General features: G+C 45.1%; 2 protein-coding genes across 3 annotated transcripts in view; one reads left to right on the top strand and one right to left on the bottom strand.

The window, feature by feature from the left end:
• The window catches only part of LOC145348301 (volume-regulated anion channel subunit LRRC8B-like), a 13954-nt gene extending 1059 nt beyond the window's left edge, over positions 1-12895 (bottom strand). Inside the window, exon 1 of the mRNA XM_080196503.1 lies at positions 10799-12895. Within this exon, the coding sequence (XP_080052629.1) occupies positions 10799-12895 (2097 nt within the window). The remainder of the gene's footprint in view (positions 1-10798) is intronic.
• A 62240-nt stretch (positions 12896-75135) lies between these two features.
• Positions 75136-133027, top strand: LOC145347596 (kynurenine--oxoglutarate transaminase 3-like). 2 transcript variants are annotated; one of them, XM_080195186.1, is made up of 14 exons: positions 75136-75386; positions 77135-77223; positions 78313-78371; positions 82615-82765; positions 87860-88009; positions 88711-88797; positions 93265-93396; positions 97679-97799; positions 102495-102571; positions 103249-103338; positions 114108-114294; positions 115445-115518; positions 131964-132050; positions 132202-133027. In XM_080195186.1, exons 2-14 carry the CDS (start codon positions 77137-77139, stop codon positions 132250-132252), a joined length of 1353 nt encoding a protein of 450 aa, XP_080051312.1. In that variant the 5' UTR covers positions 75136-75386; positions 77135-77136; the 3' UTR covers positions 132253-133027. The 2 variants fall into 2 exon arrangements, with proteins under 2 accessions (XP_080051312.1, XP_080051313.1); XM_080195187.1 differs by lacking the exon at positions 77135-77223.
• The last annotated feature ends 11152 nt before the right edge of the window (positions 133028-144179 follow it).

Below are 144179 nucleotides of genomic sequence, written 5' to 3'. Positions count from 1 at the left end.
ACTTCATTGCAGTGTTAATGCAAGCCTACTTGTGACACCAATAAATAAACTTAAAAAGAGACACACGCATACATGCATACGTGCAACACATGCACGCGCGCACACACACACACATACATGCATATGTGCAACACACACAAACACACACACACATATACATGCATACGCACAACACACACACACACACGTGCATGCGCGCGCACACACACACACACACACACACACACACACACACACACACACACACACACACACACACACACACACACACACACACACACAGACGTGCAGGCAGATTTTATGGTTGAATTCAATGCTGGAGGATTGGTACATGCATGGAGGGTGGAATTGAAAAGGTCTCAACTCAACTGTGTATTCCCAAATCGCAAATAAAGAGAGAGGAACATTGAGAACTTTTCAATGACTGTACAGGGAATCAAGAAAGTAAAGCAATGATGCACTTTCATGCAAGACTAATCCCATAGAGCGATTCTGATCGACCTCCCTGTCCACACGTTGGATATTCTCCAGAGTAATAATGAACTCCAGAGCAATTGGCCCACTGAACAAGCTTTAGATGTGTGTTAGCATCACCGGGTTAGCAGGTTCACAGACAAGAATCCTCAAATTATTTCATTTCCTGACTAAACAGTAACCCTCATGTTTTTACATAGAGTATTAGAGTGCAGCGAATGAAATCCCGGCACCTGGACCAAACATAGCATGGTCAAAGCAATATCACGACAGGGATGTGGTTTGGGGCACCTTGAAACACGCTCTAAGCTGGTCAGCATTTCAGGGTTGAATAGTTGCCTATACTGGAGCAAAGCCCTTGGACCCACAACCACTGACAAGTCATTGATAGTTTTTGGAGGCTATTGTTAATCTGTGTCCGTTTCGCACTGATGCTGAAGAGAGGAGGCCATCAGCAGGACAAAGCCCACATTTATTGCCACCCGCATTATCACTTACAAACAGGAAAGAAGGAAAAGATGGCCACAGTATGCCTGGATCACCAAAAGTAGGGGCAAAACATTCCAGATCAAGGGTAAGCAGGGCCCAGTCCAGATGCTGATGATGTGTTTCAGAGAAATATCATGAGTAGGTGACTTGCAAGACCAATGGAATAGAGAACACGGGTGGGATTTTGAGGCTGTGCTCATCCTGAAACCATAAATCCCGCCCAAAATCAACAGACCTTTCCGTGGTCCGCCCCTCACCCAGTCTGATTCCTGTGGCGGATAGGATGGTAAAATTCACCCTTACTTGTTTTATCTAAAGATGAACAAGAACTAGATGCCCTCTCTGATGCCCTCCCTATGCCCATGGATTTACATTTGTCACATCTTCCAGGAATTGGTGCCACTGGGAGGGCAGCCATTGCTAGCGGTTCTGGAAGTAACGACCGCACTCAATTTGTATATCAATGGTTCTTTCTAGGGGTCTACTGAGGTCCTTGTCAGGATTAATTGTCCAGGCACAAATGCACACAGGAGGTCACCAACCTTGTTTTTGCAAAGTTCCACAGTTACATCAACTTCAACAGAGACCGAGTGCGCCAGGATGCCAGGGCGCAAATGCTTTGCTGAGATTCTAAAATCATGAGGGGTATTGAAAAGTTGGATGTGGAGAGGATGTTTCCTCTTGTGGGAGAATCTAGATCCGGGGGATAGAAACTAGGAGCAGAAATAGGCCATTCAGCCCTTCAACCCTGCTCTGCCATTCAACTTGATTGTGTCAGATCCTCTATCTCAATGCCAAGTTCCCGCTTTCATCCCCATACCCCTTGATGCCATTAGAATGTAAAAAAAACTTTCTTGATTACATTCGGTGACTTAGCCTCCACATCCACAGGTTCACCACCCTCTGAGTGAAGACATTTTTCCTCACCTCAATCCGAAATGTTTACCCCGTATCCTGAGACTGTGTCCCCTGGTTCTAGACTTCCCCAGCAGGGGAAAACATCCTCCCTGCATCTAGTCTATCCAGCCCTGTTAGAATTTTAACCAGACCTCCTCTCCTCCTTCTGGATTACAATGAGTACAGGTTCAACTGAAAATTTCTCCTCATAGGACTGTCCTGCCAACCCCGATGTTAGCCTAATGAAGTTGTGCTGCACTCCCTCTATGGGGCAAGTATATCCCTTCTTAGGGAGGGAGGCCAAAACTGCACGCAATACTCCAGATGTGATCTCACCAAGGCTCTGTGTAACTGCAGTAAGACATCCCAATGTGTGAATTCCCACAGGTATAAGGGACAATTGATTGGACTCATGTGGCTAGAAAAACACCCTGGCATCAGGCACCCCAATATATAAAACGGAAAGAAAACCATTTGCTCCAGGTACAACTGATCTGTGACCATAACAAACCAGTCATAGAATCCCTACAGAGCAGAAGGAGGCCATTTGGCCCATCGCGTCTGCACCGACTCTTACCCAAGCTTACCCCATAACACCACGTATTTACTCCACTAATCCCCCTAACCTATATATTTTAGGACACTAAGGGGCAATTTAGCATGGCCAATCCATCTAACCTGCACACCTTTGGACTGTGGGAGGAAACCAGAGCACCCACGCAGACACTGAGAGACTGCGCAAACTCCAAACAGACTGTGACCCAAGGCCAGACTTGAACCCAGATTCCTGGCACTGTGCGGCAGCAGTGCTAACAACTGTGCCACCATGTAGGTTTGCACCCTGTGCCCAGGAAGCATTTATAACTCATGAATCCTGAGTAGATCCCGGACATCTTGAAGGGACAATGGAGGATCCAGGGCTGGCTCCTCAGTGACAATGGGTACCTGTAAAGCTCGTGGCTGGTGATGCCTATGCAGAGGATTTAGGATCCTACACAGCGGAGGTAGAACAGACCATAGGCATCTTAAAGAGATATTCCTGGTGCCTGGTCTGATCTGGTGGAGCACCCCAGCACAATCCCTATACAGGGTCTCACATATCATCATGGATTCCTGCATGTTGCATAATCTGGAGCTGCAAAGTGGAGGAGGACTTGCCAGAGAGGGCATGGAGGAGCTGCACATCTCCTTTGATAAGAAGGACATCAAAGAGGTTGAGGACGTTGAATTTGAGAAAGCCAAAGCTGCAAAGGAAGAGGCCATAGCATTGGCCAGCCAAGACAGGCAGATACATGAGACCCTCAAAGGGGGCTCTTGGTCAAGAACCCTCTGTCGTGGGCCAACATGAACACCAGCGTTACCACTAGCCTCATTGCAACTGTATACTTCAGTATGAGACTTAATAAGTACACATGAGGCTCACATTGTCCTTGATCTTTTGTAGGACGAGGAAGCCTCCGGAACATGTGTCCTTACTGAGATGAGGTGCTAATAGGGGAAAGATGTCCCAGCATAAGACGTCAAAATGTGCTGCCTCTTCAAAGCATCCCTTGAGTATCCCAGATGCAATGGCATCCTACAAGAATCAGGAGCTGTGGGCTCGCAGCTGTATGCCTTCAATCTAACCAAGCTTTTCCAAGGAGATCCATCTCCAGTGATGGGACTACCCATTCTCTGCAACATCAATGGTGCAACTACCAGGTGACACTTGGGCCAAGGCAACCGAGGACGTTCTGTATGTGTGTGTCTAATCAGACATGTCTCAGTCCTCTGTATCACCATCTTCTTAAACACATTAACACTGGGTGGCTGAGTTCGATAGACTTTGGACAGGCAAGAGAAACAAGGATTATGGGGACAGACAGTGGAGCTTTGAGAAAGCGTCACTACTTTATACTCCATCCCCCTTGCAATAAGACCCAACATTCTCTTTACTTCCTCATTACTTAGTGTACCACCAATTCTGTCTAATGAGGGCATCTTAGCACTGCTATCTCACAGTGCCAGGGACCCAGGTTCAATTCCCAGCTTGGATCACTGTCTGTGCGGAGTTTGCACATTCTCCCCATGTCTGCGTGGGTTTCCTCCACATTCTGAAAGACATGCTGGTTAGGTGAATTGGCCATGCTAAATTCTCTCTCAGTGTACCTGAACAGGCGCCTGGGTGTGGCAACTCGGGGATTGTCACAGTAACTTTATTGCAGTGTAATAATAAATAAACTTTAACTTCAACATTTTTCACTGTATTTCCTTGCCTATAATAACAGTAAGATTGAAAACTGCAGTGTGAGACCCATAGTACAATTAATATGTTTAATGCTTTGAACCGATTTTCCTCTCCTTCATTTATCACAACCCCAGTATGTTGAATGCTGTGTGAAATTGGTGCTGATATTTTCTTTCAGCTAATCATTTGTTGGTGAAGCCGCACTTAGAGTATTGTGTTCAATTCTGGTCACCACAGTACAGGAAGCATGTGGAAGCTTTGGGGAGGGTGCAGAAGAGGTTTACCAGGATGCTGCCTGGATTAGAGGGTCTGAGCTATGAGGAGAGGATGGACAAATGAGGGTTCTTTTCTCTGGAGTGGCAGAGGCTGAGAGGAGGCCTGATAGAAATCTGTAAAATTATGAGAGGGTTGACAGTCAGAATCTATTTCCCAGAGTTGAGATGTCTAATATAAGGGAGCATGCAAAGGAGATATGACGGGCAAGTTTTTAACTTGGTGTCTGAAACACACTGCCAGAGGTGGTAGTGGAGACAGATATGATAAATGGGTTTAAGGGGCTTTTGGATAAACACATGAATATGCACTGAATAGAGGGATATGGATCATGGGCAGGCAGAAGGGATTAGTTTAATTTGGCATCATGTTTGGCACAACATCGAGGGCCGAAGGGCCTGTTCCTGTGCTGTACTGTTCTTTGTTCGAAAGAAGTGGGAACCAGAGCTCAGGCATAAGGATATATTGGCCTTGGAGGGAGTACAGAGAAGGTTCACCAGGCTGATACCGGAGATGAGTGGGTTAGCCTATGAAGAGAGATTGAATAGACTGGGTCTGTTCTCATTGGAGCTTAGAAGGCTGAGGGGGGATCTTATAGAGACTTACAAGATAATGAAGGGGCTAGATAGGGTAGAGGTAGAGAGATTCTTTCCGCTTAGAAAGGAAACCAGAACTAGAGGGCACAGCCTCAAAATAAGGGGGGGGGGGGTACAGTTCAGAACAGAGTTGAGGAGGAACTTCTTCACTCAAAGGGTGGCGAATCTCTGGAATTCTCTGCCCGTTGAAGTGGTGAGGGCTACCTCACTGAATATATTTAAGTCACGGGTAGATAGATTTCTGATAGACAGGGGAATTAAGGGTTATGGGGAGAAAGCGGGAAAGTGGAACTGATCCACTTCAGATCAGCCATGATCTTATTGAATGGCGGGGCAAGCTCGAGGGACTAGATGGCCTACTCCTGCTCCTATTTCTTATGTTCTTATGCTTTCAGGGAATGGGAATCCAGTACGTCCCTGACTCAAGGAACAGGACAGCAGTAAAGCTGATAAGAGCATCTAGTTGTACAAAAAGAGAGTAGTCCAGAAATAATAACAGAAGCATTTGAAAAGGAAAAATATACACACACAGTGAGAACAATATGAGGAAACAATAACAAAAGTTAAAGTTTATGCAACAATAATTTCTAATTGTTGTATTGCTCTGTGGGCAGTAGTACCTTTTCTGGTTACTGTTTTGGGTGGAGATTCAGACTCTGCTGTTATGCCAGTTTATTTCAATGAAGAAAAGCCTTTGTCGCTTTTTTAATAAACCAAAGGTCTTCGATGTGAATCTTTTTTTTTTGCCATCCCAATAATAGAAAGGGTTGCCAAGGCATAGCATTTGTTTGAACAAAGTCATGAGTGAGAAAAGGCAGCTAGGACAGCAAGGCCAAACATTCTTGTTTATCTACAGACAGGAAGTGGTGGCTTTAAATCAACGATGCAATGCTATGTTTGGAACATACAGAATTCTTTGGGGATTAGCAGGGTAAATGATGGGAGGCTATTCCCACTCATTGGAAAGCGCTGAAGGGACTTGAGGAAGGAAGGGAATTGGTGATCACCAGGTAGTCCAAGAGAAACAGTCCAAAGATGTACGGGTTAGGTTGATTGGCCATGCTAAGAAATTGCCCCTTAGTGTCCAGGGATGTGTAGGTTAGAGGGGATTAGTGGGTACAATACATAGGGATATTGGGGTAGGACCTGGGTGGGATTGTGTTTGGTGCAGACTCGATGGGCTGAAGGGCCTCTTTCTGCTCTGTAGGGTTCTATGGTTCTATGATCTATGATAATCTAAACAGGCAAGTTGTTCAGGAGCCCCCTGGGGTCTCGCTTTGCAAACTGGTATTCCATTAAGCTACGAGGAGAGATTGGATAGGCTTGGATTGCTTTCGTTGGAGCAGAGAAAACTGAGGGGCGACCTGATCGAGGTGAACAAGATTATGAGGGACATGGACAGGGTGGATAAGGAGCAACTGTTCCCTTTGCTGGCAGATGGGGTGGGAGCTCAGGTGTTTCACACATATTGGTGTAGACTCAGTGGGCCAAGGGGTCCCTTGTACATATATGATTCTATGCAAGTATAAGACCAGAGGGCATAATTGCAGAATGAGGAGATACTCATATAAGATTTGAAGAAGAATATCTTGTCTCAAAGAATGGTGAGTCTTTGGATTTCTTTATCTCAGAAAGCTGTGCAATTCAAGTCCTTGAACATTTTCAAGGTTGAAGATCAATAGGTTTTTAAACAGTGGGAAAATGAAGGGTTCTGCAGTTAAGGCAGGAAAGTGGACTTGGTGAGTGTTAGATCAATCATGACCTTATTAAATGGCGGGGCAAACTCAAAGGGCTGAATGGCTGACCCCTGTTCCTATTTCTTATTGTCTTATAAGAACATTGTCACTAGTTAATTTTTGCTTTTGCAGGATGAGATTCCCAAAAAAGCCATTTCCCTTAGAATCATAGAATCCCTACAGTGCAGAAGGAGGTCATTTGGCCCATCGAGCCTATACCAACAACAATCCCACCCAGGCCCAATCCCTGTGGCCCCACGTATCTACCCCACTAATCCCTTTGCCATTGGGGAGGGGGTGGGGGTTTAGGATGGCTAATCCACCCTAACCATCTTTGGAGTGTGGGAGGACCCAGAGGAAACACACACAGACGCAGAGGCCGGAATTGTGTCCCGGTCCCATGCTTCCCCAAAGATCAAAGGTCTGTCTCCAGAATCTTCTGGATCTACTACCCCTTTTTTTTGCTAGATGGAAAGCTTGAGATTTAACCATCTGACTTTGACAAGTCCTTTTTTTCCCTTAATGTGTCAACATAAGAAGTGCTGGAGTAGAACCTGAATCCACAACCATGTGTCTCAGTCATCAGAAAAGGAGAAAACCTTGTACTCATATCCAGCCTTTTGTTTTTGGCAAACTGCATCACCGCTGGTGAAGTCTTCTTGCAAGTGTAATCACTGTTAAAATTTGGGCAACCGATATGTGCATAGCAAGCTCCCACAGACAGCAATGTCATAATGACCAGATAATCTATTTTACTGCTATTGAAAGAAAAATATTGACGGGAACACTGGTGAAAACTCCTTTTGCTGTTCTTTGAAGTAGATCCAGGGGATCTTTTACATATATCCGAGAAAGAATACGGGGCCCGCGTTTAACACTTCACCTAAGAAATGGTACCTGCAGCGGTGCAGCACTCCCTCTGTACTACACTAAGGTATCATCCTAGATTTTGCACTCATCTCTCTGGAGTGGAACTTGAACACGCAATCCTAGGCAAGCGTTCTACTAAAGCACAAAAGAAGTACAAAGAACAGAACAGCACAGGAACTGGCCCTTTGGCCCTCCAAATCTGCACAGATCATACTTACCTATATAAACCAACCACTTATATCCTCTATTCTCCATTTGTTCAAATGTCTATTAAAATAAGTCTTAAAAGTGGCTAACATACCTGCCTCAACCATCTCACCTGGCAGTGCATTTCCCCCCCCCCCACCACCCTTTGTGTAAAAAGTTTCTCCCGTTAAGCTAATCTTACACCGGCTACTGCTGGGAACTAGATATAGTTCGAAGTAAGATGTACCTGTATTTTGCAGGTTTTAGGAACTAGTTATAGCTTTAAATTTAATTTATATTGCTTTATCTATATGTTAAGAAAGATGAAAGTTGGGTTTGGTTTCATTTCAAAGGTTTTTTTTGAGATGGAGTCAGGAAGTCTCCAGGCCTTGTTATATAAACATGCATTTTAATGAGGTTTTACAACCCTCGAAGTGAAGCAATAAACCAGAAGTTAGAACAAACACAAAAAAACGAGAAACATCTGTGCTGTTGCCTAGCGACAGGAGATTGGCAAATAGACCCACACGAAGGTAGGGAGAGAGAGAAACTATTTTAGTTTCAGTTAGGATGGATAAACATAGGGCAAAGATGGATATGTCTAAGACTCTCTTTAGCTGAAGATGATCCCAGGCTGCCGAAAAAGTGAATATAAGGAACTCTAAAGTATCAGTGAAGTTCGGGTGAATTTTGTAGATCTCAAGGGAGAAACCAATTGCAGAAGGATACCTAGTGATTGCGGGGAAGTCTATTGGAAAAGAGAGCTCTTTGCAACTGAACCACCCTCCTTGTGGAAATAGTGGTATGTCTTCACTGGAGTGTCGGGTCTGTTAGGGTATTCCTGGGATAAAAGGATAGCGTGAGTTTGAATCATTTTTTCTTTGTGTCTGTGCTAAAATCTTTCTCACCTTTTTGTTGCCTAGTGTAATATAGCTCATGTTTCTTATAGAGTCATGGAGTCATAGAGGATTGAGCTATGAGGAGAGGCTGAATAAACTAGGCTTGTACTCGTTAGAGTTTAGAAGAATGAGGGGAGATCTTATTGAGACGTATAAGATGATGAATGGGATGGATAGGATAGAGGTGGAGAGACTCTTCCCGCTCAAAAAAGACAGTAGGACTAGGGGGCACAGCCTCAAGATAAAGGGGAGGCGGTTTAGAACGGAGTTGAGGAGGAACTTCTTCACTCAAAGGGTGGTGAATCTCTGGAATTCTCTGCCCGTTGAAGTGGTGGAGGCTGCCTCGCTAAATATTTTTAAGAAGCGGGTTGATGGGTTCTTGATAAGAGAGGGGATTAAGGGTTATGGGGAGAGGGCGGGAAAGTGGAACTGAGCCACGACAGATCAGCCATGATCTTATTGAATGGCGGGGCAGGCTCGAAGGGCTAGATGGCCTACTCCTGCTCCTATTTCTTATGTTCTTATGTTCTTATAGAGGTTTACAGCATGGAAACAGGCCCTTCAACCCAACTTGTCCATGTCGCCCTTTTGTTTTAAACCCCTAAGTTAATCCCAATTGCTGCTATTTGGCCCATATCCCTCTATACCCATCTTACCCATGTAACTGTCTAAATGCTCTTTAAAAACAAAATTGTACCCGCCTCTTCTACTATCTCTGGCAGCTTGTTCCAGACACTCACCACCCTCTGTGTGAAAAAATTGCCCCTCTAGACACTTCTGTATTTCTTCCCTCTCATCTTAAACCAATGCCCTCTAGTTTTGGATTCCCCTACATTTGGGAAAAGATATTGACTATCCAACTGATGTGTGCCTCTTATTATTTTGTAGACTCTAAAGGATCACCCCTCAGCCTCCTACGCTCTAGAGAAAAAACTCCCAGTCCATCCAGTCTATCTCCTTATAACTCAAATCATCAAGTCTCAGTAGCATCCTAGTAAATCTTTTCTGCACTCATTCTATTTAATAATATCCTTTCTATACTAGGATGACCAGAACTGTACACACTATTCCAAGTGTGGCCTTACCAATGTCTTATACAACTTCAACAAGACATCCCAATGTACTGACCAATGAAATCAAGCATGCCGAATGCCTTCTTCACCTTCTGTCCACCTGTGACTTCACTTTCAAGGAGCTATGAACATGTACACCTAGATCTCTTTGTTCTGTAATTCTCCCCAACGCCCTACCATTAACTGAGTAAGTCCTGCCCAGGTTCAATCTACCAAAATGCATCACCTCGCACTTGTCTAAATTAAATTCCACCTACCACTTGTTGGCCCACTGGCCCAATTGATCAAAATCCCGTTGCAATTGGAGATAACTTTCTTCACTGTCTGCTATGCCACTAATCTTGATGTCATCTGCAAACTTAATAACCATGCCTCCTATATTCTCATCCAAGTCATTAGTATAAATGACAAATAACAGTGGACCCAGCACTGATCCCTTGTTGAATAAATCTTTTACCTTATTTATTTGAAAGTCAGCAGCAGACTCGTGTGAATCTGCTCGGTAAAACACCCTCCACAGTTTTTTTTTGAAATGATGAGGTTCCATTCTGGGATCTAACTTGTCCACATAACATCAGCTGGGATCATAACACCACTCTTAAGTAGTGAAGAAATCAATCAGTTTCAGTAAAGGGATAATGCAATGGAAAGTGAGACACTGCTGCCTCACAGCGCCAGGGACCCAGGGGTTCACCTCCGGCCTCGGGTCACTGTCTGTATGGAATTGCACATTCTCACCATGTCTGCATGGGTTTCCTCCAGGTGCTCCAGTTTCTTCCCACACTCCAAAAATGCGCAGATTCGGTGGATTGGCCATGCTAAATTGCCGCTTAGTGTCATGGGGGGGAGCAGGATAAATATGTGGAGTTACAGGGCTAGGGCTTGGGTGGGATTGTTGTCGGTGCAGAACCAATGGATTGAATGTCCTCCTTCTGCACTGTAGGGATACTATGATTCCATGAACACCAATGGATTCAGCTAACTATACACCAAACAGAGGCCAGAGTCTGAAGACCTTACATAATTATCATTACATAACACGATCCCTTTGACAATAACTGTAGGTGGTTTCACTTACATTATTGTTGGACACATTAAGGTATTGAAGATGTTTCAGCTCACTGATTTCATCACCAAAGAAAGTCAAGTAATTATTGCTGATGTCCAAATACCGTAACTTGTGACACAGAAATAGTTGTGACGGTACAGTTTCAATTCTGTTCTGGTTAAGGTACAGTTGCTCGAGATTTGACAGTGTCCCAATTTGCACTGGTATGTATGCAATAGCATTGTACCAAAGTTTAAGGCAAGACAGCCATTTCAGATGCTGGAAACTAATGATTTCTTCAATGGTCTTAAGTCTGTTGCCCTTTAGATCAATTTCGCGTAGATTGTACAAGCTAAAAATTGAATGCGGAATGCGCTCCAGGTCACAGTTAAGGAATTCCAGGTTTGTAAGGTTTATCATATTCTTCAATGTGTTGAACACTGTTAGTTTTGTACCTTCATTATCAATGGATAGTTTGTTTAGGAGGAGCCCTGAGCCAGTTACCACTGTTGGAATGCGAGGGAGACTATTTTTCATGTATAGAGCTTTTAAATTCTTTAGGTTCTCAAGTCCATTTAAGGACACAAAGTGATTCTTCTCCATTTTTATGTTGCCCGCTAAATGAAGTTCTGTCAGATTCTTTAGATTAAAAATCCAACGCGGGGCTTTGTCCATGTCAGTGAACTTGATGTACAATATCTGCAGGTTCTCAGATAGACAGTTCAATGCCTGTTGGTCCACTGTGGTTGGTGTGTGGTAAAGGTGCAGCTCCTTAAGGTTGATGAGTTGGGACATTGCCGTTTGGAACTTGGCTTCAGTTAGGAGTTCCAGCTTCAGCACTTCGAGTTCTTTCAGTTCAAACACAGCGTCGGGAAGCCCACTCAACATGAACAGGGACAACTCCATCTTGTCCTGAGCGTTCTTTTGCAGCTTATATCTTAATCTCTCGGCTGTCCACTCGAGATTAAGGTTGATCTGCTTCAATTTGTTCTCGCTGACCTCTGAGAGAAAGACAGAGAATCGCTTTGAATAAAGTGGATCGTACTGGTCTGACAAGTGAAGAATGAAGGCAAAGTCGTTTATGATATCTGGGATGTCCCTGTAACTGCTTTCCTCACGCACAGTTTCAAAAGAATATTTCTTCAGTGAGCGCCGGAACATCCAGTATAGGCTATAGACACTGAGAAACCCATGTAACACAACCAGTACTGCATAACAAGAGGCCAAGAGTTTGAATATGGTTGCCAAAGAATGGACACAATGATACTGTTGATATCCTGTAAATACCTGTATGTCAACCTTGCAAGTGATATCAAAATGCATCTCAAAAATATGATAGGGAATATATGAAATAATAAGAACGAACAGAACAACTTTGATGATAATCTGTCTCATGTACAACTTGTAGATGATATCCTTTCCTTCAACATGCACTTTAAACTTCTTCACCTTTTCGAAGATGGCTTTGGCCTGCTCACCCTCCTTCCGATCCAGGATCGTTTTCTCGGTGGGGTCGGGGAAGCCGGGCTCCACTCGGCTGACTGCCAGCTTGCTGCCCACCTCGAAGTTTATGGAGGAGAAAGAGGCGTCCCTAGATTTGCGGTACGGCTGCTTCTCGCTGTTGATCTCGACGGCCTCGGACAGGGCCCGGGTCGTCCACGGCGAGTCGAAGCACTTGTGGAGGATGGTGATGAAATGCTCGAGCCTCGAGCTGGTGCTGGGGTACTTGAACCAAAAGTTGCTGCATATTAATAAGAGCAGTGTCTGCCAGAGCACCAGGTGGGGGAAGAACTTGGAGAACCAGTGAAGCTGCTTCTCGTAGCACACGGCATCGATGAATATGTACTGCTGCCGGTCCAGCAGGTTCTTTATCCCACTCAGAGCAGAGGTATTACTGGCTGAAGTCCCACTGCTGCTCTCCCAGGGAGTCTTGCAGCTGTTATTAATAACCACCTTGCACGGAAGGCATATCATTTTATTCTGAGCAATCTGTAGTGTTGCGCCCAGCAGGGAAATCAGCAGCATCACCATGCAAATATAATGGCTGAAAACATCCCACCATGGCTTCAGAATGCGGTAAGCTGTCTGAGGATCTGTTAACCATCTGAACTCAGTCACCGTAAACATCCCTGTAGCCTGTGGAGTCAAAACAGAAACACAACCTGGTTTCAGATAAAGATTGGTTCAAACATATCAATTCATACTCTGCACCTTGTAGGGGGCGATAGTCTAGTGGTGTTATTGCTAGACTATTAATCCAGAAACTTAGCTATCATTCTGGGGGACCTGGGTTTGAGTCCCACCCACGGCAGAGGATGGAATTTGAATTCAATAAAAAATATCTGGAATTAAGATGACAATGAAACCATTGTCAATTGTTGGGGGAGAAAAAAACCCATCTAGTTCATTAATGCCAAAAAGAGGAAATGCTGGAAAACCTCAGCAGGTCTGGCAGCATCTGTACGACTTTGACAAAGGGTCATCTGGACTTGAAACGTCAGCTCTTTTCTCTCCTCGTAGATGCTGCCAGACCTGCTGAGATTTTCCTGCATTTTCTCTTTTGGTTTCAGATTCCAGTATCCGCAGTAATTTCCAGTGGTTCACTAATGTCCTTCAGGGAATGGAAATCTGCTGTCCTTACCTGGTCTGGTCTACATCTGACTCCAGCCCCAAAAAACATGCTCTTAGGCTGATTGGTGCCAAAAAATTGTCCCTAAATTAGTCGCCCCTCAATCTGGTTATGGTTCCGTTATTGTGGAGTCCAATAGGCGTAGACAAAGGTCATAGCTAGAAGAGGGCACTCACAATGTTAAAATGGTGGTGCGGGCTCGTTGGGCCGAAGGGCCTATTTCCCGTGCTGTGTTGTTCTTTGTTCTTTAATGTGGTTGACTCTCAACAGCCCTCTGAAATGGCGTAGCAAGACACAGTTTGAGGGCAACTAGGGATGGACGATAAATGTTGGCCAGCCAACAATGCCCATGTCCCATCAATAATAAAATAAAGCCAGGTACATTATTATGAATGTGAGAGTTTGGAACTGATTGACATGTAGGTTAGGTTGCTCCCTCTCTGGGTAGGTTTTATGATTCCTGAGCTGGATTTTCTGCAACAAATGGCTACTTCTTTTATATGTATAAAACGTTTCCTGTTAACATTACCTAGAAAATTCTGGATGAGCCTCCTGGCAAAAGGAAGACATGAAGCAGGAATTAAACATGGTCAAAAGATTTCACCTGGAGTCTTCAACTTGAAGGGAATTCTACCCTGACCACAGAAATACTTGGGAGTTTCATAAAGTCGATCTGCCTTTAAAACTAGATGAAAGTAAAAAAGGAAAATGCTGGATAAACTCAGCAAGTCTGGCTGTATCTGTGGAGGAGAAAACAGAATTGACATTTTGGGGCAAATTTTCCTGTCCCAACCGCCACAGGAGTCGGAGCGGGCTGGGGCTGGACCATGGAAAAGTCCGTTGACTTGGGGCTGGATTTTCCAGTTTTGGGACAAGCGCAGTCGGAAAATCCTGCCCTTTGAGTCCAAGTGATCCTTCATCAATTTAAGCTTCATCTTGGTCATTTGGGCCAATTGGCAAAATATGAGTCTTGTATGATTGAATAACTATAATTTTAAGTGCAAGGTACAATTGTGGTCATTTCAGAAAATACACAGAATCGTGATGATTCATATTTTTAATTAAAATCGGATAAGTGCACAAATTGACGAGCCCCGCGAATAAAAAAACAAATTTATATCCCCTGGTAATTGAAATTCAGCTTGACACACTCTTAACACTTCACTTAAGGATGGTGAGATGTATACACTTGTTTAATGTCACCAGAGAGCTCACTATTGAAGTGGATTTAAATTCGGTCATGGGAAGTTGGAATCTATTGTCAGCAAGATTGCACCAAGGCGAAATAATGGAGCAGAGGTAATGTCACTGGCTTCGTAATCCAGAGGGCCAGGGCTAGTAAGACCATAGGGCATAGGAGCAGAAATAGGCCCTTAGATCCACTGAGTCTGCGCCAGTGTTCAATGAGATCATTCTGACATGATAATCCTCAACTCCACTTATCCCTATAATCTTCAATTCCCTTACTAATTAAAAATCTGTTTAGATCAGCCTTGAACATAAAGAGCAAGGAAGAAAGAACAGTACAGTAGAGGAACAGGCCCTTTGGCCCCCAAAGCTTGTGCTAATCCTGATGCCTGCCTTAACTAAAACTGTATGCACACACGACATCTTCAATTCCTATCCTATTTATGTATTCATCCAGATGTCCCTTAAATGCCACTATCTTACCTGCTCCCACCACCTCCACAGGCAGCGCGTTCCTGACATTCACCACCCTCTGTGTAAAAAACTTGCTTCGCGCATCTCCTCCAAACTTTTTCCCACACCTTAAACCTTCGTCCACTAGTACTTGACCTTTCTACTCTAGCAAAGAGCATCTGACTGTCGACTCTTTCCATGCCACTCACAATCTTGTAAAACTCCATCAGGTCACCCCCTCGATCTCCGTTGTTCCAGTGAGAACAGAGTTTATTTAACCTCTCCTCATAGCTAATACCCTCCAGACCAGGCAATATCTGGGTAAACCTCTTCTGTACCGTCTCCAAAGCATCCACATCCTTCTGGTAGTGTGGCAACCAGAATTGTACACAATATTCCAAATGAGGCCTAACTGAGGTTCTGTACAGCTGCAGCATGACCTGCCAATTTTTATACTCAATTCTCTGATTGATGAAGGCAAGCATGCCATATACCTTCTTGATTGTATTATCCGTCTGCATTGCCACTTTCAGTGATTGGTTAACATGTACACCTACATCTCTCTGTCTGTCACTACACCTAAGGGGCCTACTATTTACCATATAATTCCTGCATACATTGGACCTTCCAAACTGCATTACCTCACACTTGTTTGGAGTAACAACCCAACCTCTAAAGCCGTCTGCAGTAAAGAATTCCATGTATTCACTACCCTCTGAGAGAAGAAATTCCTCTTCATCTCTGTCCTAAGTGGGTGACCCCTTACTATGAAATTACGCCCTCTGACCCCAGACTCTCCCACAAGAAGAAAGAACCTCCCTGAAAATCCTAGAATCCCTAAAGTACAGAAGGAGGCCATCTAGGCCCATTGAGTCCGCACCAACACAATCCCACCCAGGCCCTATTTCCGTAACCCCTCATATTTAGCCTGCTAATCTCCCTGACACTAGGGATAATTTAGCATGGCCAATCAGCCTGACTCACATATCTTTGGACTGTGGGAGGGAACCGGAGCACCAGAAGGAAACCCACACAGATACGGGGAGAATGTGCAAGCTCCACACAGACAATGACCCAAGGCCGGAATTGAACCCATGTCCCTGGCAATGTGAGGCAGCAGTGCTAACCATTGTGCCACTGTGCCATCCTATCATTCTTATAAACTCCAACGGGTCTAGGCCCAACATACTTAACCTCTCCTCATAAGAAAATCCCTCCATACCTGAGATCAACTTAATGAACCTTCTCTGAATTAATGCTCTGAGGACATGGGTTCAAATCCTACCACAGCAGCTGGTGGAATTTAAATGGGGACTGTGGAACAGTGACACCCACATTCTATAAAAGAATAAAGAATAAACTTATAAAGCAACACTATTAACCTCGCAATTGTGTAGGAAAAGAAAACAATTTTGTTTGTGTTTTCAATCTGCTTATGCTGATATACTTTATAATTAAGGGTGTTTAATCTCGTGCTCTGTGTGCTGAGTATTTAATTAAAGGTTGCCAACTTGGCTCTTGTTCGTGAGCTAGTGGGCTGTGGGCTTAAGACTCCCTGTAGGAGTTAAGTAGTTAAGTAGTCCTCCTTGAGATATGATGTCAAATTTAGGTACCGTCTTCTTCTTCAGGATATTAAACCAGTGGCACTGTTGGAATAGGCGTGCTCAGCTGGGGACAATGTCTAATGAAGTTTACATCCCTATGCAAGATATTGAGATAAATGAGAAACATTGCAATGTGAGCGTTGCAACTGAGAGGCAGTATGGATGTTCTGGCCTTTGGGATCCACTACCCAGTCTTTCATTTGATTGATTTCTGATCTGGGGGCAGGTGGATTACTTTATCAGGAAATGTTGGACAGGCTAGGTCCATATCTATTGGAGTTTAGAAAAATGAGAGGTGATCTTATTGAAAGATATAAGATCCTGAGGGGACTTGACAGAACATAAGAACATAAGAAATGGGAGCAGGAGTAGGACATCTCACCCTTTGAGCCTGCCCCGCCATTCAATAAGATCATGGCTGATCTGAAGTGGATCAGTTCCACTTTCCCGCTTTCTCCCCATAACCCTTAATTCCCTTATCTGTCAAAAACCTATCTACCCGTGACAAATATATTTAGTGAGGTAGCCTCCACCACTTCAACGGGCAGAGAATTCTAGAGATTCACCACCCTTTGAGTGAACTCCGATCTAAACTGCCTCCCCCTTATCTTGAGGCTGTGCCCTTAGTCCTGCTATCCTTTCTAAGCGGGAAAAATCTCTCTCCCTCTACCCTATCCATCCCTTTCATTATTTTATACGTCTCTATAAGATCCCCCCTCCTAAACTCCAATGAATACAGACCCAGTCTATTTAGTGTCCCTTCATAGTCCAACCCCCTCATCTCCGGTATCAGCCTAGTGAACCTCCTCTTGCACTCCCTCCAAGGCCAAAATATCCTTGCACAAGTGCGGCGACCAAAGCTGCACACAGTACTCCGGCTGCGGCCTCACCAGTACCCTGTACAGTTGCAGCAAGACCTCCCTGCTTTTATATTCTATCCCCCTCGCTATAAAGGCCAGCATCCCATTCGCCTTCTTGATCACCTGCTGCACCTGCAGACTGGGTTTTTGCAATTCGTGCACAAGAACCCCCAGGTCCCTCTGCATCATAGCATGCTGCAGCTTTTCGCCCTTTAAATGGTGATCCCTCCTACTATTATTTCTACCAAAGTGGATAACCTCACACTTGCTAACATTATACTCCATTATACTCCATACAGAGAGGAGACTGAAAAGATGTTTCCCTTTGCAGCAGAGACTAGAACTACAGGACAAAGGAACATAGGAATTGGGAGCAGATGTAGGCAAATTCAGCTCTTGGAGCCTGCTCCGCCATTCAATCAGATCTGGCTAGAACTTTTCTCTTTGAAGCATAGGAAACTGAGGGGTCATCTTATAGAGATGTATAAGATCATGAGAGTTATGGATGGGGTGAATGCACTCAGTCTTTTTCCCAGAGTTGGGGAATCAAGAACTAGAGGGCATAGGTTTAAGTTAAAAGGGGAAAGAATTAGTATGAACCTGAGGAGCGAACTTCTTTACACAGAGGGTGGTATGTGTGTGGAATGAGCTACCAGAGGAAGTGATTGAGGCAGGGACATTGACAATATTACAAAGGCATTTGGATAGATACGTGGATAGGAAAGGTTTAGTGGGATATGGGCCAAATGCAGGCAAATGGGGTTAGATTAAATGGGCATTTTGGTGGCATGGACCAGTTTGGGTCGAAGGGCCTGTCTCCATGGTTCTATGATTCTATGACTCTATCATGGCTAATCCCTCCCTGGTCCCTAATCCGCCTGTTCTCCATATCCCCTTATCTTTTTTCTTATTAGAAATGTATCTATCTCAAACTGTTTTTAAAAATGGCTTCACCCATTCAAAATGGAGATGGGAAGAATTTTTTTCTCCCAGAGGGTCTCTCTGAATCTTTGGGACTCTCATTCCCAAACACAGTGGAGAAACATAGAAACATAGATACATAGAAAGTAGGTGTAGGATAGGCCATTCAGCCCTTCGAACCTGAGCCTGTGCCACCATTCAATATGATCGTGGCTGATCATGCACTTTCAGTATCCCACTCCCACTTTCTCTGCAGACACCTTGATCTCTTCAGCTGCAAGAGCCATGTCCAGCTCCCTCTTTAATATAAATAACAAACTGGCTCCAACAGCTCTCTGTGGTAGAGATTCCACAGGTTCACAACACTCTGAGTGAAGAAGTTCTTCCTTATCTCAGTCCTGAATGGCTCACCCCCTTATTCTTAGACTGTGACCCCTAGTTCTACACTTCCCCAACATCAGAAACATTCTTCTCACATCTAGCCTGTCCAGACCCATCAGAATTTTACATGTTTCTATGAGATCCCCTCTCAATCTTCTAAATTCCAGTGAGTACAAACCCAGACGATCCAATCTCTTCATATGTCAGACCTGCCATTCCAGGAATCAGTCTGGTGAGCCTTCACTGGACTCCCTCAATGTCATGAATGTCCTTTAGGAGAACGAAAGTGCACACAATACTCAAGGTGTGGCCTCACCAAGGCCCTGTGTAATTACAGCAAGGCATCCCTACTCCTATACTCAAATCCTCTTGCTATGAAGGCCAGCATGCCATTAGCTTCCCTCACCACCTGCTGTACCTGCATACCAACCTTCAGCGGCTGTTCCACCATGACACCCAGGTCATGTTGCACTTCCCCTTTTCCAAAACTGTAAATTCAGGTAATCATCGTCCTTCCTATTCTTGCCACCAAAGTGGATAACCTCACATTTCTCCACATTATATTGCATTTGCCAAGTGTTTTCCCTCTCAGCCAGCCTGTCCAAGTCACCCTGCAGCCACTTAGCATCCTCCTCACAGCAGACACTGATACCCAGCTTAGTGTCATCTGCAAATTTGGAAATATTCAATTCTTTTGTCCAAATCATTAATGCATAGTGTGAATAGCTGGTGTTCCAGCACTGAATCCTGCGGTACGCCTTTAGTCATTGCCTTAAAAGGACATGTTTATTTCCACTCTGCTTTCTGTCTGCCAACCAAGATGTGGGATCATTGAATATTTTTAACATAGACATAGATAGATTCTTCACTAACCACGGAGTCAAAGGTTATCAGGGATCAGGCAATGTCATAGAACATAGAACACTACAGCACAAACAGGCCCTTCGGCCCACATGTTGCGCCGATCATAACCCTACCTACCAGGCCTATCTATAACCCTCAATCCCACTAAATTCCATGTACTCATCCAGAAGTCTCTTAAAAGACCCCAATGAGTTTGCCTCCACCACCACCGATGGCAGCCGATTCCACTCACTCACCACCGTCTGAGTGAAAAACTTACCCCTGACACGAGTGGCACAGTAGCACAGTGGTTAGCACTGCTGCTTCACAGCTCCAGGGTCCTGGGTTCAATTCCCGGCTCGGGTCACGGTCTGTGTGGAGTTTGCACATTCTCTCTTGCGTGGGTTTCCTCCAGGTGCTCCGGTTTCCTCCCACAGTCCAAAGATGTGTGGGTTAGGTTGATTGGCCATGCTAAGAAATTGCCCCTTAGTGTCCAGGGATGCATAGGTTAGAGGGATTAGTGGGTATAATATGTAGGGATATGGGGGTAGGGCCTGGGTGGGCTTGTGTTCGGTGCAGACTCGATGGGCCGAAGGGCCTCTTTCTGCACTGTAGGATTCTATGACATCTCCTCTGTAACTGCTCCCCAGCACCTTCAACCTGTGTCCTGTCGTAGCGACCATTTCAGCCCTGGGAAATAGCCTCCGAGAATCTACCCTATCTATTCCTCTCAACACCTTATAAACCTCTATCAGGTCGCCTCTCAACATTCATCTCTCCAGGGAGAAAAGACCGAGCTCCCTCAGCCTATCCTCATAAGGCATGCCACCCAATCCCAGCAACATCCTTGTAAATCTCCTCAGCACCCTTTCAATAGCCTCCACATCCTAATGTCATTGACTCTTGAAATGGAGGGCAGTTAGGGATGGGCAATAAATAAATGTCAGCCCAACCAGCGACACCCACAGCCCGTAAATGATTTGAAATCACAATTTGACGTTGAAGCCACAATCAATCACCTGTGATCTTATTAAATATTGGAGCAGGCTCGCGGGTCTGAATAGCTTATTCCAGCTCCTAGTTTGAACACTAGTATGACACAACATGAGTTTAATTTTAGACATACACAAAAAGAAAAAAAATTACTCCACAGTTAGAACATGGGGGTGGAATTTTAACCCACTGGGGGTTTTAACCCCCCCTGACACACACACCAGGTGGGACAGAAATGAGAGAGTGCGCTGGGGTGGGGAAGTTAAATTGTTAAAAATATAAAATCAAATCCAATCTACCACAAAGAAACCAGTGTCCCAGTTTCAAGTTAAAGTTTATTTATTAGTCACAAGTAAGGCTTGCATTAACACCGCATTGAAGTTACTGTGGAATTCCCTGAGTTACCACAGTCCGGGTCAATGCACCTAACCAGCACGTCTTTCAGAGTGTGGGAGGGAACAGGAGCACCTGGAGGAATCCCACACAGATACGAGGAGAATGTACAAACTCCACACAGACAGTGACCCAAGCTGGGAATCGAACCCAAGTCCCTGGTGCTGTGAGGCAGCAGCGCTAACCACTGTGCCACCGTGCTGCCCCCAGTCAGCAGGGTCAGGGTCTAGGTGAGTAAACCACTCTGAAGAGGCAGGCGTTAACAGTACAGAAAGTGAGGCGGCACGTAGCATAATGGTTAGAAACACTGCTTCACAGCACCACGGATCCGGGTTCGATTCCCAGGTTGGGTCACTGGCTGTTGGAGTCTGCAAGTTCTCCCCGCATCTGCGTGGGTTTCCTTCGGGTGCTCCGATTTCCTCCCACAGTCTGAAAGACGTGCTGGTTAGGTGCATTGACCTGAACAGGCACCGGACTGTGGCAAGTAGGGGAATTTCACAGTAACTTCATTGCAATGTTAGTGTAAGCCCTACTTGTGACTAATAAATAAACTTTCATTTTAGTCCGCTTTTAAGTTGCCCCACTTTACATTGCTTCATTTTAAAGTTGTTTTGCCTGATATAAGTTACGATTTCCACTTCCAAGTCGTTTTGAGCTATCACCTTCATCAGATTACTGTCTCTTAACATTGCACGCACATGATTGCGCCGATAGGAGGAAACTTCATAGTGGGGCTCCTCAGAGGGACCTCCTTAGCACTGGCCCCGACACTCTGGCACTGCTTCCATGTGTCAGGCTGCCAAGGAGCAGTGCTGAAGCAATGCCAGAGTGGTGGGACAGTGCAAGGGTGCCGGGAGAATTCTGAGGGCAGAGCTACGGTGCCATGGGGCAATACCAGGGTGCCGGGGACAGTACCAGTGTGCTGCCCAGGCTTGCCCCTCTCTCCCTGGGTGCTATACCTAACTGTGCACCCCAGCGGGTTACCCTTGACTGGTTCATGTTTTGAAAAGCCTGTTGTAAACCTTGCCATCACACCGGCGAGAGAATAATTCCTAATGTGGGGGGGGTGGGGCACACAGCAGGTACTTAAATCAGATTTCCTACCTTTCTGTGCAGCAGCCTCATTCCATCACTGGCAAGGGACGGGGAAAATCAGGAAACAAAATCTCACCAACTAGATTCTTGTTTCTGATTCTTGTGGTATTTTGTGCCCATGTTACTGTTTTTGTTCATGAACGTGGGTACAAAATCGCAGCCCCTCCCTTTTTGGAGACAATCATTGCCTACGCGACCGAAATGTCTCTTGCCGCTTATTAGACCAACCTGAATGTTGCCCAGGTCTTGACGTGTGCCAGTTCAGACAATTTCAGGATTTAAGGAGTGGAAAGCAGCGCAGAATTCTGTGCAACCATCAGCGAACATCAGCACCTCTGGCAGGCGACAGGGAGGAGGTCAGTGATGAAGCAGCTGAAGATGTTTGGGCCTTGGAGAACAATATGTGGCAGTGAAACCATTACCAATCTGACAAAAGGGCAGCACGGTGACACAATAGTTAACATTGCTGCCTCACAGCTCCAGGGACCTGGATTCAATTCCGGCCTTGGGTCACTGACTGTGTGGAGTTTGCATGTTCTCCCCGTGTCTGCGTGGGTTTCCTCCGCTGCTACATTGTGTGATTTTAGGAAGAAATTAAATATGGCTCTTGGGGCTAAAGCAATCAAGGGACATGCGGGGAAGGGGGGAGTCCCACCCACCATGGGAATCGGAGCGGGCGAGGAGCAGACCGTGGAAAGGTCAATTGACCTTGGGCAGGATTTTTCGGTTTTGGGGCAGTAGTTTTCGGAAAATCCCAGCCACTGAATTTGATGATCAGCCATGATCATAATGAATGGTGGGGCAGGCTCGAAAGGCCAAATGGCCTAGTCCTGCTTCTAGTTTCTATGTTTCTAATGCTCCATGAATACAGTTCATGGACCAGGATTGAGCTGGAGAATGAAGGTTAAATGGCAATATGGGAGAGGCAACAAAGAGGCCAAGAGGAAAAGAAAGCAGACAGAGAGTTGAAGACTCTCAATAACCTATTTTTTAAAAAACTCGCATGAGGGTGAAGAATTTTCTTAATGGTGAAATGTGCAGGATGATTGAAAAAGTTTTATATGGAATGCGAATTAGTAACTCGTGTTAAGGACAAAGGACCCATTCACAATGTCTCGGAGTGTAATTGCTTTTAACAAGAGAGTAAAAATCTTGGACTGAGTAACACATTTTAGACTGCTTTGAGAATGAAACAAATTCTTGGTTTAAGATTGAGTGCAATTAAGGGAGTAAGCGCCCCCCCCCCCCCCCCCACCCCCACCCCACCCCCCATTCCTCTTAGGGATCATTTCTATAATGTTTTCCTAGAGAAATGTGTTCCTAAAGTGTGTGGTCTCAACGTGCTTTAGACTGTCAACTATATTGACTTTTACATAATAAAAGCAAAACAACGGCAGATACTGGAATCTGAAACCAAAAGACAGAATGCTGGAAAATCTCACCAGCATCTGTAAGGAGAGAAAAGAGCTGATGTTTCTCAAGTTCAGGTGACCCTTTGTCAAAAATTTTGACTTTTAACTTCACTGCATTACTTCCATGTGGCTAACGCTACCATAAAAGTATTTGAAACGGTTCATCATTCTTTCTAACTCTCAATATGATCCGGAGTTCCACATTAAACATTTTTCCAGTATTACAATACAAAGCACCTATCAACCCCACTCCACACCATCTGTCCTGAATGACTCCTTTCCTTCTGTCATTGCTCACTTGGTACAAGCTTTTCCCTGCACTGCTTCCACTCTGCAAGCCCTGTGCCATATCACTGCTACATTGTGGACCCCCCCGCCCCAGTAGAATGCATAAGCACGTTACAAGCCCCCTACTGCACTAAACCACAAGTCAAGCCAAAAGGCAAGGGGAGTGTAGAGGGGGACTTCAGTGACAATTCAAACTCAAAATCATCTAAGTTAGAGTGACACTCCAGGACATGCTTCTTGGAGAAGAGAGAAGGTCAAGGGATGAACTAAAATTGCTTTGTTTTGAATGGATGATGAACGGGTTAAATTTTTATAGTAAACCTTTAATTTTGTTGGAGAAATTCACAGATCACACAAACCAGCCTCTCATCCATTGATTCTGTCTACACTTCCCGTTGCCTTGGTAAAACAGCCAGCATAATCAAGGACCCCACGCAGCCTGGACATTCTCTCTTCCACCTTCTTCCATCGGGAAAAATATACAAAAGTCTGAGGTTACAAACCAACCGACTCAAGAACAGCATCTTCCCTGCTGCTGTCAGACTTTTGAGTGGACCCACCTCACATTAAGTTGACCTTTCTCTCCACCCTAGCTATGACTGTAACACTACATTCTGCACCCTCTCCTTTCCTTCTCTATGAATGGTATGCTTTGTCTGTACAGTGCGCAAGAAACAATACTTTTCACTGTATGTTAATACATGTTGGCAACAATAAGTCAAATCAAATCAAAATCATATGGACAGCACCCAGTCACAGGTCTCAGAAGCATCCGAATATACAACTGATATTTGAAATTGTTCTGTGGGCAAGTACAGCTACCACAACAACTTGCATTTATATAACGCCTTTCAGATAATAATAATAAAGCCCCAAGAAGTGTCAGAGGAGTTTTATAAAGGGGGCGATTCTCCCTTCCCTCCGCACTAATTTTCTAGCCCAGCGGGGTGGGGAGAATCTCACAACCCGGCATGCGTAAGATTCACACATGTTTTTCCATCTCCAGTTGGCATCTCCAGCGTCGGATTTCCGACATCGCCAGATCACGCTGGAAACCAGCGAGAAGACCAGGTCATTTTAATCTTGTTATAATGTAATTTAAATGAAATTAGCGGGCCCGGGACGGAATTCTCCAGGCCAGCTCGCATTCCTCCCGCCACCAGAGTGTTTCACCCCAGCCGGAATTATATTAACTCTCCAACTTCAGGGCAGTAGCGGCCCGACCCTACTGGAGCGAAGGGGGCAATCAGGGCCCCCTCCCATGGGGTCAGGTGGTGGGAGGTGGTGCCCCCTGGGCATGGGCAGCCTGGCAGTGACAGCCTGTGCCTTTTGGCAATGTCCAAGGGGCAAAGGGCCCATCCCCAGGGGGCACATTGGCACTGCCTATTGGGCATGGGGCAGTGCCAAGGGGTGGGGCATGTGGGGGTGGGACCTGATGGGGATAGGGCCTAGGGGATAAGCAGAGATTGGGAGGTCCCAATCTGCAATGGGATCAGTCGGGGCAGGAGGAAGGCCAGCAATCCGGGCGGGCTGGGGGTGGGGAGGTGGGGAGGGGGGGGTGACAGTTTGCCCCTGGGGGGGAGGGTTGGCACTGTTGGGGGTGGTCAGCCAATGGAGGATTAGGGCTGGGGTTGGGGGATATGTCTGGGGGGAACTGGAGGTTGGGGTGGGCTGGGATAGAGTGGTGTCAAGGCTGACTTGGGAATGATCGGGGGTGGGGTCCACAATCGGGCCGTGAAGGGAATGGAGGGGCAGAACTGTGGGGGTCCCGGGCTGGCCAGCGATTGAGTAGGCCAGCAATAGGGAGGCTGGCAGTTCAGGGCCACTGCGAATGCATAGAGGCCCAGAACTATCAGATTCCAATATGAACAGGCCCCGCCACCCCAGCTTTTAATGATATTCATCCTGGCAGCCTTTGCAGTGCAGAGAGTTTGGAAGATTCTAGTGTGAACTCCCACTGAAAAAAAAACAGCCTGAATTACTCCAGTTTTTCCGTGAATTCGGGCCTTCGGGGAACTGACAATGATCACGTTACTCACCTCATGCCCAACTTTACGAAGTTGTCATGAATTCTGGCCTAAGTAAAATTTGACACCGAGTCACACAAACAGCTTACGGCAGATGATCAAAAGCTTGGTCAAAGAGGTTGTAATTAAAGGAGAGAGAGCGAGAAAGAGATGGAGAGATAGAGAATTTTCAGGAAAAAATTCCAGAGCTTAGCTTCCAGGCAGCCAAAGGCACGTCCATCGAAGGTGAAGCAATTAAAACCATTTGGTCTGAAAATATGCAGATATCTCGGGTGTTTTTTGGGCCTGGAGGGGATTATAGATTTAGGGAGGAGGGAGACTGGGGAGGGATTTGAAAAAACAAGGGGGAGAATTTGAAAAATACAGCCTTGCCTAACTGGGAACCAAAGTAGGCCAGCAAGCACAGGGGTGAACAAGAGTTAGGGCACAGAAAGTTGTGTTTTAGGTGACCCAAGTTTATGGAAGGTTTTTGTATACGTTTCTGTCTATTACACTCCTCAAGAAAGAATGAGATGAGGAGAGCTCATCTGGTCTTTCTGTTCTTGTAGTGTCACGGAACCATTCTTAATGCAGCTCCCCTTCAGTACTGCACTGGCACACCATGTTAGATAACCAGCTCAAATTTCATAGCGTGCAGACTGAACCTTTGGAGGCAAGAGTCACACCAATGTAGCCAAATTGGTATAGCAATAATAAAGAACGAAGAACAAAACAGCCCGGGAAACAATGAGCCCACGCCGCCATTTTAACATTATGAGTCCCCTCTCCACCCATGACCCTTGTCTATGCTTATGGCATTCCACATTGAGGGAAGACTAATTTAGGGACAATTTATTACCACCAATCAGCCTAACAGCACATCTTTTGGGTGTGGGAGGAAACCAGAGCACCTGGAGGAAACCCACACAGACATGGGGACAATGTGCAAAGTCCACACAGACAGTAACTGAAGGCCAATGTTTGATAGAAATCAGTACATGTCTGGTACCAATTATTTCATACCGCACCCCTGTTTGCACGTTCTCCCCCGTGTCTGCGTGGATTTCCTCCGGGTGCTCCGGTTCCCTCCCACAGTCCAAAGACGTGAAGGTTATGTGGATTGGCCATGCTAAATTGCCCCACAGTGTCCCAAGATGTGTATGTTAGGAGGACTAGCAGGGTAAATACTTGGGGTTATGGGGATAGAGTGGGATGCTTGTTGGAGAATCGGTGCAGACTCAACGGGCCGAACGGCCTACTTCTGCACTCTACAGATTCTACGATACACAAGGATACCTCGGTCTCACTGAGTATCCGCCTCTCTCAATTTCCACCACCACCATATCATCTGGAATCCCGCAGGAGAAAATAATTACGGGAATAAAAGTGACATTGATGTGACATCACAATAACCAACTGTCAGCCTTTCATGCTGTATTTACACTCTCGCACTGCTCACGGGATTAATGCGCCTGATATCAACATAACTTGTGTTTCCACCAGGTGCCTGCTCGCATTAAATACAATCTTAACACAGAGAATCAGTTAACATTTGATCTCAAGTCAAGGAGGACTTACCTCAGGAGTTGTTTAGAGAATTGGCAAGGTCGGGAAATTGGGGGGGGCTATTTTTCCCAATGGAACGGTTCAGGCACAGCCATGGAGTAGCAGGGGCTATTCCCGTGGCTCACAGGGACCTTTTCCAGCTGTGATTTGAAACTGAAAGGTGCGCTGCAGCATCATGGTCCGGGCTGTGGTGAAATCAGTGAGAGAGAAACTTCTTTCAAGGCTTGAGAAATGTGTGTTTGATCTGGTGGGTTGAAGCAGCGCCTGTCATTGTGTCGAATTAACTCCCCCTTTTTCTCTTAACTCCTGCGTCCTTAGGATTTGTTTTCAATGATGGAGTTGTGGAACTTCAGCAATTGATTAATTCACTGTGATGTCAGTTTTATTATGATGTCACCCCGTTATAAGTATCCACTGACCACAAAATATGAAACTAAACATAGCGACAGCATTCACTGATATCATTTAAATGGTGAATAGGTTCTGTCCCTTTGACTGAGGGGAGTTCAGTTTGCCAACGTTTATAACAGCCTGACGTTTCCATGAGAATTCCCGAGGGGAAAAAAATTCTCAGCTAGAGGAAAATTATTTTCCCCTGGTTCCCATTTCGTTGCCAAGGACAAACCAGGGTCAGCTGATTCCCCCCATCCCACCCCCAGCAAGTTCAGCTAATTCCCTGAGTTCTCTCCTGTTCCACCTAATGGAGATCCACCAGTCTAATTTCAGAGATGAGTGGGTTGTTCTATTGAAAGATTCTGGGTCTGTATCCCTTTTGAAGGGTGTTTCAAAGAGTGAGGGGTGACCTTATTCAAACGTAAAAGATTTTGAGGGGGGGGTGGCCAGGGTAGATGGTGAGATGTTTTCACTAGTGAGAGAATGGCGGTGGAAACCCCCTTTTCCCTCCACTGATCTCAGGCAGACTGGCAGCGGACCCCCCCCACCTTTCCTTCCCCTGATCTCAGGCAGAGTGGCAGAGGACCCCCCCTTCATCCCCACTGATCTCAAGAAGAGAGCTGTCAGACCCACCTTCCTCCCACACCAGAGCCGTCAGATGCTAGGCACTTACCTCCTCACTAATTGGAGTGCCCGAATCGGACTTTTGTGGAGCATGTCTGTTTTGTGCCGATTCTGGTTGGGCTAACGCAGTGTTACAGGGAGAAGTGCTGGTAAGGTTGGACGTACAGACCATTAAGTCAATTTAAATGCATGCAAATGGCTGTCACACCCATTTCAGACACAATCCCAACTGCAGCCATTTTCGGGCCTTCGGGGAACTGACAATGATCGCGCTACTCGCCTCACGCCCAACTTTACGAAGTTCTCATGCCCGGAAACAGGTACAATGCAATGGTAAAATCAGGTCCAGAGGGGTCCAATTTCAGGGACTCCTGGACGCCTGGAGAAGGTTCACAGTGACATTGGGTTGGGCCGTTTTTCAGGCTTATATAAAAGATGAGCCTACTGCTGGTCCATTCACAGAGAGGGATCTGTGATGAACAGATCAGGGTTTGTCCTTTGCGCTCTGAGGGGTTAGTGCCACAGTAGCCTACAGGCAACTGCTGCCAACTGAAGGTAAGTTTAACCCTAAAGAAAACATTTCTAAAACTTCCTGTTGAGCCAGAAGGAACTCCTGCAGATTCGACAATGTTCCTTGTCCACTGGTAGCCAAACACCTTGGTGTATTTCAGTGAATAGACAGGTGCTCTGTAAGTACAAGTTGTTGTTCTTGCTGATAGCCCCCGGGGCCCATTCCCTTCGCCCGTGCCCCCATTCTCCCCTGCTCCTGTCTCTGACCTTGGCACTTCCCCAAGGTCACCGCCAGCACAGATACTGCGGTAAAATTTCATAGAATCTCCATAGTACAGAAAGGGGCCATTCAGCCCATCAAGTTTGCACCGACCACAATCCCACCCAGGCCCTTTTGCTACAAGCTCACGCATTTACCTAACTTAACTAAAGCCCCTTACCCTTCCGGGGACCATATCCCTCTATTCCCATCCTGTTCATGTACTTGTCAAGTCACTAGCATATCTGCTTCACTACCTGCCCCAGCAATGTGTTCCAGCCACCTACCATCCTCTGCATAAAAAACCTGCCTCGTACATCTCCTTTAAACCTTGTCCCTTGCACCTTAAACCTGTGCCCCCTGGTAATTGACTCTTCCACCCTGGGAAAAAGCTTCTGACCAGCCATTCTGTCTGTGCCTCGCATAATCTTGTAGACTTCTATCAGGTCGCCCCTCAACCTCCATGAGAACAAACCAAGTTTCTTCAACCTCTCCTCATAGCTAATGTCCTCCATACCAGACAACATCCTGGTAAATCTTTCATGCACCCTCTCCAAAGCCTCCACATCCTTCTGGTAGTGTGGCGATCAGAATTGAACACTATATTCCAATTGCAGTCTAACTAAGGTTCTATAAAGCTGCAACAGGGCTTGCCAATTGTTAAACTCAATGTCCCAGCTGATGAAGGCAAGCATGCCATGTGCCTTTCTCCACCTGCATTGCCACTTTCAGTGACCTGTGTACCTGTACACCCAGATCCCTTTGCATATCAATACTCTTAAGGGTTCTGCCATTTACTGTATATTTCCTATCTGTATTAGACCTTCCGAATTGCATTATCTCACATTTGTTTAAACTCCATCTGCTGTCGTTCTGCCCAAGTCTCCAACTGATCTATATCCTGCTGTATCCTCTGATGGTCCTCATCACTATCGGCAAATCCACCAACCCTTGTGTCATCCGCAAACTTACTAATCAAACCAGATACGTTTTCCTCCAAATCAATTATATATATTACAAACAGGATTTTCTACAGGATTTTATTCTCATTGACTTCATTAACTCTATCACATGGAATCAAATTTACTTCTATTTACACTAACTCACTTCCATTAGATACATGGGACAATTATCCCCATATACCTTAGACATTAAGGAATAGACAAAAGAGAACAGTCTAGCACAGGAACAGACCCTTTGGTCCACCAAGCCTGCACTGATGCATGACATCTTTCTAAACTATAAACCTATAGTCCGTATCCCTCTATTCCATGCCTAACCTTCATTATCAATTTATTCAGAAAAAGTAATCTTTTCCATCATTGAAAGAATTCATGTCAAAAGGCAACTGACCGAGAACAGTGGTGTAGCTAAAATTCAATTCTCATTGTGGTCAATTGTTCGTGTCTGGTTGTGTACATATTTTACTGGCACCACACTCTCTGTAAGATCCACCCACGTTACTGAGAACAAAGACATTGGCATGTTGTCTTCATCTTGACTAGGCAAGAGTTCGTGCTGCAAGTGCTTCCTGTGCTGAGAATAGACATTCATATCAACAAGAGTGTGTCTGAAACCTTGGGACTAAGCTTGGGCTCGGGCTGTGTGAATCGCCCATCACTGACGCCAACAGCAAGGCCTCAGACAGGACTTCCTTTTGTACTTTGTGAAAGTTATGGTGAATTGTTAAACAGCGAGCCACAATTAACAGAGGAATGGGTCACTCAGTAAAGAAAACAAAACAGTGGCCTTATTGCGTATTGTACAGCAGCTATGATTTCTGATGTCAATCCCACATCACCTCCAAAGGTGAAATGAGACTAGAGTATTGGATGAAAGCTCAGAAATAATTTTGAGGCGAGTGTGACTAAACTTTGATTGCTGCATTTTTGAATTAATTAGTTAACGTTTTCACTTTTGTTTTCACTGTTTATTCTGCACTGTAATTGAGAGCGAGAGGGTGCAGGACCCTTCCTAGGATGTCCCATGAGTTGCATATCTTCCCACACTCACCAGCTGAATAATGGCTGCATTGAAAAATGTTGGAAGTGATGGGCTGACATATGGGTGACGACATTGGGGCATCTGGGGCCTTTGTGAGTAATGGGACCTTCATTGTTACCCCTTAGCAACAACAACTTGCAATGCAGGAATTGACCATGACTTCTTAGGCAACACCTTCCAAGAAGCAACAAAGAAAGCATCCTTTCCAGTTATATCACAGCTTGGTACTGCTTCTAGTCTGTTCAAGGCTGCAAGGAACTACAAAGGGTCATGAACAAAGCCCAGTCCATCATGTAAACCAACCTCCCACTCATTGACTCCATCTGCACTTCCCATTGCCTTGGGAAAATGGCCAGCATAATTAAGGACTCCATACTCCAGACATTCTCTCTTCCACCTTCTTCCATCGAGAAAAATACAAAAGTCTAAGAACACGTACCAACCGACTTAAAAACAGTTTCTTCCCTGCTGCTGTCGGACTTTTAAATGGGTCTATCATATATTAAGCTGATCTTGCTTTGCACCTTATCTGTAACTTAAGGCTATATTCTGCACCCTTTTCTTTCCTTGTCCCTCCTATGAACCTTGCCTGTAGAGCACGCAAGAAACAATACCTTTCACTGAATCCCAATACGTGTGATAATAATAAATCAGATCAAATCAAGAAATATAATAATAAGAAATAAAAGCAGGAGTTGGCTGCCAGACCCTTCAGACCCAAGCAAGTGGCTACTACCATCTAGAAGGATAGAGACAGCAGACACAAGGGAACAGCTGGAGCTTTCCCTTCAAACCTCTCACCATCCTGACTTGGAAATATGTCTCTATTCCTTCGTTGGGTCAAAATCCTGGCTCCCTCCCCGACAGCTCTGTGGGGGAACCTACACCACACGGACTGCTGCAGTTCAAGAAGGCGGCTCATCACCACCTTCTCAAGGGCAACTAGGGATGGGCGATAATTGCTAGCCTAGCCAATGACGCCCGCATCCCATAGAAGAATAAAACAAAAGTGACTCCTTATGAAACATTACACCTTCATCAAGGATGACATATTGGTGCAGAATTTGCTGTTGTAATGATGGTGAACTTGTTGGTGTTCACTACTGTAACTCCACTGAAACTGGCAGCAACATTGGGAGTCCCCATAGGCACGGTAATCCAGAGATCACTGTCGGCAATTCCATCCTCCACCAAGTGTGCTGCAAACTGCAATCCCAATGTAAGCAGTCAATTTCTGAAAACAAAATTATTTTTGCTGTTCAAGTGACTGCAAGATTCCTTGAAATGTTGCACCTTGTTGAATGAGATGTAACTGTGTTTTTAATGGTGTACGGACTGCATAATTACTGCTAACTATCTTCGTAGGCTCTGAGAAGCATGTTTCAGCTGGAATTCTCCCACCTCACACGCCCCACTACCACTGCCAGCGAGAACAGAGAATTCAGCTTTCAGCCAAATCTCCGATCACTGGAGCAGGCGCAGAGAATCCCAGCCGCAGGCGAGCTTGGAAAATTCTAGCCTCCATTCACTGCAGTGGGACGGGAGAATCCCAGCCACAGGCGATGTCTGTTAGTAACATCTTCAAAAAACTTCAACAGTTTCACCAAACACGATTTCTCCTCTATAAACACATGTTGACTCTGTCCAGTCAAATCATCATTCTCTAAGTGTCCATTTAACACATCAGGGCCTGGTGGTGGTACATTGGTTAGCACTGCTGCCTCACAGCGCCGGGGACCTGGGTTCGATTCCTGTATTGGGTCACTGTCTCTGTGAGTCTCCCTGTATCTGCGTATCTTTCCTCCGGGTGCTCTGGTTTCCTCCCATAGTCCAAGAGACTTGCAGGTTAGGTGCATTGGCCATGCTAAATTCTCCCTCGATGTACCCAAACAGGCACCGGAGTGTGGTGACTAGGGGATTTTCACATTAACATCATTGCAGTGTTAATGTAAGCCTACATGTGACACTAATAGATAAACTAAGACTTGAGGCAGCTAGATAGATCAGGCAATACAAAAGCAGGAGGGCACAAGAAGATGGAGCAATGCAAGCCATGTAGGTAAGTGCTTGTGACTAGGGACTACAATAGAAAATTGATATGAAAAGTCAACTGCAAACTGATCACTGAGTTTATAGGTGCACATTTAAAAAAATAAACTGGAATAACAATGTCTGGGTAGAAAACAATAATAGGAAGTAAGTGCCAGTCGTCAAAGAAAAGGTGGGTGTCGAAATCAATGGGTTGTACCATTTGGATATCTTACAATTGTCATGAAAATAAAATCCTTTAAAGAAGCACTGTAAGGGTGATTGTCCCATCTGAACAAGAGCCAAAGGAACAGGAATGAAGAAAATTTTTATGTCTCAATTTTCTTGTCTGTGCGTTCTGCCAAACATCTTTTCATTTTTGCTATTTGTTTCGAGGATGTTGGCCAAGATAGCTATCCCTAGCCATCCAGTTCCAGCCAGCTACACATCCCTTGTTATTATTACGTTGAGGGGCTCTCCACACCATTTCAGAGAGCTTGATGAGTCAACAATGCAATGTGGGACTGGAGCCACTCATTGAGCCAGACAGGTTCCCTTTCCCAGAGAACAACAACGTCTCGTTGGATTTATGACAATCTGGCATCTTTCATGGTCATTTTAGCTAACAATGGCCAACACATTAGCAGATTTAATTCATTCCATTTCACAATTTACTGTGGTGAGATTTTAGCCTTTAGGCGAAAGGGGTACAATGGCACAGTGGTTCGCACTGCTGCCTCACAGCGCCAGGGACCCGGGTAATTCCAGCCCTGGGTCAGTGTTTGTGTGGAGTCATAGAATCATAGAAACCTACAGTGCAGAAAGAGGCCCTTCGGCCCATCGAGTCTGCACCAAACACAATCCCTCCCAGGCTCTACCCCCATATCCCTACATATTATACCCACTAATCCCTCTAACCTACGCATCCTTGGACACTAAGGGGCAATTTCTTAGCATGGCCAATCAACCTAACCTGCACATCTTTGGACTGTGGGAGGAAACCGGAGTACCCGGAGGAAACCAACGCAGACACAAGGAGAATGTGCAAACTCCACACAGACAGTGACCCAAGCCGGGAATCAAACCCAGGATCCTGGAGCTGTGAAGCAGCAATGCTAACCACTGTGCTACCGTGCCGCCCAAGTTTGCACATTTTTCCCATATCTGCGTGGGTTTCCTCTGGGTGCTTCAGTTTCCTCCCACAGTCCAAAGATATGCAGGTTAGATTGATTGCCCATGTTAAATTGACCCTCATTGTCAGGGGGATTAACAGGGTAAACATGTGGGATTACAGGAATAGTCCCTGGGTGGGATTGTGGATAGTACAGACTCGATAGAATGAATGGCCTCCTTCTGTACTGTAGAGATTCTATGTGGTTGCTAGTTAATAGCAACTGCACTGAATGGCACAGTGATTAGCATTACTGCCTCACAGTGCCCGGGACCTGGGTTTGATTCTGACTTCAAGTCATTGCCTGTATGGAGTTTGCACATTCTCTCCGTGTCTGTGTGGGTTTCCTCCCACGCTCCAGCTAGGGATGGCCAATAAATACTGGCCAGCCAGCGACACCCATGTACCACAAATGAATAAAAAATAAACAAGTAAATTTGAGAGGGCAGACGGGCCTTTGTTTAACGGTGCCCTTGAGAGGCAGAATTCTCTTGGTACTGCACAGGTGTGCGTGGTGTAGATTTTTGTGTTCAAATCTCTGGAATATGAATAGTGAGCATTTTTTAAAGATGTGTAAAACAAGCATCATCATGTCTTTAGCTTCTGAGTCATGTGCTTCTTAAAGGATTCTCAGTAATGTGCTCAGTATTCCAACTATATGAAACTTGTGTGAGAACCCCTTCTAAATAGTTCCCACAGGACAGCATGAATTCAGCTTGGTTGACAGACATGTGGAAGCTAATCTTACTTTTTTCCCACAGATGGAAAGTCAGTTCTTCTGATAACATTCCAATCTCTGATGAAGCCTTCAAATCACTTTGGGCCCTGTTTTGCCACTTTGATTCTCAGTGCCGGGCAGACTTGAAACCGGGAGTGTTTCAGACCCCATTTTTAGACCCGTTCTCAGGTGCCCCCCCCCCCGACTGAAAAAATATCAGCGATTCCAAATCCTGCTGCATAAGCACACGGGCAGGGCTTAGTGCACAGAAAATCCCGCAGCTCCGATTGGTACCTCCAACTGCGCGCGCGCAGGAAAAAGTGATAGGATGCGGATCCCCTGCCCCATCCCTCCCAGGACCGGACAATGCCTCCCACTGGCTCCCGCAGACATTGCCCCACCCCCACAACATTGCTGATCCCCTTACCCAAATCGGGCTTTTGCAGAGCACGTCTGTTTCTCACCGATTGTGGATGGGCGAACGCGCTGGTAAAGGGGGAAGTGCCGGTAAGGTTGAGGGGGGGAAGCCCATTAAGTCAAGTTAAATGCAAGCAAATTCACTTAAATGGCCATCGCACCCATTTCGGGTGAGGTCCCGATCGCGACCATTTTCGGCTTTGGTAAAGGGGGAACCGGCGCGGAGGCAGGCACAGGTCGCGTTACTCGCCTCACACCCGACTTTATGAAGTTTTCAAGCTCGAAAACAGGTGAAACGTGATGGTAAAGTCAGGCCCAAAAGGGCCCAATTTCAGGGACTCCTAGACGCCTGGAGAAGGTACACAGTGACATTGGGTTGAGTCATTTTTCAGGCTTGTACAAAAGATGAACCTACTGCTGGTCTGTTCAGAGAGGGATCTGTGGTGAACAGGTCAGTGTTTGTCCTTTGCCCCTTGAGGATTGAGTGGCCACATGACCTATAAGCAACTGCTGCCAACTGACAGGCGTGGATCGCGCTATTTGCCTCATGCCCGACTTGACCGAGTTTTCATGTTTGAAAACGGATGCAATTTGATGGTAAAATCGGGCCCATTGTTCAAATGGAGGGCACGCAATTCAGCCAAGTGCTCCTCAATGTTAACTGGCGTCATGACGAAACAGCATTTCATTTTCCCTGAAGAAGTGCAGGAGTTTTGCTTGTGGGGAGGCAATGGTGTAGTGGTATTGTCACTAGTCTAGTAATCCAGACAGGGTAATGCACTGGGACCCGGATTCAAATCCCACAATGGCAGGTGGTGAAATTTGAATTCAATAAAAATCTGGAATCAAAAGTCTACTAATGACCATGAAACCACTGTCAACTGTGGTAAAAACCCATCTGGTTCACTGCTGTCCTTTAGGAAACAAAATCCCTCTCTGGTCTGACCTACATGTGACTCTGGATCCACAACAAAGTGGTTGACCCAGCCAACAAAACCCACATCCCATGAAATAATAATAAAGAAGAAAACTGTTTAGAAGAGGAATTAGAGTTGGGATCTGGGTGGGTACAACCTTTGGACCCTGGATCCAGTCCCTGGGATTCTCCGGCTGTGCTCGCCCATAGCCGAAAAATCCCGGTCAAGATACCTATGATTCCTGTGGCGGGCGGGAGGGAAAAATTCTGTACCAGGTGTTCAGGAGTTGATGGCGACTGGTAACTGTAGCAATTCCTTAAGAGTTGGGAGGATTGGAGCAGAGTGGATAGGGAGGGATAGAGGAATGCAGGAATGGAGCAGGTCACCCACCCCCTTGAACCTGCTCCAACATTCAAGCCCCACCATCACTCTGGATTTTATGCCCCTCCCGCCTCACCTTTGGGCTGAGAGAGGAAATCAGAGCACCCAGAGGAAACCCACGCAGTCACAGGGAGAACATGCAGCCTCCGCACACTGACCTGAGGCTGGAATTGAATCTCAGTCCCTGGTGCTGTGAGGCAGCAGCGCTAACCATTGCAGTCTCACTTGGACCCTGTCTAAAATCCAGGCACAGAGCAGGAAAGTGCCACCCTTCCCCTCTCCCCACACCAGTGTCCTGCTCAAAATTATCCCACAATTTACAACATTAAATAAACAGAGATTATCCAACATTATCACTCAGTCTCTGTGGATGATCTCAGTGATTGAGTGCTTGATCAAGATGAGGAAGAGGAAATCGTTGCGATTGTTTGAAGTTTGGCATTCATGTGTTTATCCTGATGAGTGCAAAGCAAAAAGTTTCAGCAACATATCACTTTTTTCAGCAAGGTTCAAGGCAACTTTATTGGAAGCATCTATAATACCGCTGGATTCTGCAAAATACCTAAAACGTTAGCTGAATAGTGTTTCTTCAACAGATGCTGCCACACCGCCTGACTGCCTCTTGTGTTTCCCATTTTATGGGGTGGCTGCACAATGGTTAGCACTGCTGCTAGGGACCTGGGTTCAATTCCTTGGGTCAGTGCCTGTGCGGAGTCTGCACATTCTCTGTGTGGGTTTCCTCTGGATGTTCCAGTTTCCTCCCACAGTCCAAAAGACATGCTGGTTAGGTGCATTGGTCATGCTAAATTCTCTCTCAGTGTACCCAAACAGGTGCCGGAGTATAGCGACTAGGAAAATTTTCACAGTAACTTCATTGCAGCGTTAATGTAAGCCTACTTGTGTATACTAATAAATACACTTTAAAATATTTTTATCCTCTCCAATGTTGGTGCTTCTTGAGTCCCTTTATGTTTGATTTGTGTGTGAATCTTACCGTTAAGGTTTAGTCTGCACAGGCAGAGACCCGTGTCCCTGTAGATGGTCCCAAGCCAGGGAGACCTGTGTCCAATTGCCTTCATTTCCTGCTAGTTGGCCTGTTTCTGCTGCTGGGAAAACCCAGCCTGAAAAATTAACTAATAATATTCTTTTGAGATTTTGAAGTATTGCTTAATGAACCTGGCATTTGGTGGATGTGGGGATTGGGAGCTAAATTTGATTTTGTAAGAAGTTAACAAAATGCATTTTACATTTTTAGACATTACAACAGCAACTACACTTCACTAACTGCGGAATTCTTTGCATCCTGAGGCGTGGAAGGTGCTATAGATATAAGAACTAAGAGCAGGAGTAGGCCATCTGACCCCTCAAGCCTGCCCCGCCATTCAATAAGATCATGGCTGATCTTTTTGTGGACTCAGCTCCACTTACCCGCCGACTCACCATAATCCTTAATTACTTAACTGTTCAAAAATGTATCTCTCCTTGCCTTAAAAACATTGAATGAGGTAGCCTCAACTGCTTCACTGGGCAGGGAATTCCATAGATTCACAACCCTTTTCGTGAATAAGTTCCTCCTCAACTCAGACCTAAATCTGCTTCCCCTTGTTTTGAGGCCATGCCCCCTAGTTCTAGTTTCACCTGCCAGTGAAAACAACTTCCCTGCTTCTATCTTATCTATTCCCTTCAAAAATTTATATATTTCTATAAGATCTCCCATCAATCTCCTGGATTCCAATGGGTATAGCCCCAGTCTACTCAGTCTCTCCTCATAAGCCACCCCTCTCAACTCTGTGATCAACTTAGTGAATCTCCTCTGCACCCCCTCCAGTGCCAGTATATCCTTTCTCCAGTAAGGAGTCCAAAACTGTACACAGTACTCCAAATGTGGCCTCACCAGCACCTTATATAGTTGCAACATAACCTTGCTTTTTTAAACTCCATTCCTCTAGCAATGAAGGACAAAATTCCATTTGCCTTCTTAATTACCTGCTGCACCTGCAAATCAACTCCTTGTGATTCTTGCACAAGGACACCCAGATCCCTCTGCACAGCAGCATGCTGCAATTTTTTACCATTTAAATAATAGTTCATTTTGCTGTTATTCTGACCAAAACTGATGACCTCACATTTACTAACATTGTACTCCATCTGCCAGACCTTGTCCACTCACTTAGACTATCTATATGCGTTTGCAGACTTTCACCATCCTCTGCACACTTTGCTCTGCCACTCATTTTAGTATCATCTGCAAATTTTAACACATTACACTTGATCCCCAACTCCAAATCTTCTATGTAAATTGTAAACAATTGCGGTCCCAACACTGATCCCTGAGGTACACCATGAGTCACTGATTACTAACCAGAAAAACACTCATTTACCCCCCACTCTTTGCTTTCTGTTAGTTAACCAATTCTCTATCCATGCCGATACATTACTCGTAACACCATGCACCTTTGTCTTATGTAGCAGTCTTTGGTGTAAATGCCTTCTGGAAATCCAGATACACTACATCCACAGGTTCCCCATTGTCCACTGCACATGTAATGTTCTCAAAGAATTCCACCAAATTAGTTAAACATGATCTTCCCTTCATGAACCGATGTTGCATCTTACCAGTGGCACACTTTATATCCAGATGTCTTGCTTTTTCTTCCTTAATGATAGATTCAAGCATTTTCCCAATTTCAGAAGTTAAGCTAACCGGCCATAGTTACTCAACTTTTGTCTACTTCCTTTTTTAAACAGTGGCGGCGCCTTTGCTGTTTTCCCATTTGCAGGAACCATCCCAGCGTCCAGTGAATTTTGGTAAATTACCATTAGTGCATTTGCTATTTCCCTCGCCATCTCTTTTAGTACACTGGGATGCATTCCATCAGAACCAGGAGACTTGTCTACCTTTAGCCCCATTAACTACCTCTTTCATGATAATGATAGTTTCTAGGTCCTCACCTGCCACGGCCTTCCTCTCATCAAGTTTTGACATGTTATTTGTGTCTTTCACTGTGAAGATCGAAACAAAATACCTGTTCAATGCCTCAGCCATTTTCTCATTTCCAGTTATTACGCCCCCTCCTCACAGCACCAGGAGGTGGAAGAGTGAATGTCCGGGATGCATTTGGTTCTTAATTATGTTGGCTGCTTTGCTGAGACAGCAGGAAGTGTAGACAGAGTCACTGGATGGGAGGCTGGATGCATGATGGACTAGATGTACTTACACCCAGTGATCAGCCCTTTGCACCTAACAGTCTGTGTCCACCGCCAAGTCAGATTGATTGTTCTTTACATCAGTCAAACCCTGATTGATAATGACTACACCAGGTAGTCCTTAATTCATCAGGAACCTCAGGATGAGTACAATACCATTGCTGCCATAATGCTGCGCTGCTCCTGAAGGAAAGTAAGTAAAGATTATTTATTCGTCACAAGTAAGGCTCACACTGCAATGAAGTTACTGTGAAATTCCTGATGTGCTATTCAACACTGTGCCAGAGCAAGCCAGTTCCTGCCTCCATCTCCATGCTGAGCTGGTCTTCATAGAACATAGAACACAGAACACTACAGCACAAACAGGCCCTTCGGCCCACGAGTTGCGCCGATCGCATCAACACCTATCTATAACCCCCAATCCCATAAAACCCCATATACTCATCCAGAAGTCTTTTAAAAGACCCCAGCGAGTTTGCCTCCACCACCACTGACGGCAGCCGATTCCATTCACTCACCACCCTCTGAGTGAAAAACTTACCCCTAACATCACTTCTGTACTTTCCTCCCCGCACCTTAAACCTGTGTCTTCTCGTAGCGACCATTTCAACCCGGGGAAATAGCCTCTGAGAATCCACCCTATCTATTCCTCTCAACATTTTATAAACCTCTATCAGGTCGCCTCTCAACCTACGTCTCTCCAGGGAAAAGAGACCCAGTTCCCTCAACCTAACTTCATAAGGCATGCCTCCCAGTCCAGGCAACATCCTTGTAAATCTCCTCTGTACCCTTTCAATAGCTTCTACGTCTTTCCTATAGTGAGGCGACCAGAACTGCACACAGTACTCCAAATGAGGCCTGACCAGGGTCTTATAAAGTTGCAGCATTACCTCCCGACTCCTAAACTCAATCCCTCGATTTATGAAGGCCAGTACACCATACGCCTTCTTGACCACCTCTTCCACCTGCGAGGCCGATTTAAGAGTCCTGTGGACCCGGACTCCAAGATCCTTCTGCTCCTCAACACTACCAAGACTCCTGCCCTTGATAGTGTACTCGTTCATCCCGTTGGTTCTGCCAAAATGGACGACTACGCATTTATCCGCGTTGAAGTCCATCTGCCACTTCTCCGCCCAGTCCTGCATCCTATTTATGTCCTGCTGCAACTTTTGCCATCCTTCCAGACCATCCACAACACCACCGACCTTCGTGTCATCAGCGAACTTACTTACCCATCCCTCCACTTCCTCATCCAGGTCATTTATGAAAATGACAAACAGCAAGGGTCCTAGAACAGATCCCTGGGGCACTCCTCTGGTGACTGACCTCCATTCAGAAAAAGACCCATCCACAACCACTCTCTGCCTTCTGCAGGCAAGCCAGTTCTTGATCCACAAGGCCAAAGGCCCTTGGATCCCATGCCCTCTCACCTTCTCAAGAAGTCTTGCATGGGGGACCTTATCAAACGCCTTGCTGAAGTCCATGTACACCACGTCCACGGCACTTCCTTCGTCAATGTGTTCAGTCACATTATCGAAGAACTCAACTAGGCTATCGAAGAACTCAACTAGGCATGGATAGCACTGGATAGCACATGGATAGCACTTCATGGATAGCATTGTGCTGTCGGGCCCGTGGACCCTCCTGTATCACCAAATCTGAATCAGTGCTGTGCCTGGGATTGGGGAGCACAGGGTCTCCTTCCCTCCTCGTGCCGCTCATCAGTATCTATCTGGACAGCAGCCGTCACAACAAAGGCCCGAAGCTTCACCAGGGGTGCGTTGTGAGATGAGACTGAGGGTGATGGTGGTGTGGACTAACAAAGACAAGTAGGTCATAGGAATACCACATGATTCACTGTGACAGGATGTATGAAGACTCCAGACGCAGTGGGTTGAGGTCCAAGTAGCTCAGGAGTCTTGGGAAGGGAGGGGGACTGATTGAATTGAGGAATAGACTTCCTTTTGAGGCTGCTAGCCTTTTCCCTCTGGGTTGCTAACACCCTGCACGGTCTGGTATGGACAAGATGTGGAGATACCAGTGTTGGACAGGAGTGTATACAGTAACAAATCTAACAACGCCAGGTTGAAGTCCAACAGGTTTATTTGGAATCATGAGCTTTCGGAGTGCTGCTCCTTCATCAGATGAGTGGAGGTAGGTTCACAGACATGATATATATAGGCAAAGACACAATGCAAGATAATTACAGATTGGATGTGAAGAATGGCTGGAATTTACAGGTAACCGAGTCCTTACAGGTACAGGCAGTGTGGGTGGGGAGAGGGAAAATCACAGTTAGAGAGGTGTGAATTGTCTCAAGTTCGTAAGATTTTGCAAACAAGGTGAAGATAGGTAGAGAGAGTGATATGAAGTGTCTTGGATGTATAGTTAACTATGGCTCCAGGACCTCTGAACACAGCAGCAGATGGTGGGTATACAAATCAGCTGCCAGCCTACAGATGGCTTGGAGGTGAATTCACCTGTGCATAATTAATGAGGTCCCAAATGCAGTATCTGCTATAAGATCCCGCTACTCTGGACAGCAGGACAAGTGCCGCCATGTTCGTCCACCACTACACTTAGTCACAAAATGAGTGTATCCCACTCAGAATCATTCCAATGATTTGGGGCCTTCTCCTGTGATCCAGAGTGGCAGTTCTGCCCATCAACAGCTGCTGGCCCATCAGAGACCGGCAACTCTTCTGTGCTCAGCAGCACTGTCAAGGAGCTTAGTGGTTGCTGCCGGTACTACACCCACCTGAGGCCTCTGATCGAAGAGGGGAGCAGGCCAAGGGTAAATGACGACAGGGAGGAGGTCTGGGTGGGGGATTTAGGGGAGGAGGCCATCAGCAAGGACAACGGTTGGCTCTCATTTGGAAAGATACCAGCAGCAGTGAGATAAGGCCCTTACGTGCATACTAATTACCAAATTGAGGACTTCAGTTGGCCCCAAGGGCCATCCATGGGCCTTCCCACCATCAGGGTGGAGGAGGGAAGGTGGCAGAATCACTACATGGTGCATTCCTGTCTGATTAAACAACCCCCCGCCCACCAAACCCACCGCAGAGGAGGGCAGAAGATTCCACCATATGTCAACATTGAGGAAAATAAGTGACTGAATTAAAAGGAAATAAAAAGAATGGAAAGGGCTCATGGGGTTAGGATTAAGGCACATGTCATGGATAACGAACTGACTGTTCGCCCCCTTAGTGACTCTTAAGGGGCATCTGGACAAATACATGAGTAGGATGGGAATAAGACTATAAGATATAGGAGCAGAATTAGGTCACTCAGCCCATCGAGTCTGCTCAGCCATTCAATCATGGTTGATATTTATCTCATCCCCATCCTCCTGCCTTTTCCCATCCCCCCGATCCACTTATTAATCAAGACGGATATGGTCCCCGGAAGGGACATTGGGCGGGGGTTTAATTCACTTGGGCAGCACGGTCGGTACAGGCTTGGAGGACCGAATGGCCTGTTCCTGTGCTGTAATTTTCTTTGTTCTTTGGACTGTGAGTCTCCAGAACTGCTTTAATTCTATGCAATTCCACTTGAGATCACATTGCAGAGTGACTGGCGCTATGGAAACAATTAAGGTCATTTTCTTTAGAAAGAGACTAATTCTCAATAAGCCCCAGAATGCACAATACTCCAGTGATAACCACATAGAGATAAAGACGACATTAATTGCACATCTTGGTCTCCAGCAGCAAGAGCTTCCCTGATCCGAATTCCCAATCGCAGTGTCAACTCCCACTGGCCGTCCCAATCAGCCAAGAGGAAATGATGCAGATGTTGCTGGTCCAACGTTCTATTTTTAATCCACCTCCAAGGAGGGTGAGGTTCTGTGACCCTCTCACACGACCCCAGCTTACCAGTCATATCAGACGCACAGATTTATTTACCCAAAGAGTAAAGCATGCGAGATAGGATATCCTGCCGTCAGTTCAAAAGGCACAAGCTGTTGATTGGGGAACCTCCCATTTCCTAGTCTGGAAGAGCCACAGAGAGAGAGGAGGTTTAGAATGAAACAACATCGAGGACCTGGCCATGTTAAATCCATTGCTCTACAGAGGTCCAAATCCTACCAGCTCAGCCCTACCGAGAGGGAGAAAGGGAGGTGTCAACAGCCATTCACATAACTGAGAGTAACCCATCTGTAAACATACCCCGTTAGCGGATTCAATCCCGGTTATTTGTCCTCTGGAAAAGCAAATCAAGCGAAATGAAAAAGCATTCGCAGCAAGGAATGCTGAATATTGCAGATGAGAATGAAAATCTCATTTGCATATTGTAACTGTTTGACTTGCACGTGGCATTGGAAACACCCCCTTTACAAAAGAGACCAGGGGGCTGCAGGGCGAAATTTTGAGTCACAATGCTGAGTTGTATTTAGTGCTATTTTGGTACTATATAATTAGTGCACATCTGGTCTTAAAGGAAGCAGTTTAAAAAACTGCATTCAGGGAAAATAAAGAGAGTTATTTCCAATATAAAGTCATGCATCATTAATGAGACTAAAAATAGAAACTGCAGTGACATCCAGCTTGTCAGGAATATGACCAGTGTCGCACCTGCAGTGCAATAATTGCTGACTTTAAAAGTAAGCCATGAAAATACCCAGAGTAATAATTAATTTATCACTTAATTCACTGTTATCAGTTTCCCTTCGCTATAAAGGCTATTCCTTGCATACATAGCGTCACCTGTTGGGCTTTTTTTTATTCATTGGTGGGACATGGGTGTCACTGGCTGGTCAGCATTTATTGCCCATCCCTAGTTGCTCCTTGGATCAGGGAGTAGGCAGTCAGGTCAGGAGGGCTTGTCAGGTTGGAGGTTAGTCAATTTAAGTCAAGTTGTAAGAGAGTCGGGTGTAGATAGAGTCATAAAGTCATAGAGGTTTACAGCATGGAAACAGGCCCTTCGGCCCAACTTGTCCATGCCACCCTTTTTTTTGAAGCTCCTAAGTTAATCCCAATTGCCCACATTTGGTCCAAATCCCTCTATACCCATCATACCCATGTAACTATCTAAATGCTTTTTAAAAGACAAATTTGTACCCGCCTCTACTACTACCTCTGGCAGCTTGTTCCAGACACTCACCACCCTCTGTGTGAAAAAATTGCCCCTCTGGACACTTTTGTATCTCTCCCCTCTCACCTTAAACCTATGCCCTCTAGTTTTAGGCTCCACTATCTTTGGGAAAAGATATTGACTATTTAGCTGATCTGTGCCCCTCATTATTTTATAGATCTCTATAAGATCACTCCTCAGCCTCCTACGCTCCAGAGAAATAAGTCCCAGTCTATCCAGCCTCTCCTTATAACTCAATCCATCAAGTCCCAGTAGCATCCTAGTAAATCTTTTCTGTACTTTTTCTAGTTTAATAATATCCTTTCTATAATAGGGTGACCAGAATTGCACACTGTATTCCAAGTCTGGCCCCAATGTCTTATACAACTTCAAAAATACATCTCAACTCCTGTATTCAATGTTCTGACTGATGAAACCAAGCATGCCAAATGCTTTCTTCACTTTGAAGGAGCTATGAACATGTATCCCTAGATCTCTTTGCTCTGTAATTCTCTCCAATGCCCTACCATTAACTGAGTAAGTCCTGCCCTGTTTCAATCTACCAAAATGAATCCCCTTATATTTGTCTAAATTAAACTCCATCTGCCATTCCTCAGCCCACTGGCCCAATTGATGAAGATCCCATTGCAATTGGAGATAACTTTCTTTGCTACCCACTATGCCACCAATCTTAGTGTCATCTGCAAACTTACTAATCATGCCTTTATATTCTCATCCAACTCATTAATATGAATGACAAATAACAGTGGACCCAGTACCGAACCCTGAGGCACACCACCAGTCACAGGCCTCCAGTTTGAAACACAATTCTCTACAACCATCCTCTGGCTTCTGTCAAGAAGTCAATTTTGTATCCATTTAGATACCTTAGGATCCCGTGAGATTTAACCTCATGCAACAACCTACCATGCGGTACGTTGTCAAAGGGCTTGCTAAAGTCCATGTAGACAACATCAACTGCACTGCCTTAATCTACCTTCTTGGTTACCCCTTCAAAAAACTCAATCAAATTTGTGAGACATAATTTTCCACTCACAAAGTCACGCTGACTGTCCCTAATCAGTCCTTGCATCTCTAAATGCCTGTAGGTCCTGTCTCTCAAAATATCTTCTAACAATTTACCCACCACTGATGCGAGACTCACTGGCTGTAGTTCCCAGGCTTTTCCCTGCAGCCCTTTTTAAACAAAAGCACAACATTTGCTACTTTCCAATCTTCAAGCACCTCACCTGTGACAATCGATGATTCAAATATCTCGGCTGGGGACCCGTAATTTCCTCCCTAGCCTCCCACAATGTTCTGGGCTACACTTCATTAGGTCCCGGGGATTTATCTACCTTGATGCGCTTTAAGACTTCCAGCACCTCCTTCTCTGTAATATGTCTCTTCAAGACACCACTATTTATTTCCCCAAGTTCCCTAATATCCATGCTTTTCTCAACAGTAAATACTGATGACAAATATTCATTTAGGATTTCACCCATCTCTTGTGGACCTGCATATAGATGACCTTGTTGATTCTTAAGAGGCCCCACTCTCTCCCTTGGTACTCTTTTGCCCTTTATGTATTTGTAGAAGCTCTTTGGATTCTGATTTGCTTTTCTGCCAAAACTATCTCATGTCCCCCTTTTGCCCTCCTGATTTCTCTCAGATGCCAGTCAGTTCGGGTCAAAGGGTGCAGCCCAGTGATGGGGCAAGTCAGTCTGGTTTGCAGTAGAGGTGGCAGGGTGAGGGAAAGGGAGTTGGAAAGTTGGGGATATTGTCAGGGTGGCATTTTTTTAAAAATTAATTTGTGGGACATGGGTGTCACTGGCTAGGCCAGCATTTATTGCCCATCCTTAGTTGTCCTTGAGAAGGTGGTGGTAAGCTGCCTCTTGAACAAGTGAGTGGCTTACTTGGCCATTTCAGACGGCAGTTGAAAGTCAACCACATTGCTGCGGCTCTGGAGTCACCTGTAGGCCAGACCAGGTAAAGACGGCAGATTTCCTTTCCCAAAGGACATTAATGAACCAGATGAGTTTTAATGTTCAATTGAGTTCCATTGATTGGCTATTCATTGTGTGGAGAAGAGTGAATTGTCTGATGTTGCTGGGAATATCTTGTTTCTAGCTTGTCTTGTAGTCCTTACCTGCCTTTATTCTTTGCTTTCAAGTGAAGAAGAACCATTGACTGAGATTAAAATGGGTATAGACGGATATGAGCCAAATGCAGGCAATTGGGACGAGCTTAGTGGTTAAAAAAAAGGATGGCATGGACAAGTTGGGTCGAAGGGCCTGTTTCCATGCTGTAAACATCTATGACTCTATGACTAAAAGCAAATTACTGTGGATGCTGGAATGTGAAACCAAAAGAGAAAATGCTGGAAAATCTCAGCAGGTCTGGCAGCATCTGTAAGGAGTGAAAAGACAGCTGAGGGTTCGAATCCAGATGACCCTTTGTCAAAGCTTTGTTGGCTTTGACAAAAGAGTCACATGGACTCGAAACATCAGTTCTTTTTTCTCTCCTTACAGATGCTGTTAGACCTGCTGAGATTTTCCAGCATTTCTTCTCTTGGTCATTGATTGAAATCGTTCTCCGGGTATGTCTTTTCTGATGCATTTTCCTCCCAGTCGGTGGGGGACATGCCACATTTTCCAAGGTCCCCCTTCAAGGAGTTGAACATTGAACCTTCGCAGGCTGGGTTCCAGGGTTAAGTTATGGCCGATTTATAATTAGCCATGTTTACTACATTAAAAAAACATGTTCACTCCATCTGGCGATGAGTACTTCAATTCCAGATAGTTCTGCACTCTGAGGTACTTCAGCATTTGATGTTCCATTTCATTCCCTTAATTACTATCACTGAAAACAGGTCTTTTGGTCATATACATATCATTGCGAAAGTACTTGGGATATTCTGAATACGAACATTGCACCACAAAAGTAATTTATTTTCACTGACCCATAAAAATTGGACTTTTTTTGTGTGTGGCCAGATTTTATCAGTCCTTTTTTTTAATCAAGTGCTTAACATGGAGGCTTGGAATCCACTTAATACCAGTTACCCCCTTTAAAATAATTCTCTTAGCAACCCTGCCATTTTCAGAGTGCTGACTACCTCACACTGTGTAATTTTAAGGCTGTGAGTGAGCTAAACAGTGATTTGCATAATGCTTCACCTTGTTTCTCAATTGGGGTGGCACGGTGGTTAGCACTGCTGCTTCATAGCGCCAGGGACCCGGGTTCGATTCCTGGCTTGGGTAACCGTCCGTGCGAAATCTGCACATTCTCCCCGTGTCTGTGCGGGGTTGCTCCGGTTTCCTCCCACAGTCCAAAAGATGTGCGGGTTAGGTGGATTGGCCATGCTAAATTGCCCCTTAGTGTCCCAAGATGTGTAGGTTGGATGGATTAACCATGGGTTATAGGGAAAGGGCACAGGACAGGATATGGGTAGCGTACTGTGTCAGGGAATCAGTGCAGACTTTGATGGGCTGAATGGCCTCTTCTACACTGTGGGGATTTTATGATTCTAAATGTCCCAAAGTGCTTTGTTAACAATGGGCCGCATTTTACAACCCCCTCCCCTCCGAATGTGTTTGAAATGCCCTCCAAGGGACAGGCAATAAATGCTGGCCAGCCAACGGTGCCCATGAATAAAAAATAAATGTAACAAATATAAATATTCTGTCAGCATCAGCGGAGGGCCTTTGAGTTCCCTTCAAGAGGAGCAGACTGCCTTCGGAGGAATAGGCCACATGCTATTAACCCCCTTCTCTGACAGATCCCCCCCCTCAGACCAGCACCATCAGGTCAATCACCCAGGTTTGCGTGCTGCTTGCCTCAGTGGCTACAGGTACAGATTAGCTACACACTGTGATGTCCCTGTCCCGAAATAGACCACAAAGGATGTGTAACCCAAAATTCCAAGAGGGTTTTTGTTCCTTAAATTAGATCACGCTGATCGACAGAAGAAGTATGTCAGAAAGCATGTTAACACTGATCACCATTCAAAGAGCAGCTGCCCATTCCTTTCCTGATGATAATGAGGCGAACACTCATTAGAATGTAGAATCCCCACAGAAGGAGGCCATTTAGCCCATCAACGTTCCAAAAAAGCATCCTACACAGGCCCTCTCCCCATGACCCCACGTATTTACCCCATTGATCCTCCCAACCTACGCATCCTGGGACACTAAGGAGAAATTTAGCATGGCCAATCTGCCTAACCTGCACATCTTTGGACTGCAGGAGGAAACCAGAGCACCCAGAGGAAACCCACACTGGCTGTGACCCGAGGCAAGAATCAAACTCAGGTCCCTGATGCTCTGAGGCAGCAGTGCTAACCACTGTGCCCTTAGGGACTGTAATAACTACAGCACTTGGAAAATGAGTCTGCCAGAGTTTGTGATCCTTGCTTTCTAATCTTTTCCTGTGGGATGAGGAGAATTCAGATCCCTTTGTGCAGGGTATGTGCTTGGAGTTTTATTGTTTGCACCACATACATGGGCAGTGTTTATGTGAGTTCTTCAAATGTCTAAACATGCGGATGGAATGACTCTTATTTAACTTGGAAAGACATTTATGAAGCTGTAAAAGCAGTAACGGAAATAGTGTAGGGGAGGATCCCATAAACTATGTTCTAGCCCCTGGTACCACACACAGTGATGTACAGATGATGGCGTTGGACTGGGGTAAACACAGTGAGAAGTCTCACAACACCAGGTTAAAGTCCAACAGATTTATTTGGTAACAAACGCCACTAGCTGTCGGGGCTCTGCCCCTTCTTCAGGTCATTCACTTCTTACCACACACAGTCACAGAGCAAGGAAGTCTAGAGTAGAAACATGTCCTTGGAATTCAATTTTCAAATTATTAAATGAATTTCTCTGGCCTCAGATGCAGTAGGAAACACAACAGTTGCTCAATCTCTGGGTTAATACAGTTATTCTATTCCGATAAAGCAGTGGAATCAGATTTTAATCTTGTAACTTGTCTGTTCATTGGTTAAATTGCAGTTTTGACAGGAATTAAGACAAACCAATAAGTGAGCCATCAAACTAGAAGAATTCAGTTGAGTTCATTTCATTCCCTAGTGTCCCTCCCGGTGCCACAGTGGTTAGCACTGCTGCTCCACAGTACCAGGGATCTGGGTTCGGTTCCTGGCTTGGGTCACTGTCTGTGTGGAGTTCGCACATTTTTCCCTTATCTGCGTGGGGTTTTTTTCTGGATGTTCCAGTTTCCTCCCACATTTTGAAAGACATGCAGGTCAAGTGCATTGGCCATACTAAATTCTCCCTCAACGTACCCCAACAAGCATTGGAGTGTGGCGACTAGAGGATTTTCACAGTAACTTCATTGCAGTGTTAATGCAAGGCTACTTGTCACACTAACAAATACATTTAAAAAACTCATCAAATTTTATAACAATTCGGGGACAATTACTTTTATTTTAAATTACCCAAAGGCGTTTAATATCATCCATTAATTCCACTACACCCACCCCCCACCAATGCCCTGCGTCCCCACCACTCCAGCTCCTTATCCTGAATCTATGCTCAGTAAAGGAAGGGTAGTTTAACAAATGTGTTACTAAGGAAACTGCATTACAACGCATCCAGTGTTGAGAGGTTGTAATTTTACAGTTGGTGAAATCTAAAGATGAAATAAAGGGCGGCATGGCAAAGTTAAAGTTTATTTATTAGTCACAAGTAAAGCTTACATTAACACCGCAATGAGGTTACTGTGAAATTCCCCTTGTCACCACACTACAGCATCTGTTCAGGTCAATGTACCTAACCAGCACGTCTTTCAGACTGTGGGAGGAAACCAGAGCACCCGGAGGAAACCCATGCAGACACGGGGAGAGCGTACAAACTCCACACACCGATGACCCAAGCAGGAATCAAATCCAGGTCCCTGGCGCTGTGAGGTAGCAATGCTAACCACTGTGCCAACGTGCCACCCTGGTGGCACTGCACCAGGGTCCCGGGATCAATTCTGGTCTCGGGTCACTGTCTGTGTGGAGATTGCACAATCTCCCCGTGTCTGTGTGGGTTTCCTCTGGGTGCTCCAGTTTCCTCCCCCAGCCCAAGAATAACTTCGCTGCAGTGTTAATGTAAACCTACTTGTGACAAATAAATAAACTTAACTTAGATTAGGTGGATGGACCATGCTAAATTACCCCTTAATACCTAATGATGTGTAAATTAGGGGTAAATGTGTGGGGTTATGGGGCTAGGACAGGGGAGAGGATCTGGGTGTGACACGCTGTCAGGGAAGCAGTGCAGGGTCGATGGGCTCCTCCTGCGCTGTAGAGATTCGATAATTCTCTGGCGAAACTTGTGCCAAACCAAAATCCATTATTGCAGCTAAATAATCACTTGTCGTAAACATCCTGCTTCGCACTCCCACTCACACGAAGCAGAGAAATCAAACTCCCCCAATGACTTAGCAAGATTATCCAGTCAATCAGCAGTGGAGCCAGCCAGAGACAGAAAGTATCCATTAATGTTTAAAGTTTTTAAACTTAATTTATTAGTGTTACGAGTAGGCTTACATTAACACCGCAATCAAGTTACTGCGAAAATCTCCCCCCCCCGACCGTCTCCACACTCTGGCACCGGATCAGGGACACGGAGGGAGAATTTAGCAAGGCCAATGCAGCTAACCAGCACGTCTTTCAGAGAAAACCAAAAGGAAACCCAGTCAGACACGGGGAGAATGTGCAGTCTCTGCACAGACAGTGACCCAAGCCGGGAATCGAACCCGGGTCCCTGGTGCTGTGAGGCTGCAGTGCTAACCATTGTGCCACCTAAGTCCCAAGCCCAGTGCTGCCCAAACATTTTCCCTGCTATGTGTCCTTATTTCAATGTCACAAACCTCCTGTGACCCACGAGTGAACAGTGTAGGGGGTGAAGGGTGGGTTCAAGAACTGTTGAGCGCTGGGGCTAGGGGAGGGGGTGGGTGGAAGTTTTGGCTGAGGGGTGTGTGGAGATCAGACTGAGCAAAATTATGAAAAGGCATGTAATAGCATCCTGAATTATAAAGTAATTGAACCTTATTATGAATGTAGTAGGAACATCAATATTAATGTACCAGAATCCTGGTTATTAATATCACAGGGCTATGATTAATATAACAGGAGCCACGATATTGATGCAACATATCATTGATTCATGTGAAAATGAACAGATTATTAATGTATTTGGACTCATTATTAATGTAGCTACAAGTGTGGGTCAAACGCTAGGAATTCTGCAGTGAGTAACTCACCTCCTGACTCCACAAAGCTATTCCATCACACAAGTCAATGTGACGGAATACCCTCCACTTGTCTGGATGGGTGCAACTCGAAAGACACTCTTGAAGCTCGACCCCATCCAGAACAGGGCAGCCCACCTGATTGGCATGCCATCCACAAACATTCACTCCCTCCACCATCAACGTATTGTGTGTACATCCTACAAGCTGCACTGCAGCAACTCACAAAAGTCTCCTTTGACAAACCCGCAATCACTACCTTCTAGAAGGATAAGAGCAGCAGATACCTGGGAATTGTAATTGGGGTGGCAAGGTGGTACAGTGGTCAGCACTGTTGTCTCACAGCGCCAAGGACCCGGTTTCGATTCCTCCCTTGGGTCACTGTCTGCGTGGTGTTTGCACATTCTCTTCGTGCCTGCGTGGGTTTCCTCCAGGTGCTCCGGTTTCTTCCCACAGTCCAAAGATGTGCAGGTTAGGTTGATTGGTCACGCTAAATTCCCCCTCAGTGTGAGGGGAACTAGTAATGTGTGGGGCTATGAGTATAGGGGTAGGGTGACCTTGTGGTCAGTGCAGACTCACTGGGTCAAATGGCCTCCTTCTGCATTCTTGAGAGTCTATGATAACACCACCACCTGGGTGTTCCTCTCAACCCTCTCGCCATCCTGACGTGGAAATATATCGCCGTTAATTCACTGTCACGGGATCAAAATCCTGGAACTTCCTTACTAACAGCACTGTGGGCATACCCACGTCACATGGACAACAGTGGTTCAAGAAGCTGCTCCCCAGCACCTTCTCAAGGGCACTTAGGGATGGAGAATAAATACTGGTCCAGCCAGAGACACCCACATCCCAGGAACAAAAAAAACATCCTGATTATAACATCGTGCTTATTGACCCAGCTGACAAATTAATATAATCGGATCCTGATTATTGATACGATGAGACTTTGATTACTAATTGAAACATTTCTGATTATTAATGTATTTGCGTTCTGATTATTAATGCAATAATTTCCTGCTTGTTAAAGCAATAGGCCACAGATTACTAATGCAACAGGAACCATGTAATGAATGTAATTCTCGATTATTACTCTAATCGAATCTTGACTATTAATGCATTACGATCTTGATAATTAATAAATGCTGGCCTGGCCAGTGAAATCCACATCCTATAAATAGATTTTTAATAACTCCCCATAACTCTTAATTCTCTGAGAGGAATAATCTGTCTATCCCAGCCTTAGATATGTTCAATATCACATTATTATCATCAGTATCTACCCTGTCAAGCTCCTTATAAAATTCCAAATACAGATTTTAAATGACCTGAATTGAAATTGTCTCCCTTGCTGTGTATCCAGACATATGGAAGGTGATGGCCCAGTGGCATAATTGTTAGACTATTAATCCAGAAACTAAGCTAATGTTCCAGGGACCCCAGGTTCGAATTCCACCACAGCAGATGGTGGAATTTAAATTCAATACAGAAGTATCTGGAATTAAGAATCTAATGATGACCATAAAACCATTGTTGGAAAAATCCATGTGGTTCACTAATGTCCTTTAGGGAAGGAAATCTGCTGTCCTTAGCTGGTCTGGCGTACATGTGACTCCAGAGCCACAGCAATGTGGTTGACTCTCAACTATCCTCTGAACAAGGGCAACTAAGGATGGGCAATAAATACTGGCCAGGAACATCCTGAGGCTTCAACTAGAACATTCTTTTGTACCCCTCCATCTCCAGTCTGCTCATGTGCCTATCCAGGTAAGTCTTAAACAACCCTAGCGTGTCTGCCTCCACCACCCTACTTGGCAGTGCTTTCCAGGCCCCCACAACTCTCTGTGTAAAAAACATCCCTCTAGCATCTGAGTTATACCTCGAATGAATTTTAAAAATTATGTTTGTTTTTATCAGAACATTGGAGATCAGTCCACTAAAATTTCAAGATCCTTCCTTCAGTGACCTCATTGAAATAATCCCACTGCCAAATCCTCAGAGCCTCACCTTTCTGGTATTAAGTTGTACCTTTGGGTTTACTATTTATTTTCATTTTGACTCCCCAGTGGGACAATAGAGAGAGGAACATGTTTGGCATTTACTAGTACAGCACAGGAACAGGCTCTTCGACCCTCTAAACCTGTGCTGATCCTGATGCCTGCCTAAGCTAAAACCCTATGCACTTACAGAGTCCATATCCTTCCATTCACATCCTATTCATGTATTCCTTTAGTTGCCTCTTAAACGCCGCTATCGTATCTGCTCCCACCACCTCCCTAGGCAGTGCGTTCCAGACATTCATCACTCTGTGCTTAAAAAAACCTGCCTCTAAGCTTTTCCCCATGACCCTTAAATTTATGTTCCCCAGTACTTGACTCTTCTACCCGAGGAAAGAGCATCTGACTATCCACTCTGTCCATGCCACTCATAATCTTGTAAACCTCTGTCAGGTCACCCCTCCACCTCTGTGGTTCCAGTAAGAACAAACCAAATTTATTCAACCTCACCACAACGTGAGGGGTCACGGGCTCAAGGTGAGAGGGGCGAGGTATAACTCAGATGTTAGAGGGATGTTTTTTACACAGAGAATTGTGGGGGCCTGGAAAGCACTGCCAAGTAGGGTGGTGGAGGCTGACACGCTAGGGTTGTTTAAGACTTACCTGGAAAGGCACATGAGCAGACTGGAGACGGAGGGGTACAAAAGAATGTCCTAGTTGAAGATCAAGAGCCTCAGGATGTTCCTGGGAATTAATAGATTCCTATCAGTCATCCAACAAATTTCAAGGCTCATCTTGTCACTTACGTTGGAGGTATTGGGGATCTTCCATTAATGTCTGTATAGCCTGTTGTATGTCTATTGATGTTTATTGATGTCTCCTTTTTACATCCACAGGTGATTCGGTCCGCCTTGTTGGCCAACAAGGTGCATACACGCAGTGGGTCGTGCAAGGGCTGCTCTTGGATGTTGCTTCGAGAGTTGCCTAGTGCTTCACGTCCATTAGTGTACGCTTAAACTGGACCATCTGACGGGCAACACCACAGCTCAGTGACTATCACTGTCCGCTGTGCAGTTACAGGGACCCGGGTTGGATCTCCGGCTTGGACCAATGTCTGTGGGAGTTTGCGCATTCTCCCTGTGCTTGCATGGGTTTTCTCCGGGTGCTCCGGTTTCCTCCCACATCCCAAAGATGTGCTTTTTAGACTGAGTGGTGTCAATAAATTGTCCCTGAATTGGATCTCCCTTAATCTGGCGCACTTATAATTCCCTAAATTTGCATCCCCTTTATTGTGGAGTCCACTAGAGGTAGACAAAAACATCGACGATCGACGAAAGACTTGAATAAGGCACTCGCTGAGTGTTAAAATGGGCGGTGTGGGCTTGTGGGGCCAAAGGGCCTGTTTCCTGTGCTGTGCTGTTCTTTGTTCTTTCTTTGTTCTCTCGTCATAGCTAATAGCCTCCAAACCAGACACCATCCTGGTAAACCTTTTGTAACACATTTGTAAAGGTGCTGGAAAGTTTGTGATAAGGCATCATGTGCGATCAAACCTCCGGTAACATATGTTCAACCAAATGTTAGCAACTCTACCTCAGGAGCAGTTTTATTTCTTTGCGCTATCGATGGTAAGACACTCAGAGACTGTAATGATTTACATGGCATGGAGACATAATTAGGCAGTCAACCTGACACTACTCCTTATGTCGCAGACTCAGAAAATACTGAAAATGAGCATGATACAATCTCTACAGTGCAGAAGGAGGCAATTAGGCCCATTGAGTCCGCATCGACAACAATCCTACCCAGACTCTATCCCCAAAACCCTACATATATACCCCACTAATCCCTCTAAGATACACATCCCAGGACACCAAGGGGCAATTTAGCATGGCCAATCAACCTAACCTGCACATCTTTGGACTGTGGGAGGAACCCAGAGCACCAGGAGGAAACCCACGCAGACGTGGGGAGAACGTGCAAACTCCACACAGACAGTGAGCCAAGCTGGGAATTAAAACTGGGTCCCTGGAGCTGTGAGGCAGCAGTGTTAACCACTGTGCCATCATGCCACCCCATATGTACGGAGAGATCGCTTCATTGAGTGATTGAATGGAACTTCTCTGTTCCAATCTTCCATTTATTGAGGAACTAAATGTCTTTCTTCTCCAAGCTAAGACGGATTTGAACTCACAGTGACACTTACAGATGGCATCAGTTGCTTTGGGTAAGCATGATTCTAATGAAATGAAACACACACAATGACGAGCTGTAGTAACAGTGCTCCCATTCTGAGAGTGAGATGGGCTGCCATCTGCTGTGAGAATGTTGTAAACATGAGATATTGTTTGTGTGTAAACTCAGTGCAGTAAATCAACCGATATGATGCAGGTCAGGGATAGCGCTACAGCGTAACAAAGCTAATTTTATAACCCACATTCCCGTATGGCCAGGCTCCGTAAGAGCATCATCAAATTACAACTATTCTCAAATTGTTGACGTTACTGGCAATGCATCATTTATTGCCTATGTCTAGATAGAACATAGAACACTACAGCGCAGAACAGGCCCTTCGGCCCACGATGTTGCGCCGACCAGTTAAAAAGCAATGACCCTCTAACCTAAACCAATCCCTTTCCATCCATAAACCTATCCACGGATCCCTTAAACGCCCCCAAACTAGGCGCATTTACAACTGCAGCAGGCAGGGCATTCCAATCCCTCACCACCCTCTGGGTAAAGAACCTACCCCTGACATCTGTCCTATAACTACCACCCCTTAATTTAAAGCTATGCCCCCTCGTGCTAGCTTTCTCCATCTGAGGAAAAAGGCTATCACTGTCCACCCTATCTAAACCTCTAATCATCTTATATGTTTCAATAAGGTCCCCTCTTAGCCGCCTTCTTTCCAACGAAAACAACCTCAAATCCCTCAGTCTCTCCTCATAGGACCTCCCCTCCATACCAGGCAACATCCTGGTAAAAGATATCCTAACATTGCTAACAGTCATAGAAACACAGAAACAGAAAATAGGAGCAGGAGTAGGCCATTCGGCCCTTTGAGGCTGTTCTATCATTAATTACGTTTATGGCTGATTATCCAGTTCAATACCCTGATCCTGCCTTTCCCCCCTTCATATCCTTTGAAGCCTTTTGCCCCAAGAGTTATCTCCAAGTCCTTCTTGAAAACATACAAAGTTTTGGCCTCAACTACTTTCTGCGGTAGCGAATTCCACAGGCTCACCACTCTCTGGCTGCAGAAAATTCTCCTTATCTCAGTCCTAAGTTGTTTACCTCTTATATTTAGACTGTGGCCCTTGAATCGGGAATATCGGTCCTGCAGCTACCCTGTCTAGTCCTGTTAAAATTTTATAGGTTTCTATGAAATATCCCTTTATTCTTCTAAACTCCTGCTAATGTAATCCTAATCAACTCAATCTCAGGTCCAGGTGTTCGTGCCCTGCCTTTGTTTCAAGAGAGGTTGGAGAATCTCCATTCACTGCAGCGGGACAGGAGAATCCCATTGGCGTGAACAGCCGAACAGTCCAGTCCGAGGTAAAGATGGCAGGTTTCCTTCCATCAGAAAGCAGAGGGGTTTTTATGACAATCAATGTATTCTCTTAGTCACCATTAATGCGAATGGCTTTATATTCCAGATTTATTAATTGAATTTTAATTCCACCAGCTGCAGCAATGGGTTTTGAACCCATGTCCCTGAACATTAATCTGGGCTTCTGGACCACTGGTCCGGTGAGATTCCCTCAATGTCACTATCTTCCCCCAATGCAAATGCATCCCAGGGAAGGAGGCCAGAAATATGTGTGGTGGGGGGAGAGAGGGGTGGGATGGGTTGGGGTGGGGTGGAATTTCTTTAGCTATCCAGGAATTATAGTGGGATTTTTCTCAGTAACATTTTCTGGGAAAAGTATGCAGGCAAATAAGTCAGATTTTCGTGAGACCAGAGAGGATCTCCCTCATGGTGAAAATCCTGGAGACAGCAAAAATTTCAAAGTGCTGCCCCCAAACCAGGCATTTCCCAGTTTTGCAGGGACAGGGACTGGAGGCAGATGAGTACTCATGCATATGTGATTCATGGAGGTTGCAGGGTAGCCCTGATAAGGCGTCCCCCTTCGATATGGTCCCAGGACCCCTTTGTGAGAGGTAGGTCACCCCTTGGGATTGTTAGAATTAGACATAATCATGCTTAAGCTCAATGAGAAAGTAGAATATAAATACAAGGCTAACTCAGAAAATATGGGTTAGCATGCCTTGGCAGGGATTAGCGAGGATAGCATAACTCGAATAAAATGAAGGCATGCAAAGGATGGAATGTTTTCTGAAAACAAAAGTTACAGCCATGTAAGTAGTTTAGTTATAGGAGTAATTGAATTCTGGTAAAGACATGTTGGGTAAACAATGTAGGAAATCCATTGTATTAAGGAATGTGATTTAGATCTGTAAAGAATTAATATACTCTTTTGATTAGATATGTATAAAAGATGGCTGATGTGATTAGATCTGTGCGGACTTGAATATACTCGTATGATCTTTATAAAAGATGGCTGCAACAGAATGACTTTGAGCAGATCCTTCTCATCATTCCCAATGGCCATTGTAAGTGCAAAATAAAGTAGTATTGTGTGGATTTGCCGTGATGTAGATTGTTCTTTAAAACTTTTCTTCAACATCTAACTCATTTGAACTGTCAAGCTGTCAAAGAACTGTCCAGCTGTCAATAAGGTGCCAAGGAGCTTTCCAGCTGCTAAAAAAATCATCAAAGAAAACTTTCCAGCTCTCATGGAACTGCAAAAGAACAGTCAAAGCTATCAAAGAACTGCCCAGCTGTCAAGGAACTGTCAAAGCTGTCCAGGTTCTCAAAGAAATATCAAAACTGTCAAAGAAGTTTCCAACTACTTGGTGAGTTGGCATGAAGGAGGTAAAAGTGCAAAGAGTGGTGGATGGGGGGGGTGCACTGGTAACGTGGGGTAATGGGGGGCAATGGGTGGTGGTGGTGGGGCATGGATTTGCATAGGTTGACATGGATGGAGAATAGATGTGTGTTGTGGGTGGAGGGGTGAAGGGTGATGCCTTTTTTTTGTCTTAATCTTTTACTTACTTAAACACAGTTCTGGAGTTGCTCACCTTGACTCCAATTTCAGTTGAGCAGCAACACTGCAGCAGCACCCCCCCTCCCCGCCCCCCAATCCCAAAAATTCGACCTGTAGGCAAATATTTTGAAAGGTCTGTTTTGCAGACCTCCCTATTCTACCCACCTGACCCAGGGGTGAAAATCTAACTCAAACTCAGAGTCAGAGGCTTTCAGAGAGGGTCTGGGGAATCTCTGTGGGAAATTCCCACAGAGTTTCTGTAGGAAGTCCATAGTGTCACCACAATAGCTGGGGGTTCTTTGTACGATGGGTTTCAGGTTGCCCTTGACTGAGCCGTGATAGATAGATCAATGAAGTCCAAAACACACAGCTTGGCTCACACATCTGGTCTCCAACTACCTGGTGGCCGAATGATCTGGCCAGTTAATTCTGTTTCCCTTTCTCCATAGATGCTGCCTGACTGCAGAGTATTCCCAGTATTTTCCGTTTCTATTTCAGATTTCCAGCATTTGTGGTATTTAGCTTTTACATAAGAGAATAAATTTTCTTTGAAACCGAATGTTAAAGCTAATGTTGCGGGGACCCGGGTTCAAATCCTGCCACGGCAGGTAGTGGTATTTGAAATCAATAATAAAAACCTGGAATTAAGAATCTACGGATGACCATGAAACCATTGCCATGAGCCATCTGGTTCACTAATACTCTTTATGGAAGGAAATCTGTCATCCTTACCCGGTCTGGTCTACATGTGTCTCCAGAGCCACAGCAATGTGGTTGACTCATAAGAACATAAGAAATAGGAGCAGGAGTAGGCCATCCAGCCCTTTGAGCCTGCCCCGCCATTCAATAAGATCATGGCTTATCCGAAGTGAATTGGTTTCACTTTCCCACCTTCTCTCCATCACCCTTAATTCCCCTGTCTATTAGAAACCTATCTACCCGTGACTTAAATATATTTGGCGAGGTAGCCTCCACCACTTCAATGGGCAGAGAATTCCAGAGATTCACCACCCTTTGAGTGAAGATCCTCCTCAACTCTGATCTAAACTGCCCCCCCCTTATCTTGAGGCTGTGCCTTCTAGTCCTGCTATCCTTTCTAAGTGGGAAGAATCTCTCTACCTCCACCCTATCCATCCCCTTCATTATCTCATACGTCTCTATAAGATCCCCCCTCATCCTTCTAAACTCCAACAAGTACAGACCCAGTCTATTTAGTCTCTCTTCATAGGCCAAACCCCTCATCTCCGGTATCAGCCTAGTGAACCTCCTCTGCACTCCCTCCAAGGCCAACATATCCTTCTGCAAGTGTGGCTACCAAAACTGCACACTGTACTCCAGCTGCAGCCTCACCAGTGCCCTGTACAGTTGCAGCAAGACCTCCCTGCTTTTATATTCTATCCCCCTCGCTATAACGGCCAACATTTCATTCGCCTTCTTGATCACCTGCTGCACTTGCAGACTGGGTTTTTGCAACTCGTGCACAAGGACCCCCAGGTCCCTCTGCACCGTAGCATGCTGCAGCTTTTCGTCTTTTAAATAATAATCCCTCCTACTATTATTTCTGCCAACTGCCCTCTGAAATGGCCGAGTAAGCCATTCAGTTCAAGTGTAACTATGGATGGACAATAAATGCTGACCCAGTCAGCGACGCCCATGTCCCACGAATGAATAATAAAAAATAAATGGCTGATTTGCCTTCCCACATTTTGGATTCCCTTTCCCTCTTCCGTTCCACATTAATGCTCAGTCCCCTTGAAGTCATCTATTTCACGGAAAGCTACTTTGAACAGGAATTTTCAGGTGAGATCCTTCAAAATACAGCATAGCAGCCTCAGAAAGATAAAATGCCCCCTTACCTAATGCTGCCGTGGGAGAACTATCAACACATAAGCTGCAGCAGTTCAAGGTGAAGGTCCGCCATTTCTTCCCAGGATATGTTATGGATGAAATATCCAGGTGGTTTCGTCAGCATCCCAAATAAGACTGACCTAAATCCCATGAAATATCAGGCACTGTAATCCATCCAGTTCTTGTTGTAGAATACAACCCAAAGCAGGAGAGCAGATAAAATGGATTGTCTTCTCAATGTCGGGAACATTAATCAGGAGTAAGGCATCACACCAATCAATTGCGATTAGATTATGTGGAAAGAATATACATTGTTGCCTGCCAGGATACACTCTGTGGAGGACAATGGAATTCCATATCTGCATTGACTTCTCAGCACTACTCCAGTTCGTGAACTGAGATAAGTAGTTAATGATTGCCCCAGTTTAAGCCAATACCCTACATTCACGAACAGGTAATGCAGGAACGTACAGAGAATCTAAGGGACTAGTGGGTACTCCCGAAGTTCAAATGAAACCAAACATTAGAGCCTATAAACTGAATATTTGCAACAACATTTTTAAATTCATTCGTGGGATATGGGTGTTGCTGGCTGGCCAGCGTTTATTACCCACCCCTAGTTCGCTCTTGTTCAGATGTCAGTTGAGAGTCAACCACACTGCTGTGGCTCTGGAGTCACATGTAGGTCAGATCAGGTAAGAATGGCAGATTTCCTTCCCTAAAGGGCATTAGTGAACAAGATGGGTTTTTCCGACAATTGACAATGTTTTCATGGTCATCAGTAGATTCTTAATTCCAGATGTTTTTTTACTGAATTCAAAGTCCACCATCTGGTAGGATTCGAATTCTATTCCCCAGGGCATTAGTTTAAAGTTTGTTTCTTAGCGTCACAAGTAGGCTTCCATTAACACTGCAATGAAGTTACTGTGAAAATCCCCTAGTTGCCACAGTCTGAAGCCTGCACGGGTACACTGAGGGAGAATTTACCATGGCCAATACAGTCTTTCAGAGGAGGAAACCGGAGCACCCAGATGTAACCCATGCAGACACAGGAAGAACATGCAGACACCGGAGAAATGGTAACCCAAGCTGGGAATTGGCCCTGTGAGGCAGCAGTACTAACCACTGTGCCACCGTGCAGCCCATTAGCTGAGTTACTGGATTAATAGTCCAGTAATAATACCACAAGGCCATTGCCTCTCCCGCATTTGAGATTACAAATAAAACTTGCATCATTGGACTTGAAGAGTTTGCCACATTCCTTTCTCCATTATTTTGACTGAGACATTAAGGAACTGAGTAATTTAAACATCTTATCGATTTAATGGAACTACATATTAAACAGGCAATAGAGCAGATTTGTCTGTTAATTCAACATAAAGGGGCACAGTGAGGAAAGTCTAGCTGGGAGGATCTCATGTTTGTAATAGGGCTGATTCTCAATTTCCCATCAATCTGAAACAAAACGGGGATGTCTATCCTGCTATTTCTATACGTCTGTATACATCAGTTGCCTCTTGCGATAACATTATTACAGCATTACATACTTTCAGCCTGCTGGTTCCAATGTCTTTCCAATCGGCCTCAACAGTCTGAGTTAGGAATACGGAAGTCAACAGGATAACCTGCCCCTGCCTGCTCTGAGTTTACTGTTGCATGTCTGTGATGGATGAATACAAAGAACAAAGAACAAAGAACAACCCAGCACGGGAAACAGGCCCTTCGGCCCAACGATCCCGCGCCACCTTTTCAACAAAGCATTTTCCTACACCTACCCTGCCCTGTGTGTATGTGAATGGAACCCCTAATGTAGCCAGATTCAGGGGAGAATAATGATACCCTTTCCTAAAGGGAACCAGCTGGACTGTTTCAACAATCCAATGGTTTTCAAGGCTATTTTCTCTGCTGTATGTCACCATGTTGTGAGTGGCACAGTAGTACAGCGGTTAGCACTGCTGCCTCACAGCACCAGAGACCCGGATCTTATTCCGGCCTTGGGTGACTGTCTGTGTGGAGTTTGCACATTGAATGCGTGGGTTTCCTCCAGGTGCTCCAGTTTCCTCCCACAGTTTGAAAGACATGCTAGTTAGGTAATTTTATTATTATTGTCACATGTATTGGTATACAGTGAAAAGTATTGTTTCTTGCACACTATAAAGACAAAACATACCATTCATAGAGAAGAAAAGGAGAGAGTGCAGAATGTAATGTTACAGTCATAGCCAGGGTGAGAGAAAGATCAACTTAATGCAAGGTAGACCCATTCAAAAGTCTGATGGCAGCAGGGAAGAAACTGTTCTTGAGTTGGATGGCATGTGTCCTCAGAGTTTTGTATCTTTTTCCCAAAAGAAAAAGATGGAAGATTGTACATCCAGGGTGTGTGGGATCCTTTATTTTGCTGGCTGATTTTCTGAGGCAGCGGGAAGTGTAGACAGAGTCAATCGATGGGAAGCTGGCTTGAGTGATGGACTGGATGACATTCCCTTTGTAGTTTCTTGTACGTAGATTTGTCATGCTAAATTGTCCCTTAGTGTCCAAAGATATGCATGCTAGTTGGACTGGCCATGCTAAATTGCCCCTTAGTGTCCCAAGGCATGTAGGTTAGATGGATTTAAGGGGTATATATGTGCGGTTACAGGGCTAAGGCCTGGGTAAGATGCTCTGTCGGAGAGTTGGCGCAGGCTCGATGGGCTGAATGGTCTCAATCTGCATTGTAGGGATTCTACGACTCTAAATTTCAGGATTTATTTACTCAATTTCACAACAGGCCCGAATGGGATTTGAACTCATGATGGGGAGGTAGCGGCGTTGTCACTGGGCTAGCAATCCAATGTTTCTGAACATTGGTTCTATTCTCTCTCCATAGATGCTGTCAGATCTACTGAGATTTTCCAACATTTTCTGTTTTCGGATCAATAGTGGCTCTGATAGAATCATAGCAAGCACCTCAGTAAAGTTTAAAATTAAAAGAATCAGTCCACTTTCAGGATAGTGACATTTTCTTACCCTCTCCACCTTATAACTTTACCTAGATACACCACAGAGTTCCACTGGTGCAAATCCTTCCTTGTGAAATGCAGGCATACGCACTGATTCTAAAATACCTTTTAGCAATGTAATTTACCGATAAAGACTGCTGTCCTTCACCTGTTTGATTCTATCAATACTTCAACATCCTCTCAGATAGTGATTGGTGAATGTTTCATTGCGACCCTAAGCCCCTGTAAACATTGACACTCTTCACAAGGGCCCAAATTCTGTCATTGCAGAGAACAGACTTTGGGAGTTAAGGGTAATAAATCAACATTCATCAGAAAATACTAAAATTTGATAGATGGACAAAGACCTCTGGTGGCTCTGGAAACAGCCTAGATTTTCCTCACAGATTCAAGGGTGGGATTTTCTGGCCAGGTTCACCCCAAGACCAGAAAATCCCACCCAGGGTCCACAGACCTATACACGGCCCTGTCTCATCCATTATGATTCCCGTGGCAGGCGGGATGGGAAAAGGGAGCTCAGGTTAAAAACCAATGATCTGAAGAGAATTTTATTTAAGATTTTTTCATACAATCCCTACAGTACAGAGAGAGGCCATTCAGCCCATCAAGTCTGCGCCAACCACAATCCCACCCAGGAACTACCCCCATATTTTACCCACTAATCCCTCTAACCTACGCATCTCAGGGCACTAAAGGCAATTTTTTTTTTAGCATGGCCAATCAACCTAACCTACACATCTTTGGACTGTGGGAGGAAACCGGAGTACCTGGAGGGAACCCATGAGGAGAATGTGCAAACTCCATACAAACAATGACCCGAGCCAGGAATCAAATCCAGGTCCCTGGAGCTGTGAAGCAGCAGTGCTAACGTGTCGCCCTATTTTATTCTGCTTTGGCAGGTAACAACCTCAACTAAAGCATTGATTAAGCTAGCAAGCTTTTTTTATAATCTGATTTAATAGCTGACTTATTATTTTCTGCCGATTCAGATGAATGGATTTTTGTGAGGTGAGTGTTTTACTGTTTACACTCCCCAGCAGGTAAATGGAGCTGGGGTGTAGATCAACCGTGATCCCGCTGAGTGAGGAACAGGCTTGAGGCCTAGTCTTGCTCCCATGCTCACACACTGTGACTGCTTTCGAATTATGCGCTACGTATCAGTGAAAATTTAGAGAAAAAAAAGCAAAGGTCAGATGACAGATGAACACAAATCTGATGGGGATCCACTCAGAGCAAAACACCTTAACCACCCCCTCCACCCCTCTCTCCCATGCCTTAGGGCTGGAGGATCATTGTGGTTCTTGCTTTAGATCTATCATGATGGGAAATGTCAATACAACCCCATCGACAGGAGCTAACATCACATTCTGCCACACAAGAACAAAATGGTGCAGGTCCCCTCCAAAGGGTCACCTCAGAATGTGGAGTATAACTCCAGTCTATTATAAAGTCAATATTATAAAAGTGTGGTGATCTACTGGAATTTTTCTACATGCTTAGTTCAGGTGTTAGCGAAAAAAGATTTTGCAAAAGCAATTTTTGCCAACTTGTTCTCTTAAGCCTCAGCTAGTATCGATTTGATTTGATTTGATTATTGTCACATGTATTAGTATACAGTGAAAAGTACTGTTTCTTGCACACTTTCCAGATAAAGCATACTGTTCATAGAGAAGGAAAGGAGAGAGTGCAGAATGTAGTGGTATAGTCATAGTTAGGCTGTAAAGAAAGATCAACTTAATGCAGAGTGAGTCCATTCAAAAGTCTGATGGCAGAAGGGAAGAAGCTGTTTTTGAGTCAGTTGGTATGTGACCTCAGACTTTTGTATCTTTTTCCCAAAGGAAGAAGGTGGAAGAGAGAACGTCCAGGGTACATGAGCTCTTTAATTATGCTGGCTGCTTTGCCAAGGCAGCGGGAAGTGTAGACAGAGTCAATGGATGGGAGGCTGGTTTTGTGATGGACTGGGCCACATTCACGACCTTTCCCAGTCAGAAGTAGTTTCTTTCCCAGTCAGAAGATTTCCCAGTCAGGAGATTTAATGATACTGCATCTTGCATTGAACTTATTGAGAAAGGGATTCTGTACACACGTGCCTTAACACTCCTGATGTTGGGATATGTTTGTCAATAAAGAGAGACCAAACACTAAGGTCTCATTTTCTTGATGTTAAGAGTGAAAAATAAGTTTATGAATTTCCCTGAACAATTCCAACATTTGAGCAACATGATCTATCTACAACATTTGCTTACATTAATGTTCTCAAATCAAAAGCTTGAAAACTTTTCTCCTGCTCCTAAAACTTCTCAGAATGCAGGGAAATACTTGTACAGATATTTAAACTATTCTCTGGCCCCCCTCTTAGTGTTTTTCTCAGTTGCAGGAGATAGTATGCTCTTCACTGAATCTCCATCCACTGGGAATTCCCACTGAAGCCATTCCATATTACTGGGAAACCCACAGCAGAGAATCAGTATGTATAAGGCTCTGGTCAGACCCCATTTGGAGTATTGTGAGCAGTTTTGGATCCCATATTTAAGGAAGGATATGCTGGCCTTGGAAAAGGTCTGGAGGAGGTTCATAAGAATGATCCCTGGAATGAAGAATTTGTCATATGAGGAATGGTTGAGGCCTCTGGGTCTGTACTTGTTGGAGTTTAGAAGGATTGGGGGGGGAGGTGGGGGGGAGTATTATTGAAACTTACGGGATACTGCGAGGCCTGGATAGAGTGGACATAGACAGGATGTTTACACTGGCAGGAAAAACTAGAATGAGAGGGCACAGCCTCAGGCTAATGGGATGATCCTTTAAAACAGAGATGAGGAGGACTTTCTTCAGCCAGAGAGTGGAACTCTTTGCCGCAGAAGGTTGTGGAGGCCAGGTCATTGAGCATCTTTAAGACAGAGATAGATAGGGTTCTTGACTGATAAGGGGATCAGGGATTATGGGGAAAAGGCAGGAGAATGGGGATGAGAAAAAAATCAGCCACGATTGAATAGCAGAGCAGACTCAATGGGCCGAGTGGCCTAATTCTGCTCCTATATCTTATGGTGTTATGGCTTGGAACAGCCGGAGAATTGAATTGATTTGATTTATTATTTATACATGTATTGGGATAGAGTGAAAAGCATTGTTTCTTGCAAGCTACATAGACAAAACATACCATTCATAGAGTACATAGGGGAGAAGGAGGGAAGAGAGTGCAGAATGTGGTGTTACAGACATAGCTAGGGTGTAGAGAAAGATCAAACTAACATAAGGTAGGTCCATTCAAAAATCTGATGACAGCAGGGAAGAATCTGTTCTTGAGTCAGTTGATCCTTACCCTTACCAACATTATTAGACATTAATAATATATTTGTCTTTCAAAGAAAATTGGATATTTACATCAAAAAGAAAGATGTGCAGAACAAAAGGGAAAGAATAGGGAGTCAATAGTGTGTTCAAAAAGTATACCTAGGCACAATGGGCAGAATGGCCTCTTCACGCACTGTATAGTCCAATGGTTAACTATGGCTATGCAAAAATGTTATGTAAAAATAACATAGATGGAAATGTCAGTCACATTAATCATTCAAATGTGAGCTTAGTGGAGTAAATATTAGTGAAAAATGGCAGTGGAGTTATTCAAATATTCTGCGCATTGGCAACAATTGGCCGTTGGAAAATTAAACTCGCTTCTTGACAAAGCAGATACTTTGAAGCGGGGCCATGAATCATCAAGTCGTACGCCACAAAAGGAGACTGTTCATTCAGCTTGTCGCAGCTGCGTCAGTACCAGAAACAAGCCCCCTCTTTACCAGACTTCCCTTGTAAAAGCCATTAGTGGATTTTTATTTTCCCTGCCAGAGCATTCCACATGTCTCACGACACTTCTGCGCAAAAAGAAAATCTTGCTGACTTGAAAAGTTGAAAACTGTCTAGCAAAGAATTTATTCTGTGGCCACAAGGACTAAGATGGAGTAATTAGAGTGAGCTGAGATTTCCTAACCAGCTGCAGAGAGCAATTGTTCACACCCACACCAAAATGTAGAATTAATTTTTGGCTGGGAGGCGTCGTAGAATACCTACAATTCAAGAAGGCGGCCATTCAGCCCACCAAGTCTGCACTAACCCTCTGACAGAGCATCTTGCCAAGCAGGCCTTTCCCCCACCTATCCCTGAAACCCCACAGCTTTCCCATGGTGAATCCATCTAACCTACACATCTTTGGACACTAAGGGGTAATTTTGCACGGCCAACCCATCTAACCTACACATCTTCAGACATCAAAGGGCAATTTAGCATGGCCAATCCACCTAATCATCTTTGGACTGTGGGAGGAAAGTGGAGCACCCAGAGGAAACTCATGCAGACACGAGGAGAATGTGCAGACTCCACGTAGACAGTGACCTGAGGCTGGAATCGAACCCAGGTCCCTGGCGATGTGAGGTAACAATGCTAACCACTGTGCCAGCCCAAGGTAAGACCACTACTCTGCTGGGACTTGAACCCGGGAACTTTGAAGGTCTTTGCAATCAGCTGGAAGCCCAATGCACTATCCATTGTGCCACGTAGGTATGAAGCAGTTAATGAAATCAATGCATGTTGCTACCACGTCACAAGTTATAAGTTGTCACGAATGTGGAATTGTGATATCATAGATTTTGTGAAAAAAGTTCATCTTCTTTAAACACGAGAGTTCTTAAAGGTGGCTGCCAAAAGTCATCTGACCTTTTCCACTGCAATGTGATCACGATTCTGGAAAGTTCCAAATGGATTGCAGGAAGACCTACCCAGCCATGTGAAGACATTTGAAAACCAATTTGTATTTCCACAAAGGGTAAACAGAGACTCGCTGACGCAAGTTTTCCCATTCCACGGGGAATCGTAGTGGGTGAGGGGCGGACCATGGGAAGATTTGTTGACCTTGGGTGGGATTTTCCAGTTGTGGGGTGAGCACAGCTAGAAAATCCCACCCGTTGTAGCTTCAGTGAAGATGGTAAATAGCCCTTTGCTATCTCCTCAAACCAGGGAGACTGGGAAATCTTCGGGTCAATGTCTGAGACATTTAAAAGGTTAACCAAAAAGGCAATAAACAGGACTACTGGCCTCCAGGCTAACCCAAGATCTAATTCAGAAGCATGGTTTGACAGTTTATTACAGCAAGTTTAGAACTGTCTAAAGTCTGGTTGTAAATAACCCCTTCATCTGCAGAACCATCTCAAACATCATGAGAGAGGCACCTTGAAACATAAACTGCCTCTGAACAGCCGGTGTTGGATTGGGGTGGGCGCAGTAAGTAGTCTCACAACACCAGGTTAAAGTCCAACAGGTTTATCTGGTAGCATGAGCTTTCGGAGCGCCTCCCCTTCATCAGGTGAATGCAGGATTTGTTTTGCAAACAGGGCCTATATGTCGACACAAACTCAATTACAAGAGAATGGTTGGAATGCGAGTCTTAACAGGTAATCAAGTCTTTACAGATGCAGACAATGTGAGTGGAGAGAGTGTTAAACTCAGGTTAAAGAGGTGTGTATTATCTCCAATCAGGACACTTAATGAGATTTTGCAAGCCCAGGCAAGTCATGAGGATTACAAATAGTATGACATGAATCCAAGATCCTGTTTGGGGCCATTCTTATGTGTGTGGAAGTTGACTGTCAGTTGAACAGCGAGAGGCTGAGGAAGGTTTCCAGAAAAAGCTACTGGACTGCCGCACTGAATGAGAGCAATCCCCAGCGATACGATAAAACCTTCGTTCACTCCCAGAGCCTGTTCTACTTGTTGAGAGCGCCTACAAAGGAAAACTCCAACTCTTCAATCACAGAAGCCATCACAGCTGTTGGGTAGAATCACAAGTTTCAACCCCTTCACTTCTGAAGGCAGGAAAGCAAGCAAAGGAGCACAATGATAGTTCACAGGGACAGCTCTGAAATCTCAGCTTTAAGCATTTTTTTTATCTTAGTCTGTTTTCAATCCTTGTCTCTGTCTTTTTTTTAGTTAATAACTTTGTCACGGTCACCTAAACAGCTTTCAGCTGTTCTTTTTGTGAAAAACAAACCTAATCTTTATTGAGTTTATGAATAAAGCTTGTCATCTGGGTTATTTTAAAACTGAACCACTCATAGACTAAAAGGATATAATGTGTGTGTGTGTATATATATATATACACACACACAAAGTCTTAGCACTGGAACCACTTTAAGGAAATGCCTTTGACATGCTCATGACTGTTGCTGTGACTCAATAAACATTAGCTGTGATTAATGTAGCACCTTATTTGGGTTTGAAAATGTAAATCTTTCTGGCATGAGGTCACAGCTCCATTGCATTGTTTGGTTGAAAAAATGACCATGGATTGAATTTAAGTTGTTGAAATATGGTAGCCTGTATCCTATGTGTTTAAATCCCATTTTTTGACCCCCTTGTAGTTTGTTAGACACCTTACAGAAGGATGCTTGTCCCAATCGTTTTTGGGTTCGTTGAGTAATGAATGAAGTGAATAGTGAGTCTGTGGAACTCTTTGCCACAGAAGGCTATGGAGGCCAGGTCATTGAGTGTCTTTAAGACAGAGATAGATGGGTTCTTGATTAATAAGGGAATCAGGGTTATGGGGAAAAGGCAGGAGGATGGGGATGAGAAAATATCAGCCATGATTGAATGGCAGGGCAGGCTTGATGGGCTGAGTGGCCTAATTCTGCTCCCATGTCTTATGGTCTTTTGAATGGAATAATTTTTCATATGTTCTACCAGATATTAGGTTGATGGGGGTGAATGAAGACAGAATGATGGATCATTAAGGAGGTTTTTTTAGACTCCCTAATAACAGCCTGGGCTCTAATTCCCTCATTGCTATTTGCTTTAAGGTGTGAGGTTACATGTCACTTGCCAGGTCAGGAGTTTACCTTTCAATCCTACGCCAGTATTAAAACTCACCCTCTCCATGAATTGGTATTGTGATGTGGGGGAGGGACCTGGATACTCCAACAATGTTTTGAGCATTGCTGGTAGTGTCCCCTAATGGGTGACCAGGTCAGGAGGAATTGCGTGATAAAGTGAGATCCAAAACATCCTTTGGGGGGCGGGGGATTAATTTTTTTTAAATTTGAAGCGCTGAACAAGTGTGAAAACAGGACAGAATTCGACTAATTTTTTGGGTGAGATTCCAGGTGCAATCATAGGGCACTTTGAAAAAAAAGATTCTCGCCAGCAGGGGGAGGGGGTGGAGCCTATTCACAGTGGGGAGCTGGCTGCTGAGCTTTAGGGACACCATTGCGCGGGCACCCCAATCTCCAGATTGCATTGTGTACAGTGTGCACACAGTGCATGGGGAGATCTGTCACATCCCCCTCCCCCCACTCTCCAGGCATTGCGCCACCCTTCCCCCCCCCTCCGATTGTCCCACTGGACATCACCCCCCCCCCACCCCGATCAACAAACTGGCTGATTGTCACCCCCCCAATCGGCCACCTCCCGTAATCGTTGCCCCCCCCCCCCCCGATCATGGGTCCAGCTGATTACCACCTCCACCCCATACGCTGCATCCCAGCTGATTGCCGCCAGACCCCTGACCACAACTCCTACCCCTGATGCAGTGTACTCCCCTTCCCTTCACCCAGTATGGAGCTTCCCCCACCTCTCCATCATGGCCCCGCCTGCTATCACCAGCCAGCCCCCATCATAAGCCCACCCCCTTCAGGACCCACCCCTTTCCTCAGGCCCTACCCCCCGGTCAGCAGTGCCAGGGTGCGATGCCGATTTTGCTGCAAAATGGGGCCAGTAACATCGCGAGACTTGAAAAACCCGGCACAAATAACATTTTCCAACTCTCGCCCAATCTTACTGGCTTGCCTTGCGGTTAAATCCATGTGATGAACCGCTAAGATCGCCCATTAAGAGGAAGAACAGATGAAGAGAGACTACATTTCACTACTTAAGGTAGAAGAAGGCAACACCAAGGTGGTGTTACTTTTTACACCTTCACAGCAGAGGCAATAGCCTAGTGATATTATCATTAGACAATTAGAGTCCTAGAGGTTTACAGTATGGAAATAGGCCCTTCGGCCCAACTTGTCCATGCTGCCTTTTTGTTATAAATCCCTAAACTAAGCTCAATTGCATGCATTTGTCACATATTTCTTTTAAGCACATCTTATCCATGTAACTGTCTAAATGCTTTTAAAAGGACAAAATTGTACCCGCCTCTACTACTGCCTCTGGCAGCTTGTCCCAGATACTCACCACCCTCTGTGTGAAAAATTGCTCCTCCGGACACTTTTGAATCTCTCCCTTCTCACCTTAAACCTATGCTCTCCCATTTTAGACTCCCCTCCCTTTGGGAAAAGATTTTGACTATCTAGCTGATCTATGCCCCTCATTATTTTATAGGCCTCTATAAGATCACCCCTCACTCTCCTACGCTCCAGAGAAAAAAGTCCCAGTTTATCCAGTCTCTCCTTATAACTCAAGTCCGGGTAGCATCCTGGTAAATCTTTTCTGCACTCTTTCTAGTTTAATAATATCCTTTCTATAATAGGGTGACCAGAATTGCACACAGTATTCCAACTATGGCCTTACCAATGTCTTGTACAACTTCAACAAGACGTCCCAACTCCTGTATTCAATGTCCTGACCAATGAAACCAAGCATGCTGAATGCCTTCTTCACCACTCTGTCCACCTGTGACTCCACATTCAAGGAGCTATGAACAAATACCCCTAGATCTCTTTGTCCTATAACTCTCCCCAGGGTCCTATCATTAACTGAGTAAGCCCTGCCCTGGTTCAATCTACCAAATGCATCACCTGGGGGTCAGTCTGGAACAGGGTATGAGTTTGGGTGCTAGTAGTCAGTTTGGGTGCTGGGAGTCACTGTGGGTGCTGGGTGTCAGTCTGAAACAGGGAGTCAGTGTGTGTGCTGGGGGTCAGTGTGGGTGCTAGGAGTCAGTGTGGGTGCTGGGGGGTCAGTGTGTGTGCTAGGGGTCAGTGTGGGTGCTGGGGGTCAGTGTAGATGCTAGGGGTCAGTGTGGGTGCTGGGGTGTCAGTGTGGGTGCTGGGGTGTCAGTGTGTGTGCTGGGTATCAGTGTGGGTGCTAGGGGTCAGTGTGGGTATCAGTGTGGGTGCTGGGGGTCAGTGTGGGTATCAGTGTGGGTGCTGGGGGTCGGTGTGGGTATCAGTGTGGGTGCTGGGGGTCGGTGTGGGTGTCAGTGTGGGTGCAGGGTGTCAGTGTGGGTGCAGGGTGTCAGTGTGGGCGTCAGTGTGGGTGTTGAGAGTCAGTGTGGGTGTTGGGAGTCTGTGTGGGTGTCAGTGTGGGTGCTGGGAGTCTGTGTGGGTGTCAGTGTGGGTGCTGGGAGTCTGTGTGGGTGTCAGTGTGGGTGCTGGGAGTCTGTGTGGGTGTCAGTGTGGGTGTTGGGAGTCTGTGTGGGTGTCAGTGTGGGTGCTGGGAGTCTGTGTGCGTGTCAGTGTGGGTGCTGGGGGTCAGTGTGGGTGTCAGTGTGGGTGCTGGGAGTCTGTGTGGGTGTTGGGAGTCTGTGTGGGTGTCAGTGTGGGTGCTGGGAGTCTGTGTGGGTGTCAGTGTGGGTGCTGGGGGTCAGTGTGGGTGTCAGTGTGGGTGTTGGGAGTCTGTGTGGGTGTCAGTGTGGGTGCTGGGGGTCAGTGTGGGTGTCAGTGTGGGTGCTGGGAGTCAGTGTGGGTGTCAGTGTGGGTGCTGGGAGTCTGTGTGGGTGTCAGTGTGGGTGCTGGGAGTCTGTGTGCGTGTCAGTGTGGGTGCTGGGAGTCTGTGTGGGTGTCAGTGTGGGTGCTGGGAGCCTGTGTGGGTGTCAGTGTGGGTGTTGGGAGTCTGTGTGGGAGTCAGTGTGGGTGCTGGGAGTCAGTGTGGGTGCTGGGAGTCAGTGTGGGTGCTGGGAGTCAGTGTGGGTGCTGGGAGTCTGTGTGGGTGTCAGTGTGGGTGCTGGGAGCCTGTGTGGGTGTCAGTGTGGGTGTTGGGAGTCTGTGTGGGTGTCAGTGTGGGTGCTGGGAGTCAGTGTGGGTGCTGGGAGTCTGTGTGGGAGTCAGTGTGGGTGCTGGGAGTCAGTGTGGGTGTCAGTGTGGGTGCTGGGAGTCTGTGTGGGTGTTGGGAGTCTGTGTGGGTGTCAGTGTGGGTGTTGGGAGTCAGTGTGGGTGTTGGGAGTCTGTGTGGGTGTCAGTGTGGGTGCTGGGAGTCTGTGTGGGTGTCAGTGTGGGCGTTGGGTGTCAGTGTGGGCGCTGGGAGTCAGTGTGGGCGCTGGGAGTCAGTGTGGGTGCTGGGAGTCAGTGTGGGTGCTGGGAGTCTGTGTGGGTGTCAGTGTGGGCGTTGGGTGTCAGTGTGGGTGCTGGGTGTCAGTGTGGGTGCTGGGAGCCTGTGTGGGTGTGGGTGTCAGTGTGGGTGCTGGGTGTCAGTGTGGGTGCTGGGTGTCAGTGTGGGTGCTGGGTGTCAGTGTGGGTGCTGGGAGTCAGTGTGGGTGCTGGGAGTCAGTGTGGGTGCTGGGAGTCAGTGTGGGTGCTGGGAGTCTGTGTGGGTGTCAGTGTGGGCGTTGGGTGTCAGTGTGGGTGCTGGGTGTCAGTGTGGGTGCTGGGAGCCTGTGTGGGTGTGGGTGTCAGTGTGGGTGCTGGGTGTCAGTGTGGGTGCTGGGTGTCAGTGTGGGTGCTGGGAGTCTGTGTGGGTGCTGGGAGTCTGTGTGGGTGCTGGGAGTCTGTGTGGGTGCTGGGAGTCAGTGTGGGTGTCAGTGTGGGTGCTGGGAGTCTGTGTGGATGCTGCTGGAGGACTGGCTGTTTACAGGGAGCTGTGACAGTGTCCGGGGCGGAACCAGCTGCTCAGTTCACAGTCAAAGGGTCGGCCTGTGGTCCGGGTAGGAAGGCGCAATGCATTCTTCATAAACCTGCTCTAGTGAAAATGAAGCGATAAAGTTGAGTGTTTGTTGTCCCGGCTCTCACTGGGACAGGCAGCTTGTGCTGTACAGTGCTCTCGGTAGCACTGTCGTAGAAGGCAGCTGGAAACGCGATCCTGCCCTTTCCCGGAGCCATTTCTGCTTGTTATTCTACCTGTGTGTCGCTGCTAACCTACAGAACCTGACCTCCCAGGTGAGTGCTTCTCCAGAATTGTCCCTGAGCCGCCCAGGTAATCCCGAACTGTCACTGCACCGCAAGATTGTATCTGGAAAAGAAGCCATTTGCACCCAGTGTGTGCAGCTTTCTGTTCTGTCAACCTTCTGTCTTTTGCTTCCTCTAATCTATCATGAGTTCTCTTGCTCCTGTTTTTGGGAGGTCGGTGGGACGGGGTACATTATAGATCCTAACAGCTCTCTACACTGGGATAAAAATCCTAACTCTCCTCTTGCTCTGCTGCCGATGATCTTTAAAGTCTCGAGTTACCAGCTGGCGGTAGTCATTTCGTCCCCCTCCTGCTGTAACTAATTAAAAATATTGCATTGTTTTAGGCTCTGCATTCTCCAGCTCTAGCCTTTTTTCATTGGTAGCTTTCTTTGCCCTACTAAGCCTATTCTATCTTATTTGATTTATTATTATCACATGTATTGGGATACAGTGGAAAGTATTCTTTCTTGCACGCTATACAGACGAAGCATATTGTACATAGAATCCCTACACTACAGAAGGAAGCCATTCGGCCCATTGAATCGGCACCAACCACAATCCCACCCATTCCACAATTCCCATGACCCCACATATTTACCCTGCTAGCCCCCGGTGACACTAGGGTCAATTTAGCATGGCCAATCAATCCAGCCTGAACATCTTTGAACTGTGGGAGGAAACCAGAGCACCGGGAGGAAACCCACGCAGACACAGGGAGAACGTGCTGCCCCCAGCACAGACAGTAGCCTGAGGCTGGAATTGAACCTGGGACCCTGGTGCTGTGAGGCAGCAGTGTGAACCACTGTGCCACCCCTGAGAGAAGGAAAGAAGAGGGTGCAGAATGTGGTGTTACAAAGTGGTCACTGTGCTGTCTAAGCAGTGATCTTATGAAACCCTCCTAATAGCCTCCAACTCTCCCTCTTATAATTGCCCCAGAAACCTTCACATTTAAGCTTTATAGTCATCTAATATCCCCTTACTGGGTTCAGTATCATTTTGTTTTGTCTGATTACATTCCTACATTGGAGCAAAATATCCAATTTTGTAGAACTGTAGAAATCCAGTAAATTGTTGTTGTGATATGTTTTGACCTTGTCAGCCAGTCTGCACTGTAGCACTTTATCAAGTAACATGGGAACACCAACAATATCAATGTGTTCTGCTTTTGTAAAATAAGAAAAAGGAATACAATAGCTTGAAAGAGATAGAAGATGAGTCAGCATCCATGATAAGAGGCTCGGTGGCACAGTGGTTAGCACTGCAAACTCACAGAGCCAGGGACCTGGGTTCAATTCTGGTCTTGGGTCACTGTTTGTGTGAAGTCTGCCCTTCTCCCAGTATCTGTGTGGGTTTCCTCCGGCTACTCCGGTTTCCTCTCACAGTCCAAAGATGCGCAGGTTAGGTGGACTGGCCAAATTGTCCTTTAGTGTCAAGGGAACTAGCCTTGGGCAAATGCATGGGGTAATGGGGGTAGGGCCTGGGTGGGATTGTGGTCGGTGCAGACTTGATGGGCCGAATGGTCTCCTTCTGCACTGTGGGGATTTTATGAAAATTATATGTTTTGTCCAGTCAGAATATAGCATATTTTTGAAAATGTTGGAGTTTGCATTGAAAACAAAGAAATAAGATTTGAATTTGCATTACTATAACCTCCCTTCAAATCTACAGGGCTTCCCAAACTACTTTCAAGCCCACATTTTACTTTCCTGAAGTTTTTTTTATGTTTCATATTGCAGGCATGCAGCTTGTTTGTTGGCTGAAATATATCAAAACCACACAGAAACTTCTTCGTTCTTCATGCATACAACAGTTTTCCACCTCCATGGTAAGCAGTTGGTTGTTCCACAGCAGAATTTAAAGGGACCTTTTGCTCCTTGTTGCAGACTGGCTGCAGTTTGCCTCCTTATGAAGTGGCAAATGGTATGTTGGCCTTCGCTAAGAGAGGTTTCGAGCAGCGACGTGTCATTGCAATTACCTTGGTGAGGCCACACCTAGGGTATTGGGTGCAGTTTTGGTCTCCTTTTCTGAGGAAGGATGTTCCTGCTTCCGAGGGAGTGCAGCGAAGGTTTACCAGGCTGATTCCGGGGATGGCGGGACTGATGTATGAGGAGAGATTGACCAGGTTAGGATTGTTTTCACTGGAGTTCAGACCAATTTGGAGGGGTGGGAATTGCATAGAGACTTATAAAATTCTAACAGGACTAGACAGGGTAGATGCAGGGAGGATGGCCCTGATGGCGGGGGAATCCAGAACCACGGGTCACAGTCTGAGGATTCAGGGTAGACCATTTAGGATGGAGATGAGAAGACATTTCTTTACCCAAAGCGTGGTGAGCCTGTAGAATTCAGGAAATAGTTGATGCCAAAAGATTGAATGTATTCAAGAGTCAGCCAGGTATAGCACTTGGGGCGAATGGGATCAAAAGTTATGGGGAAAAAACAGGATTAGGCTAGAGAATGTCTGGGGTGCGTGGGATCCTTGATTATGCTGGCTGCTTCTCCGATGCAGCTGGAAGTGCGGACAGAGTCAATGGTGTGATGGATTGGGCTACATTCACGACCTTTTGTAGTTTTTTGCAGCCTTGGACAGAGCAGGAGCCATACCAAGCTGTGAAGTGATGCTTTTTGTGGTGAATATAAGCATTGTATATAGGCATTCACCAGTGGGGGAAGGGGGAAGTGATTATTAAAAATAGTGAGCAGTTTTACAAGCATTGCTGCAATTTGACATTCAAAATGTTTGCTCGTTTTACCCAATGGAAGTTCTGCTTTTTGGAACAAGATGCTCCTGCAAAGTTTTAATATGCATGTTGGGACTTTATCTGACATTTTAGTTGACTGAGCGAAACAGAATTTTATAAAGGTCTGTGCATTACTTAAAGTGAATTAAGTACTTGTTTCCTTCAATTTGTAGATGACTTCATTCAGGCACAAGAATGCAAAAAGGATTGAAGGCCTGGATAAGAATGTATGGTAAGTATTCACCTAAAAGTTCTGCAGGTACAAAGCTGTGTTACACGGAGCAGACTGGAAAGTGGAGTCAAGACCACAGCTAGATCTGCCATGATCTTATTGAATAGCGGAGCAGGCTCAACGGACTAAATGGCCTACTCCTGCTCCCGAGTCCTAAGGCCCAATGTATTTTCACTGTTAACAAGTTATATCTTTCTTGGTTCAAACCTGAGTAAATACAGAATCCTAAGATTCTTGCTAGTTAGGTGTGTGTCTACATAGTTTAAATGGCATATGCAGTGCAGAGACAGGCAATTTGACTCAGTTGCCCTGTACTGGTATTTATGGACACCAGGACATAGACAAGTTGGTGGGTAGATAGGTGGAAGATGAAGTTCAATGTGGAGAAGTGTGAGGTAATGCATTTTGCTAGGAAGAACATGGAGAGACAGTAGAAAATAAGAGGCAAAATTCTTAATGGGATGCTGGTGATGGGTGTATAGGTGCATAGCTTAGTAAAGGTGGCAGGACAGGTGAGAAAATAAGTAATAAAGCCTATAGTATTGTGGGCTTTATTAATAGGTGCTTAGAGTACAAGAGCAAGGAAGTAATGCTGAACTTATACGACTGGAATATTGTGTACTGTTCTAGGAGCTCACACTATTAGGAAGAATGTGAAAGCATTAGAGAGAGTACAGAAGAGGTTTACAAGAATAGTTTTAAAGATGAATAACTTCAGTTATAAGGATAGATTGGAGAGGTTGGGACTCTTCTCCTTGGAGAGGAGATTTGATAGAGATGTTCAAAATCATGAGAGAGCTGGACAGAGTAGACAGGGAGAAACTATAAGATAGAAATATAAGATAATGAAGGGGCTAGATAGGGTAGAGGTGGAGATTCTTCCCGCTTAGAAAGGATGGCAGAACTAGAGGGCACAGTCTCAAAATAAGGGGGGGGGGGGGGGGGGTGCAGTTTAGATCAGAGTTGAGGAGGGACTTCTTCACTCAAAGGGTGGTGAATCTCTGAATTCTCTGCCCATTGAAGTGTTGGAGGCTACCTCACTGAATATATTTAAGTCACGGGTAGATAGGTTTCTGATAGACAGGGGAATTAAGGGTTATGGGGAGAAAGCGGGAAAGTGGAACTGATCCACTTCAGATCAGCCGTGATCTTATTGAATGGCGGGGCAGGCTCGAAGGGCTAGATGGCCTACTCCTGCTCCTATTTCTTATGTTCTTATGTTCTTATAACTGTTCCTGCTCATAAAAGGATCAAGAACGAGAGGGCACAAATTTAAGGTGATTTGCAAAAGAAGCAAATGTGATATGAGAAGAAACTTGTATGGGGTCTGGAATGTGCTACCTGGGAGTGTGGTGGAGGCAGGTTCAATCAAGGCATTCAAGAGGGTTTTGGATGATTATTTGAATAGAGGCAACATGTAGGGGCACAGGGGAAGGGCGGGAGAATGGCACTAAGCTGGTTTGGAGAGCTGATGCAGACACAATAGGAGAAATGGCTTCCTTCCTTTAATAATTCTGTGATTTTGATTGTGATGCTTCGCTTGAGCTTGCTCTCGCTCCATTGGATCTAACCTGATCCTTCCTCCCTGGCAATGCCCTTAAATGCATTCATCTGCTCAAACTACTTCCATGTCTTTGATAACAAGCAAATTGGTACCGATCTCTTATCCATGTCCTCTTGCTCCTGGTAAGAAGACTATTAAGAGTGCTAAATCCCAGCAAGTTACAGAGAAACTTATAATGGACTGAGTTTGCTTCGTGGCAACAGGCAGTTGCTACTTCTAAAGTAACCAGTGGGCCATTCTATTCAAGGAAAGGTTCTAAAGATACTGGGGTTATTTGGAGAGGTATGGTCCATTTTGAAGCATTAAAGTATGGGAGAGGAAAGGTGCCCATTTGGTGAGATAAGAAACCCCTTGGAAAGATGTCAGTTATTGGGATTATGAATGTACGTAAACAGTGGATAAGCTCCGTGAAATTGCCATGCTGTCAAATCATTTAAATCTCAAGCTCTTTAAATTTTGGGGAAACGATAAAGCATTAGTGCTACCTGACTGTTTTCACAACCTATCATTATCACAGTAGGGATAGCTAGTAAGTTCACCATTTGATTGATAGCTTCATGTAGTTAATAACAGATCAGCTTTGTTTGATGTGGGGCAAGGAATATAAATATGTATTTTCATAAGCGACTAGGTACTTGAAGAGTTTTTTGTTCTTAAAGGGGTTAAATACATGAAGGAATTTTTAAAAATAAGAGTTTAAGTCCTAGGAAGGATTTAAATGTTATCAATAATAGTGTTATTTTTAAATATAGTGAAATTGGAAATAAACATTTGATGAGCATTTTTGTGAATATTGGGTGAGTTGAAATGGAGGGGAAAAAGAAAAGGTGGGGACATGAGTTGGAACTAATTTGGGATGGGGGCTACAAAGGCCATGGAGGTGAGGTGGGCAATATGTGCTGGTATGAAGGTACAAAGAACAACCCGGCACGGGAAACAGGCCCTTTGGCCCAATGAGCCCGCGCTGCCATTTTAAAGCCCCATGTCTATGCGAATGGTACCCCTACTGTAGCCAGATTCAGGGGAGAATAGTGTAGGGTCAATTTGGTACACCAATCAGCCTAAGAGCACATCTTTGAGGTGTGGGAGGAAACCGGAGCACCCGGAGGAAACCCACGCAACCACAGGGAGAATGCGCAAACTCCCACAGACACTGGCCAAATCCATGTATCTGCACAGCAAACAGTGATAGTCACTGAGCTGTTGTGGTGCCCGTCTGCTGGTGCAGATTTAAGCACAAGGTATGAGGGGCATGGGTTGGCATAGAGGGTGTAAAGGCAAAGGGTAGTGTGTGGGGGCTTGAGTTGGAATTAAGTTGGCGTAGGAGCTATGAAGGACCATAAGGAGGACCGGAGGGCATAGATTGGCATGGAGGGTGTGGTTGTGTGAGGTGGCAAGAGCTACTATGGATGGGGCACGTGGGGGCTGAGGGGTGAGCACTAGTGGGCTGTTTTTTGTTTTGTTATAATTAAACCAAACAGTACCAAGGCCGATCTTTTGTATCATACAATCTCTACAAGGAGGCCATTCAATCCATCAAGTCTGCACCAACAACAATCCCACCCAGGTCATATTCCCATAAACCCACACATTTACTCTGGTAATCCCCCGACACTAGTGGCAGTTTAGCATGGCCAATCATCCTAATCCGCACATCTTTGAACTGTGGGGGGAAACCCAGAGGAAACCCACGCAGACACGGGGAGAACGTGCAGACTCTGCACAGACAGTGACTTGAGGCTGTAATTGAACGTGGGTCCCTGGCACTGTGTGCTAAGCACTGTGCCACCGTGCCGCCCCACTTCCTTGTACACTTCCTCAGCACCCGGTAGCCATTACAAACTTTCCAGAGCTGGTGGGCGCCTGCAGCCCCTCCCCATCACCACAGGAACAAAAATCTGCAGGGTCAGGGCACTTTCTTCCCAGTCGAGTTTGCAAATTGGGAACATTCCACCTCTGCGCTTTCAATTCAGGAGTGAAAATTTGGTCCATTTAGTTTTTGATATTATTAATTTAATTAACTGAACTTAAAATCCCCCAGGTGGGTTGTAGAAGGATTTAAACTCATTAATCCAGGCCTCTGGATTACTAGTTAGGTAATCTAACTGCTATACTACTATAATCTATTTACCTTGCTTTCAAACCTGCCAATTCCAGAGTACAGCGCCAAGTTTCATTTTTTTAATGATCTAAATGAAAGAATCATTTGCATTGAGTGTGTGGAGAGTCCAGCAAATCCCTATCATCTACTCTTCTTCCTTGTCCAATACAGCATTGGCATCCGGAATGTCTTAACCCTGTCCCTCAGGGTGGCACAATGGTTAGCACTGATGCCCCACAGCGCCAGGGACCTGGGTTCGATTCCCGGCTTGGATCACTGTCTGTGCGGAGTCTGTACGTTCTCCCCATGTCTGCATGGATTTCCTCTGGTGCTCCGGTTTCCTCTCACAGTCCGAAAGACGTGCTGGTTAGGTGCATTGGCCATGCTAAATTCTCCCTCAATGTACTCAAACCAGCGCCAGAATGTGGTGACTGGGGGATTTTCACAGTAACATTATTGCAGTGTTAATGTAAGCTTATTTGCGACACTAATAAGTAACTTTGAAACATTGTCTTTGTGGATCGGATTGGTATTCCCACTTCTTCTTCTGTTTGCTAAAGTGTGCCCCTGTTTTGTAGGGTTGAATTTACCAAGCTGGCTGCTATGCCAGGGGTGGTCAATCTTGGTCAGGGATTCCCAGACCTGCCCCCTCCTTCTCACATAAGAGAAGCCTTGGCTGCTGCTGCGGTGGGTGAAGACTTCATGTTGAACCAGTATACAAGAGGATTTGTAAGTTCTTTTCATGACTCTTTACCTAAGCTGTTTCCAGTCTATGCTGTTGAGCACCAGAATAATGCTTTGTGGTATAGTTGGATAGTTGTTTTTTCTATATTGCTATGTGTGAATGCAGGGTGTGGCTCTGGCAAAGTTAGCACTCAGTGGGTGGGATCTTTCAGCAGTTCCTGCCGACAGATGGTTGGGATCCTTAATTGTGCTGGCTGCTTTTCCGAGGCAGTGGGAAGTGTAAGACAGAGTCAGTGGATGGGTTGTGTTCCCTCAGATCCTCTCCAATTATCAGGCTTCAGAGGAAGGTGTGCAGAGGAAGCTCTGCCTTGGATTCCGAATGGACACTGTCTCCTCCTTTATGAGGAGCTGTTAATTTAGGACAAGTGCTCTAGCACAATGGAAGAGCGGTTGTATTTATAGGTGCGCCATATTTCATCCTAGATGCTTATTGCCCACTCATTACGTTCTCACCCTCCTTTCAGGTAATCTTTGATCATGTGGCACTTTGGTTCATTCGTGTAATTGTACTCCCTCTCTGTGATAACTTCCCTGGGATCTGGGTCCACCAAATTTCCAATCTCAAAGCTGGTTGAGTATGAATTCACAATGGGGTCAGGGGCTAGTCTTTGCGGTGTCTTGACTGATGTTGATGATTTGGTCCTGATTTCATCTTGAGGCCGAGAATGAATTGTATTCCCTTAGCTCTTGCTCAGAGTGTCTTCCACCTAGCTGCTGGTAGAGTTTCTATTTGCCCCTGGTTCCTGGTTTCCATCCAGATCCAAGTGGTATGTCAAAGGTTCCACTAGCTTCCTTCCCAATGACATTAAGTTTGTCCTGACATTTCTCTGGTCTGTCTCCTTCTGGAATGCTCTCATCAGATTGGAAACTGGTGAGACAGGAAAAAGATAGAAAGCAGGAAGTTACAGTCCAGTTAGTTTAACATCTGTAGAGGGGAAATTGCTGGCATTAATTATTAAATAGATTATAGTGGGGCACTTCGCGATCAGGCGGAGTCACCATGATTTTTGAAAGTGTTTGACTAATTTATTGAGGGGATAACGAGCAACGTAGATAAAGGGGAATCTGTGGATGTGCTGTACTGAGATTCCCAGAAGCCATTTGAAAAGCTGTCATATCAGAGGTTACTGCGCAAAGTGAGGCTCTGGTGTAGGGGGCAATGTATTAGCATGGATAGAAGATTGGCTTTCTAAGAGGAAACAGAATAGGGCTAAATGGGTCACTTAAGGGGTGGCAGGATGTGGTGAATGATGTGCCACAAGGATCAGTGCTGAGGCCTGAACCTCTGAATGAAGGGGCTGAAAGCTGCTAAATTTGCTGATGACATGAAGATAGGAAAGCAAATTGTGAAGTGGATGTAAAGAGTCTGCAAAGGAAAGTGGATAGAAATTTGGCAGATGGAGTATAATGTAGGAAAATGTGAACCTTTCCACTTTGGCAGGAAGAATAAAAGAGCGGTATATTGTTTAAATGGAGAGAGATTTCAGAACTTTTGAGATAAGAAGGGAACTGGGTGTCCTGGAACATGAAGCAGGAGAAGTTAGTTTGCAGGTACAGCAAGTGATTAGGAAGGCAAATGAAACGTTGTTGTTTATCGTAATGAGATTGGGGTAGAAAACTAGGGACAAGGTGCTACAGTTATACAGGGCACTGGTGAGACCATATTCGGAGTATTAGAACAAAGGACAAAGAAAGTTACAGCAGAGGAACAGGCCCTTCGGCCCTCCAAGCCTGTACCGATCATGCTGCCCGACTTAACTAAAACCCCCTACCCTTTCGGGAACCATATCCCTCCATTCCCATCCTATTCAAAATGTGCCTTAAAAGTCACTACTGTATCCGCTTCCACTACCTCCCCCAGCAACGAGTTCCAGGCACCCACTACTCTCTGTGTAAAAAATCTGCCTCGTACATCTCCTTTAAACCTTGCCCCTTGCACCTTAAACCTGTGGCCCTAGAAATTGACTGTTCCACTCTGGGAGAAAGCTTCTGACTATCCACTCTGCCCATGCCTCTCATAATCTTGTAGGCTTCTATCAGTTCTCCTCTCAACCTCCATCGCTCCAATGAGAACAAACCAAGTTTCTCCAACCTCTCCTCATAGCTAATGCCGTCCATACCAGGCAACGTCCTGGTAAATCTTTTCTGTACCGTCTCCAAAGCCTCCACATCTTTCTGGTAGTGTGGCAACCAGAATTGAACGCTATATTCCAAGTGCGGCCTAAATAAGGTTCTATAAAGCTGCAACATGACTTGCCAATTTTTAAACTCAGTACCCCAGCCGATGAAGGCAAGCATGCCGTATGCCTTCTTGACTGCCTTCCCCATCTGCATTGCCACTTTCAGTGCCCTATGTACCTGTACACCCAGATCCCTTTGCCTATCAATACTTTTAATGGTTCTGCCATTTATTGTACGTTTCCTATCTGTATTATACCTTCCAAAATGCATTACCTCACATTTGTCCGGATTAAACTCCATCTGCCATCTCTCCGCCCAAGTCTCTAACTGATCAATATCCTGCTGTATCCTCTGATAGTCCTCATCGCTAAATGTATATCCACCAACTTTTGTGTTGTCCGCAAACTTACTAATTGATCCAGTTACATTTCCCTCCAAATCATTTACATATATTACAAACAGCAAAGGTCCCAGCACTGATCCCTGAGGAACACCATTTGTCACAGCCCTCCATTCAGAAACACACCCTTCCACTGCTACCCTCTGTCTCCATTGACTGAGCCAGTTTAGTATCCACCTTGCCAGCTCATCTCTGATCCCATGCAACTTTACCTTCTGCACCAGTCTGCTATGGCGGACCTTGTCAAAGATCTTACTGAAGTCCATGTAGACAACATCCATTGCCTTACCCTCATAAATCCTGTCTTGAAGATTCCTCTCCAATAATTTCCCTACCACTGATGTAAGGCTCACCGGCCTGTAATTACCTGGATCATTCTTGCTACCTTTCTTAAACAAAAGAACAACTTTGGCTATTCTCCAATCCTCTGGGACCTCCCCTGTGGCCAGTGAGGATTCAAAGATGTCTTTCAAGACCCCAGCAATTTCCTCCCTTGCCTCTCTCAGTATTCTGGGGTATATCCCATCAGGCCCTGGGGACTTGTCTACTGTAATGTTTCTCAAGAACTCCAATACCTCCTCCTTTTTGATCAAAACATAACTGAAACTATCTACACGTCCTTTCCCATTCATCATCCACCAAGTCCTTCTCTTTAGTGAATACTGACGCAAAGTACTCATTTAATACCTTGCCCATTTCCTCTGGCTCCATGCATCAATTCCCTCCCTTGTCCTTGAGTGGGCCAACCCTCTCCCTGGCTACCCACTTGCTATTTATATATTTATAAAAAATCCTTGGGATTTTCCTTAATCCTGCTGGCCAATGCTTTTTCATGATCCCTTTTAACCCTTCTTACTCCTTGCTTAAGTTTCTTTCTACTTCCCTTGTATTCCACACTTGCTTCGTGTGTTCCCAGCCTCCTAGATTTGACAAATGCTTCCTTTTTCTCTTTGACTAGGCTCACAATATCTCTTGTTATCCAAGGTTCCCAAAACTTGCCATACGTATCCTTCATCCTTATTTAAGAAAGGACAGAAATGCGTTAGAAGGAGTTCAGAGAAGATTCATCCGTCTGATGTCTGGGATCAGTGGATTACTTTGGGAAGAGAGGTCGGACAGATGGGGCCTCTATCCATAGGAATATAGAAGATTGAGAGGTGATGTTAATCTATAGGATCCCCACAGTGTAGATGGAGGCCTTTCAGCCCATTGAGTCTGCATTGATTATTCAAAAGAGCATCTTACTCAGGCCCACATCCCCACCTTTTTCCCATAACCCCACACATTTACAATGGCTAATCCATCTAATCTACACACCTTTGGATACTAGGGCAAAATTTAGCATGGCCAATCCACCTAACCTGCATATCTTTGGAGCGTGGGAGGAAACTGGATCACCCGAGGAAACCCACATAGACACGAGGTGAACGTGCAAACTCCATACAGAAGGTCACCCAAGGCCTGAATTGAACCTGGGTCCCTGGCACTGTGCCACCATGCCACCCTATCTTATTGAAACATATAAGTTCCCGAGGGGATTTGACCAAGTGGATGCTGAAAGGATGTTTGCCTTGTGGGAGAGATTAGAACCAGCGTAAAAATATCTCTCACGTTTAAGATGGAGATTAGAAGAACTTCTTTCTTCTGATAGAGTTGTGAATCTTTGGAACTCTTAGTTGCGGACAGCAGTGGAGGCAGCACCACTGAATGTTTTACAGACAGAAATGGATAACCTAAGCCCTATGTGCGTATTCCACAAATTCATCGGGTTTTTAAGTCATTGGGCCACTTCTCCAAATGTGTGTGTGTTTTAAAGAGAAAAGGCTTTTTGCTTCTGAACTTTGGTTCAGTGAAATCAGTGTTTAGAGAGGCAGTTTTGTTTTTATTTATTCATGGGATGTGCTGTCACTGTCTGGGCGTGAGGGCATTTAAGAGTCAATCCCATAGCTTTGGAGTCACATGTAGGATGGCAGGTTTCATTCCCTAAAGGACATTAGTGAACCAGATGGGTGAACAGTTGAGGTGATCGCAGTTGGTGGGTCCAGTGTCCAGTGCTGCTGAGATCCAAAACCTAACTTGTCAGCTGCTTCCCTTAGTTGAAGGGTCAGTCATAAGGGGACATATGTTCAAGGTGAGGGGCAGGAAGTTTAGGGGGATGTGAGCAAAAACATTTTTACCCAGAGGGTGGTGACGGCCCTGGAATGCGCTGCCTGGGAGTGTGGTGGAGGCGGGATGTCTCACGTCCTTTAAAAAGTACCTGGATGTGTACTTGCCATGTTATAACATTCAGGGCCATGGGCCAAATGCTGGCAGATGAGAATAGGGAGAGTAATGTGTCAGTATGAACTCGATGGGCCAAAGGGCCTCTTCCTTGTTATATGACTCTATGAATTGGAACGATTCAGAAATAAAACTGCCTTCACTGAATTTACAAAATGTTGAATGAATATACTTCTATTCTGTTCATTTCTGACTAATGTTTTGCTCTTTTACACAAGGGTCACCCTCCATTAGTGAAAGCACTTGCGGATCTATATGGAAGTGTGTGTGGACGTTCCATCGATCCGAATAAAGAGATTGTGGTAACAGTTGGAGGGTACGGTTCTCTTTCCAGCTCTATACAAGGACTGGTTGATGAGGGAGATGAGGTAAAATAACAAACACTTATTTATCTTTGTGTGTATGTGTGTGTGTGTAAGCATGTGCTGGCCAACATAAGGAAGGTCAGAGTGCCCTGGTTCATGCATTCGCTACATGGGTTTGTCCAGTGAGCGAATGAGACCCAGGATCAGGACATTTTAGTTTTAGTCATTGGTGGCACAGTAGTTAGCACTGCTGCCTCACAATGCCAGGGAGCCGGGTTCGATTCCTGGCTTCAATCACTGTCTGTGTGGAGTTTGCACCTTCTGCCCATGTCTGCGTGGGTTTCCTCCAGATGCTCCGATTTCCTCCCACAGCCCGAAAGAAGTGTTGGTTAGGAGCATTGGCCATGTTAAATTCTCCCCCCGTATACCCAAACTGGCGCCAGAGAGTGGCGACTAGAGGGTTTTCACAGTAACTTCATTGCAATGTTAATGTAAACGTACTTGTGACACTGATAAATAAATTTAAACTTTATTTTACTGTGTGTGTGTGTGTATTAAAAATGATTTTCCTTGTTTTTGTGATATTTCACTATGTGTATATTGGATGCTGTGTTTGTCTGTATTACAACAATGACATGTCAGTCATAATTCTTTGGCTGAGGTGTGCATTTATATTGTTCCCAGATCCTGAAATACAAATGTACCAGAATGAGTTTTTTTCTTTCTGTATTATGAATCAATTTTTAATGTATATTTAATTGCAGGTGATAATCATTGAGCCATTCTTTGACTGTTACGAGCCAATGGTTAAGATGGCCGGAGGCATCCCAGTCTTCATCCCATTAAGGCCTGTGAGTATTTGATCCAACAGAGCCATTTAACACAAAATAAAACACTGTTTTCCATTCAAGTTTGGTGATGGATGTTACATTTACTTGGACAGAAATTTTCTAGCCCCATGGCCGAAAATCTCACCCAAAATCAACAAACCTTTGCTTGGTCCGTGTCCCGCCCAATACGATTCCTGTGGGGGCCAGCACAGGAAAACTCCACCCATGATTTGTATGTTAATCATTTCTATTATCACCAACTTCATACATTGATTTTTTTTTAATTTACTCAAGGGATGTGGGCTTCACCGACTAGACCATAATTTATTGCCCATCCCTAATTACTGTTCAGAAGGTGGTGGTGAGCTGCCTTCTTGAACTGCTGCAGTCCCTGTGATGTAAGTGCACCCGTAGTGTTGTTAGGGAGGTGGTTCCAGCATTTTGAACCAGTGGCAGTGAAGGGACAGTGAGTCACTTGGAGGGGTACTTCCAGGTAGTGGTGGTGATGTTCCCAGATATCTTGTCCTTCTAGATGGTAGTGGCCGTGGATTTGGAAAATTCTGTCTAATGATCCTTGGTGACTTCCTGTGGTGGCTCTGTGCCTTGGTGGTGGAGGGAGTGAATGTTTGTGGACGGGTTGTCAATCAAGTAGGCTGTTTTGTCCTGGATGGTGTTAAGCTTCCTGAGTCTTGTTAGAGATGCGCCTATCCAGGCAAGTGGAAAGTATTCCATCACATTCCTGACTTGTGTCTAGTAGATGGTGGGTAGGTTTTGGAGATTCAGGAGGTGAGTTACCGACTGCAGGATTCCTAAGCATTGAAACCAAAAGAGAAAATGCTGGAAAATCTCAGCAGGTCTGGCAACATCTGTAAGGAGAGAAAAGAGCTGATGTTTCGAGTCCAGACGACCCTTTGTCGAAGCTAAAAGGAATAGAAAGTTGGAGATATTTATACTGCAGGGCGAGGTGATAAAAGATGAGTCATAGCCACAGAAACCAAGGAAACCAGTTAATAACTGTCCACAGAGAGAATTAAGGGTGTGAATGACACTGCTTAACCTGGAACGAATGTTTTGGACCTTGGAAGTGAGCATAGAAGACGTAAAGCAAAAGGTGTGACACCTTCTGCGATTGCATGGGAAGGTGCCATGAAAACATTGACCTATTGTTGTAGCCACAGTATTTATGTGGCTAGTCCAGCTCAGTTTCTGGTCAATGGTATTCCCTAAGATGTTGACAGTGGAGGATTTAGCAATGGTAATGTCATTGAATGTCAAGGGGACATGGTTGGATTCTCCTTTTTTTGGCAATGGTCATTGCCTGGCACTTGTGTGGTGTAAATTTTACTTGCCACTTGTCAGCCCAATCCGGGGCTAACAATAATGGTGAAGCCAGGTTAACTGTTGGACAAGCAATTTGGACATGAGCCATGCATATCTCCAATTTGAATTAGATGAGCCTTTCTGGAGGTAACAATTAATGTGCACAAAGGTTGATGCAAGTACTCTCGCCTACCCTTTGGGGTCTCATCCATGTGCACTACTTTTTAACGGGACATGGAGAACATATTCAAGGTCACCTCAGGTAGCAATGTACCTGGACAATGTCCAGGTTACGGGAACTTCGGAGCACGAATGCTTAGAAAACCTGGAAGAGAAAATTCTCAGAAGTCTGGATATGCCTGAAGATGGAAAAATGTGTCTCTTCCAAGCAAGTGCTGGGACCTATTTAAGCTACTGGGTGGATGGAAAGGGTCTTCATCTGGTGGGTGATTCTCCATAATCTCCACAGCTGGAGCCTTTCAATAGCGATAAACAGCAGCTCTTTTAATCGAATGGCCCATTTTGACCCCAAAAAGGACTTTGTCCTTACAGGTGATGCCTTCCCATATGGTGTTGGGAGCAGTACTGGTACATCACTGGAAAAATGGATCAGAGAAGCCTAGGGCCTAGGCGTATTCACACCTAGGGCCATTTTGGATGCTGGACAGAGGTATTCCCAATCGAGAAAGAGGAGTTATCTTTGGCATTAAGAAATATCATCATACATTTACAGTGGACACTTCATCATCGCACTGATCATAAACCAGACAAGGCAGACAAGTCCTATTGCCTCCGCCTGGATACAGTATTGTTACTGGAAGCTTATGATTACTTCCTAGAGCACCTCCCCAGGACCCAGATAGCTGAGTGGTGTGCCTTTGCCTATAAGCCAAGCTTCAGTACCAGCTCTGAATGAGGTTGTGATGACCCTGGTATTTGGAGACTCTGCTGGTTTCCGCAAACTGGGGCCTGGATAAAATAGGACCCGGTCCCACCTAAATTAAAATCTATGATTCTGAATGGCGAATTCTGAGGACATCACACCAATGAAATGGAACCCTATCTGATGTAGAAAGATGATCTCAGTGTTGAGGACAGTATCATCCTCTGGGTGTCCTGTGTAGCTGTCCCTTGCCCAAGGCCATATCTAATGCCTGTGGAACAATGCCATGGCCAGCCTTGGGTTTCGTAAGTGAAAATGCTGGCCAGGAGCTGCATATGGTGGCCCAGTCTTGATGCAGACATTACAGACTTGGTCAGACAGTGGAGAATCAAAAGGCTCACTCCTTTGTCAGAGCTCTGATGAAGGATCATCCAGACTCGAAACATTGACTCTATTCTCCACAGATACTGTCAGACCTGCTGAGATTTTCCAGCGTTTTAGGTTTTTGTTTCAGATTCCAGCATTCGCAGTAATTTGCTTTTATCTTAGCCATTGAGAGACTGTTTCCCCTGGCTGGGGAATCTAGAATATGGGAGATAGTCGCAGGATAAGGGCAACCTTATTCCCTTCGTAGAATTTTGCAGTGCAGAAGGAGGCCATTCGGCCCGTCGAGTCTGCACCGACCATAATCCCACCCCAGGCCCTTTCCCTATAATCCCATGCATTTACTCTAGCTGCTCCCCCTGACACTAGGGGGCAATTTAGTATGGCCAATCCAACTAAACCGTACATCTTTGGACTGTGGGAGGAAGCCGGAGCACCCAGAGGAAACCCACACAGACACGGGGAGAATATGCAGACTCCACACAGACAGTGACCCAAGATGGGAATTGAACCGGGGTCTCTTGCACTGTGAGGCAGCAGTGTTAGCTACTGTGCCACCATGCCACTCCTCAGGTCTGGGATGAGGAGAAACTTCTTCACTGAAGGATTGTGAATCTTTGGTGGTCTCTAGCCCAGAGGACTGTAGATTCTGCATTGTTGAGTATATTCAAGATTGAGATAAAAAGATTTTTGATCTCCTTGGCCAGTGCTTCTCAAGCCTTTCCCTGTTGTGATCCCATTTTTATCCTTGCATACTGGTGCAGTGGGGGTGAGTTGTCTGGGGGAGTGGAGAGTTGATGAGCCGGGGGCATCGTTAAATAAGGGAGAGGGAGGCCTGATGAACAGGAGTCAATGGTTTTGTCCACAACCATTTCAAAGATGCGGAGGGTATCTCGGAGCTAAGAATCAACCACTCATGTTTAATGGAACCTTGGAGCCAATACCAAGACTGTCCCACTTAAGTCTCCATTCCACAGTTGGCATTGTGCCCTCATGGCACGAGTGACCATTTCTCAGATTGGACACCTCTGTCCGAGGTAATTGGAGAGCAGTTGGAAAAGCTTTTATTGCAAAGGGTTTGGAGTTTAAAAATAGGGAAGGTTTTATTGCAATTGTACAGGGTGTTGGTGAGGCCTCACCAGGAATACTGCTAACAGTTTTGGTCCCCTTACCTAAAAACAAAGACATAGGGTGGGATTTTACAGCCTCACTCATCCCGAAACCGTAAAGTCCCACCCGAGGTCAACAGACCTTCCTATTGTCCACTTCTCGCCCGCCCCGATTCCCATGGCGAGCAGACCAGTAAAATTATGGCCACGGTAACATCGGGGACAGTCCAATGGAGATTCACCAGGCAAATTCCTGGGTTGAACGGGTTGTTGTATTAAGAGAGACTAAACAGTCGGGGTCAGTATTCCTTGAAGTTTAGAAGAGTGAAGTATGGCCTTATTCAAATATATAAGATCCTGAAGGGGCTTGACAGGGTAGGTGGTGAGATGTTTTCCCTAATGGGAAAGTCTCAAACAAGGGACATCGCTACAAGAGAAAGGGCCAGTCATTTAAAACTGAGGTGCGTAGAAATTTCTTCTCGCAGAGGGTGGTGAATCTCTGGAATTCTCTGCCCCAAAAGGTAATGGAGGCTGGATCATTAGAAGTAATGAGAGGGAGGTGGATAAATAGTTCGAGGAATAAAGGTCCGTGGGGAAATGGCACAGAAAAGGAGCTGAGACTGGCATAGATCAGCCATGGTCATATGGAATGATGGAGTATGCTGGAGGGACTGTGTGGTTTACCTCTGCTCCTATTTCTTGTGTTGTTAAATATTTTGCACCATTTCTTTATTGTAAACGCTAGAATATCTGGTGAAAATGTCAAATATGCTGTTTGTGTCTTTTGTGAAGGTACAAGAAAAGTATGAGCAGGGCATGAGCAGCAGTGGAGATTGGAAACTCGATGAAGAAGAACTTGCCAGTAAATTTAATTCTCGGACTAAAGCAATAATCATTAATACACCCAACAATCCATTGGGCAAGGTAAGGATTCAAAATCCGACCTTTTGAAATGTCAGGTGTCAAGTATATTGCTTGTATGGCTTTCAGGTGTGCAAAAGAAACTGCCCTCAGTGTTGGATCACAGGATTTGAATGGGCTGCACCAGAAACAAGACCTTTGAATTTAAAGTTAAATCGTACAACACTGACTCAAAACACTGGGGTGATTTATTTGCCATGTTGCTTCCTGGGCATATGCTTAGTCAATTTCAAGCCAAATTCGTCCTGCTCCCAGGATTCTCCGACCTTTGGGCACAGCGGGTACAATTGGAGATCTGGTGTGTCTGCCACGCTGGGGCCTATGTTAGTGAGGGGGTGGGAAACATGCCTTCAATGCGGTGGGGGTGGTCTCCAATGTCCGTTGGTGGAGGAAGGTCTTCAATTTCATTTTGAGAGGGGGGGTTGTGGTGATGGTTGCGGGGGGGGGGGGGGGGGGGGTTCCCTTTAAAAACAGTGCCTGGTCTCTGTGAAGCTGGAACCAAAAGAGAAAACGCTGGAAAATCTCAGCAGGTCTGGCAGCATCTGTAAGGAGAGAAAAGAACTGACGTTTTGAGTCAAAGCTGAGCTTATAGAACATAGAACAGTTCAGCACAGTACAGGCCCTTTGGCCCTCAATGTTGTGCCGAGCTATGTCCAAACCCAAGATCAAGCTATCCCACCCCCTATCATTCTGGTGTTCTCCATGTGGAATGTACTGCCTGCTCTGATAGTGGAGTTGACACTTTAGGAACTTTCACGCAGTTATTGGATAGGCGCATGGAGCACACTAGAATGTTAGGGAGTGGGATAGCTTGATCTTGGGTTTAGACATAGCTCGGCACAACATTCAGGGCCGAGGGGCCTGTACTGTGCTGTACTGTTCTGTGTTTCTATGTGCCTATCCAATGACCACTTGAAAGTTCCTAAAGTGTCCGATTCCACTATCACAGCAGGCAGTCCATTCCACACCCCAACAACTCTCTGAGTAAAGAATCTACTTCGGACATCCCTCCTACATCTCCCACCATGAACCTTATAGTCATGCCCCCTTGTAACAGCTACATCCGCCCGAGGAAATAGTCTCTGAACATCCACTCTATCTATCCCCTCATCATCTTATAAACTGTTAAGTCACCTCTCATCCTTCTCTGCTCTAAAGAGAAAAGCCCCAGCTCCCTCAACCTTTCCTCATAAGACCTACTTGCTTGCTGGCATGTTTAGGCCCCATCCCTCTCTGAACCTGTGCCAAACTCACCACTCTCCCAAAAAGTGACTAAGTGGAGGAAGATCCCGATCTGAATTGTGCCAGGTATGCTGGCACAAATCGCACCGGTTTTCTCACCCAAAATGATAATTTGGCCAGAATGTCACGACCGTTCATGCCGGCAGGATTTTCCCATCTCGCTGCAGAGAACGGAAACTTGGCTGGGCGCTACAGTGGGAGTGTGGTGTGAACAGCCGGCAAGATCACACCCTTCGATCTTTTTTTGGGAGAATTCCACCCATTAGCTGTACTTCCCTCTCCATACGTGCTGTCAGAGCTGCTGAGTTTATCCAGCATTTTCTGTTTTATAATATTGATTAGTGGGCAGCTGAACTCCATTTATACTTGCAGAATTGCAGGTAACCTCGAGCACTGAAAGGAGATAGTTCAATCATACAAAGTCCATTGTTATTATTGGATTACGTGTTTCAGTTGCATAGGGAATTCCTCTAGTGTACTCTGTGGGCTACAGCACATCTGCTAATTAGAACATAGAAAAACTACAGCACAAACAGGCCCTTCGGCCCACAAGTTGTGCCGATCATATCCCTACCTACTAGACTTACTTATAACCCTCAATCCCATTAAGTCCCATGTACTCATCCAGAAGTCTCTTAAAAGACCCTATCGAATTCGCCTCCACCACCACCGACAGCAGCTGATTCCACTCACCCACCACCCTCTGAGTGAAAAACTTACCCCTGACATCTCCTCTGTACCTACTCCCCAGCACCTTAAACCTGTGTCCCCTCGTAGCAACCATTTCAGCCCTGGGAAAAAGCCTCTGAGAATCCACCCGATCTATACCTCTCAACATCTTATACACCTCTATCATGTCACCTCTCATCCTTCGTCTCTCCAAGGAGAAAAGACCGAGCTCCCTCAACATATCCTTATTAGGCATGCCACCCAATCCAGGCAACATCCTTGTAAATCTCCTCTGCACCCTTTCAATAGCTTCCACATCCTTCCTGTAATGAGGCGACCAGAACTGAGCACAGTACTCCAAGTGGGGTCTGACTAGGGTCTTATAAAGCTGCAACATTATCTCCCGACTCCTAAACTCAATCCTTTGATTGATGAAGGCCAGTGCACCATACGCCTTCTTAACCACATCCTCTACCTGCGAGGCCGATTTAAGAGTCCTATGGACCCAGACCCCAAGGTCTTTCTGATACTCTACACTGCTAAGAGTCTTACCCTTGATATTATACTTCTTCATCCCATTTGACCTGCCAAAATGGACCACTGCACATTTATCCAGGTTGAAGTCCATCTGCCACTTCTCTGCCCAGTCTTGTATCCTATCTATGTCACACTGCAACTTCTGACATCCCTCCAAACTATGCACAACACCACCAACCTTTGTGTCGTCGGCAAACTTACTAACCCATCCCTCCATTTCCTCATCCAGGTCATTTATGAACATTACAAACAGCAAGGGTCCCAGAACAGATCCCTGGAACACTCCACTGGTGACCGACCTCCATGCAGAAAAAGACCCATCCACAACCACTCTCTGCCTTCTGCGGGCAAGCCAGTTCTGGATCCACAAGGCAACAGGCCCTTGGATCCCATGCCCTCTCACTTTCTCAAGAAGTCTTGCATGGGGGACCTTATCAAACGCCTTGTTAGAGTCCACATAAACCACATCTACTGCTCTTCCTTCATCAATGTGTTCAGTCACATTTTCAAAGAACTCAACCAGGCTCGTAAGGCACGATCTGCCTTTGACGAAGCCAAGCTGACTACTTTTGAGCATACTGAACTTCTCTAAATGTTCATAAATCCTGTCCCTCAGGATCTTCTCCCTTAGCTTACCAACCACTGAGGTTAGACTCACCGGTCGGTAATTTCCTGGGCTATTCCCTTTCTTGAATACAGGAACCACCACATCCGCAATCCTCCGGAACCTCACCTGTCTCCATCGACGATGCAAAGATCTTCGCCAGAGGCTCTGCAATCTCTTCCCTCGCCTCCTACAGTAATCTGGGGTACATCCCATCCAGTCCCGGCAACTTATCTATCTTGATGCTATTCAAAATTTCCAACATATCCTCTTTCTTAATGTCCACATCCTCAATCTTTTCAGTCCGCCGCAAGCCTGCACTACAACCACCCAGATCTTTTACCACTGTAAATACCGAGGTAAAGTATTCATTAAGCACCTCTGCTATTTCTACCGGTTCTGTACAAACTTTCCCACCTTCACGTTCCATTGATCATTGGAGTGTTTTATCACTCATTTTCTAAATTATGGACGTTTTCTTAATGCACACTTCGTGCTTCTTCTTTCTGAAACTGTCATAGCTTCTGCTAAAGCTGTCTTATCAACCTCTACTTCCTCAAATCAAAGAAGCAGAAGAGGTTTTGAAAGTGTTACTGTGCTTCAAATTAAAAATTAAGAAGATGATGCAAGATGTTATTGATAAATTGGTACAGGTTATCTGATCGCAGTACTGTATTGTAATTCGTTTGTGGGACATGGGTGTCGCTGGCTGGCCAACATTTATTGCCCATCCCTAGTTGCTCTTGCAGGGCAGTTGAGAGTCAACCATATTGCTGTGGTTTGGAATCACATGCAAGCCGGACCAGGTAAGGATGGCAGATTTCCATCCCTAAAGGACATTAGTGACCAGATAGGTTTTTCCAACAATCGTTTCATGGTCATCAGAAGATTCTTAATTCCAGATATTTTTTATTGAATTCAAATTCCACCATCTGCTGTGGTGGGATTCGAACCCAGGTCCCTACGACATTAGCTGAGTTTCTGGATTAACAGCAATAATACCACTAGGCCATCGCCTTCTCCAAAACCCATTTGTTTTAATGGATTAGGATGAGCACTGTGATTCGAATCTTGCAATATTGTGTGCCTTTTGAATGCTGGTTCAGCAGCTTTCTGTAAAGAGGGAATTTGTTGTTTATTTAACCCAGCCTTAAAAATAAAATGGTCTAATTATTGCTTTGGCCAGGAAACTCTTGTTTTTGTTTTTCAATGAACTGTGGTTTCTGCATTTAGGTTTTTAAAATGGAAGAGCTGAAGATAATCGCGGACCTGTGCATTAAGCATGACGTTCTCTGCATCAGCGATGAGGTGTATGAATGGCTCATATATAGTGGACATAAGCACGTCAAAATAGGTAATATTGAGCATGTTAGCTTATTCGAAAGGCTTCCAAAGGGGTTGGGCTTGTACTGGGATCAGCACAGATCCTGAAAACAGCGCTTCACATCAGCCATTTGGGCCCTTCTCTCTGGCATTACCTCAAATTTTTCTATTTCTTTCTCACCTACTTCTCTCTGAAGTGGCATGGTGGTACAGCGGTTAGTAGTGTACCTCACAACACCAGGGACCTGGGTCCAATTCCCAGATTGGGTCACTGTGCGGAGTGTGCATGTTCTCTCTGTGTCTGCGTGGGTTTCCTCCGGGTTCTCCGGTTTCCCCCCACATTCCGAAAGACATGCTAGTTAAGTGCATTGGCTATGCTAAATTCTCCCTCAGTGTACCTGAACAGGCGCAGGAGTGTGATGACTAGGGGATTTTCATGGTAACTACAATGCTGTGTTAATGTAAGCATACTTGTGACACTAATACTTAAACTTTTTAAGGCACTCCTTAAAACCTATATCTACGAACAAACATTTGGTCATGTATCCTAATACCTCATCCCTTGGCTAAGTGTTTTTCTGTCAGATTGCATACCTATGTAGGGCGTTGGGATGTTTTGCTACGTTAAAGGCGCTATATAAGTACAAGTTCATTTTGAGAGATTAAGACTTCATGCCTTTCACTAATTGATGTAAAGAGCAGTTCTGTAAACCTGCTGCTCTGTTGGTGAGACAATGTCCTCATCAGCACCACGCCACTCCAAGGATATTTGGTGGGAAGCATTTTAAAGTTTGTTAGGGACTCACTATAACGGGTCTGCCTGCTGAGAGGTCGGATAGATAACATTGTGTTCTGGCTGCCCTTGTGCATCTCCCTCTGAGACCAACAAGGCTGCTAGTCCTCATTTTAATGGTGAATGATAATTGTGCGGTTATTTCATTCAGACGGATCTTTGATGTGAGTTCCTCCTTGACTTTTTCCATTGTGGGTATGAAATACTTTCTCTTTAAGCTTCGGTTCTTCCCAACCTCCTGGATCAACACTAACTGTAAGAGTGAAGATCCGTGACCTGCTGTTGAGAGGCCTTAACAGTTCTGGTCTGATTTGACAGCTCAATTTACAAGAATACTTTGGGAAAGATTGATGTGAATTCTGTGGAAGCTTTAATCTCGCAATCCCTGTTCAGATCCCTTGTTTACAATGGGTAACATTGAGGATGATATGATGCCTTAACTAAACAATGGCAGATAAGTCAATGCTAGCAAATAGAATATGAAATAGATTAACTTTAAATAAGTACATTGGCGGAGAGATATGGACAAAACAAGCATTGTGTTACTTAATCAGCAATTTCTTAACAGTTACTGTATTGTAACTAAATTACATTAAAATCGTCTCCCTCATCAAAATCATTAAGGATCTTATTGCCTTTTGCTAGCCTTTTCCTATTTTTTTTTAATTCATCTGTGAGACATGGGGCATCACTGACTGGCCAGCATTTATTGCCCATCCCTAGCTGCCCTGGGAGGGCAGTTGAGAGTCAACCACATTGCTGTGGCTCTGGAGGCCAGACCAGGTAAGGACAGCAGATTTCCTTCCCTGAAGGACATTAGTGAACCAGATGGGTTTTTACGACAATCGTTTCATGGTCATCAGTAGATTTTTAACTCCAGATTTGTTTTATTGAATTCAAATTCTACCATCTGCCATGGTAGGATTTGAACCTGAGGGGGGATCTAATAGAGGTATATAAGATTAAGAAGGGTATAGATAGAGTAAACAGAGGTAAGCTATTTCCTACGATAGAGACACGTAGGACAAAGGGCCATGGACTTAAGGTGAGGGGGAGAGGTACAACACAGATATTAGAGGGAGGTTTTTCACACAGAGGGTACTGGGGGTATGGAATGCTCTGCCAAATAAGGTGGTGGAGGCAAACACGCTAGAGTCATTTAAGAGTAACTTAGACAGGCACATGACTGGGTTGGAGATGGGTGGATATAGGAGATTGTTTTAAATAAGGGTCATTAGCATTGGGGCGTCCCTGGTAATGTAAATGGGTATGGTATGATAATAATGTTTTTTCTCTTTTCATTCACAGGTTTTAAGTCGGTCCACCTCGTGTCCAATGAGGGGCATACATGCGATGGGTCGTACTGGGGCTGCTCTTGTTTGTTCGAGATTGGCCTAGTGCTTCATGTCGTTAGTGTGTGCCTAAACTGGACAAGATACTGGGCAAGACGACAGCTCAGTGACTATCGCTGATTGCTGTGCAGACACATGGATTTGGGCCGGTGTCTGTGGGAGTTTGCGCATTCTCCCCGTGCTTGCGTGGGTTTTCTCCGGGTGCTCCGGTTTCCTCCCACACCCCAAAGATGTGCTGTTAGGCTGATTAGCAGGAATAAATTGTCCCTAAATCAGTTTCCCTCAATCTGGATGGCCATAAAACATTAGACAGGGGTCGTGGGTGGAGAGGGGGACTGGTGGTGTTGAGATGGCGGCGCGGGCTCGTTGGGCCGAAGGGCCTGTTTCCCGGGCTGGTTTTGTTCTTTGTTTGTTCTTTGAGTCCCCAGAGCATTTGCTGAGTTTCTGGATTAATAACCTAGCAATAATACCACTAGGCTATAGCCTCCCCTGATGCAACAATTAAAGATTTAAACCATTTTCTTGAATGGACTTGCTCTCTTTATCTGTTCTCCTTGTTTTCTCTCTTGAGCTCGTTGATTCCATGGTGAGTTACATTGATTGCCCTCCGGTACCTCAGCCAGATTGTTAACTTTCATCGATAGCCCAGACAGCAAGGGCTTGATTTCCCTCTTCCTGGCAACACTTCCGCTGGCCATCCTGCCTAAGGCTTCTTTTCCTGGGTGCGATGTGGTTGGACATTCAGGGAGGGTCCTGGTAGGATCCCCATCATCTGATTTTAGGTAGGATAATGGAGGAAAATCAGCCTCAAACCATGTGGGCCATTCCAAAGATTTCCATTTCCATAGGTTTACAGCATGGAAACAGGCCCTTCAGCCCAACTTGTTCATGCTGCCCAGTTTTTAACCACTAAGCTAGTCCCAATCCACTGACTCTATCTATACTTCCCGCTGCCTCGGCAAAGCAGCCAGCATAATTAAGGACCTCGCGCATCCCGGACAATCTCTCTTCCACCTTCTTCCGTCGGGAAAAATTGCAAAAGTCTGAGGTCACGTGCCAACCGAGTCAAGAACAGCTTCTTCCCTGCTACATCAGACTTTTGAATGGACTTACCTTGCATTAAGTTGATCTTTCTCTACACCCTAGCTATGTCTGTAACATACATTCTGCACTCTCTCGTTTCCTTCTCTATGAACGATGTGCTTTGTCTGTATAGTGCGCAAGAAACAATACTTTTCACTGTATGTTAATACATGGGACAATAATAAATCAAATCAAATCAACTGCCCGCATTTGGCCCACATCCCTCTATATCCATCTTCCCCATGTAACTGTCTAAATGCTTTTTAAAAGACAAAATTGTACCCACCTCTACTACTATCTCTGGCAGCTTGTTCAGGGCACTCATCACCCTCTGCATGAAAAATTTGTCCCTCTGGACACTTTTGTATCTCTCCCCTCTCACCTTAAACCTCTCCCTGTAGTTTTAGATTCCCCTATCTTTGGGAAAAGATAATGGCTATCTAGCTGATCTATCAAAGGGGGTATCAGTGGTTAAGGCTGATCCTTCACTAACAATCAACAAAAGTACTAGATATTACTCAGGGGGTGTGTACCCGGGGATAGGCACTCCTACCCCACCTCTCCATGTTTCATCCACATATTCCCTCGGCAGCCAAAGCTATTTTGAATCCTTTATGTTTTCACTGTGCTGATGTGTACTCCCTGATGTTTGTTAGCTCTCCAACTGTAAGGAAATTTGTACTCAATATGTAAGCATGTTAGTACTTAGAGAATTTGTACTGAATAATTGTACCTAAACTGGATATGAAATACAGAATCACGGATAGTATTAGAATGTCTTCCTTGAAGTAGAATTAGGATGGGTAATCAAGTATAGCTGATTTGTAACCTAATATAATCAAGTGTAGCAAATGTGATCAAAGCAGGAGACCCAGAGAAGTAGTATAGCAGTTACTTATTAGCAAATGCAAACAATAGTCCCTTGGGGGGACAATGGACACAACCCAGCTGTCCAGCTTGAGATTGACCGTAATAAAAAGGAAATAATAAAGTAAGCATGGTGCTTGAGATTGACCGTAATAAAAAGGAAATAACAGCATGTTTTTCTTCACATTCGGCCTAAGTCAGCTAAACCACTATTAGTGTACAAGCAGAGTCGTAAAGATAAAAGCAAGGGATGTAACCACCATGGTTTCAAGAAGAAAAGAGAGGAAACAGGGAGTGATCAATCTCAAGCAAAACAGATAAAGGGTCAGTATAGAAACAATGGTGGCCAAGCAAGGTTGGGTCGTAAAAGCGAGATAAGGATCTTGAGGTATGGAGCTGAAATGTGCTTAAAAAGACTGTAAGCCGATGGCTCGTTGGAGTGTTCCGGACCTCCCGGCTTTATTCTCTTGTACTGGAAAATAAAGTCTACTGCTTGGAAGATTACAACTCAGACTCTCTGTTTCAATCGGGCTACATAAGTTGTCGTCCTGGGGAACCACGACACAACACAAACAGTGTTATGTGGCTAATTGTTTACATCTGATATGTTTTCTTCCCTTCACTTCCGTAGCCACTTTGCCAGGAATGTGGGAGAGGACCATTACCATAGGAAGTGCTGGCAAAGCCTTTAGTGTGACTGGCTGGAAGGTGAGTTCGTTATGAATTTACCTATTTGCTTGTTTTGGACAAAAAGTGAACAGCTCATTTTGGAATATGCCAGGATTACCTCACTGTGAAACCTGTGATCACTGCCCTGACTCGGTGCGCAGCACTCTCACCTGCCCTGACTCGGTGCACAGCACTCTTGCCTCAGAGTTAGAAGTTTGAGGGATCAAGACTCTTCCCAAAGACTGAAGCAAAATCTAGGCTGAAAGTCCAGTACTGTAGGGGTGCTGCACTGCCTGAGGTGCTGTCTTTCGATAAAGCAATAATTCAAAGCTCCATCACCCTCCTTCCTCCATTCCTCCTTCCCTCCCTCCCTTTCTCTCTTTCTCCCTCTCCCAGTTGGATGAGGAAAGATCCCCTGGCACTATTTCGAGGAAGAACAGTGGAGTTATCCCCAGGCCTATATATCTCCCTCAGTCTGCATTAGTTAAACCAGGTTACCTGGTGATTATTGTTTTTCTGTTTGTGGTTGCTTCGCATTTCCTACATTACAACAATGACTATACTTCAAAATACTTAATTACCTGTAAAAGACTTTGGGACATTCTGAGATTGTGAAAGATTTTTTCTAAATTATATTTTAAAAAATGTAATGTTCAGTTTGTACAAAACGAATAGAATAATTAATTATGGTGCGGTTTTTTTACCCCCTGTGGCAGCTTGGTTGGTCTATTGGTCCAAAACACTTGATAAAACATCTGCAGACTATTCAACAGAACACCATTTATACTTGCTGCACTCCTATTCAGGTAGGAAGGTTTAACTCTTTGAGTCCTTATATAGTTAAAGTGTTCTGTGCTTGGACAGGTAATCCGAAAAGATCCCAGTACAAAAGGAGGTCATTCATCTTGTTGTCCCAATCAGGCAAGCTCTTTAAAAAAGCTATCCAGTTAGTCTGGCTCCTTCACTCGCTCTGCATAACTCTGCAATTCCCCACACCCTCCCCAGAATGGGGAGGCGATGGCCTGGTGCTATTATCACCACACTATTAATCCAGAAACTCAGTTAATGTTCTGGAAACCTGGGTTTGAATTCCACCAAGGTAGCTGGTGGAATTTAAATTCAGTAAAAAAAACTGGAATAAGAGTCCACTGATGACCATGAAACCATTGTCAATTATCAGGTTCACTAAAGTCCTCTAGGAATGGAAATAAGACATAGGAGCAGAATTAGGCCACTCGCCCCATCGAGTCTGTTCCACCATTCAATCATACCTGATGTTTTTCTCATCCCTACCTCCTGCCTTTCCCCCATAGTACCTGATCCCCTTATTAATCAAGAACCTATCTGTCTCTGTCTGAAAGACACTCAATGACATGACCACCACAGCCTTTTGCAGTAAAGAGTTCCACAGATTCACCATTCTCTGGTTGAAGAAATTCCTCCTCACCCCTGTTTTGTCCCTTTAGCCGGAGGATGTACCCTCTGGTTCTAGTTTTTCCTTCAAGTGGAAACATCCTCTCCATGTCCATTCTATCCAGGCCTCGCTGTATCCTATAAGTTTCAATAAGATCCCCCCTCATTCTTCTAAACTCCAATGAGTACAGACCCAGAGTCCTCAACCATTCCTCATGCAATAAGCTCTTCATTCCAGGGATTCTTGTGAACCTCCTCTGGACCCTTTCCAAGGCCAGCACATCCTTCCTTAGATATGGGTTCCAAAACTGCTCACAGTACTCCAAATGGGCTCTGACCAGAGCCTTATACAGCCTCAGACGTATATCCCTGCTCTTGTATTCTAGGCTTCTTGACATGAATGCTAACATTGCATTTGCCTTCCTAACTGCCGACTGAACCTGCACATTAACTTTAAGAGAATCTTGAACGTGGACTCCCAAGTCCCTTTGTGTTTCTGATTTCCTAAGCTTTTCCCCATTTAGAAAATAATCTATGCCTCCATTCCTCCTCCCAAAGTGCATAACCTCACACTTTTCCACATAGTATTCCATCTGCCACTTCTTTGCCCACTCTCCTAACCTGTTCGAGTCCTTCTGCAGCCACCACTACCCTCCCCCCCGCTTCCTCAATACTATCTGTCCCTCTACATATCTTTATATCATCTGCAAACTTAGTAACAGTGCCTTCAGTTACTTCCTCCAAATCGTTAATGTATATTGTGAAAATTTGTGGTCCCACCACTGATCTCTGAGGCACACCACTAGTCAGTGGCTGCCATCCTGAAAAATACCTCCTTATCCCCACTCTTTGCCTTTTGCCAGTCATCCAATCCTCTATCCATGCCAGGATCTTACCCTTAACACCATGGGCACTTAAGTTATTTAACGGTTTCCTATGCAGCACCTTAAACATAGAACATAACAGCGCAGAACAGGCCCTTCGGCCCACGATGTTGCGCCGACCAGCTTTTTAAAAAAAAACACTAACCCACTAATCTAAACCAATCCCATTTCGTCCATAAACCTATCCACAGATCTCTTAAACGCCCCCAAACTAGGCGCATTTACAACTGCAGCTGGCAGGGCATTCCAGTCCCTCACCACCCTCTGGGTAAAGAACCTACCCCTGACATCAGTCCTATAACTACCCCCCCTTAATTTAAAGTCGTGCCCCCTCGTGCTAGCTTTCTCCATCCTAGGAAAAAGGCTATCACTATCCACCCTGTCTAAACCTCTAATCATCTTATATGTTTCAATAAGGTCCCCTCTTAGCCGCCTTCTTTCCAGCGAAAACAACCCCAAATCTCTCTGTCTCTCCTCATAGGATCTCCCCTCCATACCAGGCAACATCCTGGTAAACCTCCTCTGCACCCTCTCCAAAGCCTCTACATCCTTCCTGTAATGTGGGGACCAGAACTGCACACAATACTCCAAGTGCGGCCGCACCAGAGTTGTGTACAGTTGCATCATGACGCTGCGACTCCTAAATTCAATCCCCCTACCAATAAACGCCAAGACACTGTATGCCTTCTTAACAACCTTATCTACTTGATTCCCAACTTTCAGGGATCTATGTACACATACACCTAGATCCCTCTGCTCCTCCACACTATTCAAAGTCCTCCCATTAGCCCTATACTCAACACATCTGTTATTCCTACCGAAATGAATTACCTCACACTTCTCCACATTAAACTCCATCCGCCACCTCGCGGCCCAGCTCTGCAACCTTTCTAAGTCACCCTGCAAACTATGACACCCTTCCTCACAATCTACCACACCTCCGACTTTGGTGTCATCAGCAAACTTACTAATCCACCCAACTATACCCTCATCCAGATCATTAATAAAAATTACAAACAGCAGTGGCCCCAAAACAGATCCCTGAGGCACACCACTCGTAACCGAACTCCATGACGAATATTTACCATCAACCACCACCCTCTGTCTCCTATCTGCTAGCCAATTCCTGATCCAATTACCTAGATCACCCCCAGTCCCATACATCTGCATTTTCTGCAGAAGCCTACCATGGTGAACCTTATCAAACACCTTACTAAAATCCATATACACCACGTCAACTGCCTTACCCCTATCCACCTCTTTGGTCACTTTCTCAAAGAACTCGATAAGGTTAGTAAGGCACGACCTACCCGCTACAAAACCATGCTGACTGTCTCTAATCAATTCATTACTCTCCAAATAACTATAAATCCTGTCTCTAATAATCCTTTCCAAAACCTTACCCACCACAGAAGTAAGACTCACCGGTCTATAATTCCCAGGGAAGTCTCTTCTCCCCTTCTTAAACAATGGGACAACATTTGCTGTCCTCCAATCTTCCGGTACTATACCAGAGACCAACGACGACCTAAAGATCAGAGCCAGAGGCTCCGCAATCACCTCTCTTGCCTCCCAGAGAATCCTAGGGTAAATCCCATCCGGACCAGGGGACTTATCTATTTTCAAACCCTCTAAAATATCCAGCACATCCCCCGTATCAACTGCAATACTATCTATTTTACACCCCTGCACCCCAGTGTCCTCCTCAGATACATTCATGTCCCCTTGCGTGAACACCGAAGAGAAATATTGGTTCAACGCCTCTCCAATCTCCTCCGGTTCCACACACAACTTCCCTGTACTGTCTGTAACTGGCCCTAATCTTGCCCTAACCAACCTTCTGTTCTTGACATACCTGTAAAACGCCTTAGGGTTCTCCTTAATCCTATCAGCCAAAGTCATCTCATGTCCTCTTTTAGCCCTTCTTAACTCCCTCTTCAACTCCCTCCTAGCCAATCTAAAACTTTCTAATGCACTACCTGAGCCCGCAAGCCTCATCCGAACATAAGCCTCCTTTTTCTTCCTAACCAACGAATCAACTTTTTTAGTGCACCACGGTTCCCTGGGCCTACCAAATCCTCCTTGCCTGACAGGGACATACCTATCACAGACCCGCAGTAGCTGCTCCTTGAAAAATCTCCACATCTCGGACGTTCCCAGTCCCTGTAATCTCCTAGTCCAACCAATGCTTCCTAATTCTCTCCTAATAGCCTCATAATTACCCTTCCCCCAGCTGAAACTACTGACCCGAGGTTCATGCCTATCCCTTTCCATCACTAAGGTGAACGTAATCGAATTGTGGTCACTATCCCCAAAATGCACACCAACTTCCAAGTCTAGCACCTGGTCTGGCTCATTACCCAGCACCAAATCCAATATAGCCTCACCTCTAGTCGGCCTATCTTCATACTGAGTCAAAAAACCTTCCTGCACACTTTGAACAAAAACTGACCCCTCTAACGAGCTAGAGCTATAGCAATTCCAATCAACATGAGTAAAGTTAAAGTCCCCCATAACAATTACCCTATTACTTTCACTCCTAACAAGGATCGTCTCCGCAATCCTTTCCTCAACCTCTCTAGAACTTTTTGGAGGTCTATAAAAGACTCCCAACAGGGTGACCTCTCCTCTCCTATTTCTAATCTCCGCCCATACTACCTCAACAGACAAGTCCTCATCAAAGTTCCTCTCTGACACTGTGATACAGTCCTTGACCAATAATGCTACCCCACCCCCCCTTCTACCTCCTTCTCTACTCCGACTAAAGCATTTGTACCCCGGGACCCGCAACATCCATTCCTGACCCTGCTCTATCCAAGTCTCTGAAATGGCCACAACATCAAAGTCCCAGGCACTGGTCCACGCTGCAAGTTCATCCACTTTATTGCGAATACTCCTCACATTAAAGTATACGCATTTCAAACCCTGCTCCGCCCCACCCCCACAATGCCGTGCATTGCAGTCCCCATCTATGCCCCCCTCACTTTCACCCCCTCTACTCAGGATCCCACCCCCCCTCTGAATCAGTTTAAACCACTCCGCATAACCTTCACAAATTTACCCCCCAGGATATTTGTTCCCCTCTGGTTCAGGTGTAGCCCATCCCTCTTATAGAGGTCCCACCTTCCCCAGAACGAGCCCCAATTGCTCAAGTACTTGAACCCCTCCCTCCTGCACCATCCCCTCAGCCACGAGTTCAAACTTTCCCTCTCTCTATTCCTCTCTAAACTATCCCGTGGCACAGGCAAGAGTCCAGAGATAACCACTCTGTCTGACTTGGCCTTTAGCTTCCACCCCAACTCCATGAATCTCTGCTTAATATCCCCTTCCCTTAGCCTCCCTATATCATGCGTCCCCACATGAATTATAACTTGGGGTTGATCTCCCTCTCCCCTGAGAGTCTTGAATATCCTCTCTGATACATCCCGGACCCCAGCCCCTGGTAGGCAACACACCAGCCCTGAGTCCCTATCATTGCTACCGACTCTCCTATCCGTCCCTTTAACGGTGGAGTCCCCAATCACAAGTCCCAATCTTTTGCAACCCCTAACCACCTGAGCTTTTACAATAGGCTCATCCCCAGAGACCTGCTCCCTTTGGCTATCCCCAGTTGATTCCTCCTCAACTGTAGCCTCCAGGACCGAAAACCTATTTTGGAGGGGAACAACCCCAGGGGATTGTCCCACCACATTCTTCTTTCCTCTCCTCGTGGCAGTGACCCAAGACTGGTTTCTAGGAGTGACTATCTCCTTATAACTCCTATCAATGTCCACCTCTGCCTCCCGAATTATGCGGAGTTCCTCTAATTCCACCTCCAACTCCTTTACACGCTCCTCCAGAAGCTGCAATCTAACACACTTCTTACAAGTAAAATCCCCTGAAACACTACTGGAGTCCCTCACCACATACATCCCACAGGAGATGCAGCACACTGCCTGAACTGCCATCCCTGAAACAATTACCAGCAGAAAAAATAAAAAATATTAAAAAGAAAACTTACCCACACTTATAATTTAGGTTAGAGGAGGTGGGAGGGTGGGATTCTCTACCAGTGTAGAGGATCGGGTATCCTCTCTACACTAATTTATAGGGTCAAAAGTCTTTTGGAAACCTAAATAAATCACATCCACTGGTTCTCCTTTATCTAACTTCCTTGTTACCTCCTCAAAGAACTTGTCAGACATGACTTCCCCTTGACAAAACAGGGCTGACTCAGTCCTACTTTATCATGCACTTCCAAGTACTCCACGATCTCAACTTTGACAATAGACTCTAAAATTTTGCCAGTGACTGAAATCAGAGTAACCAGCCTATAGTTTCCCATCTGCTTCCTCTCTCCCTTCTTAAACAGCGTGTTACATTAGCTACTTTCCAGTCCTCTGGTACCTTTCCTGCCTCCAGTGATTGCTGTAAGATCACCACCAATGCCTCCATAATTTCCTCAGCTATCTCTCTTAGAGCTCTGGGGTCATCTGGACCATTCAGTGCAGTAACTTATACACCTTCAGACCTTTCAGTTTCCCCAGAGCCTTCTCCTCAGTGATGGTCACTACACTCACCTGTGCCCCCAACTCTCTTGGACCTCTGGCATCCCACTGGTGTCTTCCACCATGAAGACTGATGCAAAGTAACTATTCAGCTCCTCTGCCATTGCTTTGTTTCTTATTTTTACTTCTCCAGCCTCATTTTCCAGTGGTCCAATGTCCATTTTTCCTTCTTTCCTACCTTAATATATTGAAAAAGAAAACTCTTCCTATCTTCTTTTATATTACTGGCTAGCTTACACTCATATTTCATCTTCTCTCTCCCTTATTGCTTTTTTAGTTGTCTTCTGCTCGCTTTTAAAGGCTTCCCACTAATCCTTGCCACATTGTATGTTTTTTTTAGCTTTTATGTTGTCCTTGACTTCTCTCATCAGCCATGGATGCCTCGTCCTCCCATTAGCGTGCTTCCTCCTCCTTGGGATGTATTTTTGTTGTGCCTCCCGAATAACCCCCAAAAACTTCTACCATTGCTGTTTCACAGTCATGCCTTCTAGCCTCCCTTTCCCATTAACTCTGGCCAGCTCCTCCCTCATGTGTTTGTAGTTACCTTTATTTAATTGTAATACTGTTTACATCTGATTCCAGCTTCTCCCTCTCAAACTGCAGGTTAAATTCTATCATATTGTGGTCACTGCTCCCCAAGGGCTCCTTCACCTTAAGTCCTCTGCTGTCCTTACCTAGTCTGCCCTACATGTGACTCCAGAGTCACAGCAATGTGGTTGACCCTCTGAGGGCAACAAGGGATGGGCAATAAATGCTGGCCAGCCAGTGACGCTCATGTCCCACAAATGAATATAAAAAAAATTCATTTCCTGTTTGAAAGTTACTATTAAATCTGAATGTTTAGCTTTTATTAGCTACTGAAACGATGTCAGTATATGATGCTGTACAGATGGTAGTTTGAATATCAACCAACCCAAAAGAAAACACTCCCACAAATCATAGAATCCCTACAGTGCAAAAGGAGGCCATTCGGCCCATTGGGTCTGCATCGCCACAATCCCACCCAGGCCCCCTCTCATTATCCCACTTATTTATCCTACTAATCCCCTCGATACTCGGATTAATTTAGCAAGGCCAATCCGCCTTTCAGACCGTGGGAGGAAACTGCAGTACCCAGAGAAAACCCACACAGACACAGGGAGAATGTGCAAGCTCCACACAGACAATGACCCAAGCCAGAAATCGAACCCAGATCCCTGGCACTGTGACGCAGCAGTGCAAACTACTGTGCTACATTCTGTCTACGTTAAACCGTTCAGCTGTCTCATTTCTCTCCACGCGCTTTCTTTTCCAAGGTGGGTCAGCTTCTTTGTTGGTTTGTGGACCTTGACCATCTCAGCTCACTGAGTGGCTGCACAGTATCTCCCTATACCATAGTCCAGCTGAGAATCTGAGCTCCAATTAGGAAGCTTTCTTCTTCTTTCCCACTGCTGTACTATCATTGGGTTGCATAGTTCTTTGTTCTATCTGATTTTTTAAAGTTGTTTCTGAGTTGAGTTTCTACCAACGCAGCAAGGTTGTCTTTAAAGTTTAATGTTTTAAAGTTGATTTATTAGCATCACAAGTTGGCTTACATTAATGCTGAAATAAAGCTACTGTGAAAATCCCTTAGTCACCACACTCCGGTGCCTATTCGGGTAAACTGAGGGAGAATTTAGCATGGCCAATGCACCTAACCAGCACATCTTTCAGACTGTGGAAGAAAACTGGAACACCCGGAGAAAACTCATGCAGACATGGGGAGAACATGCAAACTCCACACAGGCAGTGACCCAAGCCGGGAATCAAATCCGGTCTCTGGCACTGTGAGGTAGCAGTACTAACCACTCTGTCATCATGCTGCAGTTTAGCGCAAAGTTATGAATTAGGAGCTGGAGTAGGCCACTCAAGCCTGCTTTGCCACCATTCAACAAAATCATTTTTATTTTATTTCCCTTTATTGCCATACAGTGCAAAGCATAGAGGCACAGTATTAAAAACCAGAACAGCAACAAAAACATCAGACAGTACATACATAGAAATCACACTATATCATCATGACTGCTCTGACCTTTTGAACTGATTCCAGATGCAACCAATCCCTCCCTGTGTTTGGGATAAGTTCCTTATTTTGATCACATTCTACTGCCCTTGGTGGTTAGCACTGCTACCTCATTGTGCCAGGGATCCAGGTTCGATTCCTGGTTTGAGTCACTGTCTACCTGGAGTCTGCATGTTCTCCTCATGTCTGTGTGGGTTTTCTCTGTGTGCTTTTGTTTCCTCCCACAGTCTGAAAGACACGCTGGTTAGATGTGTTGGCCATGCTAAATTCTCCCTCAGTGTATCCAAACAGGCGCCAGTGTGCGGTGACTAGGGGAATTTCACAGTAACTACATTGCAGTGTTAATGTAATCCTACTTGTGACGCTAATAAATAAACTTAAACTGAATAAAACTTAAACATGGACATCACCCAAGGCCAGAATTGGTTCCCTGGTTCCCTGGAGCTGTGAGGCATCAGTGCTAACTCTGTGCCACTGTGCTCCCCATAGAGGTGAAAAAACATTTGTGTGGGCCTCTTAATTATCCATATTTCTCATAAAAATCTCCAAAGGTTTTGTTCTGTTTGTACATTTGCAGAAATTATGCCAACCTTGTAACTAACAACTTCGGAATTTTACTATTCAAACTGATCTTTGCCCTTGTCAAGAGTGTAATGGGTTCAGTCAGATATTTATTTGCATGCACATTTTTTAAAAAAATGGTGTCCTGCTCTGTTCCTGACCAGTGCCTCTCCCTCCAGCTGTTGAACAAAGAAATGAAACAAAGCTTTGGGCTACTCGACATTCTCTTGCAAAACTAATCAAAAAATTCCCTGCCAAAGTCCGTATTTCGTCCCCCTGAAGTAGTATGCAGGGTCAGAGGGCTTTATGCGTACCATCGATCTATGAAGATGGCAGGATATATTGAAAGAGTGGTTAGCAAAATGTCATGCTGACCTTTTTATGAAGCTCAGGTTAGGCTGCAGATGGAGTAGTATGTCCAATCCTGATCACCACATTTTAGGAAGCATGTGAGGGTCTCAAAGGGTGCAGAGATTTATCAGAATGGTTTCAGGGATGAGAGGACTTAGTTACAAGGTTAGGTTGGAGCAGCTGGGCTTGTTGTCCTTGGAGCAATGGAGATAGAGTCATAGAGGTTTACAGCATGGAAACAGGCCTTTCGGCCCATCTTTGTTTTATGGTGGATTGTAAAAGCAGGTTGCTTGGCCACGGGAGTATGTCCGGATGAGGAGGATTGGGTGGCAGTGGAGAAAGGGTTATATGGTGCAGGCATCCTGCATTCCCATGAGGCAGTTGTCAGAGAACCTTGGTGCAGGCCATGGTTGAACCTGGGATCTTTCTATCCTTTACTCTGCAATGATATTAATGGTGGAACCCAGTGTGAACAGACCTGTGCTTTATAGCAACAAAATATACTAATAATATTTACCCAATATATGCTGTATTTGGATAAGCTTAATATTTTCAATACAAATATAAGCTGTTAAAAATGCAGTAGGGAATTCAGAAGTAACTTTTCAGAATGGTTGGAATGTGGAACTCACTACATGAGCTAACTAGTGTAGATGTGTTTCAGGGGAAACTGGATAAGTGAGAGAGGAGTAAATAAATTTATTTATTGATCAAAAGTAGGCTTACATTAACACTGCAATGAGGTTACTGTGAAAATCCCCAATTTGCCACAGTCCGGCGCCTGTTGGGGTATATGGAGGGAGAATTTAACATGGCCAATGCACCTAACCAGCACATCTTTCATACTGTGAGAGGAAACCGGAGCACCCGGAGGAAACCCACATAGACACAGAGGAGAATGTGCAGACTCTGCACAGCCAGTGACCCAAATGTGAATTGAACCCAGGCCCCTCGCACTGTGAGGCAACAGTGCTAATCACTGTGTCACCGTGCTGCCAACAAAAACAGAAAATGCTGGAAAATCTCAGCAGGTCTGACAGCATCTGTGGGGAGAGAATAGAGCTTGTGTTTGGCGTCTAGATGACCCTTCATCAGTTCTGACATAGGGTCATCTAGATTTGAAACCTTGGCTCTATTCTGTCCCCACAGATGCTGTCAGACCTGCTGGGATTTTCCAGCATTTTCAGTTTTTGTTTCAGATTCCAGAATCCATAGTATTTTGCTCTTAAATAGAAGATTGTATTGATGGGGCGAGATGATGATTGGTGGGAGGAGAGACCTGTGGCCCTAAATGTCCATATGTACATGTGAGTCAAGGAGGCCATTTCTGTGCCGTGAATTCTGTGTAATGTTTGCATGGAATCTGCTTCACAGCTCCAGGGTCCTGGGTTCGATTCCCGGCTCAGGTCACTGTCTGTTTGGAATTTGCACGTTCTCCTCATGTCTGCGTGGGTTTCCTCCGGGTGCTCTGGTTTCCTCCCACAGTCCAAAGATGTGCGGGGTTAGGTTGATTGGCCATGCTAAGAAATTGCCCCTTAGTGTCCAGGGATGTGTAAATTAGAGAGATTAGTGGGTATAATATGTAGGGATATAGGGGTAGGGCCTGAGTGGGATTGTGTTCAGTGCGGACGTAATGGGCTGAAGGGCCTCTTTCTGCACTGTAGGGTTTTATGATTCTATGAATTTTTATGAGCTAATAAATATCTGTCAACTTGGGTCTGATTGGAAAGCTATAAAAGCACGCTGACCAAACTTGTCTGTCACCTTCTATTGCACAGGAAGCTGTTGCCCAAGGTATTCGGAAGGAGCATGGCATCTTGAAGGAGCAGGAATGCTACTTCCACTCTCTACCTCGGGAACTGGAAGCCAAGCGGAATCGCATGGCAGAATTTCTTCACGCTGCCGGGATGATGCCGGTCATCCCTGAAGGTGGATACTTCATGGTTGCCAATGTTTCAGTTCTAAGTAAGTTTTTAAGTTTAAGTTTATTTATTAGTGTCACAAGTAGACTTACATTAACACTAAGAAGTCTCACAACAGCAGGTTAAAGTCCAACAGGTCCAGCAGTGCTAACTACTGTGCCAAGTAAGTGCTTTTCCTTTTCCTCCCCTCCCCCACTTAAAGCACTGATTGTTCACTAACTCAACACCATTGTTGAACTTTGCTTGGGTCCTTGGATCCTGTGCTGGTGCCCACTGGGACACGTAACCGTTTCCTTCTCTTTCTTGAATGATGTATTAAAGTAACAGAAGAGTTTTGTTATGAATGGAAAATTGGATTCGTCCCATCATATACTCAAGTCTGACTTTAGACTCAACAAATTAAAGACACGGTGCAGAATAAATGGGCCCACAGTTCTGATTTGAAAGTGATCCAAGGGTAGATGCAGATGACAGTTGTCAGTGGGAGGTTGCCTGCTGCTTTACTTCGCTATTGGCCTAATCAGAAATAGTCATGGGATTGCTAAAGAAATACCCACACCATTTACTGGGCCTGTTGCCAAACACTGAGATATAAAAACAAAAACCGCCAGACTAAGAGTGTTCCAGTCAAGAACTAAATATGGTAGACTGACCCATTAAACCAAGGTTCTTGTCACACCTGCTGTGGGGTAGGTTTGGCAGCTGAGGCAGTGATTGAATGATCTTTTGATCTTTAAGCAAGGGCAGTGGTCCTGGTTCCTGCCCCCTTATGCTTGTGATTCTTGTTACGCTGGAGAAAAGGCATGTGATTTTTGGGTGGATCAGGACAGTATTCTACCCCATGGTGATTCCCCCAGTGGGGTTGAATAGTCTATTGACATTTGCTGCCAAGGTTCACCATTTCGGCAATGAGCAAACAGGGTGAGCCTTCAAAGAGTGTAGATTAAGTGCCCATCTTGAACAGCAGTGAACAGTAAAGACAAGGAGGAAGGAAGACTTTCTCGGTGCATACTCAATTTTGTTTTTCATTTGAAAGAGTGTTGGAGCTCCAGGGTTCTTTGGTCAATGCTCATTGTCCAGTATGATGTTGAGTCACCAAAATCTAAAAAATGTCATACCTGATCCCTAAGTTGCTAACCGTGTCAATGAAATTATCAATTTCTTCTAATTCTTTTGCACAATATCCCCTCCAGATGTGGATCTCCCAAAGACGGAAGGGAATGAGCCTTATGACAATCTCTTTGTGAAGTGGATGATTAAAAACAAGGTACAGTCAATTTGATTTCAATGATATAAAATAAATGTTCACATGCTGATTATCACAGAAATGTTGTGGCACAGAAAGAGGCTATTTTTTATGTCAATGTGGACTGTGGTTCTGAATCAGGAGGTTGTGAGTTCCAAACCCTCTCCAGAGACTTCAGCATGCCTTACTAAGGGAACTAACTGTTGGAGGTGCTGTCCTTTTGGATAACAAATTAAATTGAGGCCAAGTCTTCTCATAAAGGGAGACCACAGCACAGCATTTCTCATAACCTGGGCAATGCTTAATCTTTAATTGACACCACTAAAAAGCATTGATCTCATTGTTTTGTCATTGTTGTTCATGAGATCTCTTGAAACTTGGCTGCCCTGCTTGCCTTTACTACCCACAGCGACTGCATTTCAACTTAATTCATGGACTGTGAAGCACTTTGGAATATCCTCAGGACATGAAGATGCTCTCTAAATGCAAATTCTTCTCATTGACCTCAGCTTTGGGAATTCAAGCCATGGGAATGAGATTAATTTTTTGGCTTTGATCGTTGCTTCCCTTCCGCCTCCTGGTGAATCATATAAACAAGAGGTGGCCATTCATTCTGATCTGCGCTGCATTTACTTGTCTTTGTCCTTTATCCCTTACTGGAGATAGGGAAAATGTTTGAAGTTGTCCGTCCTGCACCAGTTCTTTAGACTTGTGCTCAGCTGCACAATCTCCCTGTTCCCAGCCTCACTAGCACATGGCATGGGGAGTAATCCAGAGATTGCTACCCTAGAGGTCCTGTTTTTTAGCTTTCTATCTAACTCCCTGAATTGCTCTTGCAGGACTTCCCTGCTCTTTCTGCCTACGTCATTAGTACCAATGTGGACAATGACTTCTGTCTGATTACCCTCCCTTTTTAGGATGCTTTCAACCCACTCAGAGACACCCAGGACCCTGGCACCAGGGAGGCAGACTAGCACCCTGGAGTCTCGTTCACTCCCACAGAACCGCCTGAGTGTGCCTCTAACTATTGAGTCCCCCACCACTATTGCTCTCCTATTCTCCCCCTTTCCCTTCTGAGCCACAGAGCCTGACTCCATGCCAGAGACCTGGTCACTGTGGCTTACCCCTGGAAGATCATTCCCCACCCCCCGACAGTATCCAAAACAGTATACTTATTTTGGAGAGGAACAACAACAGGGGATTCCTGCACTGACTGCTTTCTCCCCTCCCCTCCCTTCCTGACTGTCATCCAGCTAGCTTCATTTTTAGGTGTTACCACTTCCCGATAACTACTATCTATCACCCTCTCTGCCTACCGAATGATCCAAAGTTCATCCAGTTCCAGCTCCAATTCCCTAAGGCAGTCTGTGAGGAGCCGGAGCTGGATGTACCTCCCACAGGTGAAGTCAGCAGGGTCACTAATGGTGTCCCTCACCTCCCACATCCTGCAAGAGGAGCATTAAACTGCCCTAACTGCCATCCTCTTCCCCCCCCCCCCCCGTCAAAACTCCCAACAAGATAAGAAGGGTTAAAAAAAGAAAAGAAAAGCTTACCTGTTCTCACACTGAGTCTTTTTTTAGGTTAGAGGAGGAGGGAGGTTGGGAGACATTTGAATTTTTTTAATGTAATTCAACTACGTTTAGCATTTCATTATTGGGAATTTGCCAGTCTGATAGAATCTCCCACCCCACTAGGAGTACTTCATTCCTGCAGGGTTTAGAGCAGTATCCCTGTTCAGGGAACTGGCGGAAGACCCTGCTGGAATGAAGGGGGGTGCAATTGGGGCCCCCTGGGCATTAGCACCCTGATAGAGCCAGCCTGTGCCCTTTGGCACTGCCCAAGGGGCAAAGTGCCCATGCCCAGGGGGCACCTTGGCACTGCCCACCAGGTGTTGGGCAATGCCAAGGGGGCAGGGCCTACTGTGGGTAGGGCCCAGGGGGTGATTGGTGGGGTTGGAGGGTCCCATTGCCAGTCTGCATGGGAATCATCCAGATTGGAGGGAGGCCAGCGATCGAGGTGGACCGGGGTGGGGGGGGGGGGGGGGGGAGGAGGTGTCTGCCAGGGCGGAGCCTGCCTCGGGGAGAGGGTGGTGGTGTGGGTGGTGTCTGACACTGGGGCGGGTGTCTGCTGGGGTGACAGAGGTGGGGGGATCACTACTGCTGGAAGTGGAGGGCTGGACATTGGGCGCTCTGGGACAGGGAGGAGGTCGGGGCTGGCCCGGGAATTGTTGTGGGGTCTGCAATTGGGCCGGGGGGGTGAGGGGGGCACCGGAGGGGCAGCACTATAGGAGTCCCAAACTGGCCAGCAAAGGGGGAGACTGCCAGATCGGGGCCACTGCGCATGTGCAGAGTTCCAGAACTGTCAAATTTTGGCATGAATAGGCCCTGCCCCTTGGGTTTTTAATGATATTCACAACTATGACCTCTGCATTGCATAGAATGGGCAGAAGTTGAACTGAGAAAACAGTCGTGATCTAGAACAGTTTTCCCACCAATTCAGCATCTTTGGGAGAATCACACCCCCCCCCATGCTTCCTAAAATTCCCTGGACTTGGAGAAGATCCCATGAGATTGGAAAATAGCAAATGTAACTCCTTTGTTCAAATAGGGAGGAAGACAGAAAACAGGAAACTAACAGGCTAGCTTATCATCTTCAGAGGGAAAATATTAGAAGCTCTTATTTAATATGTTCTAATGAGGTACCTAGATAAATTCAAAGTATTCGGGCAGAGTCAGCATGGTTTTTTTCAGAGGGGAAATGCTGCTTTAGCAATTTATTGGAATTTTTTGAAGAAGTAACCTGTGCTGTGGGGAATGTGGAACCAGTTGATGTACATAGAACATAGAACACTACAGCACAAACAGGCCCTTCGGCCCACAAGTTGTGCCGATCACATCTATACCTACCAAGCCATAGAACTATCTGTAACTGTACTGTACTTAGATTTTCAGAAGGCATTTGATAAGGTGTCACATCAAAGGTAATTGCAGAAAATAAAGATTCGTGGTGTAAAAGAGCAACATATCGTCATGGATAGGAGATTGGTTAGCTAACAGGAAAGTTTTAAGTTAATTAGTGTCACAAGTAGGCTTACATTAATGCTACAATGAGGTTACTGTGAAAATGCCCCCATCGCCACACTCTGACATCTGTTCAGGTACACTGAGGGTGAATTTAGCATGGCCAATGCATGAACCAGCACGTCTTTCTGACTATGGGAGGAAACCGGAGCACCCAGAGGAAACCCACGGGGACACTAGGAGAATGTGTAAACTCCGCACAGACGGTGACCCAAGCCAGGAATCGAATCCAGCTCCTTGGTGCTGTGAATGTGCCACCATACTGCCCCATTAACTTTCAGGCCTGGGTCCTGACTGCTGTTTCTAAAGATCTGCAGAGCCTCCACAAAATATGAGGTGAAAATAAAAGTTGTTGGAAGTACTCAGAAGATCAAGAAGCCCTTGTGGCGAGGAAGGCAGATATTTTGAGTCAATAATCTTTCATCAGAACATTTGGACCAATGTTGAGCTTTCTTTTGAAATAGCTATCCACTTCCCTTTTGAATTCCTCAGTCAAACTGGATAGGGATATAATATATTACTATAATAATATAATGATTATTATATATCATAATATAATGGGACTGGACAGGTCAGATGCGGGAAGAATATTTCTGTAGTTGGGGAAGTCCAACACTAGAGTCACGGTCTAAGAGTAAGGGGTTAGCAATTTAGGACTGAGATAAGCAAGAACCTGTTTGCTCAGAAAATTGTAAACCTGCGAGATTCTCCAGCACAGAAAGCTATTGGGGTCAGTTAATTTGATATGTTGAAGAGGGAGCTGGACATGGCCCTTGTGGCTAAAGGGATCAAGGGGTATGGAGAGATAGCAGGAGTGGGATACTAAAAGCGCATGATCAGCCATGATCATATTGAATGGTGGTGCAGGCTCAAAGGGCAGAATGGCCTACTCCTGGTACTATTTTCTAAGTTTCTATGTTTCAAACCTGCCTTCACTACTATGTCAGGAAGCTCATTCCAGATTCCTGGGTGAAAGGATTATTCCTCTCATTATTTCTACACCTTTTCCCTATTATTTTGAATCTGTGCCCTTCAGCTCTTGACGTATTCTTGAAAGAGGCTAGTTTCTCACTATTTACCCTGTCCATACATATCGGGATCTAGAATACCTCTATCAAGTCTCCTCTCAGCCTTGTTTTCTCCAAGGAAATCAGTCCCAACCTCTTCAATTTATCCTCATCGTTGCAGTTGGTTATCTCTAGTATCATTCTTGTGAATCTCCTCTGTACTCATTCCAATGCCCTCACATCCTATCTCAAGTCTGATATCTAGAACTGAACGCGGTATTCCAGATGAGGCCTAACTTGTGCCATATACAAGTTCAACATGACCTCCTTACTCTTGTACTCAATGCCCTTATTAATGAAACCTAGGATACAATATTCTCTATTGACTGCTCTTTCAACATGCCCTGCCACTTTTGATGACTTGCGTATATCTATACCAAGGTTTCTTTGTTCCTGCACCTCCTTTGGACTATCCTCATCATAGTTGACAATGCTTTCAATCTTCATGTCATCTGCAAAGTTTAAAATTTTGAAATCCTGCCCTGCGCATCATCATCTAGCTTGTTAATATAAATCAGGAAGCGCAAGGGTTCCAACACTGACCCCTGGGGAACTCCACTACAAACTTTCCTCCAATCAATAAAATTTACCACTACTCTGTTTCCTGTCACTCAGCCAGTTTCTTAACCAAGTGCCTACTTTCTCTTTTATTCCATGAACTACAATTTTGCTCACAAGTCTGTTATGCGACACTATGCCAAATGCATTTTAAAATTCCACCTACACCACAGCAACAGTGTTGCCCTTATCAACCCTCTTTGTTTCCTCTTCAAAACATTCCAGCAAGTTTGTTAAACATGATCTTCCCTTAATAAATCCATGCTGGCTTTCCTTAATCCAGCACTTGTCATAAGTGACCACTGATTTTTGTTCCGAACTATAGTTTCCAAAAGTTTCCCAACAACTGAAGTCTCGTCTGTAGTTGCTACTTTATCCTGTGCACCCGTTTTTTTTGAAGAAGGATATAATATTTGTAATTGTCCAGCACCACCTCTGTGTAAGGAAGACTGGAAAATTATCACCAGTGCCTCTTCAATTTCTTGGGATTCCCTTTTGTGTTAGCTGCCATTCATTTTTCATACTCTCTCCTTACTTTTCTTATTACATTTTCACTTTGCTCTGCTCCTTCTATAATCAGCCTGATCCTCCATTGTATTTTCTACCTGATATCTGTCATAAATGTGCTTCTTCCATTTATCTTCACCTCCATTTCTCTTGTCATCCAAGGTGCCCTAGATTTATTTGTCCTATCTTTCCCCTTCAAGGGATTGTACCTTAACATTGCCTACAATACTATCTCCCTGAAAGTAGTCCCTGGTTCAGCCATTATCGCTTCTGTCATAGAGAGCATATGCAGCAGAGACTCCTTCCTAAGTTGAAATATAACATAGAAGATAAGAGCAGTAGGAAGCCATTCAGCCCTTTGAGCCTATTCCATCATTCATCACGATCGTGGCTGATCATCCAACCCAATAGCCTAATCCTTCTTTCTCCCCATAACATTTGATTCCATTCACCCCAAGTGTTATATCCAGCTGCCCCTTGAATACATTCAATGTTTTAGCATCAACTATTTCCTTTGGTAATGAATTTCACAGGCTCACCACTCTTTGGGTGAAGAAATGTCTCCTCACCTCCGTCCTCAATGGCCTACCCTGAATCCACAGACTGTGACCTCTGCTCTAGACTCTCCCACCATCGGAAACATCTTCCCTACATCAATGCTGTCTAGTCTTGTTAGAATGTTTTAAGTCTCTATAAGATCCCATCATTCATTTGAATTCTAGCGAAAACAATCCTAACCTGGCCAATCTCTCCACATACTATCCTGCTATCCCCGGAATTAGCCTGGTAAACCTTCGCTGCACTCCCTCAATAGCAGGAACACCCTTCCTCAGAAAAGGAGGCCAAAATTGCACACAATATTCTCAGTGTGGTCTCACCAAGGCCCTGTATAATTGTAACAACACATCTCTGCTCCTGTACTCAAAACCTGTTGTTATGAAGGCCAACATGCCATTTGCCTTCTTTGTCGCCTGCTGCATCTGCATGCTTACCTTCAGTGATTGCTGCATCAGAACATTCAGGTCAGAATCCGTCATCAAGGAGGAAATAGTGAGGCATCTTGAGGGGAACTGCTTGATAGAGCAGACGCAGCACGGTTTCGTTAAAGGGAAGTCGTGTCTGACAAATTTACTGGAGCTCTATGAGGATGTGTCTAGGGCGGTGGATAGAGGAGAGCCGGTGGATGTGGTCTTTCTTGATTTTCAGAAGGCGTTTGACAAGGTACCTCACAAGAGGTTATTGCAGAAGGTCAGGGGGCATGGAGTTGGGGGTAGGGTGTTAGCGTGGATAGAGGACTGGTTGTCAGATAGGAGGCAGAGAGTGGGGGTCAATGGGTGCTATTCGGATTGGCGGATGGTGACTAGTGGAGTGCCCCAGGGGTCGGTGCTGGGGCCTCAGCTATTTACCATTTATATAGATGATCTGGAGGAGGGAACCGAGTGTAGGGTGTCGAAATTTGCTGATGACACCAAAATTGGTGGAAAGGCAAATTGTGCGGAGGGTGGTGAGAGTCTGCAGAAGGATCTAGATAGGCTGGGCGAATGGGCCAGGAAATGGCAAATGGAATTTAATGTTGGCAAGTGTGAGGTGGTCCACTTTGGTAGGAATAATGGTAGGAAGGATTATTACTTACGTGGAGAAAAACTGCAGCAGGCGACGGTGCAGAGGGACCTTGGGGTCCTTGTGCATGAGTCGCAAAAACCCAGCTTGCAGGTGCAGCAGGTGGTCAGGAAGGCGAATGGGATGCTGGCCTTCATCGCGAGGGGGATTGAATATAAAAGTAGGGAGGTCTTGCTGCGGCTGTATAGGGCATTGGTGAGGCCGCAGCTGGAGTACTGTGTGCAGTTTTGGGCGCCGTACTTACGCAAGGATATTTTGGCCTTGGAGGGAGTGCAGAGGAGGTTTACTAGGCTGATGCTGGAGTTGAGGGGGTTGAGCTATGAGGAGAGGCTGAATAAATTAGGCTTGTACTCGTTAGAGTTTAGAAGAATGAGGGGAGATCTCATTGAGACGTATAAGATGATGAATGGGATGGATAGGATAGAGGTGGAGAGACTCTTCCCGCTCAGAAAGGATAGTAGGACTAGGGGGCACAGCCGCAAGATAAAGGGGGGGGGCGGTTTAGAACGGAGTTGAGGAGGAACTTCTTCACTCAAAGGGTGGTGAATCTCTGGAATTCTCTGCCCGTTGAAGTGGTGGAGGCTACCTCGCTAAATATTTTTAAGACGCGGGTTGATGGGTTTTTGATAAGAGAGGGAATTAAGTGTTATGGGGAGAGGGCGGGAATGTGGAACTGAGCCACGACAGATCAGCCATGATCTTATTGAATGGCGGGGCAGGCTCGAAGGGCTAGTTGGCCTACTCCTGCTCCTATTTCTTATGTTCTTATGCTCTGCATTTCCCTCTCCCAATTTACAGAGATTCAGATAGTAGCAAAGGCAGAAGCTGTATAGATCATAAGCTGCTCGCAAGATTTTCCAGCTATTCCCACTAGTGGATTAACTGGTCCCACTGACAGCAGTCCCTTGCTGCAAGTTCCCTGGCAGTGGAGGTTGTGAACAATGGGAAAACTCACTGACAGTGGTGGGAATGGAGGATCCAGCCACCAGCCAATAGTGGTCTGTTTCCGCCACCGCAAAACACGCCATGTGGTGAGTGGGAACAGATGGAAAATCGCGACCTTCATTTCTAATATTCTAAGGAACAACCGTAGAATAGAAACCCTGCAGTGCAGAAGGAGGCCATTCAGCCCATCGAGTCTGCACCGACAACAATCCCACCCAGGCCCTATCCCCATAATCCCACATATTTACCTCACTAATCCCTACACATCCTGGGACAATAAGGGACAAGTTAGCATGGCCAATGCACCTTACCTGCACATCTTTGGACTGTGGGAGGAAACGGGAGCACCCAGAGGAGATCCACTCAGACATGGGGAGAACATGCAAACTCCACACCAACAGTGACCCAAACTGGAATCGAGCCCAGGTCCCTGGCACTGTGAGGCAGCAGTGCTAACCACTGTGCCATGGTGCCGTTTTAACCTGCTGTCAAGACAGTAATTGGTTGAGCAGCTAGTTAAGGTCACCTTTGAGTTGTTTCCACTCAAGTTCTGCTGCCTTCCCATGGGTCCAAGATTGAACTTGCTGTTATCAGCAGGTGGGAAAGATTCTTGTTAGAACCAACGAGGATTCTCCTTTGAATATCAAATGGTGCCATTGCTATTTCAACCAGCAGCTTGTTCAGTGAAGTCATTGCAGCTTCTCACTTGGCTGAAAGAGCAGGAAGATGGCTTTGATTAGAGGAGACCCGAGCAAATAGTTTTCATTTTTTACTTACATTTCCTGGCCTTCTTTTTGCTGAAGCATTGGCACATTTGTAGATGATTATTTTACATTGCGTAGATGTTTAAGGAAATAGTTGTCCTTGGTGTCTCCTTGAAAACTGAGTCAATCAATGATTTTGCATTCGTGCTTGAGGCCCCATTCTGGTATTAAAACTAGTATTCTTCTTTGATCTGCTCGGTGGTAATATTCCTATGCATACAAATTCAAATCACAGGACTTTATTATTTCCTACACTTCAGATGTACTTGAATTGCCTTGAAACATTCTGGGACATCCTGCGAATATGTGAGGCACTATAGAAATGCAAGTCTTTTCTCGGTTTATTTTAGTATCCATTATCAAGATTATTTTAGTATCCATTCTGAAGATGTGGGCAATGTTGTCAAGGCTATAATTATTGAATCATAGAATCCTACAACGCAGAAGGAACCAATTCATCCTATTTCATCTACACCAACTACAATCCCACACAGGCCCTAGCCCTGTAATCCCTGTAATATTTTACCCTACCAATCCCCTGACACTAAAGGGTAATTTAGCGTGGCCAATCAGCCGAACCTGCACGTCTTTGGACTATGGGAGGAAACCAGAGCACCTGGAGAAAACCCACACAGACACAGCAAGAACTTGCAAACTCCACACAGACAGTGACCTGAAGCCACAATTGAACCCGGGTCTCTGGCATTGTGAGGCAGCAGTGCTAACCACTGTGCCACTGTGCCATCCAACATGAAGACATTAGCATGAAGACATTAACAATGTGGGATGGAAATTGGGTGCAGGACAGATTAGGTAGGGAAGGCTGGAGCTTCTCCCTGAAGGATATTAGTGAACCAATATGGCAATCCAGCTGCTTTGATTCTTAATGTTGTAAGAAGTTAAAGGTGCTATATAAATGCAAATATATGCTAACTTACCTGGTAACAATTCACAAAATAACCAAATTTAGCAGAATTTAAATTCCCAATTTGCCATGGTGGCATCTAAACTTCCAGGATAAGAATTTGCCTTTTGGGTCGGGACCCCAACATGAAGGTCAAATTGGGATCCCTTCACCCATGGCAGGTTCCCGGTGAGGGGAAGGTAAGCCACACATAACTCTGTAGACCTTTTGGCAGGACCGGAGGGTCCCGCCAATGGCTGATGGTGAGCTGCCTCCACTGTTGGAAAGCACGTCGCAGGATGGCCAGAAAATCCTGCCATGGTCTTGGTGGCTATGGCCACAAGCTGAGGCTAAGCCACAGGGCTGGGGGGTGGGGGGGAAGAGGCACAAAACCTGCCTGGAAACCTCCCCAGATCTGCTCACACCTTCTGTCACAAGGAGGCCACCTCCAGGCAAATGGTCTACTTCCTGACACCTCGGCGCTGGGGGTGGGAGTTGGGTGTTGCGCTGACTGGAAAACTCTAATTGGCTTCTCACAAAGGCTGTAATAGGCCATAAACAATCCTCAGTTGGCCAACCTGTGCTTGTGAATGGGTAACCCTTCAGCCACTGGTCCCATCTTTTGGATTAGATGATGCCAACAAATTAACACACCAAACGGCTAGCATCAATTTTCGAGCCTGCCTGCTCAACTATCTGCTTCTGTACTCAAGAGATGGATGAAAATACTGTCCCCAATCTCCTTCCTCATTCTTCTTCTTGAGCACCCTGCCGAAAGACAGGTTCAACCCACATCACCACTATCTCCACCACACAGAGGCAAAGAGATAGGGCAAAGAGGCAGATCCAGAATCCATCAAATGGAATGGGGAATTGATGATAGAATCCTGCAGTGCAGAAGGAGGCCATTCGGTCCAACAAGTCCACAACGACAACAATCCCACCCCAGGCCCTATTCCTACAACCCCCTGCATTTACCCCGCTAATCCCTTTAACCTACACACCTCGGGACACTAAGAGACAACTTAGCATGACCAATCAACCTAACCCAACCTGACATCAGGGTGTTAGCATCATTATGATTCACACAGGCCTTTCAGCGAACTGGCATTATCGGATAGCATGCCAGTCAAGGAGTCTGCTTTGCCCTGGATGGTGTTGAGCTTTTTCAGTGTTGTTGGAGCTGCACCCATCCAGGCAAGTGGAACACATTCTTAACTTGTGCCTTAGTATATGGTGGAGCAGCTTTGGCAAGTCAGGAAATGAGATATTCACAGCTCTTGTTCCCGCAGTATTTATATGACTAGTCCATTCAGTTTCTGGTCAATGCTGACTCCTAGAATGTTGATAAAGGGGGATTCAGCACTAGTCATCAAGTGTAGATGGTTAGATTCCTTCTTTTGGTCGTTGCCTGGCACTTGTACAGAACAAGTGTGACTTGCCACTGATCAGCTCAACCCTGATTGTTGTCCAGGTCTTGCTGCATATAGACACTGCTTCAGTTTCTGAGGAATCACAAATGGTGTCAAACATTTGCTGGTGTAATCGTCAGTAAACACCCCTACTTATGACCTTAGAATCATAGAATCCTACAGGGCGGAAAGAGGCCCTTCGGCCCATCGAGTCTGCACCGACCACAATCACACCCAGGCCCTGCCCCCATATCCCTACATATTTACCCTTATGATGGTAGGAAGATCATTGATGATGCAGCTGAAGATGGTTGGACCTAGGAAACTATCCTGATGAATGAACTCCTGCAGTGATGTCCTGGGACTGAGATGATTGACCTCTAACAACCACAACACCTTCCACTGTGCTAGGTGTGACTCCAACCAGTTTTTTCCCCTGATTCTCATTGACTCCAGCTTTGCTGGGGCACCTTGATGCCACACTGGGTCAAATGTTACCTTGATGCCAATGGCAGCACCTCACCTCCAGAGTCTAGGCCTTTTGTCAATGATTGTAACAAGGCTGTAATGAGGGGAGAAGTGTAATGGAAGAACCTAAATGAGCGTTAGTGAACAGGTTCCTACTGACTGAGGAAGGACAATCCTAATGACTGCTGCCTGATAGCACTGTTGATGATTCCCTCCATCACTTTGCTGATGATTGAGTAGGCTGATGGGACACAATTTGATCATCTGGATTTGGCCTGTTTCTTGTGGACAGGACATGCCTGAGCAATCTTCTACATTGCCAAGTAGATGCCAGCCAGTGCTGAGGATGTACAGGAACAGCTTAACTAGGGACTGAGAGACTTGAGGCTGAGGGACTTTTAACCTTCTCTCTAACGAAAACAGCTTTGAGGTGACTTAATAAAGGCATATAAGATGATCAGACGATTAGATAGGATGGACAATGAGAGCCTTTTTCCTCGGATGGAGATGGCTAGCATGAGGGTGCATAGGTTTAAATTGAGGGGTGATAGATATAGGACAGATGTCAGAGGTGGGTTCTTTACTCAGGGGGTAGTAAGATGTGAAATGCCCTGCCCGCAACAGTAGTGAACTCACCAACATTAAGGACATTTAAATGGTCATTGGATAAACATATGGATGATATTGGAATAGTGTAGGTTAGATGAGCTTTAGACTGGTTTCACAGGTCAGCGCAACATCGAGGGCCGAAGGGCCTGTACTGCACTGTAATGTTCTATGTTCTACGTTCTAGGGGAATAACATCAATAATGGTCCAGACTTTGGAAAACCAGTTTGATAGTAAATGTAGTTATGTAACGATGTCTTCAGGTATAAACACTTCTGCCTTGAATGATTTCTCTGACCCTTCAGCAGAACCCAGTGAATAATCCATAGCTGTTATTGAGGCTTTGTATTTTTTTTGTACTGAGAGCTCAATGTTAGTAGGACTAGGGGGCACAGCCTCAAGATAAAAGGGGGGCGGTTTAGAACGGAGTTGAGGAGGAACTTCTTCACTCAAAGGGTGGTGAATCTCTGGAATTCTCTGCCCGTTGAAGTGGTGGAGGCTGCCTCGCTAAATATTTTTAAGACGTGGGTTGATGGGTTTTTGATAAGAGAGGGGATTAAGGGTTATGGGGAGAGGGCGGGAAAGTGGAACTGAGCAGCGACAGATCAGCCATGATCTTATTGAATGGCGGGGCAGGCTCGAAGGGCTAGATGGCCTACTCCTGCTCCTATTTCTTATGTTCTTGTGTTCTTATGTTAGCCAAGCAGTTAAAACTGAGGCAGGATGCTCAGTGTCTAGTTCAAATACTCAGCAAAAAGAATCTATTTACACAAAGTTTCTACAAAACAGAGCAAAAATGAACTTTTGTCTAAAAATGCAGGCTTATTTCTCCAGAAAAATATAGTGCTGTGGACAACTAGACCATACAAATGACATGTGTAAAATCGATCCTAAGTGCAGTACTGTCTCCATGATTGACATGGAGAATGAATCAGTCATCTGCATTCTGGCTGGGTCTTGTGCTGTGACTGTATGGAGCCGACACATATAGAATTGTGGAATGGTTACAGTACAAAGGGTGCCATTCAGTCAGTCATCTGTGTCAGCTCCCTGTGAGAGCAATTCAATTAGTTCCACTAACGCCTTTTCACTATAGCCTCACACATTTTTGATTTAATTAAAATCTCCTTTATCTCTGTTTTGTTTTTTCTCCTTCTTCCTCCCCCATATCTGTTTCATCTTTCCCTGTTTTTATTTCCTTTCCCTTTCCTTCTTGATTCACTCTTCTCATAAACTAAATACAAAGCATGGCTGATGAGGTGTCATTCCAGCTCTTACCACTTGCCATATTAGAAAGCCCACCAACGCCTCTCCTTTCTCCACTTAGAGGACTAAGAAAATTTGGCATGTCAGCTACGACTGTCACCAACTTTTACAGATGTACCATGGAAAGCATGTATTCCGATTGTATCACAGCTTGGTATGGCTCCTGCTCTGCCCAAGACCACAAGAAACTACAAAAGGTCATGAATGTAGCCCAATCCATCACGCAAACCAGGCTCCCAAACATTGAATCTGTCTACATTTCCCGCTGCTTCAGCAAAGCAGCCAGCATAATTAAGGACCCACGCGCACCCCGGACACTCTCTCTTCCGCTTTCTTCCGTCGGGAAAGAGATACAAAAGTCTGAGATCACATAGCAACTAATTCAAGAACACCTTCTTCCATGCTGCTGTCAGACTTTTGAATGGACATAACTCGCATTCAGTTGATCTTTCTCTATATCCTAGCTATGACACTACATTCTGCACTCTCTTCTTTACTCCTCTATGAACGGTATGTTTTGTCTATGTAGCGTGCAAGAAACAATACTTTTCATTGAATACTAATAGATGTGACAATAATAAATCAAATCGAAAAGATTTATAGGTTGATAATCAACCTGTTTGGCCGCAAAATGAATGTGATTACTTTCGTCGTCATTTCTGGTGTGGTACTCGAAATCAGAGCTTCTAGCTTAAAGATATGGACTATCAGCTCTGTTACACGAGCTCCTTGTCTTTTGTTTTGGGTGAAGAGAAATCGTGTTCTTATTTTGTGTTGTACAGGAAGTTATACCTTCAGTGTATTTGTCTTTGGAAAAAGAAACTAGGTGGATTGGGTCATCACTGAATCCCCCACTATTGATGGTTGCCAATGACTAGAAACTGAACTGGACTAGCCATAGAAATACTGTGGCGACAAAACATGTCAGAAGCTCAGGATCCTATGGCGAGTAACTCTCCTCCTGACTCCCCAAAGTCTGCATCTACAAAATACAAGTTAGGAGTGTAATGGAATATTCTCCATTTGCCTGGATGAGTGTAGCTGTAGAAGCTTGACACTATCCAGGCAAAGCCGTCTGCTAGTTTGGCACCTATCTACAAGCAATCACTCCCTCCACTGCCATCTGTAAGATAAACTGCAGGAACTTGCCCAGGCTCCTTAGGAAGCACCTTCCAAACCCACGACTGCTACTATTTAGGGACAAGGGTATCAGAAACATGGGGAGATTACCACCTGCAAGTTCCCCTCCAAGCAACTCACAATCCTGACTTGGAAATATATCACGTTTCTTTGCTGTCACTGGGTCAGGATCCTGGAATTCCCTGCTTAATAGCATTGCGAGTGTACCAACGCCACTTGGATTTCGGTGGTTTAAAAGGCAGTTAACCACCTTCTTGAGGGCAATTAGGAATGGGCAATAAATGCTGGCCTAGCCAGCAACACCCACATCCAGTAAATGAATTTAAGAAAAGAGAGAATTGATATCTGTGGCTGGCCTGGCCAGAAACATCCATAGCCCATGAATGAATCTTTAAAAAGAGAGAATTGATATCCATGGCTTTGCAGACAGAAGGATCTCACTTTTTTACAAAGCTGGGTCCAACACATGGCACATTACCGAGCATTGGAGTTCAGTTTTACAGATGCTGCCAGATCTGCTGAGATGTTCCAGCACATTTTCTTTAGGTTTCAGATTCCAGCATCTGCAGTAATTTGCTTTTATTGGAGGTCAGTGTCTATCAATAAACAGCATTGTAAAATAAAGCCTCTAACTTAACAACCATCCAAGAAAAGAATCCACTTAAAAGCATCTTTTTTGCAAAGTTCTTTTCTTGCTGCAAACTAAAGCAGTTCATTCCTTCTCTGCGAATGCTTTGGACGGAAATGCTGCAGAGTTGGCTGGAATACAGAGTTGCAGAAAAGACAAGGAACTGGAGATGCAAAACTGGGAGGAACAAAACATGAAAGCACCATCATTGACATGAGGGTGTAATTACAGTATGGCAAGTTTTCATAGGCACTCATAAATGTGGATATACGAGGGAGATGGGAACAGGAAGTTATAAGGGAAAGAATGGGAAAGGTGAATGGGATGGAGTTCATCACTGGATGCTGAAATCTGAAACCAAAAGAGAAAACGCTGGAAAATCTCAGAAGGTCTGGCAGCATCTGTAAGGAGAAAGAAGAGTTGCATTTTTGACAAAGGGTCATCTGGACTCGAAACGTCAGCTCTTCCCTCCCCTTATCGATGCTACCAGGCCTGCTGAGATTTTCCAGCATTTTCTCTTTTGAAGTTCATGTAGGATGTAAACGCTGGTGTAGATTAAATGGCAGTGACATTTTCTATGCTGCAAACTCTATTTAATGTGGATATAAAAATTTATATTGGAAGAAAGATGGATAGAAAACACACACAGATTGGAGAATTAAAATATACAATACCTTTGTTTTCCATACCACCATAATAGGTTGCTTTTGGAATGGTTAAACTGTTTACTTGTTATGGTCATGTGCAATGCAGATACATGGGACTGGATCTTACCAAAATGGCTCAGGCAGGAAAACCTACATGCAGCTCGCAGGCGGCACAACCAGATTTTCTCGCCATATCAAACAACACTTTGTGCAATTTCAAAGGGGAAGCAGCAATCACACAGTCAGCTGGAGGGGCGGACCCTAAAGAATTCCGCAAGGGCAGAAATCCTGAGATCGGGGCACCCTTTTTAAAGGGTGGCCTGCTCTCCAATTTAAATAAAAGTTCCTCCCCCCCCCGCCACCACCTGCCACCCCCATTCCCCCCACACCACACACAAAGGGGAACTGCCCCAGTGGGTCTCCCCAGTCTATGGTGCTGCCAGGTTGGCACACCCCCAGTAGTGATTCGCACTGGCATGACATCACGCCGACTGGATCGGAGGATATGGAGAGGGTAAATGTTGTGACGTCAAACCCTATAATTATATTATAATATACGCTAATCTATGTAAATCATGTTTGCACCCTTCCTGGGTGTGAACCTGATCACGTCATCAGAAGTGGGGGAAGGGGAGGGGTGGGGGGGAGGTGCAGAAGATTTTGTTCTGCGATCTTGCCAGTGCAAATCCCATTTTAGGCCTCTTGGGAGATTTAGTGGCCATTATAGGATTTGTACCGACAGTCAATGTTAGATTGCCGCCATGGAATTGCACCTGGAGCAAAACTTTGATTTGTGTTCTATCTCTGTACATTGCACAAGAGTTTATAATTTAAAACATTCATTTTCTTTCAGCGACTGGCAGCCATCCCTATGACTTCATTTGTCAGTGACCAGGCCAAGAGCCAATTTGAGAAGTACATTCGCTTCTGCTTTGTCAAGGTAAGCCTACTGGTTTACACATGGAGGTTAGGGGCATGGTCTATTTACCAACCGCGCTGCTGATAAATCACAGAGCACACACTAAAAGCATGTATGTGCACGTCTCTAGTTAGTAAATTAAGTAAGTTGTCTTTCTGTTTCCTCCTTACAGCAAGATAGCACACTGGATTCAGCAGAAACAATTCTGAGGAACTGGAAGTGAAAGCCATTAACCACTCAAGGAGCAGAATTCTACCTATCAACCTGTGTTGGCCTTATGACAGAAATCTTCAACTTATTTTCTTTCCTCAAAGCACTGAGGTGAAGGGGTTAAAAATTGCAGGAACCACCAGCCATTTTAAATATCATTTATGCTTGGAGGTTTCACCTGGTAGTGATTGAGATTGTTGTGATTTCTCAGTATAATAACACAGATTAGTGTTGCAATCCATATGGTACATGTCTGGTAATCATCATGATTTGCTCTGTGAACACAGAGCATTGAAATAAAAATGGGTTTACCCAGATCCTGCCCAGGGTGAGGTACTTTGCAAGCTCCATCAAGTTATGCTTTTGCTACTCTAAATCTGATGTTCCAGTGACAGCACCACTCACTGCAGCAAAGGACTTAGAAAAGTGTTTGTTTTTAACCGACATTAGAATGTGTTTCTCTCAAGCGCAGCAGCAAGGTTGAAGATAAAATTGTCCGGTCCACATGTGTTACAATTGTTTTGAGGGAGATGCTGCATTTTCTGGTTACCAGGGAAAATCATTTGGCAATAAATTATAAGTTAATTTTTAGAGCTGAACTGAAGCAAACCCTAGCCTCCTAGGTTTTAATAACTAATCTATTAGAATTCTATGTACGTGCACTCTGCAGGGAATATAAAAGTTCGTTTTGGTGATTAACTTTGTTTCGTGGTCATTGTACTGTTGTCTGAGTGCATTTCTGGATGTATAAATATATCTAATTAAACTGTATTTCTGCTTTTGTTCAATTATGTGATAATTATTTTTAGATAGAAGTACTACATTGCTGTCCTGGTCAGCCCCCCATCATCTACCCGCTATGGATTCCACTAATTCATTCAAAATTCAGTTGCCATATCTTATTTCAGTGGCAATCTTTACAGAAGAAATTTGAACTTCCAGTGAATAGCTGAAAGATTAACACAACAAGATTTCACATTAAGGCTTTCGCTGTAACAGACTAAAAGCACTATTGACTAATCATTATTTTTGTAGGCAACTTATGTTTTAAAGTACAGAACACAACTTTCCCCTTTTAGTTTCAACATAACCAAAAAAACCCACTTCACAGGTATATGTTACCCTATCCCTTAAGTACTTATTCAATTTTCCCGGACCCAGTCCAAAGTGATTCTTAGCTCTGAGCATTTACTTCCATTACTTTCTTTTCCTGACCATTTCCCGATAGCTATTAACACTAGAATTGTCTTTCATAGAATCATAGAACCCTACAGTGCAGAAAGAGGCCCTTCGGCCCATCGAGTCTACACCAACCACAATCCCACCCAGGCCCCACCCCATATCCCCACACATTTACATTTACCCACTAATCCCTCAACACTAAGGGGCAATTTTAGCATGGTCAATCAACCTAACCCGCACATCTTTGGGCTGAGGGAGGAAACTGGAGCACCCGGAGGAAACCCACGCAGACACAAAGAGAATGTGTAAACTCCACACAGACAGTGACCCGAGCCAGGAATCGAACACAGGTCCCTGGGGCTGTGAAGCAGCAGTGCTAACCACTGTGCTACCATGCCGCTTGTTCCCACAGAATCCTCCTCTCGTGCAATCTAGGTGAATCGTTGGACTTTGTTTCAAGTCCTCTCAAATTAGGTCTTTCCAATCCCGTTCAAGCATGAGTTCTTGACTGGATTCCAATGTGGCGAACTATCAAAAACACTTGGCCTTGAGCTGCTCCATCTCCTGTATTCCGCCAGACTCATTGGGTGGGATTATAGAGCTGTGTTCATCCCTAAACCATAAAATCCCGCCCGAGGTCAATGGAATTTTCCATCGTCCATCCCTGCCTGCTCCGATTCTCGCAGCAGGTGGGACGGTAAAATTACGGCGACAGTGTCTGAGCATTTCAGAGGTATCTTTTATCTTAAAAACCATCTCCTTGGCAACATAAAGCACTTGAACCTTGTATTCAGAAATGCAAGATATCCTAACTCTCTCTTATGTTGGAAGTTATTGAACCGTTTAAAGGATAACTGGTTATAATCTGATATTCTCAACACTTTCCAGAGGAAGCAGTCTTTAAATATTTTTAAGGCAGAGGTAGATAGATTCTTGATAAGCAGGGGGTTGACAGGCAGGGAATGTGAAGTTGAAGTTACAATCAGATGAGCCATGTTCTTATTGAAGAGCAGGCTTGAGGGTCAAAGTGGCCGACTCCTTTTCCTAGCTTATATGCATCTTTTTGGGATTTTGGAGATGATAGCATTCTAAGCACAGTAAACACAGATGCTGCTACCATTATCCCCAATTGTGAACACCTAAACCTTCTTTCCAGCGAATGATCTGAACAATACCACACCTCTACGCCTAGCATTGGAACTTTTAACTCTAAGTTAAACTTTTACTTTTTTTGTTATCGTAGTTTCCACACATTGTATCTCATGCATAACATCAAGGCACTGACGTTATCAATTTAGGAACATGGAAACAGGAGTAGGCCTTTTAGCCCTTTGAGCCTGTTCCACCATTCACTGAAATGCCACCTAATTCCCTGTACCAGCCATTGTTCCATAAAACTTATACCTTTGGTCAACAATAATTTATCAATCTCCGATTTAAGATTTATAATTAATATTGCAACAATTATCTTTTGCAGAGAGTTCTAAGTTTCTACCACATTTTGTGCATATAAATGTATCCTAAATCCCTCCTGAGAGACAGCAAAATACTTCGAATAGTGAAGATCTGAAATAGAGAGAAAATGTTGAAAGTAGCATCTGTGGAGAGAAACCTTTCATCAGAACAGGAAAAAAAGTTGACAAATGAAGCCTGACAAGGGTGGAAAAAGCAAAAGGGAAGGTTTGCCATAGGGTGGATTACAGGAGGGATTAAATAGCAAAAGAATTGGTGCTACAGAGTGAAAAAGGGAGTGGTGATAAGACAAGTAAGGAAGCAAAAGATGCGTGGGTTTCCTCCGGTGTCCTCCCATGGTCCAAAGATGTGCGGGTTAGGGGCATTGGCCATGCTAAATTCTCCCTCAGTGTCAGCGGAACTAGCTGGGGTAAATGCATGGGGATGGGGCCTAGGTGGGATTGCGATCGGTGCAGACTCGATGAGCCAAATAGCCTTCTGCACCGTAGAATTCTATGATTTTATGTCTTCAGAGAATGTGTGAATGGCAGAATAATGGACAGCACCAGTCAGAATGCAAAAGGGGGAGAAAGCAAGTGAAATCAAAACCTCAAAGAGAAAGAAAACAAAATGGGGACAGAAATCATGGTCTGAAATAGTTGAACTCAGTTTTGAGTCGGGAGGCCTTCTAGTGTCTAATCGAAAGAGCTGGTGCTGTTTCTCAAGTTTGCATTGAATTTCACTGGGACACTGCAAAGAAGTCAATGACAGAGAGCTTAGTGTGAGAGCAATGTGGGGAATTAAAATAAGAAGGCTCACAACACCAGGTTAGCGCCCAACAGGTTTATTTGGTAGCACAAGCTTTCGGACTACTGCTCCTTCATCAGGTGGGTGAGGAGCTGTGTTCACAAACAGGGCATATGTAGACACAAAATCAATTTACAAGATAATGGTTGAAATATTTTGTAAATTGATTTTGTGTCTATATGTGCCCTGTTTGTGAACACAGCTCCTCACTCACCTGATGAAGGAGCAGCACTCCAAAAGCTTGTGCGACCAAATAAACCTGTTGGACTTTAACCTGGTGTTGTGAGACTTCTTATTGTGCTTACCTCAGTCCAACGCCAGCATCTCCACATCATGAGAATTAAAATGACAGGCGACTACAAGTTCATGCTTGTGGGCTGGATAGAGGTGTTCTGCAGTCATTCAATCCATGTCTGGACTTCCCAAATGTAGACTGAGAAAGAACGACTACAAAAATGATTTTAACAACAGTAATGGCAATGTTGGCTTTAAAGGGCTATTCTGACTGAAAGTTAAGCGTGCTCAGATTTTATAATTAAAAACAGATGCAGGTCGTAAAGTTGCTGTGAGCCATGGCCTAGTCTGGGAACTGTAACCTGAAACTTCCTATGTTGACCAAATATGGGAAATTGTTTACTTTGACTTAACCTGATGGCACTGAGTTTGTGTTTTACGTGCAATCTGAACCAAGCATAATGGCATCATTTACAAGTAACTTCATTGGCTGTTTGAGTCATGTGATCAGTTTCTGGTGTACCATTGGCTAGGTGCCAAAGAATCTTCTGGAAGCATGTGAAACAATTTGTGGGTAAATGAGTTGTGCAATTCTTTGTCTCTGATGGCAATTCGAGAGACCGACCATTGCAGAAGTGTGCCCTGAAGTACATCTTCAGAGAAGATCATGAGAATAGATTCTACATCAGGAATGGACATGGCCACTTTGTTCTAACTGAGTAGTGTTTGTTTTCAGTTAAAGAGCTAATGTTCAGTTAAGAGTTAAAGTTCAATAAAAGAGTTAAAGTGTTGCAACTGTTTAAGTTTGAGTTGGTACCTAAAGTGTTAAATAAAGATTGTTAAGAGAATTAAGAGTCAGCTCCTGTTCTTGTTTGTCACATTAAACTAGAGTACTTGGGTGTTTAAATTAATAGTAGTACAAAGTAGAGGAGAATGTATTGTGAGCAGTGAATGCATTATATTAAGGGAGGGATTTTCCGCTCCCATTTCCAGGGGCAGGATAGGTGGCGAGAGCAGTAAATCTCATGTGTTATAATCCAGGTCAGAAACTCTAAGGGATTTTGTGAAGTCAAGCCAGACCATAAGTTTGCACTTTGAATTTGGCTAGGGCTGGCATGAAATGTTTCACTTCAGGTATGATTCGAATGACCCACTAGGGAGCTTTTATCAAACAAAGTTTATTTAAGAATATAGTTAATGCACAGAAAGAAAATAGCTTTTACTAATTACAAACAAGAAAAAGCAACAATGATGGTTTATAAACCTTAACAGCTCAATGTACCATTCCAACGCAACAAACCTCCTTATAAACATACACCTTCCACAGGTTTAGCACAGAAAAATAAGAATGCTCACGTGGTTTTGCAATCTCAGCAATACCAGCAATGAATTAGTCCTTTGGATAGAAAGTTGAAACTCTGATTTCTTCATTCTGGAAATTCCAGCATCCTGAGGTAAAAATAATGTTACTGCTTACTTCTAGTTAACAAATCACCAACAGCAAAATTTGCACTCCAAAAAGGAAGAAAGATTGCTTCCAAATGAGCCAGCAGAATTTCTAATACCAGGGCGACACACAAAAACAATATTGTCAGCCTGGATTCCACACACCTTCTAACTAAACAGCAGCCAGCAGCCAAAACTGAAAATAAATTCTTGTCACCTGCTCTGTCAACCACTCTTCCCCTCTAACAATTTAAAAGGGTAGGGTCGTAAACCTGTAAAACTCCAGGATCTGGGCATTAAGCCCAGACTAAAAATAACAAAACTTATTTAAACCCACTGAGGAGGCAAAAAAAGTACATCTAATCAGACAGGTCAGCAACAAGGACAGAAGGTCCTCTTAAATGAACTGCAGAGAAACATCATTAAAATACATTTCTTAAAGGCTCAGTAGCATCATATATAGGAGCCCCAAAATGCAATTTATGCCAGCGGGATTTGTCCCAACAACCTGGCCAGTGGCATAATGGGAATTTCAATATTCAATGCCGAGATCGTTATTAGAATACATATAAATGTAACCAGGTTTATACACATTCTATTAGATTGTCCATTCAAGTCAGTGTATGGGCACACTGACGTGAGTCACAACAATTTTCCCAAGGTGTGCACCTGGCCAGCAGAACCTGACAGAGGAGATCAGGTGAGTGCTTGGCTCAGGGGGTAGTCTCAGTGAGTCAGTTGGTGGTGGGAGGGTTGTGTGGGGAAATGTTCCATGGGGAGTGGGGGTGGGAGTGTTTGGATCATAGAACCCTACAGTACAGAAACAGGCCCTTCGGCCCATCGAGTCTGCACTGAACACAATGCCACCCCAGGCCCTACCCCCATATCCCCACATATTATATCCACTAATCCTTCTAACCTACGCATCCCTGGACACTAAGGGCAATTTCTTAGCATGGCCAATCACCCTAACCCGCACATCTTTGGGGATGTGGCATTCAGAGCGGGCTTTATTTTTGATTTTTTTTGTCTTGGGATGTCCTTTACAAAGGTCACACCAATTGAGACTGCTCTGCTAGTATGATGTTGTAGGACTGAATCCCTTGGGTTTTTACTATATGTTGCTCACAGTACAGCGGAGGAAGCTGCCACAAGGGCTAACGGCTTCCATGCTGTTTCCACTCCTGCTGCAACGCTCCTCAAAAAAATGAGAAATTCTGCTCTAAACTTTAAAAAGTATAAGTGGGTTTCACCTGCACAGAGAGCTTGGCATCTTGAATGGCAAGGAAAAAGGAGGTGACTGGACATGTGTTGCATCTTCTTTGCTTTCATGGAAAGATGCTGAAGGAACAAGAGGGTGTTCAGAATGATTGAGGAGTAGGATCAAGGAAACAAGGATGGGATTGTCCCTTTGGAATGCTTAAAGTGGGGGGGAGGGGAAGATGTATTTGGTGGTGACATCACACTGGAGTTGGTGGAAATGAGGGAGGATGATCCTTTGAATACAGAGGCTGATGGGTGGAAGGCAAGGTGAGAACAAGGGGAAGCCTATTGTAGTTTTGGGAAGGAGGGGAAGGGGTGACAGCAGAAGTGCGGGAAATGGGACATGTAAGGCTGTCTATATCAACTATACTGAGAAGGAATCCTTTGTTGAAAAAAATAGGAGATCAGAAACATTAATATGATGGCTTAAATTGTCAGAATAGGTGCAATGGAGGCAGAGAAACTAAGGGAATAATCTCTGTCCCCATTTTGTTTCCTTTTCCTTTACAGGTTTTGGCTACAATCTTACTACTCTCTTGTTTTTGCTTTCAGATCACAATTGTCCATCATTCATGCCTCCTCTGGACATGTCTTCACCTATTCTCAAATGTTAATGCTGTTTCCTGTTTCTTGTATTTTCAGCATTTCCTTTTTTTTAACCTTTGCAAGTGCTGGCTCTAATTTTTAAACAATGCCTCTGTCCTATACTCCCCAACAGAAATAATTTGCCTCTCTCCTATCTGTTCCCCTTAACAACTTTAATACTTCAATCAAATCATTCCTTAATCTTTTAAATTCCAGGGAATTGAACTCTAGTTTATGTAATCATTCCCCATTACTTAATCCTTGGAGTTAGACATCATCCTGGTAAAACTCTTGTTGTACTCCTTCCAAAATCAATGTAGTAATGGAGCCTAGGATGCTCAAAGTATTCCAGGTGTAGGTAGTCAGGGCTTTACCTAATTGAAACATCACTTCTACCTCATTGTTTTCTAGATCTCCAGCCATCCGTAGCATATCATTTGCCATTTTGATTATTTTCTGACAACTTAATGATATAGGAACCAAAGAGCAGAACGTGGAATCGTTGTGGGTGGAGATTAGGAACAGCAAAGGGAGGAAGACACTGGTGGGTGTCATTTATAGGCCCCCGAATAATGATCTGGAGGTGGGGCGGGCTGTTAACGCGCAAATAAATGCGGCGTGCAGGAATGGAACGGCGGTAATTATGGGGGATTTCAATCTACATATTGATTGGTCGACCCATGTTGGATGCGGTGGGCTTGAGAAGGAGTTCCTGGAATGCTGCCGGGATAGTTTCCTCGAACAGTGTGTGTTGGAGCCGACGAGGGAGCGAGCTATCTTGGATCTGGTGTTATGTAATGAGGCGGGTAGAATTAGGGACCTTGTGGTGAAGGATCCTCTTGGGAAGAGTGATCATTGTATGGTGGAGTTTCTGATGCAGATGGAGGAGGAGAAAGTGGGTTCCCGGACATGTGTCCTTTGTTTGAACAGAGGGGAGTATGGTAGGATGAGAGAGGAATTGGCGAATGTTGATTGGGGGAGTGTGTTGGAAGGTAGGTCTTCTGAGGAACAGTGGAGGATCTTTAAGGAGATCTTTCTTGGTGCTCAGCAGAAATTTATTCCGATGGTTAAAAAGGATCGGAGGAGGAGAGGTAATCAGCCGTGGATAACGAAGGAGGTGAAGGAAAGTGTTAAATTAAAAGCGGATGTGTTTAGAGTAGCTAAGAGTAGTGGGCGAGAAGAGGATTGGGAGAGGTTTAAATGTCAACAAAGAAATTGATAAAGAAGGGTAGGATAAACTATGAAGCTGGGCTAGCGCTTAATATAAAAAAGGATAGCAAGAGTTTTTATAAATACATAAAAAGGAAGAGGCTGGCTAGGGTGAACGTTGGACCCTTAGAGGATGAGAGGGGGGACTTAGTGGTAGGGGATGGGGAAATGGCTGAGGTCCTGAATAACTTTTTTGTTTCGGTCTTCACAGAGGAGGATGTGAATAATTTGCTGGTGTTAGCGATGGAAAGATGGTAGGAGTGGAGGGCCTGAATGACACTATTGTTACTAGAGAGGCAGTGCTCAACAGACTGGAGGGGGCTGATTGTGGACAAGTCCCCAGGACCGGATGGAATGCATCCAAGGGTTCTGAAGGAAATGGCGGAGGTGATAGTGGATGCCTTGGTGGTTATTTTCCAAACGTCGCTGGATTCCGGGGAAGTGCCGGAAGATTGGAAAACGGCTAATGTTACGCTGTTGTTTAAGAAGGGTGGCAGGCAAAAGGCGGGGAATTATAGGCCGGTTAGTTTAACATCTGTTGTAGGAAAAATGTTAGAATCCGTGATCAAGGAGAAAATAGCGAGGCATCTTGAGGAGAATTGTTTGGTAGAGCAGACGCAGCACGGTTTTGTTAAGGGGAAGTCGTGTCTGGCGAATTTATTGGAGTTCTATGAGGATGTGTCTAGGTGGATAGAGGAGAGCCGGTGGATGTGGTCTTTCTTGATTTTCAGAAGGCGTTTGACAAGGTACCTCACAAGAGGTTATTGCAGAAGGTCAGGGGGCATGGAGTTGGGGGTAGGGTGTTAGCGTGGATAGGAGATTGGCTGTCAGATAGGAGGCAGAGAGTGGGGGTCAATGGGTGCTATTCGGTTGGTGACTAGTGGAGTGCCCCAGGGGTCGGTGCTGGGGCCTCAGCTATTCACCATTTATATAGATGATCTGGAGGAGGGAGCCGAGTGTATGGTGTCGAAATTTGCTGATGACACCAAGATTGGTGGAACGGCAAATTGTGAGGAGGGTGTGGAGAGTCTGCAGAAGGATCTAGATAGGCTGGGCGAATGGGCCAGGAACTGGCAAATGGAATTTAATGTTGGCAAATGTGAGGTTGTCCACTTTGGTAGGAATAATGGTAGGAAGGACTATTACTTACGTGGCGAAAAACTGCAGCATGCAACGGTGCAGAGGGACCTCGGGGTCCTTGTGCATGAGTCGCAAAAACCCAGCCTGCAGGTGCAGCAGGTGGTCAGGAAGGCGAATGGGATGCTGGCCTTCATCGCGAGGGGGATTAAATATAAAAGTAGTGAGGTCTTGCTACAGCTGTATAGGGCACTGGTGAGGCCGCAGCTGGAGTACTGTGTGCAGTTTTGGTCGCCGCACTTACGCAAGGATATTTTGGCCTTGGAGGGAGTGCAGAGGAGGTTTACTAGGCTGGTTCCGGAGTTGAGGGGGTTGAACTATGAGGAGAGGCTGAATAAACTACACTTGTACTCGTTAGAGTTTAGAAGAATGAGGGGAGATCTCATTGAGACGTATAAGATGTTGAATGGGATGGATAGGATAGAGGTGGAGAGGCTCTTCCCGCTCAGAAAGGACAGTAGGACTAGAGGGCACAGCCTCAGGATAAAGGGGGGGTGGTTTAGAACGGAGTTGAGGAGGAACTTCTTCACTCAAAGGGTGGTGAATCTCTGGAATTCTCTGCCCGTTGAAGTGGTGGAGGCTGCCTCGCTCAATATTTTTAAGACGCGGGTTGATAGGTTTTTGATAAGCAAGGGGATTAAGGGTTATGGGGAGAGGGCGGGAATGTGGAACTGAGCCAAGACAGATCAGCCATGATCTTATTGAATGGCGGGGCAGGCTCAAAGGGCTAGATGGCCTACTCCTGCTCCTATTTCTTATGTTCTTATCTATATATGTAGACCCCCTTAAGTCTCTTTACCCACAAAATTTGGGGATATGTTGGCTATTTCTATCACCCAAGAATTAATCGTACAGAAACAAATGCAACTATTACTCATATCAACGATCACTAATTTTACTCAGCTGGGGAGCAGATGGAATTGGAAGTCAGACATATTTCCTTTAATCCTTTACTTAGGGTGGCACAGTGGTTAGTACTGCTGTCTCAGTGCCAGGGACCTGGGTTCGATTCCCGGTTTGGGTCACTGTCTGTGTGGAGTCTGCACGTTCTCCCAGTGTCTGTATGGGTTTCCTTCGGGTGCCCTGCTTTCCTCCCACAGTTTGAAAGACGTGCTGGTTAGGTGCATTGACCCGAATATGTGCCAAACTGTGGCAACAGGGGGAATTTCACAGTGGTTTCATTGCAGTATTAAAGTAAGCCTTACTTGTGACCAATAAATATGCTTTACTTATGTTTTCTTCAAAAATTTCCCTTCGTGCACATTCCTCTATAACCTTTGACAGTCTGACTTTCCAAGTGATCTGTATCTGTAGTCATGAGCAAGGACTTGGTCCTACTGTTCCTGTGCCACTGGCATTTTGTACCTGACAATGGCCATTTCAACTATCATCTTTGGGCTTCTTATAATCCAATTACTAGGACAAAACACCCATGGGTTAATCATTGTACTTGGAGCATAAGGTTGAAATCCTGCTATTTCTCTATATTTCTTTAAACCATCTTAAAGCTCTTGGTTTGTTCACAGTCCTGTTTTATTTTTCAACAGTTTACCATTTCTGCACATCACTTGCCCCTATATACTCATCAGGTGATAGTTCACTCTGTGTATCAAAATTTGGTCTTTTCTGTCAGATGTGTCCTTGGTATAATCTAATTGGAACCTGCTACATTAATAGTGTCCTTGGTTTGCAGACACACGGTTTGGAACTATTGTGGGATTATATCACGCACTTTTTACAGAAGCTTAATTTTAGTTAGCAGAGAACAATGATCCATAACAGGCACCATCAGTGTTTGCAAATCCCTTCATGGCCTCAGCCCTTCCCATCTCTATAACCCCCTCCAGTCCTTCTACCAATCAAGGTTCCTGAACTGCCCCAAAGTTGATCCTTTGTCAACTCCCATTTTCATCACTCTGCCATTGGCAGCCAAGTCTTCAACTGCCGATACTCTAAGATCTGGCACAGTGCTGCCTCACAGACCAAGAACTTGGGTTCAACTCCAGCCTTGGGTGAGTCTGTGCAGATTCTCCCCGTGTCTTCATGGGTTTCCTCCGGGTGCTCCGGTTTCCTTCTAAAGTCCAAAAAAACGAGCTGGTCAGGTGCATTAGTCATGCCAAGTTCTCCATCAGTGTACCCAAACAGACGTCAGAGTGTGGCGGCTAGGGCATTTTCACAGTAACTTCATTGTGCTGTTAATGTAAGCCGACTTAAAAATAGGCTTACCTTAACACTGCTTGTGATACTAATAAATAAACAAATTTTAAACTATCTGGAATTCCCTTTCAACACCACTCCACCTTGCTACTTCTCTCTCCTCCTTAAAACATAGAGTAAGTTTGTAGTCACCTGTACTCCTTATGTAACTTGTTATTATTCCTGTGCTTTGGAATAGAGTTTGCTACATTAAAGACAATAAACTATACAACAGAGGAAAGGAAAATGAAGTGAAAGAGGATTTTTTTCTTGGGCATCACAGGCCAGGCAGTTTGTTACCCATCCCTAATTTCCCTTCAACTGAATGGCAGTTTGCTTGGATATTTCAACCACTGCGTAGACTCGCATGTAGGCCACAGCAGGTGAGAACTGCAGATTTTCGGTGACCCTGATGGTTTTTAATTGACA

The sequence above is a fragment of the Carcharhinus amblyrhynchos genome, chromosome 9 (assembly GCF_965287045.1).
Source record: "Carcharhinus amblyrhynchos chromosome 9, sCarAmb.v2.hapA, whole genome shotgun sequence".
Classification (NCBI taxonomy): Eukaryota; Metazoa; Chordata; class Chondrichthyes; order Carcharhiniformes; family Carcharhinidae; genus Carcharhinus; species Carcharhinus amblyrhynchos.
Note: the sequence above shows the minus strand (reverse complement) of the source record. Positions and strands in the feature narration are given on the sequence as shown.

Bases quoted from the DNA above. Each gene is read 5' to 3' on its own strand.
- LOC145347596 (XM_080195186.1), top strand. From the start codon at position 77,137: ATGCAGCTTGTTTGTTGGCTGAAATATATCAAAACCACACAGAAACTT. The intron at 77,224-78,312 runs GTAAGCAGTTGG...TTCAATTTGTAG, and splicing joins AACAGTTTTCCACCTCCATG to ATGACTTCATTCAGGCACAA. The intron at 115,519-131,963 runs GTACAGTCAATT...ATTTTCTTTCAG, and splicing joins AGTGGATGATTAAAAACAAG to CGACTGGCAGCCATCCCTAT.